Source organism: Peromyscus eremicus, chromosome 8a (assembly GCF_949786415.1).
Source record: "Peromyscus eremicus chromosome 8a, PerEre_H2_v1, whole genome shotgun sequence".
Taxonomy (NCBI): Eukaryota; Metazoa; Chordata; class Mammalia; order Rodentia; family Cricetidae; genus Peromyscus; species Peromyscus eremicus.
Window position 1 is genome coordinate 22965130 of NC_081423.1, and position 144179 is coordinate 23109308.

At 35.4% G+C, this 144179-nt stretch overlaps 1 long non-coding RNA gene across 2 annotated transcripts; it reads left to right on the forward strand.

The window, feature by feature from the left end:
• Positions 1–18432: 18432 nt before the first annotated feature.
• On the forward strand, positions 18433–92014 carry LOC131915950 (uncharacterized). Of its 2 annotated transcripts, none has more exons than XR_009380477.1 (4): positions 18433–18532; positions 49521–49684; positions 53813–53905; positions 91940–92014. It is a non-coding gene; the product is annotated as an uncharacterized LOC131915950 (long non-coding RNA). The 2 variants fall into 2 exon arrangements; XR_009380476.1 differs by having other exon boundaries at positions 18464–18562.
• Positions 92015–144179: the final 52165 nt, after the last annotated feature.

Consider the following 144179-nt stretch of genomic DNA (forward strand, 5'->3'; position numbering starts at 1 on the left):
TTCCTTTAATAATTTATATCTATGTAAGAAGAGATAGCATTGTGTTTAGATTGTATCAGATGTTTGGACCATATCTTTTGCTTTATTTATAAAATAAAACTATTAATTTAAATAAAAATTCTAATGAGATGGAACCAACTCTCCGGTATTTTGCATATGAAACTTGGAATTTGTTGGTTATTACAAGCATACAGAGAAAGCTGTAATAAATATGGTGTCTATCCACACCTGTAAGAGAAAAAAAAAAAGAAATAGGAAATGGGGAAAAGCAAGGAAGCAAGAAGGAAGGAAGGTAAGAACAAGGAAGAGAGGAGGGGATGAGAAGGAGAGGAAGTAGGAAGAGGAATGGGAAAGCCTGGAAAGGTCAAAGGAGAACAGCAAAGGAGAACAGAGAAAAAAACAGAACTCCTAACAATGACTAGAATTTCAGTAGAACATGAGAGAATCTCAAGTTAAATTGTATTACACAGAAAGTAAGTTGATTGACTCAATTAGGTTAAAAGTACAGAAAGTAGAAGCAGTTTAAGCCCTGCTGGACTTAGATTTCTAGGTACTGTTAGGAGTAATTTTCTGTCTAAATCCCTTCCTGTATCTAGGGGTTCCTCCTCCCTTTGAGTTGTGGGCACTCAGTACACTTTTTTTCACATTGTGGGCACATTAGTCAACCCACAGGGACTCTGTGAATGCCACAGCTTAAAATGTACATAATATATGTGACATGCTTTGTAGCTTCTCAAAAATACCTACTGGTTACTGGCCTGCTTGGAAAGCATATCCATTCCTCAGCTAATCTTTTTTTTTTTTTTTTTTTGGTTTTTCAAGACAGGGTTTCTCTGTGTAGCTTTGAGCCTTTCCTGGATCTCGCTCTGTAGACCAGGCTGGCCTTGAACTCACAGAGATCCGCCTAATCTTGGTAGGTGTGGATTTGGAGTGGTCACATTAATGTGGTACAAGATGTCTGTTGTCTTCTGTCTTATGACATGAGATCTCAAAAAATGCTGCAACAACTTTGGGAGAAAAGAAAGACATGTTCCATCTTTAAAAGATCTATCACCTATCTACCTTTCTTTCTTTCTTTCTTTCTTTCTTTCTTTCTTTCTTTCTTTCTTTCTTTCTTTCTTTCTTTCTTTCTTTTTCTGTCTTTCATCTATCTAACAACTATCATCTATCTATCAATCATATCTATCTAACTATCTAACTACCTACCATCTATTGATCATCTATTTATCTATCTACCATCTATCTATCTATCTATCTATCTATCTATCTGTCTTCTATATAGAGATCCATGGATTTTTATTTTCACTAATGTGCTCATTCTATGCCAATTACTGTTAAGGAAGATAAATGCTCTCCTTTATTTAAATACTGTGAAATGAGAGGAAAAAGAAAAAATATATATAAATGGAGCAAATGTAAACTACAATTTCAACATGCAATATAAACTGTATCATTTTTAAACATTAACATCATCTAAATTCACAACAGTTATCCTAACTTACATGAACTAACAGTACTCAAGAACCAGAAACTCACATCATTGGGAAAATGAAGTGTCATTCCCTTACCGCACTGCTAGAGCAGAAATAAATGTGCATTGTTTTTCAAATTTCATTTTCCACGTGAGTGGTTTTCTTTTCTGAGCATGTTAATTAGTTGCATATATTTCTCCTAAGAATGTGAAATATAAAACAAGTAAACAACCCACCCACAACTTTTGTTCTGTGCTAAAAAATAGTGTGCTAAAAATGAGGTGGGGTTGACTAAATGTTATTAATGATTCTTCGGTCTAATGTGCCTACTCTTACATTCTAGCTGCTTCTGATTCTTTTGATGTTTTAAACCTTCATTGTTCTGTATGTTTAAATATAGCTAACACTAGTGTAATTCAAATAAACAATATAATTTTTATGTAATTTTTGATTAATTTTTTTTCTTTCCTTATTTTAAATTAAAATGGAAAGAATAGAAAATTAAATTTGATGCCTTTTCAGAGAGCCATGTCACTTGATTTTTATTGATGCCATGTTTGTTAGAGGGAAGAAGTGAGCTATAAGAATTAAATGCCATCATATTAAGATAAATTTATCTTTATCAAAAATGTGAAGGAAAAATTGTAGGAGTCACAGGGGATGGAGACACCAGGAGAACATGGCCTACTGAATCAACTAAATGGGGCTCACATGAGTTCACAGATACTGAAGCAGCAAGCATGGATCTATACCAGGTCCTCTGCCTATACATTATAGCCATTACTTTGGTGTTGTGAGACTCCTCACAGTAGGAGCACGTAGGTGTCCCTCGGGACTCTTTTCCTCCTATTTGCCTTGTTCATCCTTTATATGAGGGCTTTTGCCTTGTCTTACTGTGTCCTGCTTTGTTGTGTTTGGTTGCTGTATTTTGAAATCCTGCTCTTTTATGAAGGGAAATGAGGGAGTGGGGATGACAGAGAGGGGAGGTGTGGGAGCTAGAAGGAGTGGAGGGAGGGGAAAGTGGGAAACTGTAGGATATATTGCATGAAAAAAGAATCTATTTCCATAAAAATAAATAAAGAAAAAAGAAAATGTGGAAGAAATATAAAAATAACCATACCTTACAAAACCTATTGGTATAAAAATACAAACTATAGCTTCCAAAATTAGAATTTATTCTGCTTATACTATTTATTTAATCCAATCCAGGAAAAAATTGTTTAATATACTTTACAATTTATATCCTCTATGGGATATCTCATTCTTCCCACCATTTTCTTTTAATATTCCTTAGGAATTATTTTAAAGATGGAAACATTGTTTTCTGGGTAAAGAAGAGTTATATCAGGAACCTGACAAGGTTCACTATATTTCTAGGGATTCACAAATATTATGTTTCCTACACAGTTGATAACATATTAACATCCTGTTGCAGTTCATCTAAGGCCCCACAATGGCAAATTTCCATTGCAATAATGCAACAAATCAAAAGCACAGTTTGCAAAGGAACTTTTATGATCTTTAGTTAAGTTCTACCTCCAGACTCTACAAAATGCTAAAGAGTCTAAAGAATGTTGGAAATTCATGAGAGGATTTCTTTGAAGACTAATAATGATGTTTAGCCCTAATACCTTTATCGGGGATGTATAAAAGACTAGTGAGAAACAGCTTTAGGAAAAGCACTACTATTAAACCCACTTATTCAACTACAGTTGAGAAGAAGATATTTATAACAGAAGATGGTGATGATGGTCTTCTCTCTGGTTTAAAAAATGGTGGTAACTATCAAACCACATTTGATGTGCATAGACTATTGGTAGCCAATTGTTAATATCACAATATTAAGGGATGTCTGGAAGATTGAGATGTCTTTGACGAAAGAACATGGGATAGAGATGGAACCAGAATACATGGCTCCCCAAATACAGTTTGAATTGAGGAGGCTTCATGAAAAAAGCAAGACAAAAGCTTCCATAGTTTTGAAGCATCAATGAAAATATGATATAAATATGAGCTTGGGAAATGACTGTGGCACATATGAGGCCCTGAGTGCATGTTCCATTTCTTTTAGAACCTAGATATGGGGCTTAATAAAACCAGAAAATAACTTTAGAATTGATTCATACTTACATAACAGAGGTTTAGTTACCCATTTTGCTGTATCACCAAAGACTCCACAAAATATAACAGAAGAAAGATGGAATAAAAATGTTTCCTAATGTACCTAATGATCTCTACATTGATTTGTAAAATATGAATGATATTAGTATTCATTTAAATACTTCCCATTAAGGAGTATTTAAAAGGTTTATAAAGTGAATAATGTCATATGGAACAAATAAAGAATTACGTGCATGGTAGCTTAAGAGTAAGTACTAGTACTGTTCTTAATCATCATACTGCATCAGCAGATGCCAGCCAGAAACTATCTCATGCTTTCTGAGATTGATGCTTTAAATATTGACCTTCTTGCACCTATTATGTGCTTCATAACCTTGAACTACAAACCATGTAAACCTTGTTCTTGTCCATGTATCTATATGCTCTTTTTTCTCAGCTCCTACTTCTTGCAGGCCCGTGCTTTTTCTCAAAAGACTGCTGTTCTTACCTGAAAGTCTCTGCAGTCTTATTAATGAAAAAAAAAAACTTGGTAACTATTTTGAATTTCAAGAAATGCAAAGGCAATAGCAACCCACCTATTCTCTATTGATCAACTGCATTTTAGTAGACTTGTACATGAAAAGGATAATGCTAAAATTTCAAAATGGGTAAAATACAGAAGCTATGAACTAAAAAGTACAATGCAACTCGGTACATATGAGGTAACAAGACAGTTATGAGTAGTTGGAACACCTTGTGGACACATGATTTTTGGTGGAATTGGACCTTATGGGACAGAGGCCTAATTAACAAGATGGTGGGTTCCAAAACTCATTTCCTTCTCACTTTTTGTGTTTGTCTCACTTTTCCAACCTTCCAAATCTCATGATATTTTATAACCTTAAAAATTGTCATGAAAGGGTGTTTCTAACATTTATATGCAGGATATTCATTTTTTAAATGGTAATTTCTTAATATTTAAATATTTCATTACTATTTATTTTACTTGTCAAAATAGAATTACATTATCATCTACCATGTCTTTCCTCCCTCCAGCCCCTCCCAGCAACCTTGCTATGAACCCTTCTGATACATACCACCTTGATAATACTCTCTCTCTCTCTCTCTCTCTCTCTCTCTCTCTCTCTCTCTCTCTCTTTGGTCATTGATGTTCCAAATACATATGTCTATGTATGTAATATAAACTGCAATTTCTATCAGAATTATGGTGTATGGAGTATCTCTAATCAAAACTAGTCTAAAGTACTCTCTAATATTCAAACAAGTTTGACAGTGTGATCTAGGAAGACATTTGAGGGTTTCCCTTTTTATTTTATTTCTTGTGTTGCTGATGTTATTGCTATTTTGCCTCACTCTTCTTGAAATGTAATCTTCCATATAAAAGAAATAACTCTTTGTAAGATACAGAGTGAATGAAGGTTGAATAGAAGGGAAGTTAGTAAGAATATCTGTGTTTCCTACACTATCCAGAGTTACATGGTGAGAGGGATCATATTCCCAAAGAGGAAGGAGGGTTTCAGCATAAAAGAATTCTGGTTTACTATTTGTCTGGAATATACTATGTGCAGTTTCCCTTCCTCCCATTATATGTAGGATAAGATTAGATTAACATATATAGTCTAAGGTCTTTCTGCAGTAGATTTGCCTGTGAGGGTGCACTATTATTGCTTTTTTGTGTCAAAGTCAACAGCATAGGCATTTACATTATTCAAATATATTTTATTTCAATCTCCTATGCCAGAGTGTACTAGTATTGACAGAAGAGCCAGAGACCCAGTGCAAATATACACTGCTTGGCAACAGACGCCAACATTTCACAATTAGACAGGGCAAAGATTCAATGGGTGAGTTACATCACACAAGATGTAAAAGTGGTACTAGAGACTTCTTCTAGGGTACAATATTGTACAAGTCATAGCAACTTCCTTAAACACTTGTCCAAGTCTTTAAATCTGCTCTAAGAAAAAAATAATAGAGTAGAAAAGATGAAAACAGGCTATGACAGAGCTTAACCTAACATGATTGGAAAAAATTGAAAATTGGACTCCATTACATTTTCTGCTATCACATCAAATGATTAATTTGAATTATAGAAAGAAGTAAAGAAAATGACATTTCTCACATACCTGGACTTGTTCCCTGGAAATATCATTCTTACTAAAGTAGTTTATCAACTTTAAAGTAATTGATCTTTGGCTCAAGTTAATTCTTTTTATGGAATGATTGAATATTCATGAGACTGCAGCTATATTTTAATTATGATTCTTGATCAGTATTTGAAATCCAGACTAGACAGACACCCACACATTCCTAAGGGAATGAAAGCTATACAACCATTTGTAAACATCAGCTGGTCTTAATCAGCTGGGTCTTAAGAAATGAATCCAACTCAAGGTGAAAATCACAGAAACAATCTGCCACCAACACTGTCGTGAAAAAAAAAAAAAACAAGAACTCAAGACTTTAAGTGAACTAGAAATACACCCAAATAATATTTTTTCTAAAACAACATACCCTTATTGAAAACACTGTTTCATTTATAGTAGTATCATAGCACTGATATCTTTTAAGTAACAGGAAATCCTACAGCTGAAAGTAAGTATAGAAGACATGCTACTTCTTGCTAAGATTCTTTGTCATAGAGACTCTGTCTTCAAGCCTGACCATGCACAAAGTTATTGTCTATTCAGAAAAGTGCATTTTGATGTTAGGGCATGGAAAGTGTTAAATTCCATATTCTTATCTACATTCAATAATGAAATACTAGTTGGGTAAGGTTAAGGAGGTTCTCATTGATTAAAATATTAGCTTAGAGTGCATGAGTGCAGAGGATGTCAAAGCTTAATTGTACTAAAAGATTCAGTGCCAAATTATACAGTGTATTAAACAACATAAGAAGCATTAAAAATTAACAGCAACTCAGCATTTAGTCCTTATTATATTGTCAATGAAAATGATAATTGGGAGCTTAAAATAAAATTCACAATAAAGAAACATTTTCATTATTTCAAGTACTTCTTATGTCATGGTGTTTTCTCCCTTTTTTCAACATTTTTATTTAAAATTACTTTACATTAATCACTGTTAGCCAGAAAAATATGTCACGGGAATAAAATGCATGTTCAACATAGTTACATGTTGCACTGAAGTGATGTGAAAGATAGATTGCCCCGGCTCTTTTCTTTCTTTTCTCTTCTTTACTCTTAAAACTAAAGACATCATGCCACTTGCAAATTCTGGAGGTCAGAATGTCAGGAGACAGCTATCACATGGCAGTTGAAAAATAAAGAATGCTTAAGATTAAAATGAAAGAAATAATCTAGACTACAAATTCCTTAGTTAAACTGAAAACCTCAGAGGAAAAGTAGGAATAAACAGAAAAAAGGATTGCTCCATATTAACGTTTCTTACTAGGACTTAATCAATTGATGTAAAAAGTACATGCAGTTAATGCTAAATCATTTAAAGCATCGTATGTTGTAGTATGACCACCATCACTCTCAGTCTTTCATTTGTGCTAATTTATTAATAGTAACAATAACAATTAACATTTGTAAGCACTTACAACAGTGCATTACAGTTTGGTATTATATGATATGCAGATGAGAAAAAATAGAATCTTCAGATTAAATTAATACTTGGAGAGGAGAGGATGGAGCCTTTAAAGATATTAACTTGTCCAGAGAAGGTACTATAGTATAATTAAACATCCACCTAATATGAAGACTTAATACTCTAAATGGTTCTCTACTTTTCAGGAATAAACTACCCCTGTGTAAGTTGTATACACAGTAAAATTTTATTTGTAACTGAGATTTTTGTCTTCCATTTCATTCTATTATTGTGTCCTTTTACTCTTGTTACTTTTTTATTTGAAATTGGTAATATTTTGAATTTTCTTTGAGTTTTATTGAAATGTTTCATGACCCTGCAGTTGAAAATGGAATAACATCAAAGAACATACTGAACAAATTGTCATGGCTTTGATGTTTAAGCCAAACAAATTTTGTAGGGAGGATTTCAAAAAGGTATGAAGTTATAACAATTAAAACCAGTTAACCTGTTTCTAGAAAAGCATAACATAGGATATTAACAGGAGACTTAGGTGCACAGTAGAAATAGACAAGTGAAGTATTAAAAATGATACTGGCAAGATATGGTTAGCTCCAGGCCTACATTAGCTATATGTCTTCAAAGCAAATTTGGCTTAACTATTTCATCTTTAAGAAGTTTGCTGACATGTGCAGCCGCCTTTTTAAATTATCCATTTAAACTGTTGGTAAATTGTTATATTCATGCTTATATTACTATTTCCTTTTATCTTTAGATGCAAAATGTTCTTATTCATATCTAATAATTCATATGCGAATTTGGGGATTGTCTGTTTACTTTATATGCTTCATTTTCATGATTAACTTTTCCTATTTCATACAGAAAGCTTTCTCTGTTCATTTATATTTTAAAGTGAAGAGTTGCCAAATAGGTGAATTGCCCGCTGGGCAGAGTAAAGCTTCTCTGAATATTGAGATACACAACAGAAAAACAATTTTGATTATAATCTTTAAAGTGTTGAGATAGAGAAGTTTTTCATATGACACTACTCAAATTCTAAAGAATACTATAATGTTCATCATTGAGGCTTGGGGGATCCAAATTCCTTATGTTCTGTAGAAATTGTGGAGCATTTTTGTTTGTATATGTCTCCCTCATGCCTTTTGGAAGGGGGGTCAAAATACCCAGAAAAAGCTGGTAATCTGATGGGTTGAAGATGAGAGTTCCTATCTCACTCTACATCCTGGTGCTTCACTTTATGGTACTTTCATAAATGCATCCATATAAGGGAAATGAGGTATCTAAAAGTATTTGAAGACTCAATGACAGAGTTGCTGGCACCAATTTTAATAGTACAGCTTCCCAAGTGAACCAAGATCACTGACTAGCTAGGCATTTGTGCTACATAATTACTTGAGATTTGGCCACCAAAATGGTGCCAAAATAATAATTAGAATTGTGAATTTTACTCATACTATACACAAAGATAGATTATATTTCTTGGCTACTGGTGCTTACAATGACCTGTGAGCTTGAATTCCTACTTTGGCTGATCACAATCCCATCTCCATCATAGTGTTACCTCTTGCTCTACAGGCCTCAATATTGGCCAATGGGAAAGTATGGGTTATTTGAGGCACACTTTGACAGTGCAGGCTATATACTTATAGAACATGTTTTATGTGGTCTTCTAAGCTAGCCCTCAGTTATCCTGTCCTACAACCTTTTTTTTTAAAGGGTATCAAGGATTTATTAAGATATAAAATGGGGAGAAAATGCACTCATGGATACAGAACAAAGTAAACAGCCACTGCGGTCCTCTGTTTTGCCCAGGGGTGAATGGAACCAGCAGTTCAACCTCCGACCACTACAAGAGAGTGAGGATGCCTCTCTCCTCAGTTATAAGCAGTCAAGTAATCCATCAAGAGGCCAGGCTCTAAGGCTGTTACTCCAAAGCTATTGGAAAAACAAATACCCACAACACTTCTCCTTTATGTCTAGAGAAGGTTCTAAATCTAACATAAAACTACATACAATGAGAATGATTATCAAGTATTGTCCAGGAGAAAGAGAGGGTAATAACAAACAAAAAAAGGAACTACAACCAGCAAGAACAACATTAAGCAAAAAAAACACATACTGAATTTCCAGACCATAGGTAAATGGTAAATTGTAGAGATCAATCCAATAGCTGTCCTATCCTGAAGAATCTAAATCTAGTACCCAATATGCTCTTAGCTAAGATATGAGAGGAAAGGAACTGTGACCATCTAGCCTTCTACCCCATCAAAAACCTGAGAAGGAAAATAATATCACCTGGGGTAAACATGAGGAGCAAGCAAGCAATTTCCTAAAAATGCAAGAAATGACAGGGACAGCTGGCTGCCTGGACAGTCACCCAATGTTTCTCTGCAACGTTGTGGCACCCACTTTTGGCTAGTGTCCTAGAATATCTGATAAATCATTTTCAAAAGCAGGAAATTTTAGGACACTGTCCTACCCTCTCTTGGCAAGGTTCACCAGTCGTTTTTTCCTTGTGTCCTGCTCATCCAGAAAGGACAGCATGCTTACTGTCAGCAGCTGAGGAAAGGGCAGTTCTATGGCTAATAGGTCATTTATGCCAACAAGGAGATAAATTCTATATGGAGTGTCTTTGTTTCCCTACATCCTCTTGGGAGTGAATGGATCTTTGCCACCAGGAGCGATCATGTCTCAACTCAACAGAAGTCTAAGGTAATAAAACACTTACATGCCATATTCTCTAGGTCTTTGAAGTGTCTAAAGATTACCTATCCATCTGACATATATTTCTGTATATCTGGAAAACCTAACTAACATGACTATAAGTATGACAAGCATGGGTGACTATTTGTCCTACAACTTATAAACTGTTGCTGTACAGTCTAGTGAGCCATTGTAATCAATGTTCTAGGTTTCCTTTGCACATGAATTGCATGCCTACTCTGATCATGACGTCATGGAAAACAAAGCATAGCCATTGATTTAATGAATTGAACAGCTCCTCCCACTCTGCCCTAGAGCCACTTCCCTCTCCTGGCTACCACGAATAACATATTACTGTGTCAGCAGGGTGTAAAGGGTTTAAGTGATTGTCACCTCAGTGTAAGAGAAGACAGTTATAATGCTTTGTTTTACCACTAGGCTACAAATATTGAAATAATAAATCTAATACAAAGGAAATTATCATTTCCATTTTCTCATATATTTTAGACTTGTTGTAGAGTTCAGATATAATGATATATTGTAGTCAGAACAGAGCTTAGGTGTTGTGAATTTTATAGCTTGTCTGATTAGCAAGTGGATAGCATTAGTGAATTTTTAATGTATAATGTACAGAGTGATAGTTGCCTGATTGCAAAGTGGTTATAATAGTATCCTCAGATTCCTCAGCTAGTGTGAAGGAACTTTTCTGAAATCCACAGGAGCATGAAGACTAGCATGAGCACAAGTTGGGAGAAATGGTAAGATGTTGAACTTCCTGAAATCACTTTCATTCAAATAAGATTACAGTCTTATTCTTTGGAAAGATAGTTTGAAAAAAAGTTCAATTAATAAAATCACAAAAACATTTATGAAAACAATGACTAATTTTGGCATACCTGAATATATGTTCACAGAAAAGTCAAATTGTCCCGAACCAACTCTGTATGTCCAGAGTTTTGGTGACATATTAATATAATAGTATTTGTACTGATGTGTGAAATACTGTGGCAAAGAAGTGTTTATAACTTTTGAGGTTGACAAAGATTAGAAAAGTGTGTGAGTGAATTCTTAATTGAGCTGCCCCATTTTAGTATGACTAAAGAGTAACTTATAACTAGGAAGTTACTAATAAGAATTTGATAAGTCAAAAACAACAACACACAAATTTGAAATGTAATAATACTTTAAAGTTGTAATATCAATGAGAAATTGCAGAAGTCACGAATGCATGAAATTTGGAGAAGGACCTTGATCATCAAAGTACAGCAACTGGTGTTATTCAGGTACACACACTGAAGTGAAAGTTTACAAAGCCAACTTGGGCCTGAACTCTCATTCAATTTGGTAGAGAACAATCACATTACAGAACACTCTCAGACCTGCATTTGCTTCTGGTCTTCACAGTTGCCTTTAAGTATATCACACAACTGAAGCCATACATCTTAGTAAGATGGCCAATGGGAGTCTAAAATAAGTAGATGGAGCATCACCTTGCATCAGTTGCTTGCATGGGTGTCCCATGCTGATCTGCCTGGGTATCTACTTTATGTAAATAAGTATTGATCCATCTAAAAAATAAATAAATAAACTATCTATTTTCAAGTTTATTTCAGCTATAAATTTCTCAAACTTTGGTGAATATAAAGGAAGTGTTAAGCCAGGCAGTGGTGGCATACACCTTTAGTCCCAACACTCGGGAGGCAGAGCCAGGTGATCTCTGTGTGTTCGAGGCCAACCTCATTTACAGAGTGAGTTCCAGGATAGGCACCAAAACTACACAGAGAAACCTTGTCTCGCAAAACCAAAAAAAAAAGTGTTATTTTTACTATCTCTATTGATTGAATGTCTACTCAATGTATTCACATGATCATTTCCTTTTTATATTTATTTTTTGAGAATTTCATACATGGGTACAATGTATTTACATTATGTCCTCCTCTCCCTCTCTTCCACAACTTCTCCTCTGTGCCATCATCACTTCTCAATTTCAGACCTCTTCCATAATTTTTGTTGTAGTATATATAATCTACTGAATCCAATTAATGTGGTCCACATGTGCACATGGTTAGAGCTGAGCACATAGAATTGGAGGGTCACCCTGAAGAAAACTGGTTCTCCCTCAGCACACATTGTCGGTTATCAGTGCACAACATGCTTTGTTGTCTCTATCATCAAATTATTGCTTAGTTTAAATTATGTTATCTTAAGTTCATAAATAGAAATGGCTACTATTGATTTTTCAGAGTACAGATTGCTCATTCATGCAATATTTAGATGGTACATTATAAAAGGTCAAGAACTAAAGATATTCAATATATAAATATTCTGACAAAATATGCTAAAGATAATGACAAAATTGAATAGCAATAAACTAAGAAATTTAGCAGTGTATGAAGTAGAATTGTGAACTACCTACAGGCACATGCTTTTTGCTATTTGTAAATAACTATCCTTCAGATTTCAAGTTTAGTGATTCATATTAACATATTTGGTAATGAAAACTAAGTAGACTCCATGACACAATTTACTACAAAATATATTAAGCAAATATTTGCAAAAACATAAAATTATAGCTGAAATTTCATTCCTCAAAGTGTAATTTAACTCTACAAACTGCAGAATTTGATCACTGACATTTCTTCAGGTTTATTTTTCAGATATAGTAAATTAAATTATTGATAAATCTGTAGTAAAAGTAAATCAATTTTTCCTCAATGCTAGAGAGGGAACTTAGGATCTACCATAGTCTACAATGAGTTACAATTTTAACCCATATGTAAAGCATGATATGCAGTAGATCACAATATTTTATTTAAAAATAAACCTAAATATACCTAGTAATGTTCCCCAGCTGTTCACCCAACACAATTCCTAGACTATTAGTAAAAGTATGCAAATCTTCATTTTGTAAAAATATTTCTCTTTGTATCTTTTATTAAAACTATAAATTATAAACATAAATTAAATATAGGAGCCAGAGTGATGGTTCAGTCATTAAGAGTACTAGGTACTCTTCAAGGGCAGGGTTCAATTCCAGTACCCACATGGTGATTCATTACTCCAGGTCCAGGGGATCCAAACCCTTTTCTGGACTCTACAGGAACAACACACATCACTAGTACACAGATAAACATGCAGGTGAAACACCCATTAATATGAAATAATAATTTTAAAAATAAATAAAATTATGTTTATTTAACACTACAAATAAGAAAACTCAAGTTTCAAGACATTCTTAAATATTTAAATGATGCTACTGCTGATTAGCTGGTATCTTTGAACTAAATAACTAAACACACACACACACACACACACACACACACACACACACACAGGAGAGAGAAAGAGAGAAAGAGAAGAATAATAAAATGACAAATGGCTATTACTGAGAAAACTAACAATTCCCTCTTTATCGTCTCTGTGACTTTTATAGAGTCCTATGCACTACATTTTAATAAGGGGAAATCAAATTTTTCTTATTACTAATAATTTAACATTATCTTCATAGACTTAAAATTTGAAATTTGGATTTCATAGGTTATTTACATTTTTCTAAGGAAGGTTCATACATGGCATGGAATAATTGATCAAATTAAATGCAATATTAAAATTCTAAGAATTATCTTGTGTGCTGTATATCTCAAGTATTAACATAATTTATGTATGTATAATGCATATTTCAACAATCATGTTAAGATGGCAAATAATAATAAGTATAAGAAATATACTTTGGCCAAAATCAAAGGAATGAGACATGGTATATAAAGTCTATTGGTACATATAGGAGTACATATGGCACCTAATATTTTATAGAAAGAGAAGGGAGAGGCACATGATTGTGGGATTTCTTACATGTAGAGCAAATATAATATATTCTCATTCTGCAAAATCTTTGCTGGAGAAGAGGTCAAGGCTTATTCAATGTTTAAGTATTTCTATCATTGTACATTAAGCATAACAGGGATATGTTCCAGAGTGGCAAAACAATTGTATCCACTTCTTTCATGCTGTACTGGGACAAATACAATTTAAAAAATTTCTAAAATAAAAAAAATTACTCTAAATTTTTGAACTAGAGATTATAATTAAAGTATGACTATTTGTTTGCATGCTAAGTAATATCTCAAACATGCAAAAGGTATGAAACAAATAGAAATTTAAAAAACCCAAAACTTATAGTTTTTTTATATTTAAACATTAAACTAATTCAGTTTACTAACAATGTTAGTTCAACATCATCTTAATAAGTTTTTTTAACTCATGGAAAATTACTCTTGCATTTATTATCTCTCAAACTGAATATCTGTAAATACAGTTCATTGTGGCAAAAAGTGACAATTTTCCAAAGTATATATCATACATCTCAAAATTAAATACCCTGCAAAACAATGGTTACTACAGTAGTCGAACAACAGAAAATAAACATACATATTCACCCAGGTGAGAAGAAAAGCATCTGTCTATTCATGAAGAAAACATTGCTAGAAATAAAAGATAGTTAATGTCTTTAGTTAGCTCTATTTTGAAAGGATATTTTTAGATGGCCAGATTCTTTATAAGAAACTCACTGGTGAAAGCAGGTAACCAGTGTGCCAGGTGATATGGCTCAACATGAGATGGCACTTGTTGCCAATCCCAACGGCCTGAGTTCAATCCTTTAGCCCTTCGTTGTAGATGAAAAGGACTCTCACACTCAGTCCTCCGACCTCCACACAATGGCTATTGAGCACACTCTTCCTCTGCCTCACTAATAAACAAATAGACATATAACAAAGAAGGAATTGCCACTTGAAATAAAGATAAAGCAGTGCTTACTCATTCTTATGTCCATTTCTATGCCTGACTAGATATCCTTGCACATGTCTGTAGGCACTGGAACTCAAGTTTGAAGTATCATTTTGCTCTCTGATTTCTACATCTGACCAATGCCAACCAGTAATATCTTCTGTGAACGGTATTTCCTTTCTCTTTATAACTGTCAACATTCCTGTTCATGCCAACCTAATGAAATGCTTTCTCACAGCTCTCTTCACTGAAGGTCACTCTTTGAGGATGCATCGTCTGTGCACCACCATATTCAAAGGGTTGACAATTGCTCAATCTAACACTAAAATTAATGTGATAACAGTCCCTAATATCTGTGAATGTATTAATTAATAATCTTATATGTTGAGATTCTTGGCTAATAAATATCTATCATTATAGAATGGTGCAGAGCAATATATGTTTCAAGAATGAGATGAAGGTAAAATAACATTATAAATCTCTTCCTATTCAAGGTTAATTTATGTAGCTAGAATCTTTATGCATTCAACAAATTTCTTTTTGATAATTCATTTTGGCCAACTTTGCACAGATTAATCATAATTATTTGCCCTCATTATATTGGTGGCCATGACAATAATTATAGGATTAATGTGACAACAATTATGATTAGCAACATAATGAGGGCAAATAATTTGTAATTAAAGCAGTGGCATCACTGTCTTTTCTTGTTGGTTGCTCATGCTTGCATGATTAGAACAATTTTCAACATTGTTTTTGTGAAGTTACACTCAGTTAAAACTAGATAACAAAATGTATGACTTCATTAGCTGTGTAGACATGAATTGTGAAATATGGAGTTGAACCTGAAGCTGAAAAGGTTAGGGGTGCACTGTCATTTGTTCCTTTGATGAGTCTCTATATTTGCCTAAGGATGGGCTAATATACACAACACTGGACTGTGTTTTATACAGCCCAAATTCTATGTCTTAGCCATTCCCATGCTAAGCATTAAAAATATCATTATTTTAATACTGAAGATAACAAATAAATTTAAGATAAAGTTCCAAATTCTCTTTAATTTACCACTGAGCATTTTGGCCCACACTTCATATGTATATATCACTGTATAAGTTGTGATTATTTATAGTGAACAGTAATGATCATACTCTTCTACTTCCCCAAATAATTCAGAGGTTCTTTACTGCTTTGCCAATCGTTATCATATTCAAACAGTTCACATCACAACTAAAATCATTGTTTCCAAAATTTTCACATGCATATTATAAGCTTTCTAAAGTTGGAAATACTTAAAATTTTTCAAATATATTTTGTATCAAACCTAAAGATTTCTGTTCAAATAATTGCACATGTTTAAAGTATTACTCCTATATTGATTTCTACCTATCAGAATCCCTTCCATTCTTCAAGGATCGTCTCAATGAATATATTGTTTAATTTTAGCATATATTTAATTTTCAATATATTTAGTTTGTATCTTGTTTTTGGATAAACTTATGAAGCAATGATTCAAGGAAGATATGGATTAACACAGAGTCTAGCTATTCAGTCAACTGTAGTCAAGATAGAGTTGATAGGTGAAATGAGTTGGAATCTTTCTTGGCCCTCATTACAGCTGAGTCAAAAAATGGTCTGGAGGTCACTACCAGGAGCCAATGGTTCAGAATTTCAGAAATGATGTGACTTCAGAAGAGTGGTGTTCAGTGAACTAGACTGAAGTATTCTGCTGATAAAAACTGAGCATTTTTCTGCTTTCTCCCAATACATGTAAGCATTTTTATTTCAAAGAACACACACACACACACACACACACATATATATATATAAATATATATATATATATATATATATATGTATGTATATTCACACACACACACACACACACACACACAAATGTTTCCTGAGTTTTCAACACTTTTCCGCAAAGATATTCCTTAAGACTTTGATATCATAATGCTTGCATGTATTGTAACATACATTACTGATAACCTTAATATTTTATTTCTTAGTATTGGATGTTGTTGTCATTGCTTGTCTATCTCAAAATACATCATGTTTTCCAGGGTGAACAAAGAGAGGATCCCATATTCTTTTTTATTATTATTAAGGATTTTTTTATTCATTTTACATACCAATCACAGATCCCACTCTCCTCCCTCCTACCTACTCCAACCCCTCCTGACTTCCTGCCCAAACCACCCCCCATTCCCTCCTTCAACAACGCAAGGTCTCCAAGACCATCCCACAGCAGGAGTCAGTAAAGCCTGGTACATTCAGTAGGGCAGGTCCAAACCCCTCCCCCTGCATCAAGGCTATGCAAGGTGTCCCACCATAGGTAGTGTGCTGCAAAAGGCCAGCTCATGCACCAGGGATGGATCCTGATCCTACTGCCAGGAGGGCCCTTTAAGCAGATCAAGCTACACAACCAACTCATTTATGCAGAGGGCATAGTCCAGTCCCATTAAGGCTCCACAGCTGTTGGTCTAAAGTTCACAAATTCCCACTAGCTTGGTTTGGTTGTCTCTGCAGGTTTCCCCATCATGATCTTGATGCCCCTTGCTCATAGAATCCCACTTCTCTCTCTTTGATGGCACTCCTAGAGCTTGACCTGATCCTTATCTATGGATCTCTGCATCTGCTCCCATCAGTTACTGGATGAAAGCTCTATGATGACTGTTAGGATACTCTCTGAATCCTGGGGTAAGAGTTCAGTCACCCTCTCCACTATTGCTAGTAGTCTAAGCTGGGGTTATCCTTGTAGATTCCTGGGAACCTCCCCAGCCCTAGGCTTCTCCCCACCCCCATGATGTCTCCCTCCATGATGGTATCTCCCTCACTGCTGCCCATTCTGTCCCTGCTCAAGCTCAACCATCCCATTGCCCATGTTCTCATCCCCCATGCCCCACACTCCACTGTCCCTCCTCATCCCCAGTTTACTCATGGAGATCTCATCTATTTCCCCTTCTCAAGGCAATCCATGTGTGCCTCTTACGGTCCTCCTTGTTAGCTAGGTTCTTTGGAGCTGTGGGTTGTAGTCTGGTTATCCTTTGCTTTACATCTAGTATCCAACTATGAGTGAGTACATACCATGTTTTTCCTTCTGAGTTTGGGTTACCTCGCTCAGGATGATAGTTTCTAGTTCCATCCATTTGCCTGCAAATTTCATGATGTCATTTTTTTTTTTTTTTTTTTTTTTTTTTTTTTTTTTTTTTTTTTTTTTTTTACTGATGAGTAGTGTACTCCATTGTTATACGTACCACATTTATTTGATCCATTCTTCGGTTGAGGGACATCTAGGTTGTTTCCAGGTTCTGGCTATTATGAGTAATGCTGCTATAAACATAGTTGCGCATGTGTCCTAGTTGTACGATTGAGTACTCCTTGAGTATATGCCCAAGAGTGGTATAGCTGGGTCTTGAGGAAGATTGATCTATTTTCTGAGACACCACCATACTGATTTCCAAAGTGGTTGTACATGTTTGCACTCCCATCAACAATGGAGGAGTGTTCCCCTTGCTCCAGATCCTCTCTAACATAAGCTGTTATCAGTGTTTTTGATCTTAGCTATTCTGACAAGTGTAAGATGGTATCTCAGAGTCATTTTGATTTGCATTTCCCTGATGACTAAGGATGATGAGCAATTCTTAAAATGCCTTTTGGCCATTTGAGATTCTGTTGAGAATTCTCTGTTTAGATCTGTTGCTGTGGATACCACTTTGTATGCTGTGAATGTGTTGCTCTGATTGGTTAATAAATAAAATGCTGATTGGCCAGTAGCCAGGCAGGAAGTATAGGTGGGAAAGCAGAGAGGAGAATTCTGTGAAGAGGAATGGGAGAGAGAAGTCGCGAGCCAGACACAGAGGAAGCAAGATGTAAAGGTACCGGTAAATCACAAGCCACATGGCAAGGTATAGATTTATAGAAATGGGTTAATTTAAGATGTAAGATCTAGCTAGCAAGATGCCTGAGCCATTAGGCCATACAGTTTTATTAATATAAGCCTCAGAGCAGCTGCGGTCCCAGGCAGGACTGGAGAAAACTCCAGCTACAATCTGTTGCCCAATTTTTAATTGGATTGTTTGGTATTTTGCTGTCTCGTTTCTTGAGTTTTTATATATTTTGGATATCAGCCCCCCTGTCAGATGTGGGGTTAGTGAAGATCTTTTCTCATTCTGTAGATGTAGTTTTCTCTTGTTTACTGTGTCCTTTGCCTTATAGAAACTTCCCAGTTTCAGGAGGTCACATTTATTAATTCTTGCTCTCAGTGTGGGTGCTACTGGTGTTATATTAAGGAAATGGTCTCCTGTGCCAATACATTCAGTGTAAGTATATTTATGTTGAGGCCTTTGATCCACTTGGACTTGAGTTTTGAGCATGGCAATATATATGGATCTATTTGCAATCTTCTACATGTTAACAGGATCTCACATTCTATACTATTATCTGACAACCTTTTTCTACAACAGGATGGAGAAGGCATTAGGCTTTGTGGTTCATGGGTCATTGTGGTTACCCATAGAACAACTCATATCCAACATGGGTACATTATACTATGACCTGCTGGTTCAGGTAAGAGCTACATTTCTGAAAGACCAGAAAAAAATCATAAAGTAAGTAAGAGCTTGCTTTCCATCCATGGTCTCCTGAAGTAAAAAACAGTGAGGCAGGCTATAGAGCAATTTGTATTTTAGGAGTCAAAATGGTACCCATAGCTTCTTTAGAGAAAAGATGAGTCATAAGTAGGCACAGTCAACAGGTCATAAAGGGTAAAAGATCATTTGAAATAGGCATAGATGGTTAAAGAGGATGGTAATTAACTAAGGAAGTGTTGGTTTGTTCAGAATAACTGTAATTATTAATAAAAAAGAATGGACATTAGGAGCTAGAGTGGCATTGACTGAAGGAGAAATTTAGGTCATTTTTAGCTCTAACAGGAACATGGCACAATCAGAGAAGCATGGCCAGACAGAACAGGTTTTTTTTTTTTTTTTTTTTTTTTTTTTTTAACCAAGCAGATATACTAACAGGTGAGTACTAGTTTCATTGAATGAGCTGATGGACACCAAGAAAGGTAATATTTTCTAGGTGTCGTTTTCAAAAGACAAATTTATTTCAGTAAAATTTGACAGTGTCTTGTTTTGATAGTTAAGTTTTTTAATTTATAGATCCATAGAATTCCATATTCCTCTCAGATGAATTCAATTGTAACATCTGAAAAGAAAAAATGTGTTCTAATTAAATCTACCAAGTTTCTTAGCTCCTTGTTTACAGGGCCAAGATAGAGCAATTTAAAAAGGGGGTAAAATAACTTGCACTGTGATATTGAGCAGAATCAAATTGCTGAGGAACTTCACTATCCCAGCAATCAAGCTGCAATGTGAAACAGAATATGAGGCTAAGATGCTAGAGAGCTGGATTGGCAGTTAAGAGGGTGTACTATTCTACCAGATACCAGAATTGAGATCCTAGCCCCCATGTAAGCTCCTAAGTACCTGAAACTCAAGCTCAGGGAATCTGAGGACCTCCTCAGACATTTGTACTCATAAGCACATACTCCTCATCTCCAGCACACAAAAACACACATATTTTTAAAAATATATCTAAGATAAAAGAATAAAAGGTATAGAATTTTTTAAATTATTGTTCATATGTATGGGCTACTATTCCAAAATAATCACCCCTAATTCCAAATGGTCTCTTTGACACAATATTACTGTAGTTATTCTCAAAGCAGATAGATGACATGAGATATAGTTGAGACCAAATTTAGATATCTGCCTATTTTACTAATACAATTGTGGAAGAAGTATTAAACTGCTAAACTCCAAGAAACTACAGCGTCTCTGTTACTACATTTGAAGTTACATTGCTAAAGACTAACTAACACACATCTTATATTTTCTGTGATTAACGGTAAAGATATATCTCACAGATTAAGAAAGAAAATAAAAATGTAGAAAAACAATTTTTTAATCATTCAAATACGTAAAACAACTTTTGAATGATAAAACAAAACAGGACAGAAATTCTAAGAACACATTAATTCTCTTGAAAATATCAGTTGTTTCTTAACAGTCACTTTGTACATGTGATGGACAGCTTGTGAGAACATTTACATGGCTCTCCTCCCAGCGGACTCCATGCTCTCTTCCTGAGAGAGGCTAAAATGCAAAATAGTATTTTGTTGTCATATTTAGCTTTAGGCAAATTGACCTAAGTCTTAGATAAAGATGGAGGGAAAAAAAAATCAAGCCATTGAACTTGAGGTAATATTTCACCTTTGAGGCCACAACAGCAATTAGCACTTCTATTATTATGCTAAAATAGCCTAAACAGACCACCTCCAAAAAACACAATCTGCAAATAGGACATTTCTGTGTAATCCCCTGTGTTTTACAGAGAAAGTAATTGAGATATAAGGGAGAGTAATATTACAGTGCCATAGTGTCTAATTTATTTTTTAACAGGTGCCTGGATGAACAATTATCTTTGAGAAACAAAAAATAAATAGTTCTTTCACAGAAACTTCCTCATAGTGCCATATGTTTAGACCTAGGGAGACATTTGAGGGAAGTTAATTCTTACTGACATTGAAATATTTTCAGTGATGATCAAAAAATATGTAACTGGAACTGGTATTGTATGAGACACACTAGCATACTGTTCCCAAATTACTCTGCTTTGGCCATGCAATTTCCATTCTACCACCTGCATTAAAATTTCTTCAAAAAGAATTGGTTTAAAAGATGGAAAATGGAACATAAAAATCCCTGAGGTCAGGCACTGCCTTCATTCACAGGACTAGAGCCCAACTCACTCATACACCCCTAACCTTGCCATAAGGAAAAAAAGTGTTCCTGAGTAAAAGAACAACAGGGCACTGCCTTGTAGAAGGCCATTTGTCTGCTCTTGCCATGCCTACTATATTGAAATACAGTCTTCATGATCGAGTTTGGCCATCGGAGTTCAATTCCCTGGGAACCACATGGTGACAGAGAGAACTGACTCCTGCATGTTTTCCTCAGACCTGTAAATATGTGTCATGGTGTAGTCTACACTCCCAAAATAAATGTGTAAAACAATTTTTAAAAAAGAAATACAGTCTTTCCTGTCTTGGGAAACTTCTTTGTACACATTCCCATGATGCACACACATAAAAGGTAGGGAGTAAGGGAAGCCAAAGATGAAGTCTAGCTGTTTTTGAAAATTCTTTCCTACAATTTAGAAAATCCCTGTTTCACTTCCTATGCTGCTTGAATTTATCATCAGAGATCTGTTTCACTTAAAATGTCCACTTTTCACCACTTAAATGAAGCCAGAAGAAAGTGTTTTGAATATTAGCAGTCACACATTTGTTTACATCATGGTATCAGACAATTAAGTTTTGATATTAATGACTATGTTTTAGATTTTGGAGACCATTTATCTACCCTCTTAGACTTAGTTATTAATTATATTTTATTAGTTTTAATGAACTTGGTATTGTAGCTTGGACATAATTCATCCCTCAAGACCTCATGTGCTGGAGGTGTGCTCTTTGATGTGGTGTGGAGGTCATGGTACCTGTAAGAGCTGGAGTCCAGTATAAAGTGTTCCAATCACTATGGATACAACACCTATAATGATTAAGTTACTCTTTCTCAAAACTCAAATTTCTCTTGAAAGTAAATCTCTACAAAATTTGAGCTTGCCCTCCAAATCTCCCATGTGGCTTCTTGTCTAGAGATGTGATCGTTCACTTTTGTCATCTCATATCATCTGCTGAGAAGTCCTCAAAAAGATCTGATTTGATGTTCTTGACCTTTGAAAACTGAGCTAAAAGAAAAAAAACCTATAAGACTTATTATATTTGTAGAATTTTGGTGTTAATAAAAGAAAATGGACTAAGCTGCACTATTTTTTTCAAGGAGAAATTCAAGAAGTTCAGTGCATGAATAATATATTAGACATTCTCATTCTATGACAAAATATCTGAGAGAACAAATTAAAAGAAGAAAGGTTGATTTGCTCAGAGCATCAGACATCATAGTTCATATTCCTGAATTTGACCTACTGATCTAGAGAACAGACTTTGTGGTAATGAGAGTCTGTGGCATAGGAAAGTGACCTCACAGTAAGCAGGAAGTAGAGAACAGAAAGTGACGCTGACAAGGTGTCATCTTCAAATGCTCTTGGACAGTAACCTTATGTTTTCCAGATAGAACCAGCCTCCTAAAGCTTGCATCCGTTTCCAAAATAATACCACCAGCTTGGGACCACACAATGAATATATAAGCCTGTGTTAAGATATTCTATATTCAAACCATAACAGACAATATGGATAGCATATATTTACAACTAAATCTAAATAGTTCACTTAATGCTTTTTTTTTGGGGGGGGGGGTTTCGAGACAATGTTTCTCTGTGTAGTTTTGGTTTTGGTGCCTGTCCTGGATCTCACTCTTTAGACCTGGCTGGCCTCAAACTGATAGAGATCTGCCTGGCTCTGCCTCGCGAGTGCTTGATTAAAGGTGTGCGCCACCACCGCCTGGCTCACTTAATACTTTTAAAAGAACTGTCAACATTTAACAATGTAGAAATATTCTCACTCCATTATCATTTCTGTGTATATTTTTGTAATATACTCCGAGAAACTGATGTTTGTAACACTGATTTTATAAATAATATTGATAATCAACTAATGGTAAGATTTTATGAACATTGAAAATAAAATATTTTTGTAACTTGGATGTCCTAAGAATTTCCTTGTATTTTAGTACTATGTTCTAATTTTATATATAAAAAAGACAGAGAGAGAAAATATTTTTTCAAAAGTAAAAAAATATTAGGCAGAAGGTAGACATGTTTTATAAACCTATATTCCTACAATTGTACATACTGAGGCCTGAGGAGTTTGATTTTGAGGCTACCTAAGTTTTAGTCCAATCTAGGACACACAGTGAAATACTCTGTAAAAAGAAAGAAAGAAAGAAAGAAAGAAAGAAAGAAAGAAAGAAAGAAAGAAAGAAAGAAAGAAAGAGACAGAGACACAGAGAGAGAGAGAGAGAAGGAGGGAGGGAGGGAGGGAAGGAGGGAAGGAGGGAGGGAGGAAGGAAGGCAGGAAGGAAGGAAGGAAGGGGGAGAGAGGGAGGCAGAGAGAGAGAGAAATAAAGTCAAAACAAAAAATACACAAGAAGAAAGTGCTCTAATGTTCATTTTATTGGGTTAGAGTAACAGAAGAAAAAATGCCCTCAAAAACATCCTCAAAATGACAAAAACATTTTACCATTTTGGAAACAGACAATTGTTTAACCATATGGAAGAGATAAGAAGATATATTTGATGCATGTGGGAGAAATTGGAAAGCTATATAAACCACTAAGACTTCTTAAAATGTGTTCTTGGGCTTATTTAAGAAATTCCTAGACAGTCATCTCAAATTAAAAGTAAAGATGTGTCTTGACAAGCACTTTGCTAGGCCGGGCGGTGGTGGTGCATGCCTTTAATCCCAGCACTCGGGAGGCAGAGCCAGGCGGATCTCTGTGAGTTTGAGGCCAGCCTGGACTACCAAGTGAGTCCCAGGAAAGGCGCAAAGCTACACAGAGAAACCCTGTCTCGAAAAACCAAAAAAAAAAAAAAAAAAAAAAAAAAAAAAAAAAAAAAAAAAAAGACAAGCACTTTGCTTTTATTTGTTCTATCCTCTCTGTTATTTTTCAGGTTTTCTTTAAAATCCTAAGTCAGTATATGAGGATTATAAGAATTTTGTACTTTCTATTTCAATAATCATTTAATTTGGCTTGTATGATAAATGCTTATTAGTCATAGTTCATCTTTTGTACAATTAACATTAAACATACATAAAGAAAACAATGATTCCTACAAAGCATGAAACACATTTTTGTTGTTGCTCCCTGTGATTCATTTAAAACACAAAGAAATCTTCCATTTCACTGACAAAAAATTAACATGAAATATATTAAGCAACATGTTTTGAATATGTAGTTTCATTAGTATTTTCTAGTGTTTGTCAAATAGTGATTAAGTAATAGGTCTATCATATTGCCACACTGGTTAAAAATGTCCTTGCTGAACTTCTAGTAAGTATATTCTTATCAGATTTTAATTTTGTGTATATATATATATATATATATATATATATATATATATATATATATATGTATGTATGTATATGGGCACACACAGAATTGCATACCTACATGGTAGATAGAGGGGTAACAGAGACAGGAAGAACTCTGGCTGTGACTGGAGACGTGGACCAGTAACAGATCAGGAAAGTTGGTGGGTGTAAAGAGTTCAACATCACTTTGAAGCTTCCAATTGTCTCACACCAGTTGAAACATCAACGAAGACTGGAAATGGAGAGGGAGCCTCAGTCATAGTCAATAACCCCTCTTGCTTAGGCAGACTTTCTCTCATGGTTGGTGGGTTCTCCCTAATTGACTTTTAAGGGTCACCTATTGTGCGTATCCACACCAACTGATTAGACCCCATGGAAGCTTGTAAAATCCCATAGGCTCAGTGTCTTGGCATTTGGTACCCTTTCATCTTCTCCCACTCTACCACTGGAAAATTTTGTTTAGATCAGGAATTCTCATCTAACTCAAATAGTCAGTGGTGAAAAAGTATGCAACATTTAACAGGACATTGCTGGATGTCATCCTCTATCACACTGTACCTCATCCTCTTGGGACAGTATCTCTCACCGAAACTGAAACTGGTCCTCTTGATGTGAGGTGGTGAACAGAAAGCCCCAGGGCTCCTTCTATCTTTGTCATATCAGCCTCATCCTCACAGTGAGCCACACAACATATTGTTGAGTAGTATTGTTTATGTAGTGACCTCTTGCAGACTGGGAATTATGTTTTCTGCTGCCACCAAGGACCTCAACATAAAACCAGATACACTGAGTCTGATAGAAAAGAAAGTGGCAGATAAGTGAATTCAATGACACAGGAAAAGACTCTCTGAACTAAATGCTGACAGCTCAAGTGTTAAGAACAAAAAATTAACAAATGGGACCCCGTAAACTAAAAAGCTATATTGCAAAGGACATCATCATCTGGGCAAAGTTGCAGACCACAAAAATGGAAAGATATTTGTAACAACTACAAATGTAATAGAGGGACAATATTTTCAAAAATGGACATCATGAAAATATATAAGCCAATTAAAATATGGGGTAATATCTAAGCAGACAATTTTCAGAACAGAAACTCATTTGGCTGAAATATACTTAAAGAAATGCAAACCAAAACTACTTTGAGCTTTCATCTTATACCCGTCAGAATTGCGGAGATCAAGAAAATAAATGATGGTTGCAAGTACGTAAAGTAAGAAGAACACTGATCTATCCTTGGTGGGAAAAAATGTGCAGCCATTATTGAAATCAGTATGGTAGTTCCTCAGGAAGCTAGGAATTAATCTGCTTTCATATCCAGGTATACCACTCTTGGGAATATACTCAAATGGTTCTTCATCCTACTACAGAAACTGTTGCTTGACCATATTAATTGCTGCTCTGTTCATAATAGCTAAAAATTAGAAACAACCAAATTTCCCTCAACAGATGAATGTATAAAGAAAATGTGGTACATTTATACAATGGAATATTAAGTGGCCATTAAAAAATGAAATCATAAAATTTGTCAGTAAATGGATGGAAGTAGAAAAAATAATCCTGAGTGAGTTAACCTACACTCACAGAAATATGATTGTATTCACCTATATGTAGATATTAGCTCCTAAGTTATTGATAAACAAGCTACGATTGATATAAGCACTGATGTTAGGTACAGAATAAAGGACTCATAGGGAGGGGAAATAGAATAGATAGTTATGGATAGAAGAGTGGAGAAGGACTGAAATGGGAGAATCAAATTGTGAGTGGGAGGGAAAAGTCAATTGAGTAAGGAAATAGAGGAAGGGACACCTAAAATCAACAGTTATTTGAGGCATAGCATGGAAACCTAATTTACTAGCAGTTTCTAAATGAAATCACCACACAATGAAGGAGACAGACCTGCAACTGTACATCTCTTGTCACCAAATGAAGCTTCTAGTTCTAGAAATGGTTTGTATCTCATCAAGTTGTTGGCCACAGGGGTTCTATGGGAATGTCCAAAAAGTTGAGGCTGTTGCCAACACTGATGTTGGCTCTCCACAAACTGACAGTAAAGCCCTTCACTGAAGACAACACTTGTACAACACATTGAACATAGAGAAGATCCAACTTGTGCCTACCTACACACTAATGTTCTTGGTATTGCAATATACTCTGCACACTACCAAGGTGAACGTTAATAGCAATCCAACAATCCAACTCCAAAACCTCTAATCTACAATGGTGACCCTCCTGCAATACATTCTGGTACAATCCTGGCACAGGGCTTCTGAGAGTAACTAATCAAGATCTAATTTGATTTAGAGCACACTCCATGAGATGGAACCCATACCCAGATCTGACTGAGGCTAGATAGACCAGAGACCTAGGGGAAAACTAAATACTGCTGTTCTGCTAATGGAACTAAGCAACAGAAGGACTTCTAATGACAGCCTGCTATAATCATACATCAATGCCTTGCTCAACCATCATGAGAGAAGCTTCCTCCTGTAGCAGATGGGAAGAGATACAGAAACCCATAGCTAGGCAATGTGAAGAGAGTCACAGACATTGGAATACTCAGCCCTAAAGTGGATGTTTCCATCATATCCTTCATTTCAGGCCTCAAGGAATATTGAAGAGGAGGAAGTAAAGTGTGAGAGCCAGAGGGGATGGAGAACACCAAGAAACAAGGCCTCCTAAATACTGCACAACAGACATATATGAACTCAGGGACCGTGGCGGTATGCAAATGGCCCACATAAGTCTATACCAGATGTGTTCCTAAAGCTGACAGAAGTAGACACATACCCCCATCCCTAACCCACAAGCTAACTCCAATTGATAATCCCTTGCAACTAATAATAAAAAAACTTTCTTCCAAGAGAGTGTTACTGGGGAAACAAATTACTCTTAAGTATAGACTCCATGCCCAGCAGTACGTTGCCAGAATAAACAGAACTGTATGCCAACTTTGGAGGGACTTTGTATCACAATGTTGTACCCGAAAATTTTATTTTACCATTACTGGTCCTTTGCATATATATACATATACATATGGCCTCCAGTTTTGTGTTTATTATTTATTTTTGGTGAAGGTGGGGATAGTCCTAAATGTGGGAACATATGGGTCCCTGAATCCATGTTTCTCCTGCTTTTTCTTAGTCTCTTTTTCTTCTTCTTTATTTTACTTATGTTTTGTTAGTCCATATTCTTTTATGTTATCTGACTTTATTATTATTTCCTAGCTGCCTTTTTCCCCTCTATAACAGAGATGGACAGTGTGTGGATCCAGATGGCAGGGTAGGTGGAAAGGGACTGAGAGAGGTTGCAGAAAAGAAAGAAAACAGTTATCAGAACACACTGTATAAAAAATGTATTTTCAATAAAATAACAGTTTGAAAAAGTGTCAACATATCATAAGGAGTTAGGTGAAGACTTACTATTCACAAGGTTATTTCATATTGGTCTTATTTTAAAAATAAAACAGTTGTATAATACCACAGAGGAAATAAATATGAGTATACAAAGTAATGGCAAGTCTGAGAGTGAAATTAGATGTACTTGGGAAGTTATTAGTGCACTAGAGAAACCTTCTTGCTGAGTAATTCCTGAATCATGAGGAAGATTATTTACCAGTTTGTCTCAGCGAGTCTATCATTAGCATATTTTAATTTCACTTACTTTAATTAAATGGGTCATTTTACTCTGTAAAACTTCACACACCCACAATATGGAATGAAGTTCAGAAAGCTTATCCCTAATCCTTAATAATCTAAAATTATACTGGTGTTGTAGCCAAATGAACCTTAATATTTTACATTGTAATTTGGTTATAAAAATGATTGGCAAAATAAATTGTTTATGAATTTGGTATAATAATTTATCAAATATAAACTGTTTTTTTTTTAGTTTTCCAAATTTCATTTCAAACCAATACCCTTCAATTAAAAACATCAAGGTATTAGAGGGCTACTTTGTTATTAAAAACTACTAAACATCTTTTGTTGATACAGAAAGTAAATTTTTAACTAAGTGCATTTGAGAACAAATTCCATAATATGTTTTGTAAAGCATTGTATCATCTTTAACATTTTGTTTTTCAATAACATATCTATGTTAGAATCTTAAAAGTAATGCCAAGCTGTGTATACCAAAACACTGTCTTAACAGTGGAAACACTGCAGGTTTCCTTATCACTTTGACACAATGGTATCTTACATAAGCATCCATTTCAAGCTTTTGTATAACTAAAATTATAATTCCAACATCCTGTAATCAACAAAAGTTGAATTTGCTGCACTAAAACAGCTCAAGGAGTGTGATTAGGAGATTAGGAAGATTGATAAATTCATGATAACTGATACCGACCAGCATTGCGATCTGCCTCCACTACTTGGCACTTGTTTTAATACACTCAGAAAGGTATAAAAAATAGTGTGCAGCTGACCCATTGTTCAGAAACAAAGTAAAAACAAAGAAATAACAGAAGACTATTTTTATTTAAAAAGGCAATTCTTAGTAATGCTTCCCTTGAAGGATTTTCAGTATTTACTTCAAACTTACCAGCTAAGTATATGAAGTCATAATTTTGTAGATAGGGGGTACATATGCTCTCACTAAAATACATCTTGGAGAATAAGTGGAATCTATAGTCTATTGTAATTATGATTGTAATAATTTTATTAACACCTAATTTACAAAAACAAACCATTCAAAATATATTAGAACAGAAGTAGAAAATAAGTGTAATTTAGATTGAAATCTTCATCTCCCAGTCACATGTTTTAACTCTCTACCTTAAGAAGAAAACATTTAATAATATTTTAAAGAGTTTTTAAGGTATATAAAAATTCTAATATTTAAATATAGAGGTGCACAAACTTATGTTACTGTTTTCTGACAATTTTCTTGTCATCACACAGAGGTGCCAATAAGGGTTATATTGAACTGTTCAGTTTAAAAGTGATGTGTTCAGAATTGATAACGCAACCTATAGATGTTACAAATACTTTGCCACTTAGCCTTCTTCTATTGTACTATTCTTGGATGCTTAGTTTGTTTGAGAGATCTATCTATCATCTATCTATCTATCTATCTATCTATCTATCTATCTATCTATCTATCTATATTTATATCTATATACCTATCTATATCTGTATATCTGTATCTATATATTCAAAATGGAAATCAATTTACTTGATTGACTTGATATTCAATTTGCTATGTATAAAACAAATATAAAAAGGTAATATTTTTTTTCAATTCAAATACAAATATTAAAACAATATAAGCATAATCTTCAGTGTCGGTTTATTCAACGCAGTAACAACACTAACAAAGACCCAGCTCCAACTCAATATCAACCAGAATGAATGATTCACTGAGTAAGGATTCTGTACTTTCTAGGAATGGCATTCATTATCTAAACGTGCTTATCCTCATTCAACATCTTTCAATCCTCCATACCAAGCAAATTGTAGCATTTGCCTCTATCGGCCTTTTACTCTCCAATTCTGAGATAAAGGAATCCAATCTCCAACTGGTCTTCTCTCATTATGACCATCCTCTTTTACATTTCACCTATTCATATTTGGATTCTTCCATTTAATTCTTCCATTTCCTACTCATATTCCTCACTATTGTCTTCACAATGATTAAAAAGAGATTACTCAAACTCTCCTTTGCATGTAAGCCCTTTTACCAATGGCATATATGTTTAAGGTTGTCCTCATAAAATATCTGATTTTAAGAAGTCATATTATATAACTCACACTAGCCAAATATGATTTCTATAAGTCTATAGATACAGGAAATTAAGTAAAACATTGACTTATTCAAAATGTTAGCATCTTATGATTGAGAGAGATAACAAGGGTACCTGTAAGAAAATCCTACACCTTATTATCTTTGAGAAGATTGTCTCAAAACAAATGAGATATTTCCCCAATACTTTACATTTTGAATGGTTCCTTTATCACAAGAAGCATGACACTGTATTTTGTATAGGTAGCTCTCAGATTATAGAAATAGAAAAATGGAAGTTTTCTTACCTTCCAGGAAATGATTACAGACTTTATGACAAGACTTCAGTATCTGCAACATAAAAAGAAAAACTGCCAATATTTACATCATGTCAAAACAAGTATTCTTCAAGGAAACAAAAACTGAAATATGACACTTTTCTCAGCAATCAGAGATCAATTTTTAGTAGAGAAATAGAAAGATGGTATCATAATTATTTTTTCAAAAAGGCATCTCATGTAAAGCAGGTTGGCCTCCAACTTGCTATATAGCTGAGAATATAGAAAACGTCAGACTTCTGATCCTCCTGCCTCTACCTCCTGAGTGACAGGATTATAAACATGTGCTATGAGGTCTTGTTTTATATAGTTCTAGGAACTGAACCCAGGTTCATGTGCATCCTAGGCAAACATTCTACCAACTGAGCTACATCTCCATTCCTTGGTTTACTGAATAAGAATAAATAAAATAATATGACATGATTACAACTCATAGTGCTATAATCAGAAAATAAGCAACACAAGAAAATCTCTAAAAAGAATTTGGATTACAATATACACTACTGTTAAAGCTTGTTTTCTACTGCCATTAAAAATACTATGGCCAAAACAACTTATTTTAGCTTTCAGGTTATAGCTCATAACTAAAGGATGTCATGGCATCCCTAGATTTTATGGTTATCCCTCTTATAGTTGGCATGCTGTGGAACTTTGTGGCCTTCACTGTCATGCCAGTTCATAGCCAATTTCTCTGTACATCCTTACATATCATGTCACTTCAGTTTCCACTGAGAAACTGCCTGTAATATCCTATACATTGCCTGGTAGACTCATACTCAGCTTACATGAAATTCCTGTTCAAGAACATATTAATAAGGCCATAACAATAGACATGTCTGGTGTCTAACACTTAGGAGACAGAGGTGGGCAGGTCTCTGTGAGTTCTAGGCTACCCTAGGAAAAAAAAGGTGATAATAGTTATGAAGTTGAAAATAATGAATGTGACCGAGTAAAAAGAGAAAATTTCTTCCCTGGATCAGTCGGATCAGTCCTACATAGGACTTTCAAATGCTTCCTAAGAAAACATTGCCTGCTCCCAATTCATATTTGAATTGTAGGTTGTTTTTGTACTGTTGAAACAGAAAATGTACTTTCTTTAGAGTATGAGATAAATATTTAAGTTTCAGATCCACTTGTATTGCTTGTGCAGCCCCAACCAATCATCTGTTTGATGTTCACAATACAAAATTTTGGATTATGAATGGAAAACTGATACGACAATCTAACTTTCAGAATTAGATTTAGTAATATATATATTAATTTAGTCCTCAATAAATATTTTACAAATGTTGATTCCTATTTCCCACTAATAAAAACCCAGTATATAATTATCACTTTCCAAAATCAATTGGTGTCTTTTCATAACTGTTTGAGGAAGACAATAGATGACCTGACATCCAGGAGCTGACATGAAACTGTTATCTTGGTTGGGTGTTGTGTTGAATATAAGGCAAATATGTTATCATAATAAATCAAGGACAATAATTATAACAAATACAAGCCCCTAACCCTGTCTGAACTAAGACAATAGTAGAATACTACTCAAACAATAAAACTGACCTAGCATTTTCCTGTAATCGTAAACGTCAGTGAATGCCAATCCTGTATTAATTCCAAGAGGAGCTTCACACACCTTCCTTCTACATAGGATGTGGTGCTGAAACCACAGAAACTTCAGAATATCTTAAACCCTTCCCCAAGTCACCCAATACATGTCTATGTCGTATGAGGAGACCAGATCCTCTCCCTTGGCTAGTCTTTCCTTTTGTAAGTAATCATCAGACCCACCTTTGCTTCAGATGTGTGTGGTGATATTTTTGTATTCTAACAAATAAAGCTTGCCTGGGGATCACAGTGCAGAGCTAACTATTAGTTAATCATAGAAGTCAGGGGATGGTGGCACACACCTTTAATCCCAGCACTTGGGATCTCATGCCTCTGATCCTAGTACTTGGGAGGCACATGCCTTTAATCCAAGACATGGGGAGGTGGAGACAGGAAGTGATACTGATGTGCGGAGACAGGAATATAAGGTAGGAAGAGACAGGAGCTCAACCCTTTCAGACTGAGGAGTTTGTGAGGCAAGAGGTGGCTGTGGCTTGCTCCTTTGCCTCTCTAATCTTTCAGCATTTACCCCAATTCTGGGTCTGGGTTTTATTATTAAGACCAATTAGGATTCGTGTTACAGATGTGGTCTTGCTGGGCTTCAGTATATCATACTCAGTCCCCTCCTGGAGTCTACTTTTCTACTCCTTGCAGAAGAGGTCTGTTACCACCATGCATTGACCATTTTGGCACCCTTATTGGAGTTCAGAGCCCCAAATTTTCTACTTTGAAACCATAGCTAAGACAGTTTAATACATATTAGCTGGAACTACTCCTCCTTCAAAAAAGTATTGTTTACCAGGCATCTAATTTTACACATCCATTTTGATGTTTAGTGAGTGAAAGAATGTCAGTAGCTGTTAATCTCCAGAGACAAGCTACATTCTTTGTAGTGCTGAACCTGTTTGAGCTGTGATCTATCTGGGTGTTTGGAGATAAGGTGATAAATGCATACCTCTAAGTGGAAAAGCAATTTTCTCTTATGCTTCAAAATTCTCTAATTCCTAGGTTTTGTTTTAAATGAAGAAAGGTTGGTCTGTGAGTAAAAATTCTGTTTTGATAGCTCAAATCTTTGTATAACCCCCATAGGAATTAACAGAAAACAGCTTCAGTCAGAACAATGTTTAGAAAATATAAGTTTGTACCTTGTCATTATATTTCACATTTCTGTTTAAAATTGCAATGAGGATATTTGCTTCCTAGCTCCCTTTTCGTTTAATTCAATAGATACTTTTCATTTGTGCTTTTTAAAAAGTATTTTTAAAATTGTATTCTACATAATGTGACACATAAATTGCACACTGTGGAAAGGATTGTCTGCCTCCTTGAATGAAACCATTTTAATCTCAAGAGTTTTATTATCTGTTAAAACCTATTTAAATATAGGCATTCAATTTTACGTTACTTGACATTTATGGGGAAGCTATTTTATAGCGGGAGGCTTCTGAATAGGCAAGATCACAACAAATATTCATGATTAAATGACACATGAGATTGAAAAATATGGGGAAAGGATGATCTAAATACTCTTGGCAGTTCACACATAGGGCAGAATTTGATACAAGCTTGGACTAGGGATTAGTTAATGAAGATTTGTGTCTCATAACTGCCACCTTGCAACTATGACCTATAACCCTGAATAAGAACTGCTTACTGCTCATTTTTCCATATTAGAGTATTAATTGAAGATTTCTTGATTTTTTATATCTAACTGAATTATTTATTATGAAAACAAGTACATAGGCAACTATTTACTGTGTGTAATTTTTCAGTCAGCAATTACATTTTCTATATTTTTCTCGAGTAGAAAATGATATTGATGTTGTTAGGTGAACTATCTATAAGCAGCATTAATCCTGCTTTCGAAATCAGTCAACATCATCCATATTTTTTTTGTTCTTGTTTTTTTTAATTTTATTTTATTTTACAATATAATTTAATTCTACATATCAACCACGGATACCCTTGTTCTCCCCCCTCCCGCCACCCTCCCCTTCCCCACAGCCCACCCCCTATTCTCATCTCCTCCAGGGCAAAGATTCCCCTGAGGATTGAGATCAACCTGGTAGACTCAGTCCAGGCAGATCCAGTACCCCCCCTCCCAGGCTAAGCCAAGCGTGGCTGCATAAGCCCCAGGTTTCAAACAGCCAGCTCATACACTGAGCACAGGACCCGGTCCCACTGCCTGGATGCCTCCCAAACAGATCAAGTCAATCAACAGTCTCACCCATTCAGAGGGCCTGATCCAGTTGGAGGCCCCTCAGCCATTGGTTCATAGTTTATGTGTTTCCATTCGTTTGGCTATTTGTCCCTGTGCTTTATCCAACCTTGGTCTCAACAATTCTTGCTCATATAAACCCTCCTCTTTCTCGCCAATTGGAGTCCCGGAGCTCCACCCGGGGTCCTGGCTATGGATCTCTGCATCCAGTTCCCTCAGTCATTGGATGGGGTTTCTAGCACAACAATTAGAGTGTTTGGCCATCTTATCACCAGAGTAGGTCAATTCAGGCTGTCTCTAGACCATTGCCAGCAGTCTATTGTGGGGGCATCTTTGTGGATTTCTGTAGGCATTCACTGAAACAGATAAACAATTCTTAGCCATAGTTTGAAAAATGAAACAAGATATTTTTTTTTCCCTTCAGTAACTGGGATAGATCAACTTTACTGTTATGAGGGGTTTTTGTTTTGTTTTGTTTTTTAAACTGACCTAGTGAATCTGATATGTAACAATTTAAACTGAGATTTTTATGAACAAGGAAAAAAATTCTGTGAAAAATTTTATATTGCATAGAAAAAATGTGCATGAAACTTCGATCCATCAAATGGCCATTGAAAAATGAGGTAATTACCTAAAATAATTTGCATGTAAAGAGCTAATGCAATATTACAAAGTGAAGTCCAGTTGTGAAGGCAAGGCATAATTTCCTGATTAATGTCTCATGCACGATATTCCTCCATGCCCTGTCAGAGCCTAAATAACAATATTGCCAATCAATCAAATGAAAAAAAATTCTCAGACAGGGAAAGTATTGAGCTCTACCAGACCATGATTTATAAACAGTGAGATTTGGGGTTATTTGGAGCTAAGCATGGTATATTGTGTTTTTAAGGCAATATATTGAGATTTTAATTGGTATAATTGTAGATTTCTGTGATTCAAGATCAATGTGTGAATGCCAAAAAAATAACATTTTTTTTTAGTTTCTAAAATGTCATCTACCAAGTTATTGAAGAAAGATCCATTTTGAAATATCAGTTTGAACCTAAACTCTGCCAAAAGTTAAGTTCTGAGCGATATTTACCCGGGGAAACTAAGAATGTCAGTGGAATAATATGGCCAGATTCCTTACAGAAAGACTAGGGAATGTTTCTCTCCTTGGTGTGAAGTGGAAGTGGACTTTTTAGAAGCAGAATTAATTTTCCCCTCATCTGGATGCAGGCTTGGAGAAACAGGAAAAGCAAACTATATTAATAATACAGACTGGAGGAAGGAGCACCTGACCAATCACTTTTAACAAACTCAAAATGGGACTCATATTCTATTCTGCTCTTGTGACAATAGAGAAAGTCTCTAAGACACTAAGACTCTCTGTGGGTCTTAAGACTCAGGGATTTTGATGTTAGTAGAAAGCCTGGCTGAGGAAAGGAGGTGGTTGACCTCAATCAAAATGCTTCTTGCTATTACCAGAAGAGGAAACATTATGAAAAGAAGACCCTGCACATATCCCTCTGAATTACTAAAACCCAAGGAATATCAACTGTCCTTTCATTACTTATCCAGAGGACAGTAATATCTGCTAAATAGGAAAGCCTGTTTTGAGTTCTGACAGCATGTTCTTTAGCCATTATTTCGGGTAATTTTTTTTCCTTAAGCAAGTTATTTTAACCTTGTTTTTCCATGACATCTTTTTTTAGATCAGAAAGCTGGAAATTATATAGTAAGATAATATGGTGAGTGGCTGTAGCTACTGAACAGCACCAATCCAGTTGTTTAGTCTTAGTAACATGAGACCAGTGATTAATACTTAGCTCTGTGACCACTACTTTGGAGTGCCAAACCATTAACACTAGGTTTATTTGTTTTGTGGTTAGATCAGCCATGTATTATTTTATCTTCATCTCTATAAGTGTAATGATAACAGCAGGCATTTGAAATTATTTGTTATGAGAAGCAATTGGATTAGTATGTTTATGAGTCCTTAAAATATAAGTTTCAGAAATTTGGATAAATTAATATTTTAAAAATACACAAAGTCACTCAATTTAAATTTAAAATGCAGCTCAGACACATTTCTATAGTTTAACATCTGTATGTGGCTCATGTTTCCTGTGCCAGGCATTACAATTTGAATATTCTTGTCAGAAGATTCTAATGCACAGCGTTGGGATCTAAAGGAAGATTCTAGGGAAAACATTCTTATTAGCTGCAAAATGGAATAGAAATGATGGGATGAAGAACTAGCAGTTATCAAAGGCTGGTTAACTGTATATCTGCATGTTGTCTCAGCTTTACTTAGGCACACTTTATGTTAATATATATTTTTCAAGAATTTAAAAGTATTTCATCTTTACATTATGAATTTTGGTCTTCAGGAATTTTCCAGTGAATGTCTAAAAGTTTTTGAAATTTCTTTTAGTTCTGTGAAGAATGTCATTTGGATCTTTATAGGTATTACATTGAATATATAAATTGATTAATTTGCATAATATGGGCATTTTTCTAATACTGATTCTACTAATCCATGAACATGGGACACCTTGTACAAATTTTCTTTCCTCAATTTTTCATCAATATTTTATAGTTTTGATTCTAGAGATTTTTTTCTATTCTTTGTTTAAATTTATTGCATTTTATTGTTTTATTATTAAATATTATTATTTTATTTATTAAATTTATTGTTTTGGTTTTTGTAAATACAGCAATTAGAATTCATTTCCTGGTTACTGTTTTGCATATTTATATATTCTTAGGTAGCAATGTTAGTTTTTTTTCTTTCTTTCTTTTCTTTCTTTTCTTTTCTTTCTTTCTTTTTCCTTCTTTCTTTCTTTCTTTCTTTCTTTCTTTCTTTCTTTCTTTCTTTCTTTCTTTCTTTCTGAGGTGTGATGGCTTGTATGCTTACATTTTGTTGGATTAATTCATTACTTATAATTGTTTTGTTGTTTTATATTGTAATGGATATTTTGGGCATTACTCTTTATGAGTTCTAGTCAACTGTGAATATTGGTGATTTGACTTATTTTCCAAATCAGACGCCATTTATTCCTTCTTCTTGTCTAACTGTTCTGATGAAACTCATAGCTCCATGTGAAGTAAATGTGATGCATGTGGACATTATTGCCTTGCTATAAATCTTGAAAATAAAACTTTCAAATCTACCAAACTCAATATAATTGTTGATGTAGAAGGTGGCTGTCTGAACCATGCCTTGAAGCACCTCCTCAGTAACGATTACATCTGCCTATCACCTTGAGATACATGCCCCTGGGGTAGGGACTGGGAGGGTGGGGAGATGGAACCCTTAAGACCTGGGATGCACTATGATGCTCTTTCTCTTGGCTACCTAGTGGTTTGGATGCTGAGATCTTTGACAAAGCTGTTCCGTGTGGGACATAGCTCAGCTTTCCTGGACCCTACAATAAATCTCCCATAATTGTGAGTTAACCCCCAAATAAATTCCTTTGATCATTAAGCTGATTCTGTAGGTTGGTAGCAATTTAATTGCATTATGTAAATGCTGATTAAATAAAAGTGGTCATTATCATGTTGAAGTATGGACTTTGTCCAGCAATTTCTTCATTATTTCTTTCATGAAGCATTGCTGAGTATCATTGGATTTATTCTGTGCCTCAACTGTGATGACCATATGTTCTGCGTACATTCTGTCTATATGGTACATCACATTTACTAATTTTTATATATTAAGCCATTCTTGCTTCTCTGGGATGTGTCTCACTTAGTCATGGTGAACAGACTTTTGAATTTGCTGTTAGGTTTGGCTTCCTAGTTTTTTGTTGAGGAGTCTCTGCTTATCTAAGTTCATCAAGATATCAAAGGCATTGACTAGTGTTGTATGTGTATGTGTGTGTGGGGGTGTCCTTTTATTGCTATGTCAGGGTCATGCTCACCTTTTTCCTTCCAATTATTGTTGTTATTAATATAACTACTACTGAATATTCTAAAAAGCTTATCAGTATCAGTATTTTTAATTTTTTGTATTTTGTTTGTTTGTTTTTGAATTCAACAGTAAAGTCACTGAGTCCCAGAATTTTCTGAAAAGGAGAAATCAATCTCATTATTGTTTCAATACATCCAGATTTAATATTTCATGATTCAGTTGTGGTAATTTATGTACATAATATTGTTTTCTAGTTTTTTCTAGAGTATCAGATTTGTGTTGTGCTCATAATTAGTATTAAGCTGAGTGGCACCTGAGTATTTCACCTCATGAACCTGCACAGACTCAAGGGAAGAATAGATGACCTTTAAGCCTACTATGAGGCTAGAATCTACTTGTCCAAAACCTCAGATATGTTCTGTGGGTGAGAAATCTTTATTTGACATTGGAATTGATCTTGGCTATCTTGGTCTCTGCTCAGTAAACCTATTCTTTACTTGCTACTGGACAACTAGTTTCCATGAAATCTAAGACAAAGCCTAGAAAGTTTTCATGCTCTCTCATGAGTGGTAGAATCTCACTGTAGGGAACATGGGCTTTTTCTGACACTTGGTTTCACCATGGCAAGAGTTGTACTAGATTTTAAGTTTAAAGCTAAACTTGTTTTTCATCTTCATCAAATTGGGGCATGCCTTTGTGTGCTGAGCTGCTTGGAATTGCAATACAAGGTGGATTCAAGAAGACACTTCCTTCATTCCTTCTTCAGTGTGTCTTTCCAGTTTGCTCTACTGAAAGCAAAGCCTGTGACCTCCAACCTGATTTTGTTAGGCCTTATGCAGGTAGTATTCAACTTGAGGTATTCATTGGAAGGGATCCTCTAGAATCTTAGCTGCCATCTTACTCTACATTGCAGACATAATTATTCCATACTCTCAATTTGGAAGAATTTTTAAATCCTCAATCTTGTGACAATGATCGAACAATGATATGTTTGAAACATAATTTTTTTCTTCATGTGAAACAAGATCTCATGAAATGTAGCCTTAAATTCATCTTATAGCTGATGATGGCTGGAAGCATTTATTCTTATGGCTTCTACCCAAAATGTGCTGTGATTATAGACACACATCATAACTCCCAGCTTGAAATGTTCTAAAAGTGATCACTATGCAATTGTTAACCATGAGACGCTAACACACATGCTTTATAATCATTAGTCTCCTTTCTTTATGTTCTCATCAGTTGTCTTGGTTTTGTTTGGGATCTTTGATAATAATAACTATTTTTAAATGTATAGACTAATTTCATTTTATTTTATATATATGAATGTTTGCTTACATGTGTATATATAGACCATGTGCATGCCTAGCATCCATGGAAGCAAAAAAGGACATAAAACATGATTCCCTGGAACTGTAATTACAGATGCTTAGAAATACCATTTGAGAAGGAATCAGACTTTAGTTTTTTGTAAGAGTAACAAGTACTCATAACTGTTAAACCTTATTTCCAGTCTCTAGTCTTTAATTTTGAAACAAAGTCCTTCCTTTGTTTGTTTTATACTACATTTTAGCTCCTTCTGTCTCTCTGTCTCTGTGTCTGTCTGTCTCTGTCTCTATCTCTCTGTCTCTGTCTTTCTGTCTCTCTGTCTCTCTCTCTGTCTCTCTGTCTGTCTGTCTGTCTGTCTCTCTCTCTCTCTCTCTCTCACACACACACACACAGACACACACAGACACAAGTTTTCTCTGTTCCATTCTCCTTACCAAGAACAGATAACCATTTATAATTATCTAATTATAATATTATTACTGTCACTGATTCAGAATTCTTGTCCTTTCTACATACTTTCTACAAAGGTGCATTCTAAACACTCTGTCCAGAAGCACACTTTCTTTGTTTGTATTTCATCTCTAAGAACACTTGTCTAAATTGTGTACTAAGTCACCGGTTCTCTTATCTGTTACTGGTTTTACCACCAAAGTCTTACTAATACTTTTTACCTAAACACACACTTGCTTTGTAATCAATAAAATCCTTTGATTAGCTTCATTTGCAAGAGATTTCAAAAAAATTTTAGACTATGTACATGCTCCTTCTTCATAATTCCTGCTTACCTTCACTGGCACGTTCTGCATTTCCCCCCTGCTGTGTAAAGTCCACCTAAGTTACATCTCCTTGCTTATGGAAGAAGGGATACTCCTTAAGATATAGGAAGTAAATGAAACTCACAAGGCTCAGGAAATAAATAAATCTGACAAAACTCAATGGACTACATTCAGTCTTCTAAATCTAAGGGCTCAGTCGATCCCACTGATCTCCACTGCTAAAACCCAGTTCAAATCATGATTTTACTTCAACTTAATTTCTGTGTTAACACAAATCATCTCTTTGTTCCTGCTTCCTTTCCCTGTATGCTTTTCAAACTAGTCCGAAGAGAATGATTCAATTAAAAATGTAGTCTAGATTGTCATTTATAGACCTTGGTGCTTCTTCAAATCACTGATAAAAACCCTGGTAAGATGATTCTTAAAGTTGATGATGCTAAGTCATATATTGTCACACAGTCCAGAAGAGTAAGATGTGCTAAGCATGATGTTTAGTGATAAATAGCAAGATGCAAGACAGGTGTAGTGTAGTATGCATGCAATCCCAGCACTCAGGAGGCAGAGGCATAAAGCTCTTGAGGTTTTTGTTGTTGTTTTTAGGTCAGCCTGGTCTATCTAATGAGACTTTGTCTTATAAAACAAACAAACAAACAAAAGACAGGGATGAAGATGTCATTACATCTCAGGAATACCCAAATCTTATATCTTTTGGTAAAAATATAGAGCGCAAGCATAAAATACACATCATGTAAGTGACAAAATTCATTAATTTTTCAAGAATGCAATCAGGCTAGTACTTATTTATTGTTTAACCGTGGGAGGTCAGAAGAGATACCAGAAAAGATGATTGGATCAAAACTGTTGAATGACTGCCTGATGTCAAAACGGAATCTACTAAGGCATTAGTGTTTGGTTTATTCCAAAAACAGGCAGGAGGATACAGGTTTATAGCTCAACACCAGGAGTCATTGTCAAAGTCGTGATTAATGCAAAACTCTTGATATAGAATAATTCAGTTCATTATCAACTCTAGCTGATTTATTTGTCTTAATATCAGGTACAATTAAGACCATGCCAGGCATGTATATTCACATTTAAATGCATATTAAAAGACAAGCAAAATTATACTGGTTATATGAATGCAAATTAGGTCATGTCTATGTCAGAGAGGTCACATTTATGCTTATACTGTTACTCTTTGTCCTAAAACTTTACATTTTAGTAAGGATTAAGTAACATTCTCTACAATTTAGAAAAATGGAAAATAGTTAAATTTTCTTTTTATGCCTGTATAGCTTTGCTAATTATTCACAATTTATCTTTGTATATGCTAGATTTTGAACTATGCTTCAAATTCTAAAGCTGTTTAAAAAGAGAATCCACACTATGCCTTTTCATTGCACAGCATAGTCTGGTTACCAGAAAAATGTTTAGCATTATTACGTTTTTTCATCCCTCTATTAGAAAAATATTTGTAAAATCAGAATATTTTAGGAAAATTATTTTTATGTGAATATTTCTTTTTTTTTTTTAATTTTTATTTTGCAATACAATTCAGTTCTACATATCAGCCACAGATTCCCTTGTTCTCCCCCCTCCCGCCCCCCTCACCTTCCCCCCAGCCCGCCCCCCATTCCAATCTCCTCCAGGGCAAAGCCTTCCCCACAGACTGAGATCAACCTGGTGGACTCAGTCCAGGTAGGTCCAGTCCCCTCCTCCCATGCTGAGCCAAGGGACCCTGCATAGGCCCCAGGTTTCAAACAGCCAACTCATGCAATGAGCACAGGACCCGGTCCCACTGCCTGGATGCCTCCCAAACAGATCAGGCCAATCAACTGTCACAAGGCACTTTTTTTCAACATTCAAAGTCCCTATATTTCTGTGATGCAAGTGAATTTATGTGATATATTTGATGAAGTGCATGTAAAAAGATACATAGTACCCTAAGTTAGTGAATCAAAAATACTTTAGAATATTGTGTAGTTACTCAAATTATCCAATCTAATAACAGAAAAAATACAAAAGCAAACACACTGATATGGTGTTTGCTAAATGCATTTTCTGCTGAGGATACTGCACATATAATTGTGTTTTTTAAAGATTTATTTTTATGATTTTTAAAGTGTGTGTGTGTGTGTGTGTGTGTGTGTGTGTGTGTGTGTGTGTTTGTGTGTGTCTTTGTATGTCTATGTACATAGGAGGGCAGGTTCCCACTGTAGCCAAAACAAAGCATCAGACCCAATACACCTGAAGTTACAGGTCAGTGTGAGCCATATGATGTGGGCACTGGGAACTGCGTTGGGTCCTCTAGAAGAACAGAATGACCTCTGCACCACTGAGCCATTTCATTAGTCCCCATACTATTGCATTTTCAACTGACCTATTTATCTACAAAAGATATAGTTATAGACATAGTTATCTACAAAAGTGGTATCATTATATTTGTTTGACAGAGAAAAAGATTATAGCAGTTTACAGGATTTGCTGTTCAAGGTCACCCACTTAAAATTTAAAGGAGCATACTTTGTTGCTGTGGCATGACTTGAACCTGTTTTAGAATCTATTATCTTGCACCACCTCTGGATAGTTGCTTTTATCTTTGCTTAACAAACAAGAAGACAGAAAAGCAAAGCAATAAATTTGCAAATCATGTTTTGAACAAAAGTTCCTTGAGTACAGTCCTACAACAGTGTAATAAAGAACGGTACACAGTAACCTTTTGTTCTCCTGGTACTCCATTTAGTAATTCATTTTCAAGCCTTTAAACACTGAAAAAGTGAATCCCATAGTATATTTAGTCAGTATAGCATTTATATAAAATATTTCACCCTGAGTGAAAGCAATTGCTGGTTTTTTCAACTTAGTTTATTTGAGAAGGAATTGCAGGCAATGGCAGCAACCAGCAGTTGCCAGTATTACCCAACAATACTAAATTAGCACTGTCGATTATGAATTATTTTCATCTTTAAAACAGCATCACAACTATGACATAACTGTTATTAATAATACTCATGCCTTTACTAGTAGATTCCAGATGATAAAAGCAAACAAACTTTAATTAATTTACCATTAAAACAGACATTATAATTTGGCCTGTTCGATATTAAGCAAAGTCCTATACCCCAAATTCAAATACTTCACCATGAAAGCACAGTAGAATTTCAGTCACTTTGCCATATGCTGGGGTATTTGCTGGGGTAGTGAGAACTATGGGAAGTTGGGCAAATTTGATGTACACAAAAACATGAAACATGGTTTGTACTGCTCTTACCCCAGTGTTCGTTTTACTTCATTGAAGCATTTATATGTTCTAATGCATTTATTGTAGAATGAAACAATACCTGTTAAGGTCAAGATATAGTAAATAAAGCACATCCATGACTGTAACTAGGAAACCAATAAATAATAGAATATTTTAAAATAGGAGTATAGTGACATGTGGGGGTTAATAACTGTTACTGTGCAGAATGACAGAATTAGCATACACATACTACACTGTCAGCATGTCAGTCTGGATATTTCATCTCCTTCCACATCATTGATTTCAACTTAGAACAAAGAAATATATAATTTAAATTCTTAATATGCATTTTTAAACTTGCTAATGATGTATACAAGTGTATGTATAATAGGGTGTTAGGTGTGCCAGTAGTAATTCTGTTCAAATAAATAACATCATTCAACCATAGATGTAAATTTAAGTCTTCATAGAATATTTAAGTTGTGCATAGATTCACTTTTTTATTGATTTTTATATGACTTTTGGCTAGGCAGTGATAGTGCATGCCTTTAATCCCAGCACCAGGGAGGCAGAGACAGGAGGATCTCTGAGTTTGAGGTCAGCCTGGTATAAAGAGAGAGTTCTAGGACAGCCAGGGCTACAGAGAAAAAAAGTCTCTCAAAAAAATGCATAAAACATACTTTTGGAAAGGAAGATTTATAAATGAGCTAGACTCCTAATAATAGGAAAACACAAATTCAGTTATGTTATTTTAACTTCTCTTTACTTCCTCTCTTTTAACAGCCTAAGAAGAGTCTGTGTCTATACTAGTAGGTAGTTTTGGTGACATCTTATTTCAAACAGTCATTTAAATCAGAGATTATCTATTGTCTAATCATTCTGCCTTGCTGTTGATATACTAGATGTATGATCCCTCTCTAATAGAAGGTGATTATTGTTTTATTTTCTTCAATTTAGATAAATATATGAAGATAAATGCCACAATAGGCATGAGAAACCATCTTTTGAGTTTTGATCATGGTGTTCATAGAGACTCTGCAAACATTTCAGGCTGTTGTTATTGCCCTTGGGTGTCTCCCAGAGATGAAAGCTAGGTTCCTATTTGTGAAGATACCATGGACTTCAGACAGAGGACCCAGAGAAACCAAGTTGATTCTAACTTGGAAGCCTAGTCACCTTAGTATCAGTCCTCATGGTACCATAAAGCACCCTAAGAGCTTTCAAAGGATGAAAGCAACCAATAATCCGACTCTGCTGTGGTAATTATGAATAACAATAATACCAGCATGGCTAAATAACCCTAACATTGTAGTAATGGCAAGCATATCTTAGTGGTAACCAACTGGTATCTAATTGTATGTAAGAAGCCTGCTTAACAAGAAGGAAATCATGCCTGGTGCTGGAGACTTATCCAACTACTCTGGGCTAGTGAGGCCATGGATCCAAGGGGAGAACCTATAACTTTTACTTTGTTAAACCAGTAAACCCCTTAACCATATTCTGAGTAATTGTTCCTATACTCACAGATAAGTGTAGCTATCACCTCTCATCAAGTACACTTTCCTTTACAACAGATAGAAACAATTTCAGAAAACCACAACCAATCAAAATGCAGCATTGTAGAACCAAGTCCCAGTTGATACATCTACAACACAACTCTGAATGTAGGTCTCAGGAAGCATGGAAGAATAGGAGGCAGAAAGATTATAAGAGCCAGAGGGACAGAGGGATTTCTATGAGACTGTCTTCTAGAAATGTCAGAAGCCACAGACTTGAGTCTCACCAACATAGCTACTTAGACATAACCTGAATAAATACACCAGTAGACATCACATAATATAGAAGGGAGAAACTCAGAGGCCTCAACCCTAGACAAAGCATGGCAGAAAGCTAAAAATTCTAAGAGTGAGAGAAAAAGTCTTCCTTGGCGGGGGGAATCAATTGGTTATACGATACCAAATGTCAAATGGTTAGTTTTGAAAACATACAAACACACACACACACACACACACACACACACACTCACACTCACACACATGCATATGTGCACACATGCAAGTGTGTGTGCACGTAAGTGTGTGTGTGTGTGTGTGTGTGTGTGTGTGTGTGTAACAGTGGTTGAAGAAAGAGAGGCCACAAATTTCAAAAGGTAGAGAAGAACACAGGGGAGAGTTTGGAGTGAAGAAAAGGAAAGGAAGAATGATGTAATTATAATCTCAAAAATATATTTAACAATACAATAAAAGATTTATTTTATTTCCTAGTATGTGTGTGTTTGTGTGTTGGGGGGAATAGGGCGGTGTTGCACAGGGTATGTACATGTAAGTGCAGATATCCACAGAAACCAGAAGAGGGTGTAAGATCTGAAGCCAGAAAAACAGATTGTTATGAGCCAACAGATGTGGATACTGGTAACTGAACTCAGATCTTCTGAAAGATCAGTATGTGGTCTCAGGCACTGAGCCTTCTCCTCAGCACCATCTATGAATGTCTCTTTGATATGAAAGCACCTTTACCTAACTTCCTTTTGCCAAATAATCTTATTTAATCTTACACATGTTGTCATTATTATTGCTTGTGCTCATGTTTCAATTGTACAATATTCATACAATGTACATGGTATTGTAATATGAATAGAGAAAATTAAATTTATGTTCAGTCCAACTTTCATGTGGTCTTTATAATAAGGCAAATGTTCTACTTTGCATTGCTATCTTTCTGTCTAGGAAAATGCTCTCAAGTTGATCAAGAACTAACAGCCTTTGCTCTACAAAAGCTTCTCAGTTTCAAGAGGTCCCATTGATTGATTGTTTCTCTCAGTGTCTGTGCTACTGGTGTTATATTTAGGAAGTGATCTCCGGTGCCAACGCATTCAAGACTACTTCCTACTTTCTCTTCTATTAGGTTCAGAATAACTGGATTTATGTTGAGGTCTTTGATCCACTTGGACTTAAGTTTTGTGCACGGTGCAAGATATGAATCTATTTGCAGCCTTCTAGATGTTGATATCCAGTTATACCAGCACTCTTTGTTGAAGATGCTTTCTTTTTTCCATTGTGCACTTTTGGCTTCTTTGTCAAAAATTATATGTTCATAGGTGTGCGGATTAATGTCAGGGTCTTCAATTAGATTCTATTGGTCCATATGTCGGTTTTTGTGCCAGTACCAAGCTGTTTTTATTACTGTAGCTCTATAGTAGAGCTTGAAGTCAGGGATTGTGATGCCTCCAGAGGTTGTGTTATTGTACAAGATTCTTTTGGCTATCCTGGGTTTTTTGTTTTTCCATATGAAGTTGAGTATTATTCTTTCCAGGTCTGTGAAGAATTGTGTTGGTATTTTGATGGGGATTGCATTGAATCTGTAGACTGATTTTGGTAAGATTGCCATTTTTACTATGTTAGTCCTGCCTATCCATGAGCATGGGAGATCTTTCCATTTCCTGACATCTTCTTCAATTTCTTTTTGGCCAAACACCCTAATTGTTGTGCTAGAAACCCCATCCAACGACTGAGGGATCTGGATGCAGAGATCCATGGCTAGGCCCTGGGTGGAGCTCTGGGAGTCCAATTAGTGAGAAAGAGGAGGGTTTATATGAGTGAGAATTGTTGAGTGAGACCAAGGTTGGATAAAGCACAGGGACAAACAGCCAAACGAATGGAAACACATGAACTATGAACCAATGGGTGAGGGGTCCCCAACTGGATCAGGCCCTCTGAATGGGTGAGACAGTTGATTGGCTTGATTTGTTTGGGAGGCATCCAGGCAGTGGGACCGGGTACTGTGCTCAGTGCATGAGTTGGCTATTTGAAACCTGGGGCCTATGCAGGGTCGCTTGGCTTGACCTAGGAGGAGGGGACTGGACCTGCCTGGATTGAGTCTACCAGGTTGATCTCAGTCAGTGTGGGAGGCTTTGCCCTGGAGGAGGTGGGAATGGGGGGTGGGCTGGGAGGAAGGTGAGGGGGGCAAGAGGGGGGAGAACAAAGGAATCCGTGGCTGATATGTAGAACTGAATTGTATTGCAAAATTAAAAAAAGAAAAAAGAAAAAAAAAAAGAACTAACAGCCAAAATTTCCTCTCATCTCTTCTACAACCTATTCCAAACATTCTTTTGTCTCCACAGACAAGGTTCAAAACACTTATCTCTTTATGGGCATAGAGAAAATATTTATTTTTTTCTGACTACATCACAGTCCTAGAGCATACAAATATCTATGTATTACTTGCTATAGAGAGGGGAATATCCCTACTTCTGTTAAGCTTAACTTGCTATGATACTCACTGAGTGAAGGCTTAGTAACCTGACTGTGAGATCATATTTCTTATGTGTAACTTTCAACAAATTTATTTATTTGTTGCTTTGTACTTCCCAGGAGCTATCCATTTCCCTTCTCATTCATCAAAGATTGGCATGCCCTAAGAATGAAAGACACAAGAATGGAACAACCCAAGATATATAGTCCCATACCCATAAAAATTTATATTCTTAGAGGAAAGAGTAAACTTTCAAGAAAGTGAATAAATACAATACCTAAAGGAGGCTAATAAGTAAAAGAAATAATATGGATTATAATAAGTACTAAAAGAAGGAAATTACAACAATGATGCAAAGTATTTACAATAGAGATCTTTAGAAAAAGTGACTCTGGAAAACACTAAAGTAGGACCCCAGTGAAGACAGCCATTGAAAAGAGGGGTAGAAAGAATTCAGCACCAGGGCAAGATCATGAAGTTCCTAGATCATAGAAGCAAATTGAACTTTTTCTCCAGGTACAATTTCCTTTTCTCCACTAGCATGTCTTAGCATTGCTGTTTCATAAATTCAAAATGGAAAATAAAGTCTATCCTTGTGGAATTCACATGGAGTCATCAATGGAGGTGAAGCACACAGAAAGCAGATAATAATCCAATAACCCCATACTCTCAACATATTCTTAAACTTATCTGCTAAGGTGAGGGAATGGGTTAGGGCTCTGTTTCTGTGGGGTGCACTGGGAGCCTTCTCAGACAAGACAATCCTGAAAGACTATGATAGAGTTAATAAATGGAAATCTAGACAGAGAAAGAGCTAGAAAAGCCTGATGTCAGAATGACTCTCAACATAAGAAACAACAGGGCTAATGTGGTTGACCTTTAGACAAATGCACAAGGGCAGTGGAAGAGTTCAAGGGGAATAAATTTCACCTTTGTATTATAATGCCCTGAATTGACTAGCTGGGAAAGCACAGTAAGTATAAAAGTAAGAAATTCTAATCAAATTTCTATCCCATTGGTTTTTTCCCCATAAACTTCGAGAATATACTTCTTAAAGTGCTTCCCTAAATACACCCAAAACCTATTCTCACCTACTCACATTTTACTTTTTTAAATTTTTTTTGAGAGTTAGAATTTACATGATTTTTTTTTGTGAAAATGAGACATCCCTGGCTCTAATCTATGAGATGTAGAGGCCTAGATATATTTGAATACATTTTTTTAAACAATGTGGGCAATCTGGCAAGCTGTAGCAATAGGAACCACTGTTTTCTCCACTCTTCACCTAATTAACCATTGTTCACAGAAAATAAGAATTATCTGGAGGAAATACACTGTCATCAAGTTGATTTCTTTCTCATTTCAGTTGCGTTTTTATCATGGAGATTACCAACGGCAAAGGATGTTGATATGATTTTCAATCACATTTTACCGCCTGGATATTATTGAAGATTTTTACACTCTCTTTTGAAACTTGAATCACATCACTAATGAAAAGATTAGTTTGTGACTGATGAATACATTTCAATGGTAAAATATCTGAAAGTTATTTTCTTGGTGCTACAGGGGTTACAAATTACCTAGTCATAATTTAACAGATATTATATCAGGGTTGAAATATCATTAAGGTTGTTCTACTGATAATTCTGTCACAAATAAAATACTCTGTGAAAGAATAGTAATAAACCTGTTTAATTTCTATGCTATATGCTTGAGTTGCTAAATATTGCCGGAAATTAAAATGCACAAAGACTTCCCGTAATGTTTAATATGAATGAGAATGTACAATGGATAGAAAAAGAACACTCAGTAATCTTTCAGCTGAGCCTGGGAATTCCAGTGCCAATGTGCTTTAAAGAATAAATCCTAAAAGAATGATACATAGGCTGCTTGATTGTGCATCTGAGTCGTGTGGTTATCGATAGAGAGTATTACAGTAAATGTGGCGTTTCTATACACATGAAAGACAGACTCTCTCCCCAGAAGATGGATCAATCAGAGCTCCTGAAATATCAAAATCAATGGAAATATGTTGTACAATATTGTTTTAAGACGTGTTACATATGTTTATGCTGTGGAACATTTGTTTAATGATGCAAAGATATGTTGCATTTGTTTAACTCTGTGAAGCTGCGTTACTTTGCCTTTCTAAAACACCTAATTGGTCTGATAAAGAGCTGAACAGCCAATAGCATGGTGGGGGAAAGGATGGGGTGGGGATTGGCAGGCAGAACAAATAAATAGAAGGAGAACTCTGGGGAAAGAGAGATCAAGTAGGAGAAAATGAGAGAGGACTTTGGGGGCCAGCCACCCAGCTACATAGCAAGCCATGGAGTAAGGAGTAAAGAAAGGTATACAGAAATAGAAAAGGTAAAAATTCAAAGGCAAAAGGTAGATGGAATAATTTGAGTTAAGAAAAGCTGGCTAGAAACAAACCAAGCTAAGGCCAGTCATTTATAAGTAATAATAAGTCTCAGTGTGTATTTATTGGGTAGCTGGGTGCCAAGCCCCCAAAGAGCTAAGAGCCCAAGAGTTAAAAATATATATATATATATTCACACATGCACACACACACACACACACACACACATATATATGTACATATATATATACATATTCATATATATATATACATAATTTTCTCAACACGGGCTTTTAAATTTTTTCTCAGAGATTTAACCATACTATAATATATAGAAAATAATCAGTTCATGAATGTGCCGAGAGTGCCATGTTAAAATCAGACACAGTGGAGTTTGTGGTTCTCCAAAACAAAAGGAGGTATTGTTGAAACTGTCAAGTGGGACAGACAGTGAGAAACAATTTAATTCATTTGATGTTTTAAATGTTTATGCTATTCATGTTGTACTGACTGGTTCTATGTCAATGAAAACTAGAGTCATCAGAGAGGAGGGAGTCTGAACTGAGAAGATGCCACCAAAAGATCCAGCTGTAGGCAAACCTGCAGGTGTCATTTTCTTAATTAGTGATTTATGCTGGAGAACCCAGCCCATTATGGGTGGGATCATCCCTGAGCTGGTGGTCCTGGGTTTTATAAGAAAGTAGGGTGAGCAAGCCATGAGGAACAAGGCAGTAAGCAGCATTCCTTCATGGCCTCTCCATTAGCCCTGGCACCAGAAACTTGACCTGCTTCAGTTCCTGTCCTGACTTCCATTGATGAGGAACAGAGATATAAAAACATGAGCAGAATAGACCCTTCTCTCTGCAAGTTACTTTGGTCATAGTGTTTCACTGCAGCAATAGAAACCCATACTTAGGCAGCTGTTATTAAAATAATTTAAAATGATAATACTACTGAGAGAAGACCTGTCTGTTTAATATATCAAAATATATCAAATATATTCAAAATATATCAAAGCAAACATGTGATTTTTTGTAGAATATTTAATCAAAATTAGAAATTATGACATGTCAAAGTGTTACCATGTTACCTATGGCCATGACTCAAGTACAGTCATGTGTGATCTTTTTCATCATAGTTATTTTCAAAATACTGGTTATTAGATACTTTGCTTTTATCAAATATCAACTGTATCACAGCCATATGTAACTCTATCCCTCCAGCCTTTAATCCCAGCACTCGGGAGGCAGAGGCAGGCAGATCTCTTTGAGTTCAAGGACAGCCTGGTCTCGAAAAACCAAAAAAAGAAAAAAAAGTGAATCTCAATAGCCATCAGAAAAATGGAAAAAAAAAAACCCTACCCTAAAATACATCTTACCTTACCCACTCTAAATATCAGACGTTAAGAAAACAAATAGTAAGAAATGCTGACCAGGACACAAACAAAGGGTAAGTTTTATTTTCTGCTGGAAGGAATTTGAAGTAGTCCAGGCACTATGGAAATGAGTATCTAGTTTTCTCTAACAACTAAAAATTGATCAACATATGAGCCAGATCTACCTTGTCTGAATTTTTACTGACAGGATTTGAGCCATCATAGAGCTATTTACATATTGATGCTTAAGGTAACATTATTTGTTTATTACTGCTTTATTCACTATACTGAGGAAATAAAGTTATCTAGTTGCCAGCCAAAAGAATAAAGAAAATCCAGCACATGTATAAAATGGAATATTATTCAGTTCTAAAGAAAAATGGAATAACTAAATTATCTGGAGAATGGATAATCTCTAAATATATATTATTAGACAATTTTATGAAATTTCATAAAGAAAATAAAAGTACTTTTCCTCATAAATAAATTCTAGTCACACACACACACACATATATATGTGTGTGTGTGTGTGTGTGTGTGTGTGTGTGTGTAAAATGCACGAGAGTTTCAAGAATAATATATAGTAAGAGAAAAGTGAATGGTAAATATTAGGTAATAAGAAAGAACTGAGCAAAGGTGATAAAGGTAATAGGCATTTGACTCATGAAAGCTTATATAGACAATTGTTCTTCTTTTTTTTTTTTTTTTTTTTGGTTTTTCAAGACAGGGTTTCTCCGTGTAGCTTTGCGCCTTTCCTGGAACTCACTTGGTAGCCCAAGCTGGCCTCAAACTCACAGAGATCCGCCTGGCTCTGCCTCCCGAGTGCTGGGATTAAAGGCGTGCGCCACCACCGCCCGGCGACAATTGTTCTTCTAATTTGTCTCTGTCATGGATTTTTCCAGGGTTTTGATTTTTGTTTTGTGTTTTTTGTCTTTTAGTGGATCAGTGTAGCAGGCTTTCTTTTGGGCCACCAAACCAGCTCCCAAATCATGACATGGAGACTTATTATTAGTTATGAATTCTTGGCCTTATCTTCTTCTCATTTTTTGCTAGCTCTTATAACTTAATTTAACCTGTTTCTCTTTCATTCTGTGTGTTGAATTTTCATTCATACTCTTTTATCTGTCTGACTGTTGGTTGCCTGGTTGGCTGGCCCCAGGCATCTCCCTCTCTGTCTCCCTCTATCTATCTCCTTTTCTTGAGCCTAGATTCCTCCTCATACTTATTCTCTCTGCCTGTCAGCACTTCCTAGCCCTCTACTGCCTAGCTGTTGGCTGTTCAGCTTTTTATTAGACCAATCAGGTACCTTAGGCAGGTGAAGTAAAACAGCTGCACATCTTTACATAATTAAACAAATGTAGTATAAAAAATGTAACACATTTTTTACGTGGTTAAACAAATATAACACACCCTTACATAGTTAAAGTAGTATTCCACAACAGATCAGTGCATAAAAATATATTTAATAGTAGAAGTGTAAAATCCAGAGTGAAGGTCCAGAGCTTCAAAATGACTATTCTAACTTTATAGAAGTTCACTGACTTGCACATGTCATATGCTGCGCTATGGTTGTTTATTTGTTTTGTTTTTTGTTTTCTACAATTTTTTTTTATAAAAAAGTTTTAATTATAAAATAATTTGAAAACATTCCTCATGATAGAACAGCTATTGACCAATGTAGGTCAATAGAGAGGAATGGATTAAAAAAAAAATTTTTTTCAGTCACAAAGAAAGAGAAAATCATTCCATTTGCCTCAAAATGGATGTAACTGGAGATAATAGCGTTAAGTGAATCAAACGAGCCTTAGAAAAACCAAATATAGGGCTGGAGAGATGGCTCAGCCGTTAAAGGCTAGGCTCACAACCAAAAACAAGAAAAACCAAATATAACATATTCTCTCTCATTGTTCGTTTTCTATAGATTCATGAATCCTGTATATATGGCATGAAAGTGGAACACTGTCTATGGATACAAAGAAGACAGGTTAGTTGAGAAAGCAGCAAACAGAAGAAGGTATGTTGAAGAATATGTTTAAGATTCATTTGACTGATATTTTTGGGCTTGAGAATCAAGATGTCATTTTCGACATGTTTTGAACCCTAAGATCACAGTGTTCATGATGCTGAGGCATTTGTGGAGTAAATTACTCTGAAGTGAAAAGACACTGACAACACGCACCTGCCTGGGAGAAAGGCTACATGCCCTGTAGATTGTTTTTGTTTTCTTATCCCATGCTGAAATAACCATACTATCCTTGATTTAAGAAGAATCCTGTCATCTTAGGTACAAATGCACTTGAGAATAGGCCATGTGGAGTTACCTGTCTGTGCCAACCAAGAGTCCTCAAGCATACAGTAGTTGTTGCAGGTGGATATTGAAATTCTATCAGTGGTTTCTTCAAGTACATAATGCAAAAGAGGGGAAATATGATTTGCACCTGATTGCATTGGAAATCGGTAAGGCATGATAGACATGATTAGCTAGAGCGTTCATGTTTTTTATTCTACCTTAACATGTTTATCAGCTTACCAAGCCTTGTAAGTACTGCAAATGATGGGGCAACCAAATACCAAGGGAGAAATTCCTGACACAACATTGCTATGAGAAATCTTAGAAAACACAAATATCTAATACATAGGACTAATTTTAACCATGAAACACCACCAGGTCTGAGGGGTTTTATGTATCTTTTAAATAAATTACCATTAACTATAATGCTTGAGAATAGAAAATGAGTTCTTAGGAGACTCATTGCTTAGTCTTTGATTTTTATTTGCATAAATAAAGGACACATTGCTTTACAGTTTTTAAACTATGTAAGTTTCAAAAAGCATAACAAGGGAGATAAAATGTCCATAATCCTCATTTAAAATGTATTTAAAATTATGTTACATACAGTGTAACAAATGGCAAAATCAATGACTACAGGAGACAGAGCCTTCGAAATTGGTACTGACTGGGTTTATCATATCAGATAACAGACTAGTAGATTCTAGCTAACAGATTAGTCGATTCTAGTATAATTCTAGCATTTGAAAAGGGATCTTGGAAGAATAGAAAGACTTTATATTCCTAATTATTTAAAAAAGTTTAAATTAATGCCTCTTCACTCAAGAACAATATAATAAGACATGAGTAACATCATCACAAAAATAAATGTAGTAAAATAAATGGGAACCATTAAATTCATTATGTATTTAAATTGTGTATAGAAAATATAAATATTTGGTTTTCAAATTCAGTTGGAATTTTGCAAGAGAATGACACTCATTGTTGGAATTAGTATTCTTTGTAAATTAAATATCCATGACAACTTCTTCAAGTTTAAGAACCATCCTAGTTTATTTCTGTAGTTTCCAACTATGGCCTAAGGATCATACCTGGCTTACCACCTGTTTTATAATTAAATATTGTTGGAATACAGCCACACACAATTATATGTTTGTCATCCTTGAATATTTCTCCTTTCCTTTGAGGGAAAGGTCAAATAGTTGCTACATTGACTGTATGGCTTGGAAGCCTTACAGTGTGGCTATTATGGACATTCCCCAACCCTCAATCTATTTCAATTTGATAATCACATCATGACAGTATTTAATGAACAATGAATAGATTCTAGGTTTTATAGTAATCTTATGTTTCATAATTATAATATTATATGAAACCAAGAAAGCATACTTGAAAAACTTAAAAATGAAAGTGGTTTTAAGTAAAATACCACATTGTTGGCTGAACCACCACAGATTTCAATAAAGGATAAAGCACTGTGCACCAGACCAATGTCGGTAATGACACTTGTACTCTAGTTTATTATTGTGCTTAAAGTGTGGCAAGAATTTTGGATCAGTTCTATGCTTCAAAATAAGACAAGAGCAATGATTTTGCAGAACTATAGAAATGTGTTAATAGTATTGTGCCTTCCCCAAAAGGAGAAATATTTGTTCAAGAATGTTACATAGATATTTCCTCAAGACTGATTAAAGAGAGGAATAGAGGTTAACAAGACTCATAAGCTGTAGTTGGTTGTTTCCTTATTCTTTTGGCTCTTTGCTCTTTTGGGGACCCCTTACCTAGCTCCCAAATAAATCACACACAGAGGCTTTTTATTACTTATAAATGCTGTGCCTTAGCTTGGCTAATTTCTAGCTAGCTTTTCTTTTTTTAATAATTTTTTTTATTCATTTTACATTCCATCCAAAGATCCCCCTCTCATCCCTCCTCCTGCTTCCTTAGCCTCTCCCCACACACTGCCAAACCCACCCCCTGTCCCTAATCCAAAAGGTTAAGGCCTCTCCTGGGGAGTCAGAAAAGCCTGGTACATTCAGTTGAGGAGGACCAAGCCCTTCACCCCTGCATCAAGGGTGAACAAGGAGATCATAGGTAATGAGCTCCAGAAAGCCAGGTTATGCACCAGAAATAGATACTGATCCCACTGCCAGGGGCTCTTCAAACAGATCAAGCTACACAGCTGTCTCCTGTATGCAGAAGGCCTTGTCCCCCATCACGATCTTGACCCCCCCTCTCCTTGCTCACATAATCCCTTTCCCCTCTCTCTGACTGGACTCCTGGTGCTCTAGCCAGATTTTCTTAAGTTAGATTATTCCATCTATCTTTGCCTCTGGCTTTTTCCTTTTCTTACTTCTGTGAATCTTACTTTCACTCTTACTCTTTGGCTGGCTGTGTGGCTATGTCACTGTGTGGCTGGCCCCTAGCATCTTCCTCTCATTGTTCTTGCTTCTTGATCTTCCCTTCCCGGATTTCCCTCCTATTTCTCTCTCTGCCTAGCTATCAGCCATTCCCCACTAGATACAGAGGCCAGAAAATGGTGGCACACACACACCTTTAATCCTAGCATTCCAGAGGCAGAGATCCATCTGGATCTCTGTGAGGTCAAAGCCACATTGGAAACAGCTAGGCGTGGTAACAAGAGCCTTTAAGCCCAGAAAATGATGGCAGAAAGCAGAAAGGTATATAAGGCATGAAAACCAGGAACTGAGTTGGTTAAGCTTTTAGGATTTTGAGCAACAGTTCAGCTGAGATTCATTCTGAATGAGGACTCAGAAGCTTCCAGTCTGAGGAAAAAGGATCAGCTGAGGAATTGGCAAGGTGAGGTGGCTGTGGCTTTTTCTGCTTCTCTGATCTTCCAGCATTCACCCCAATACCCAGCTCCAGGTTTGTTTTTATTAATAAGACCTTTTAAGATTTCTGCTATACTGCAACACATCTTTGCATCATTAAAACAAATCTTCCACAGCATAAACTAACATAACATACCTTAAAATAATATTCCACAACAAGAAACTTTATGAAATTAAAAAGACTTAAGGATGTCATGAGACTTATGAGGTATAAGAAGCCCAAACCATTGTTATATAAGTAGTATCCCAGAGTATTGAGACCTGGTGAAACTGTCCAGCAGTTGGGCAAGGAGGACGAAGAGTGTAGCTTAAAGGAAATGTTATCTGAATTGGGATGGGAATTTTCAGGGATGCAGCTGTCGTTAGATTACTCGTGATCTATAAGGAAACCTTATTCATATATCTGTAAGTAAGCCCCATAAATATATTTGAACAATTAGACCTTTTATTTGCTCTGCTGTGGGTGTCATATTTGTTATGAATGTACATGTTAACCTGCTTTATGAAAAGTCATGAAACATTAGCATTATATCCAACAGATTATTACCAGTCTTAATCATATTGACACAAGTACATTATGATATAGATTAAATCATGAGAAGACATTTGATTTCCCAAAAGTAAATTGATAATCAACAAATACACATATGTAGCATGAATCTTTTTTCTTTTTTCTGAGACAGAGTTTCTCTGTGTAGCTTTGCGCCTTTCCTGGATCTCGCTCTGTAGACCAGGCTGGCCTTGAACTCACAAAGATATGCCTGCCTCTGCCTCCCGAGTGCTGGGATTAAAGGCGTGTGTCACCACCGCCCAGTGTAGCATGAATCTTAAAGAGTCTTATTAATAAAAACAAACCTGGAGTCAGGTATTAGGGTGAACGCTGGAAGATCAGAGAAGCAGAACAAGCCACAGCCACCTCACCTTGCCAATTTCTCAGCTGATCCTATTTCCTCAGACTGGAAGCTCCTGAGTCCTCATCCAAATGGATCTCAGCTGAACTGCTGCTAGAAGCCTAAAAGCTTAACCAGGCTATAGTTCCTCATTCTTATGCCTTAAATACCTTTCTGCCTCCTGCCATTACTTCCTGGGATTAAAAGCGTGAGTCACCATGCTTGGCTGTTTCCAGTGTGGCCTTGAACTCACAAAGATCCAGGCAGATCTCTGCCTCTGGAATGCTAGGGTTAAAGACGTGTGCTACCACTGCCTAACCTCTATGTTTAATATTGTGGCTGTTCAGTTCTCTGACCCCAGATAAGTTTATTAGAGAGCACAATATTTTGGGGAACACAATACCACCACACACATATATGAAGCCTGTCCTTGGATTCTTCAGAATTTAATGAAAAGGAAAATGTTACTTCTTTAGAAAATACGTGAAAAATGACTCTATTTATGTGGAATTCTTGATTTATTGAAGTCTATTGGGTTTTCAGTTATAAAAGAGTGAAAAGAGAAATATCCAAAACCATAAGTGATATGCTTTAGCAATTAGACATCACCTATAATTATTATTCTGAAGTACATTTATATTTATTTTCTGGCATTGAGTTTCATTTTTAATAGTTTTACTAAGTTAGTTAAATCAACAACAAAATCTGATTGTGATACAGCCCTGCATAGGCACCTGTATGGGTGTGTATGTACATGGAAAGCAGGGTAAGATTCCTAGACAAATTTGAAGAAAGGATCATTGTCTTGTTCTAATGAAAACAAACCTACTTGTTTTCATTCTTCAGGAGCAGTTCTTCTCCCTCACCTCTATGCTGCTTGTTGTACATTCTCTTTTCTTCTCCCCTTTCAGGTTTTACTTGTGTACACTTGCAAATAGGACTTTACAAGTATCCCTCTGAGAGTTACTAAGGAAAGAAAAATCAAAAAGTGATTATCAAATCACTGAGTGGTCTCTATATGCATAGGCAAATATCTGCCTTAACTTACTTGAAACCTGTGAGCTTGGAGTGTGCAATTTAAACAGTCACCTATGCCTCTCCTCAGTAGATGTTGAAGTCATATGTCTTATTGATTTTGGTGTATGTAGATTTATTATCCCCTAAATAAGAAATAAATGGATGGTGAAGCAAGGTTATACACTTGTTTAAAATAAAGTTAGTCAAAAAATGTGAAAGAAAAGTAATAAACTATGGTAGTAGCTACTGGCATTTAAAAATTTACAACTGATAGTTCTTTTGGATTTTCAATGGACCCATAGTCAATTATGCAGAAGAAAAGTCCATAAAATAGTAACATCATTTGAAGTTAAATGTAACTGCAATTGCTACCAATATAAATTATAATGTTGTTCGTTAAAGCCATTATTGTATATTGTCATTTGCTTATACAATTAAATATGTATTTAATCCAACCATTTGTTGGATGCTATAGAGCATATTTTATGCACAAAAATTTAAGAATTTCAAGCATTCAAAGATAAATAAAATGTGTTCAATTAAACAATCTTGTCCAGTCATTGACTCTGTGGCTAGCCTTTATTGTGAGTTGACTGAAATAATGATAAAAATCAAATTTGCTATTTCATATGACTTGTAAAGACAGAAGAACTTAATAAAAGTGAACAGAAAGCACATTTCTTGATTGTGAGGAAATCACACACAAGACTGCATTACACAATGTATTTCATCTAAAAATTTAATAGAAGGAAAAATCCACAATTCATCTCAGAAGTTGGTAATATTTGCACATAGGTTTATATATGTGTGCAAAGTAGTATGTAAAACTTGCAACTTGTATATGTTTGTGTGATTTGCTCAAAAAGCTAAATCCATATTCACATCTGGAGTTTGGTCAATTCTCTTCCACCACATCCACTTTTGTAGTGACTTACTCATCCTTAATATCAGTATTTCTTTTAATAATTTTATACCTATTTTTATGCTTGAATACAGGTTATTAACTTACTAAAGTCACATTTGAACCTGCAGAAACATTCACAGATTTACAAAGAATGGATGGTTAATTGTTCAGAAATGAAGAAGGCGGACTAACAAGACATAACAAATAGAATGGTTATAGCGAAGGTCATGAACTGATACATACAGCCAATGAGCTAGATCTCATGCAAACACGTTTATTTGAATGCTACAGTATTATAAATACCTATAATTTATAGTAATGGAAAACACTTTAAAATATCAAAAAAATTATATATATATATATATGTCTTTCACTAAAGTTTGGAAAACATGTGTACCACACCCTGAACAGCATGGTTCTGAAAATCCGACTGGAGCAATAAGAGAATGAAGAAAGGAAAGACACACAGACACATACTTTGAAAAGCTGTAATCAGATGGGCTGTGCTCACTCTGATGTAACAGCGTGTTACTATTTAAGTGTAGGGTAGAGGAGTTAGCTTGCCTTGGCAGGAGGGCCCTCAGGTGCCAGTTGTCCCAAGGAAACTGCAGTGGAGAGTTGTTTTGTTTGGAGACACTGATAATCTTTTGTAAATGCTCTTTATTTTGATCAGAGGAAGGCTTAGCTATGCTTCTGATCCTCACTCAGAGGAAGACTTTGCCAATCCCCACAGATCTGAGGCAATAGTCTTTGTAAATAAGAGACTCAGGACTTTACACATTATGTCATTGGTTCCTTCATTACCTGTGCATGTGAAACTCATATGTACTTTGCTTCGTGAAAAACATAATTTAATTACTTGTATTTCCTTTGGTGACGAGAAATTCTTTAGCTGCTAATACTTAACATAGTCTGTTTCAGATGCTCAGTTTTATCATCTACAAACAGTTATGCTTTTTAGTTGGCCTTTATTCAGCAAAACAATAACATCTGTCTTTTGGGAGAGTGAGCAGTGCTAAAGGACACATAGCTACAAATACATACAAAGATATACCACGTTTACTCCCTTCTAAGTAGAGGAGGGTTTCATAAATGTGAGAATTTGAAAAAGCCATTATAGTTCTTATGAAGATTTATTCTCTGCGTGGTGATTTAAAACTAAACTAGTAGCTGGATAAGGTGGCACATACCTTTAATCCCAGCACTCAGGATGCAGAGGCAGTTGGATCTCTGAGACTGAAGATAGCCTGGTCTACAGATCAAGTTCCAGGACAGCCAGAGCTACACAGAGAAGCCCTGCTCAATAAAAAAAAAAAAAAAATGAACAAACAAAAAAACAAAACTAAATTAGTAGAAAAATATGGGATAATTCACTGATAATTTAATCTGCTTGAGCTAAAATGCTTGCATGGCCAGGCCTAGAGCACAACACACATTCAACTAAGCCCACAAATGTAATGCTCTGTGCTGAGATCTCTTAACTATTAAAATGAGCCATGTTTCCTTATTGTTGGGGACACTTTCCATATATTGACTGAGACATTGTCAGCTGGAAGAGAGCATGGTAGTGGCAAAGAAAGTCAAGAGAATAAAGAAAACAGATTGGCAAGTGTCACTCAAACTCAGCAAAGCACAGTATGACACTCTACTTTGCAGCTTTTAAAAACATGTGCTCTAGAATGCAATGATTAATGGACGATGCCTGAAACTATACCAGGAGGCACAATGCTGACAGATGGAAGAGAATGGAGTAAAAAGATAAACTAACTGTATCTGGTGGTAGATGGAGATTACGAGGAGGATGACAGCTATATACAAAGTTTTGGGTAACCTCACTTAAGCTGATGAAGGAGACAAAACCAGAAAATATAGAATATTCATCGCTCGGGATGATTTTTTTTATAAGTCCAAATTAAACTTTCATAGAGATAAACATTTATGACAATTAAGGCTACAGCCTGAAGCATTTTGGCTCACAAACTAAGTGCCTTGGTTAATGAGCAAAGATTTCCATTCCTTTGCATGCATAAATACTATGAACAGAATTTATCATTCACTAAATTGTTTCTTCTTTTTCCCTTGCACTTCACCAGTGTTTGCATCAATTGTCATTTAACTGTGCTAAATAATGCATTGTCTTCCCTGTTGTATTAAGCTATTTCTATCAAGGCTAATGATTTTCTGATTTCTACATGCCAGTGGTTTTTGGCAGTAACAAATGGTGCCTCTCTTTTGCATGTTGCAAGTAGCTTAAGTTATATTTTACATACCCATTTAAGGGATCATTAGTTAAGTTAATATCCTTGCTTTCAAGAGTGACAAGAATTTTGTAAAGTATAGTCTAACTAAATACTACAATACTCTATAGTATTCCAGCAGCTAACAGTTTCTATAATTCAATGTAACTTTTAATAGACCATTTATTATATATCAATACTCTCATTCTTGAGAACTTTACAAAAAGCAACTGCATTTTGTAAACTTTAGAGACCAAGTTTCTTGAATTACAAAGGAAAATAAACTTTCTAGTTCAAAATCTGTTTCTCTTCAAGTATTTATACACTCCTTTTTTGTTTTTAATTATATTTCTTCTCTATACATAACATGGTTTAATTATGCCACAGGGTAGAGGGAAATTTGAAGATTTTTCTAACAGTATCATATTGTTTATTGGTTGACATATTAAAACCCTTCCTTGGCTAGATTTAGGAAAGTTACCAATAACTACAGTGTTGCTAAAATGAAAATGGCTTTAACATAACTGAAAGATGGTAAGGAGGTGATTCTGTACTCTGAGCAGCAGCCAAAGGGAAACTAAATAAGTTTTGTTCAGTTAAGTTTAACTATACATGGATATGTGTTGCCCATAATCATAGATAAAACATTAAACCAAAGAGACATGGTAGCTTTTTGTTAAGAGACATATCTAAATGACAATATGTCACTGGAGAATGGATGTATACTGATTAGTTTATATTGAGGAATCGCTAGCATCCCATGATCCATAAAACTTTTCTTTAATTATGTAGAAGTACACTATGCTGTTGGTATGATAGAATAGTCAGCCCTGGCACTTTAGCATGCCAAAGGGCTCCAATGAAAAAATTTAATGTCAAGGCTGCATGTAAAGTATCCCACTGATGGAGAATTTTCAACTAAATGTTATTTACTGATTTGTCTACTATTTGTCCCCAAAACATGGGTTCTTCTAGATATGAAAGAATGTGTCAGTGTATGAAATAAAGGAATAACCAGCCAGAGTCCATTGACATCATATGCATTTCACAGAACAAGAAGCCAGTTCCGTTTCCCTCTTGACTTAAGACTATTTGTGCCATGAGAAATGAAAATATCAAAATCTGTATAGATCAAACAGTATGACTGTAACAATTAATATTTAAATTTTTCCAGCTTATCTTTCATGTTTGTGTGAAGAACAAGCTGAAACTGAATGTCAGTCTGATTATAAATATTTTGGATGGTGCAGGAACATATCTAAGATGTATTCTCAGTACTTGAGCAGGAAGCTATCGTATTTAGTAGTTCAGGAGTAGTACACATAATCTCCTTATTTTATAGTTGTAATTTTGCCAAAATTTCTTCCTGCCACACTGATATGTAGGGCACTAGTAGATTCACAAGACAAGCAAGTCTAAGGGGGCCGACCTGATGTGTTAAAGTAATATAAGAGTAATTTGACACCAGGGTGGAAACGATTCACATATAATTTTAATGTAAAAGAGGAAAAGATATTTCCAGCAGGTTGTGCTTCATATTTAAATACCTCATAGTTTAAACAACAGAGGCTTGCTCTGAACAATGTCTAAGCAATGTGCTTGGTTTTATCACACATTTTAATTTGCTTTATGACTATTCCTTAGTTAGGGCATGTACCACAGTGTTCCAGGCATTTGATTTCCAGGAATATTTGGCTAACACTAATTGGTGCTGTTGTCTCTAATATACCTCATATACCTTACTAGAGTTTGTTCTGGAATTGGATTCAGCATTTTGGTTTTACTCTTTCCATAGTGAGTGTTTTGTGTATCATCGACCTGCCTAAAGTGATTTTTGTGGAAGGCTTATTTGTCAACAGAATTATTGATACTGCTAATAAGATGGAGAATGGAAACAAAGAGCAGAAGGAGGCAGATGCACCAGGCACAAGAAACAGGAGACAGTAACTACTTTTCATTCATGATTACACCACACGAGCTAAAATAAAGACAAAAAGCTTGTCTCCTTTAGTGTTAACTTCACAAATTTAAAATGTAGACTTTTTAAGGAATTATCAAAAAGAGAAAAATGTTGTCCTGGGTTGTATAAAAGAGTCTATGGGCTTTCAATCCCAATACTCAGGAAGTAGAGGCACGCAGATCTCTGTGAGTTCTAAACCAGTATGGTTGACATAAAGCGTTCCAGGACAGCCAAGGCTACACAGCGAAATCTTCTCTATAAAAATACATTAACAACAAAATAAATAAGCAGATAAACAGAATATTGGATTTGTGGCAAATTCTTACAAACATTTTATAGATGATAAAATGGCTTAAGACTCAGCCATGTGCTCAATAATTAGCAAACCCAACAGTTAGCATCAAAGCCAAATTTGATAGCTATCTCTGCCTGCCTAGGGCTCCTACTTAACCATATCACTATAATAGTACCATTTCCCTTCAAAATGAAATGACGTTTCACACTGTAAATGTCAGAAATATAAATACCATAGATAGCATTTTATCCATTAAGTTCAAATTTTCTTCCATTTTCGTTCACAGTACTTAGACAAACTTCTCTTTTGTATACCCTGGCATAAACGTTAACATGAGAAAATGTCTATACCAGATATATTAGCACATACTGAGAGTGCCAGAATCATGGAAGCCTAGTGGAGAGGCTCATGAGATCACATCAGGACAACCTGGGCTACATAGAGAGATCTATCCTCAAAAAATTAGACTGATTCAGTAATTCAGTGAGAAAGATACCATGGGCAAGTATTTTTTACAAACAGACATTTTAAAGAGTGAAATACACTTTTAACTCTGCTGTTAGTGACCACTAACTTTATCTTCATACTTCCTTGATATCTTTGAAAATGACATTATTCACTATGGTCTTGCTATTTCAAAACTGAGATAATCAATGGATTGCAGTTCAGTACAAATACCATTTTAAACATTCAAATGTATTCTTGATGTGGAGTGTGTATTTACTTAAATATTTACTTATGTGTTTATGTTTTCTAAAGCTTTAATTTTTTGTGGTAAGCACTAGTTACTTACAAAGGAACACATAAAATTCAAGTTTGTAGTGCAGGTATGTTTGTAGAAACATGAAATATGTTCAAAGAAAATTGTATCTGTTGTAGAATAGAAATGCCATAATACAGAAATATCTTTAATTTGGTAACATATTACCTCTGTTTATATTCTCAGTGTCATTTTGAAATTTAATCTTTTTCTCATCAACACAAAAAACCCTCTAATATTGTGACATATAAAAGATTATAATTGCTTAATTATTTGTGCAATATGGCAAATACATATTTTACACATATCAACAGAGATGTTATGTGGGATAAAATGTTTTCATTATGTGTTTGTTCTGAACAAATGTGCTTATATCTAAACTGAATCTGCTGTGCTGATAGAGAAAGGAATTATATCTATGGGTACTTAACTGAATTTATGTTTTTGATATTTCTATGTGTAGCCAAACATATCTATACTAAAGAAACAATCAGGTTACAGTTTATGTCCACTGCTAATTAGTAGCAACAATGCTAGTCTTCTTTTCTGACCACCTTAAATCCCTAATGCAAGAATAAAATCTGTAAATTTAAAAAAAGATACTTGTCCAACTCCAGTATGCATTACTAGTCATATCAGAATTGTTAAATCATACTCCTGTAGAAAGCCTGGCCCATGAGAGTGGTTAGAGTCCTTGTATGCGGTTTCTTTTTTCTTTTGTCTTATAGACTCCACTGCTCTCAAACTCACTTAGGCTTGCTCTTTCCTCCACCACCTTCAGGAAAGTTATGTAAATTTGTTGTGTGTCTTTTTGCTTTCCATTCATGACATAATTAATACATAGAATTTTAATCTATTAAGATTTACTTAAAGCCCTATGTCTTCTGACTTAAAAGTAATTGGTCCATCTCTACTGTTACCAAATGGCAACACTCAAGATTATCCATAGAATTCTCCTGTTGTGCTTTGGTTAGCCTCAAAATCAGTAATGGTAAATGTTTCCTTTCTGATATTATTCATGGGTGTATGTGTGTTATATCTTTTGGTATACTCTGATTAGAAATTTATCAACTTAATTCATATTTTTATAGAATCAGTTTCTGGCTTTGTTGATATTCCACATTGTTGATTTATGATGGAATTTTGGTGCTATTTTTTCAGATAAGTTTTTTAGGTTTAAATTATAATTGCTTCCATAACTGTGGTCAGGATGTACTGAAGACAAAAAAAAGGGGGTAAGTGGGACTTTGAAATAGTCTTAAAAATTACATAATGTCTTTCTATATTTTTTCTCTCAGCACTGTTTATGTTGAACACCAAACATTTTTTAGATTATACTTTTAACATTTTATACTTTTTTGTAATTAAAAATGCTTAACATAGCTTGAGGTTCCTTTGCTTTTTTAGATGTGTGTGGTTAGCAAATCAAGTCTTTGAGGTGTATTTCCAGTTATTTTTCAGATTCTGGTTTAGTTCTATTTTGTGTTTGAACACAAACATTTTATAATAAATAATAACCTTCATTAACTTTTTATGTTTATCAGTGCATAGTTTATGGTACAGAATGTAGTCCATCGAGATATTCCTTCTTATGAAACAAAAATGAATTTATTGGAAGATAGTTTGAGTGTATTGAGTTTTATGTATTATTGTTGTTTTAACCTTTAAGAATTTCATGTTTGGGATTGGGGATTTAGCTCAGTGGTAGAGCGCTTACCTAGCAAGTGCAAGGCCCTGGGTTCGGTCTTCAGCTCCCAAGGGGGAAAAAAAAGACAAAGTAACAAAAAAGAATTTCATGTTTACACAATTATAATTATAACCACCCTCCATTTTACACCCTCCTGGATTCACTCCACTAGTGCACCTTCCAATTTCACATGGGTTTTTTGTTTGTTTGTTTGTTTTTTATAACTCACTAAGTCCATTTAATGCTGCCCACATATTCATGGGTATGAAGTCATCCCACTGGAGCACGGTCAGCCTACCACTATATTTTAGTCGGGAATGAAGAATTGATTCCAGTTCCTCTTGTATGCTAGGCAGTAATTGGTGAAATTTCTTACATGCTTGAGCTGAATGTAAATTCTGTTGTTGTTGATATTTGTTTATTCTACAAATATCATTCAGATCAAGCTGAGTGACACACACACACACACACATACACACACATATATATTCTAAGTTGTTTTGTCTTAAAGCTAACACAATCATAACATTACTTTTAGATATTCTAAAGTATTTGTGACTTACAGATGAAAATAATTACATGCATAATTGTATAATAAAATACCATTCAGGATATATTACAGTAACAATGGCAATAGCCTTGAAGTTGCAATACATATTGAAACAGTACTTCGTAAGTTCCAATTCGAATACTTGCCTCTAGGAATCTGAGCTTAGTGAGGAAATTAAACACTTCCTAATTAAAAATATTAATTATTTTCTGAGATGAACAATGAAGGGAAATGTATTACGATGGAGTTAAGAAATGATACCAGAATAAATGACTTTATTTTTCTGTTAGAACCATCTTCATTGGGCCCTACTAAGTCTCAGCACTTGAGCCTGGCCTGATTTCTCCTTTTGTGTGTTGTGTACATAGCTACTCTGCTGGGGAACCTCCTCAAAATGACCACTGTTTCCTTTGAGTCTTGTTTTCAGAATCCCATAAACTTCCCGCTTGGAAACCTCAGTGTTCTGAACATCTATTCTCCTCTATCACTGCCTCTAAGGTCTTGGAGGAACTTCTATGACAAAAAAGACCATTTTCTACACAAACTGCATGGCATAGATGTTTTTCCTTCCACTGGCTTGGTGGAGGAAAAATATATATATATATCTCTTTGGTTTTGTTTGATCATTCCATAGCCATCTCGAAGTCTCTAAACTATGAGACTGTCATGAGTAGCGTGTGGTACTCAGCACTCATCATGGCCTCCTCAGTGGGTGCCTTTGTCCACTCCATAGTACAAATCTCCCTTTTGCTCCCACATCCCTTCTGTGAACTCAATGTACTTGATACTTTCTATTGTGATTACCCAGGTCCTTAAACTTGCCTGTAAGGAAATCTTTGCCTTGAACTCCTGATGATCTCCAACAATAGCTTGGTCACTACCCTGTTGTTTACCTTCCTGCCAGTATCTCACATGGTCTTCATGATGATGCTGTGGTCTCCAGCAGGAGAGGGCAGGAAGAAAGTCATATTTCTTATGAATTACTATTAGATTTTGTTCATCAAAATGCTGACTGATATTATGTTGTTAGAATCTTTTATATTTAGAGTCATGACCTGCTTATCTACTTGTATTGTACTTTGTTCTAAACACTGACAACTTGCCATGTTCTGAATCAATTTTTTAAAAACTTATACATATATTCATGTTTACTACTGTTTTCTTGACATTAATGTAAAATTATATTTCTCTTCATATCTTACAGGTAGTAATTAATTTAAACAACAGTGATTTCCCTATAATTCATATTATACATTTTAAATTTTTGCAATGTAATTTTAAATGATACTATATCTATATATAATCAAACTATAATCTATATATAATCAAATTACTTTATAAGAGTTTATATGAATTCTCCTTTCCCTAACCTGAAAATAACACTGTCTTCTAATTATCAATATTATAATCACCTGTATGTTCTTATTAATATCATAAATAGTTTCATTTTGCATATAGGTATTAAAATACAGAGAAAATGATTTTTTTGTCATTCTGTTATTCTACCTAGCAAACATTTTTCTTAACTCAAGATTGAGATTCTGGACTAACTTATTCATGAAAAGGCACTTATTAGTTATGAAATGTATCAGGATTTACTTTTCAGAAAAACCCTAAGTATTCTTTTATATTAAAAGAGTAATTTATCTAAATAAAATATTTAATTCTATAGTCTACACTCTTCTAGCTTCCCTGTTACACATGAAAAGGAAGAATAAACCCTCATTGTGATTTTTCCACATGTAAGGTAAATTTTCTCCAGGTGGTTTTTCTTAAGATTTTCTTTTTATCATTGGCTCGCAGTAGCTTGAGTACAATGTAGTGATGATGATCAGGTTTTATGCATTTTCCTAGTTGGGTGTTTTGAAAAAAAAATCCTGGGGTTTGCCATTAGTATTGAAAATCCACAGTGTTTCCTCTTTTAAATCCTCTGCCAGGCCTTCCTTGTTTCATTCCCTTTGTGCTATTACAGCTATGTTTCTTTTCCACATGGTGGGGCTTTGAAATATCCCACGGATCTCTTGTTCCTTCTGCCTCTTTTTTTCCCTTTTCTTTCATATCATTTGTCCTTGAACATTGGTTTAGATGTTTCTCTTGATGTTCCTTTAGCTCACTAATTATTTCCTCCTTCATAAAACTAATGCTTAATTCATTTAAACTGTTTAATTTTTCTTCCTGTTATACTAGGTCTTGTGTCTACAACTTTTTTTTGAGACAGGTTTTCTCTTTGTAACAATCCTGGCTGTCCTGGAACTGGATTTGTGGACCAGGCTGACCTCAATTTTACAGAGATCTGCCTGCCTCTGCCTCCTAAGTGCTAGAGTTAAAAGTATATGCCGCCAACCACCTGGCTAGCATTTTGTTTTAACAATATCTTAGAGATTTCACCTTTCTACTTACATCAAACATCTATTTTTGCATGCTGTTTATTTTTTCCATTAGAATGCTTAACATTTTTTATCATAACTAATTTATATTTTCTGTCTGTGAATCCATAAAGCTGTGTCATTTACTTGTTCCTGCTGCTTATCTTGTCTCTTCAGATTCTGCGTACCTTTTCATTACAGCACATCTTTTGGGTTTTATTGAATCTGCTTTTGACAGCCAGACAAGATGTACGAACTGGAAGGTGAATAAGCCATTAATGTGGATTTTTTGATCATCTCTCTAGGGATTTGGCTGTTTCTTATTTAACTTTTCAGTGTCAGAGGTTTCAAAATAAGGGAAAAAGTGCTTTAACAGATGTACTGTTAATGGACAATGTTTCTTCCTGAAGCCATGGGTTATTAAATAAAAGCCCAGTGACAGGTGTAAGATATTTCTCTCTAAGTTATTGATCAAGGAGACTCAAAATATCCCAGAATAATACAGTCTCATGATATTGATCTTGGCTAAATCATAATTTGATGGTAACACTGTATTGCTCAAGATCCCACACATTTTAGTCACAGGTCATAGAGAAATCTAACTGCAAAAGAGCTGAAAAACTTCCTTGTAGTGTCTAGATCTTACTGTGCTAGAAGTTGCCATCTTATTCATGTGTAAGTTCTAGGAGTTACAGTAATGATCTGTCAGGCAAGATATGTCCTGTTCTGAGATAGTGGTGTGATTGTTCTAGGTAACCAACTATTTTTTAACTTGATTTAAGGTCCATTTTACAGGAAGGAACACATGTCTGGTTCTATATACTTAGTGATAAAGTTGTCAACCTGTTTTCTAAATATTCATGTTTATCCTCATGGACTAATGCTGTGCCTAGACTTCATTTCTCTTTGCAGTGGAAACCCATAATTGGTCAAAGTTCTGAGAAATAGTAACAATGGAGTGCCAAGCCCTAAATGGGACAGCTCCATCTTCTCTTCCGAGGTTCAGGGAATATCACAGAAAAGGTGGGGGGTGATGCACAAAAAATGTAGTAGCCAAAGGATGGTGAGATGTACAATAAAAAGATACTTTCTTGATATGACTCAGCCATTGCACTGATCAACTCACCATAGCTGTGACTGGTCTGAACACGACCTGTACATGGTAAGGCCCAATATTTCATAATGCGTGAGAGAGGGTCCTTGAAACCCTACCTCTCTCTGAGGGAGAGTCAACAGTTAATAGCTGTTGGAGAAATGGACATCATGTTCCACAGTGATGTAACCATTGACAAGTTCCCCTTGCCCCATTAATAACCTCCCTCCAGTGCCAGGGTATGAAACTGTAATTAATTGGTTGTTTTGTTTGCTAAGGAAGCCAGGATAGTAGACACAGTCCATAATGGGAAGATGGCTCTCCGTGTAAATGGAAGGGGATAGGAGAAGAGATCAGGAAAACGCTGAGAATTCATTATATAAATATATGAAATGAAATGGTCTAAGAGGTTTCTTTTCCTAACTAAGAAAATTCTCCCATTTCTTTTTGTCTTTACCTGCTTTTTTTGAATTCCATAAGAACAGGTTCACCTTTATTACTTTTATTTATTAAATTTACTAAATAATTTAACCATCATAATTCTTTTAGAAGCATATTCTATTATTATCACCATTTTGTATAAGAGGCCTTTAAGAAACAGAGTGTTTCTGTCACTTACCAATTTAAAAAATACAATTAGTGCTGTAAATTATGTGATATCAACAACATGAAGAATCAACATTTAAAACAAATACTGCAGCCCCAGAGACCAAACCTCAAGTCATTAAGATGAACAATAACATACCATCCCTCTTTATATCAGCTCCACCCATACTCCTCATCTAAGTGTAAAGAGTCTTATTGCTCATGGCACACTATTCAAGAGAGTTAAAGAGGATAGTATACTTAATGATACATGGTCATTTTTTATTTGTTTTGCTTTATTTTAAACTGTGTGCTTGTATGTATGTATATGATGTATGTATTTGATGTGGTGTGTGTGTGTGTGTGTGTGTGTGTGTGTGTGTGTGTGTGTGTGTGAAGGCACACACATGCTATTTTGCACCTGTGGAAGTCAGCGGAACAACATTCATTGTTCTTTGCCTTCTACCTTGTTTAAAGCAGGGTCTCCTTTTTCTTGTCTTTCTACAGTTTGTCCAACCTGCTTGTCTGGGAGTTTTATGGATTCTACTGGCTTTGCCTCCAATCTCCCTTGTAGGTGTTTGGGATTACAGAACTAATGCTATGAGTTCAGTTTAACTTGGGTTCTAGGGTTCCAAATGCACGTCCTCACTTTTGCACAGAAATCACAAATAAGTAGCTTTTACCTACTCTGCCACTTCCTAGCATGAGAAACGATATTTTTCAAGAAACTAATGGTCGATGGATTGGTAATCACAAAAACAGGAATAAAATGGATTTAATTTAAAGTATGTTTATTATTTGTAATGGAATTTATACAAATCTACATTTGAGAAAGATATTCTGTCTCAAAAATCATTCATTATAAGTCAAAAATCTCTGTTTCCTTAAAATGTAATGAAAGCATCAGCAGACTACTTTTGGTATACTAGCTTTTCTATTGCTGTTTCTATTCAGCAATTGAATTTATAACTATGCTCAATAATACAACCAACAAATCTAGACATAATAGAGCTATAGAAATATTTAAAATAAAGCATTGCTTCACAAATTTGCTCACATCTACCAAATTTTTTTTTGTTTGTTTTTGTTTTTGTTTTTTGAGACAGGGTTTCTCTGTGTAGCTTTGCGCCTTTCCTGGAACTCGCTTTGGAGACCAGGCTGGCCTCGAACTCACAGAGATCCGCCTGGCTCTGCCTCCTGAGTGCTGGGATTAAAGGCGTGCGCCACCACCAAAAGCATAAAAATGTAACTAATTTTAAATTGTTCACATTATGATTGATTTTGAGATATTTATTTTCTATTACATGGAAAATTAGCATGTATAAAATAATAATATTAAGAAAGAGTTGAAATGTAAAAAACAATTTTGGGAGTAGTTTAAGAATGATCAATTAGCCGGGCGGTGGTGGCGCATGCCTTTAATCCCAGCACTTGGGAGGCAGAGGCAGGCAGATCTCTGTGAGTTTGAGGCCATCCTGGTCTCCAAAGCGAGTTCCAAGAAAGGCACAAAGCTACACAGAGAAACCCTGTCTTGAAAAAAACAAACAAACAAAAAGAATGATCAATTATTACTAAAAGGCAAATTTTAATGTATGTCTTTGTCATTTTATTATTGTTTTCTCTAATGTTCAAACTATATTGCTGAATAAAAATGCTCTAAGAAAGTCTTAGTTGTCTTTCAACAATTATCTCATAATCAAATAAAATTAAATACCTACTTTGTAAAAGCTTAACTCTAGAAGGATATGTGTCATCATATTTCCTACACAATACAGTGGGAGAATTAAACATTATAGAATTAAACTATAGAATTAAATGAAACATTTACTTTCCATCTTTAACCACATGTACTGTCACTCAGTCTTCTCATGCAGTCCATTTCTCTATGGAAGACCATATATTGCATATATTTGCATACGTATTTTAGGAGGCATGCATACTTCTGGGGTTGGGCCATTATTATAAGGGGTGGGTATATTTATTCCTACATAAGTGTGTAGACTTTCACTGGATTTATTTGTTTGGAGACGTCCTATTGTGGTTTCACATTTATGAAAATGTTCTGGTAGAAGGGGAATAATTGATGAGGAGAGGAGAGGCAAGCAATTGGACCATGTCCTTGCACAGTCCAGTGGAGATGGGATTCTGTCCATAAGGGAAGGGTTTAGCCTAAGCTGGGAGCACAGACAGCTCATCCATAATGACAGAAGTGATGGCAGAGGTTTTGGGCACAGATGCTACTGTGTTAGTCCATGTGGCTGGGGAAACTTTTGGAAGGTCTAATCTGATTGCTTCTGTTTCTAAAATGAAGTAAGAAGCAGATTAATTAGCTAAGAACATGTTATGAAGGAGAGATTGCTTTGGATTGGAAACTGAGAAGGTAGTATGAAATATGTGTTTTATGAGCATAGGTGTGGGAAACAAACACATATCCCCAAAATGCATTGGCTTTCTTGTACTTGCTAATTTTTGTGTTTCACTTCTATGAATATCAGTGTCCAAGTCCAGAGGAATTGGACAATGTGAATTTTTGCCAACTGAAAATATAAAATGAATATTGGCTATTACTACGATATGAGAGCCACTGAGGATTTGATGTAGGGGATGAGAAAGTTGCTGAGACAGGCCATCTGCCATAGGCTTGACCAACCCTATATGCTCTTTGTGAATTTTCCAAAGAACCAGAACCCATAGGTTTCTTGGCTTATGGTGCTTTCCAAAGAGTAATTGTATCAAATAATTCTTGAAAAAGAATTGATATCTCCAGGAAAGAAGGAAGCATTCTGTTGAGGAGATGGAGTCCTTTAACTCTTCCTTAACTGCAACTCAATTTCTTTTCCCTTAATTGCTAATCAAACCCATGCTCTGGGCTGTTCAAACAAACATACTGTGTATTTCCTACACAGAATGTGAGCAGGAGAACCAGTACATCATCAAAGTGTCTGTTCATTGTTATTGGAACATAAAGTCATTTTTTCTAAATCTACAGTTTTCTGTGTTCTGAAGCATCCACAAAACAAAAGTGACTGCTTGGATTTTCAGCAGGCTAAAGGATCAGATTATGACTGAAATGGGAACACCTTAAAACATAGTATAGTAACAATTGGACTTTCTTGACTAGCTTATAGCATAGGAATGACCTTTAATTTTAATAAGGACTAAGTAGGTCTGAACACTGTAGCAATGTTCTGATGTCATTTTAGCTAATATGTGGACCTGAACTGACTTTAAAAGAGAGGTAGGGTAAGGTGGAATAATTTTATTTTTTACTGTTTTGAATATCACAATATAGCCTAAATTAAAAGTACAAAATGAAGAATAATTACTTCCTGGTATGCATCACAACTATGCATGTCTTCAATTTACTAACCCCAAGAAAGTTATTTGATTCTCTGTCCATAATACATGTACATGATTCTTGTTAAGTGATTAAGAAATATTTACTAGGGAATTACACTTCATTAAGAATAATGGGGGGATTAAATGGAGTCATAAATCTAAAGTACATAGTACATGATAGGTGATGTTTCCATTCTTGCTCAGCTGTGTCATCCTCTACTGTTTGTATGTCAATTATGTGAAATATCTAAATATATGGAATTTTTATACCTTGATGAAGAAAATAATAATTGAATAAGATCTACTAAAATCATGTATTACTTAAAATTGGCCCTCTGTTTATTCATTATTATTCTAGAAAGAATATTTTATCATAAATATGTTCAATGTTCATATTTTCATTGATACCATATGTGTATAGCTTTGATTTTCCCAAATCAAGAAACTACCATTGCTTCACCTGACTTTAAACTGTCTCATTTTTCAAATTATGGAGAAATTGCTATCATGACATGAATCAGGAAAGTGAAACTCAACTTTGAAGCTGCATATGGATTCAAAATAGTGAAGTAATAATATAATACTTCTTTAGAATATTTTGCTAGCTGTATCACTTCTGTGTATACACCCAAAGGACTCTCAGGCAATATACAGCAGATATTCCTGTACATTAATATTTAGTACAATTTTATTTTCAATAGCCAAGGTACACACACACTCACACACCTGTGTCACTTTCTGGAAAACGATTTCACTGGAGATCATCATATGATGTATATAAGCCAGTCACAGAAAACTCCTTATAGTATAGAAGGGAGGCTAGAAGAATGGAAGAAGGAAATTAAAAGGAGGGATATATGAAGAAGGGTCAGCTAAAGGGAGAAAATGTGAAAGATGAAGCACAGTCAAATGAAACTTTTGAAGTATATTATATTTATGAAACCTAGCACTACATATAATGATGTATATGTGAGTGCAATTCAGCCATGTCAAAATACTTTCATAGCTCTGGTGTGTTACATGGAAAAATAAAACTACATGTATAAGAACTGGGCAAATACTCTATTATTTGAAACTTGTTTTGCACAATTGGGTAAATCTGATCGAGTCTCTCATTTACTCAAGGCTTTTTTAACATACATTTTAATTCCACACTGTCGTTTAAATATTGCCATTCTAAGAAATAATCTAGAGGATACATTTACAAGGAAGTAGAACTTTCCTTTAATGAAAATGCTGCACTTTACATACAGATTATAAATAATAACAAAGATCACAGCTATTGTGATTTAATAGATCAAAATCAAAGCTTCTAAAATATGAAAACATTTCCCATACTTCAAAGATCAAGTTAGAGTCTATACTGCCCAATTGAAATCCATTTCTTAAGATTACGTGCTGACTTTATTGAAAATTTTGTCTCATCCTATCACTGCCTATCCTCAAATAAATTAAGAAATATGTTGAAAACACATAGCTCTAATAAATACATTTAAAATAACATTAATATAAACCACGCATTCCATAATTACACACACATGGGCCATTAAGATTAACTGTATACACTTAGCAATTTCATTATTTCTAAACCTCATTCCGTAGGTTCATAAAAAACACTGTAAACACCTATTAATATGATATTTGTTAATTGGACAGACAGCAGATAATACTGGTTGACGCTAGAATTTTTATAAAAGCCACACAGTCTATTGGAGTATCCCCTCACATACAAGTTGCACACAATATAACATAAATAAACATGTTATTACAGACTATTTTCCAAAGTATGGAAACGGGGTGGAGAAATACACCACTCTCACCCCATGTCATGATTTTGATATACATAAGCAGCTATCTCTTAGCTAGAGAAGATATCTTTCAAAATCTCCACTGGACATTTGAAATTGAAGTTAGTATTGAAACTTCTACATTCACTGTTTTTATACACACATTCATATCTGTAATAAAAATGTACTTCTTAATTTGGGCACAGTATGAAGTTAACAAAAAACAATAACAAAATTAATTAATTAACACCTTAATACCATAACTATGTTGATATTTATGACCCAGACATATGAAAACATACATACACACATAATCTTGTTACCAACCGCACAGATATGAAAGTCTATTTTCAGATCTCTGCTTATTATCTTCAAAACGAACACCAATTTCTTAAGAAATTGTCTAAATTGAACGTTGGAATCTAAAGCTATCAAGATAAAGAGAACACAGGGTTTGGACTGATTACAAAATTAATTTTCTGCCTCAAAAAGAATAACAGGTTGACATTTTAAAAATTCATTCTGAGGGAAAAGAACAGATTGAGGAGATCTCCACATAATCTCTGGAAGGATATAGTTTTCAATGAACATGAATTAAATTTCATTTTATGCAAGGTTTTGCTACCGCATACTTTCTGATTTGTGTTATAACCCCCTCTCTATAGAGGCAGCTTTGATTTGATTTTCATTGCCTTGGGCAAGCATGATTGAGGACCCATAAGACTGTAGAAGATGTTGATTGATTCTTTTGATCCTGGGAGATAATAGAATGTGTTTAAATTGGTTGTGTTAAAAATCTGAGGATGAATTGGGACTTTAGGCAACTTGCATAGAAGATTTTTAATCTTTGATTTGTTCAAATTTGTAACATAGGGAACAGAAAAGATTTGTATCTCTTCTTGTCAAAAACCTTTCTATTTCACATCAGTCATCTTTTTTTTTTCTTCCTTACCTTTTCTGTTTCTGCGTAACTCTTTCAGTCCTAGAAAAAGAGATTTGGGGGTCTTACTAAAAGTTAAAAAAAAAAAGATATCAAAGTCATATATAAATCCAAATTTAAACCATGGATAAACTGGAATCAGCCCAAAAATCTTGAAAATGGAATGGTGAAAAGACGAAACATGAATGTTGTGTTTCTCTTCAGATTTCGGCATCACTCACCTCCTTTGACGACCACGGGCTGTGTTGCAAAGCAGTTCACAGAGCTCTTCTTGTTAACAAGTACTGACCTTCAAAAATCAATATTAATTCTTTTCCGACTTATGAATTACAGAAGTAGCAATGTGATAGTGTTAGGGACCTTATTTCCATATCAGTGGTAGTCATAGGCAAGGGGCTCAGTGAAGACTAGCAAGACTTCATGGGATTCTGTAATCTGTGGGGTTCTCTGACTGCAGTTCAGTGCCTGTCACTCAAACCATGAAAGAGTTTGTTGTGATTAGAAAGCAGTGCCAAATATTGAGCGCCATATGCTTCTCTGAAAAATAAAAAGCTTCATTATTATCTTATTTTAACTTTACATATGTGTGTTGGTGTGAGGGTTTGACCTTGTGAGTGTCAGTATTCGCAAAGGTCAGAAGAAATCAGAACTCCTGGAGCAGAAGTTACATGTGGTTGTGAGCTGATATATATGGGTCTTGAAAACCAAATTTTGTTCCTTTAAAAGAGAATTAAGTGCCATTCACCACTGAATTATCACTCCAGCCCAGAATATGGCTTTTAACTTCTTGCACCAATTACTATTAAAATCAGGCCAAATAGCCAGTTGATTTCTCATAGGAGTACTGGCATGATAGAAAAGACATACTGGTGTTGAGGAAGGATCAGTGATGTGTTTGTGTTTTTGTAGAAATTTCTATGAAAGGGAAAAGTGGCCAGCTCACTGTGTCAGAGAAAGAAAGTGCACAAAAGAAATGGTGTTGACTACTGTCAAATTGTTGGGCTTATTGAAGATCTGGGAATAGCTCTCAGGGTATCTCATTCATGATCCCACTATAAATATATCTCTTCTCTTGTATATTCTGTGATGTGAAGATGTTAACAATGACACCTTAATGAAGATGAATATGTGAGGAACATTCAAAACAACTTGAACCTCAGTCTGGATTGCACTGGAGCAAACAACTAGCTCTGTGAGCTGTAGGTTCATTGGCAAACCAGATAGAACACAGAGTATTTATAATCTTAGTATTTCTTAAATGTTTTTTACTTTCAACTGGAATAATTCATTCCCTAATCATTCTCTGTGTGTGGGTGCAATGCCATATACTAACACTGTATTTTGTACTATCTAGCACATGCCTAAGCATGCTCATAAATACTAACTCATTTAAACTTTAGATAATTACATAAGAAAAATAGTGTTTCCCTTTTTTGTAAAGTTTGATCAACAGACAAGCCAAGTGACTCATATCAGATCACACCCGAAGAGGAGAGGAAAAATTAGACCAATGCAGTCATATTATTGAATACTCAGCAATATAATCTTATTATACACAAAGTAATAGTCCCAAAGCCATAGCTCTCAGAAGCTTCATTCAAAGAAAAGTTTTGGAGTCTGTAACTTTGAACTCTTAGAACTGTCTAGCATAACCTTGAAATGCCTTCCTTTATCTGCTGTGCATTGATTGTGTGACATGTCTCCAGGAGACACACTTAGAGAGATTTTGTTTTGCAACTGAAAATGAGATATTTAACAGTTAACTCAATAATCACAGTGAAGCTGCAGTAGCACTGGATTCAGGAATCACAACACTTCGTTCTGTCCTACACCTTTGCACAGAGAATGCCTTCTCATTAAAATCTTTATCACTCTCATTTCTGATACTATTAGTCAAAGACCTTACTGCACTGCAAACATAAGCTTGGATCACATAAAATAAACTTGTCTTTGCTCACATATTCAAAATTCTCACACACAAGAAAGCATAATAAAATGTCTTTTAAAACATTTCAATACTTCTTGGGTTCTAATTTCTGTTCAACATTAAATTAATAGCTCTCCCATTGAAAACAGCTAGCTTAATGGGGCCCAAGAAATGTGGCCAAAGAGAAAAAAATATGTAAAAAGATCTATTTTCATCCGTTTTCACAGTGACTTATTATAGAAATCTGCACAAACAGAACATAAGCTATAATACTGAAAACTAGAGGATTAAACATTTCATTTCCAGTACAAATTCAGCCATTATTAGGGCTCATTATTTATTTTGTGCATATTGAAGAATTTTATATTTCTTCATCTTTAGAACAATTTCACATAGAAAACTTGCCTGTTTCATTGTTACTTTTAGTAACAAAATTGAATCCGTGTTTCTGGACAATTCTCTTTTGCTGTGTACTAATTATGCTGAAGACTGTCATCTTGTTTGTGTTTGGCAGTGCCTTAATTTTGTGTCTATAAGAGCTTAGCATTTGAAAGGGTAACTAGGTAAGGAGCTCTGTTCATCTTAAAGTGGGTGGACCTCACATAGTCTGATGGCTGCCCAACCACTACAAAATGCTGAGCAAGAAACACCCAGCCTCCATATCTGAAAGTCTTCTTGGTGGGAACAGGTCGTCAGACCTGCAATGAAAAAAAAAAAAAAAAACCTGTTCATATCTTCTCAAACTGTGGTTCTTACTACTTCTTGGACTCCATTCTCAGACAGGTAAGTTACATGGCAAAATTTGAATCTTAAATGCCTCCCCCTGCCCCAAATTTCATGTGTGTAAGACTTGCTTTTTAGCTAATGTCATGTTAGGCAGCAGAGTCTCATTGGAAGAAGTTGTATCATCACAGCAGCCCCTTGAAGGGTGGTTTAGAACTCCAGTCCTTATTACTCTTTGTGAGATGCCATCTAATGAGAAGCTTTGTCCTACCACACACTCCCATATATGAAGCTCTGGCTCTCCACAGACACACCAAAGCCAAATGACCATGGCAGAGATGCCTAAAAACTCATCCAAAATATAGTGGAAAGATGTTTTTAAAAGTGGATTTCACAAGCATTTTGTCACAGTAATGAAAAGCTGTATAAATACTTGTAATAAATTGTTTGGCTTGGGCTAGGATATGTTCTACAAATGTTAAATCTAACATCATTTCCTCTGAAACTTCTATTTTTAAACAATTTATTTTGTTTTTCATATGGGTTTGTATTATGATATTGCATTACTATCATTTACAATACTTTATTCCATAACATTACTTTATATGTTAGTACAATTTTACCTGAATAAAGTATATTAGCCTAAGCTTAATAATTTAGGTCATAGAAAATTAGTTACTATTAAATTGTGTTGTGAATCTAAAACTGGGAGATGATCAAGAAATGTACAATAAAAGGCGTTTCCCTCTTTGCTTTTTGCTTTCATGCTAAACTTCTATTTACAAATCAAGAATGGGAATAATCTTTCTCCTGAGCCAGAGGGGAACAAACACAGAGACCCACTGCCAGACAATATGCAGAGAGTGAGAGACCTTGGAAGATGCAACCCTAAAGGGGATGTCTGCATCAAATCCCTCTCACTAGGGCTCAGGCAACCCTGCAGAAGAGGAGGCAGAAAGAGTGTAATAGTGAGAGCAGGTAGAGGACACCAAGGAAACAATGCCATCTAAATTAATAGGACAAATGCACATATGGACTCACAGAGCTGAGGCAGCATACACAAGGCCTGCATGAGTTTGCAAAAGATGGAGTTCTAGACGAAATGAGAAGTAGATACACGTTCTCAAAGCTAACACAGAAACTACCTCCAATTAATAACCATTTGCTCATAAAAAATTAGTTTTCTCTAAGGGAGTTTCACTGGGGAAACAAACTACTCTTAAGGGTCAACTGCATTCCCAGCAATAGATGGCCAATAGAAAATGAACTTAACAACATCCCTGGAGGTTCCTTATCATATAATTGCTGGGATCCAGCCTCTGCTGGGGTTCAGGTCCTGAGGTGGGGAAGGGATGTCGCCACAAGAAAAACTTCTGACCACCAAGTGGATTGCACTCAAGTGGCCCCAAATAGCTCCGGTAATCTTTATATATACTTAAAAAGAGTTTTTTCTTTTTTCTTTCAAAAAAAAAAAAAAACCAGGGTTACATGAACAGCTTTATTATTGGCTTCTCTTTTTGACTTTAAGAAATACATCACAATTTAAGGAATACATTGTGATCATTATGAAAGTCCCCCTTGTTCCCCTGTATGTTTCACAAATATATCTTCCCATCCCCTGCATAACCTTATTCTAGACATAGAGTTCAGCATTTTTGCAAGTTTTACTAAATATTGAGCCGGACTTATGTCAGCTGGCAGCTACTTGCAGTTACAAAGTTAAAAAGTAATAAACATAGGCACAATGTTTTAAGGACAATGATATTCAAATCCAGACAATTATTTCATGTCTGCAAGATATATTTTTATACAGTTCCCTTTTCTACAAGAGGGTCCCATGTCTCATTCTCTCTGTAAAAGGCAGACCTTGATAAAGCACTCTTTCCCATCTCACTGTTCCATACTTCTACTAATATAAGCTCCAATGTATTGCAAAGATGGATCTATCCATCACACATTTTGCAGTGTATTTTATCCTCTTGGGCATACCAGATCCTACCAATGATTCTATTCTGGGTATCCAGAGAAGTTACTCTCAATGGTTCACACTATGTGTATTCCTGAGGCTTTCTCCCTAGTCTATGTATGCATGCCCTGCTCTCCTTTCCAGAACTATGAGACATGGTTAATGTTCCAAGTGTTGTTTTCTCATATGTACCTAACAATCTCCATTGAGTCAGAAAGGTTCCCAGGATTGAGAGTTGTAGTTAGTAATTCCAGATAAGAGATTTAAGAAGCATTAACCCCCTGCTGAATCTTAGGGGGAAATATTGGAAAAGAAACAGAATTTCTTGGAAAAATTAAGGCTATTGTATGTGTAAGTGACAAAGTAAAACTAAAAACCACCTAGGGGACTGAAGAGATGGCTCAGTGGTTAAGAGCATCGACTGCTCTTCCAAAGGTCCTGGGTCCTGAGTTCAATTCCCAGCAACCACATGGTGACTCACAACCACTTGTAATGAGATCTGGTGCCCTCTTCTGGCCTGCAGGGACACATGCAGGCAGAATACTGTATACATAATAAATAAATAAATCTTAAAAAAAAAACACCTAAAGAATCATAAGATAATGAGAGATAAAAGAGCCTGCAAGCTGCACAAATATTGTAAATTCGTATGCTGTCCCATGGACTACTGGTCCTTGCCAAGTGAGAGTCCATTTCCACAGGTGCCTTGCCCCAAGGAAACCCACTGGGCAAGTAGTCATATACTGATCTGATATTAGGCTGCATGGTTCACAACATATAATGACATGTCCAGGCTTTATAAAAAATATCATATGCTTATGTATTTTATTAGATAGATAGATGGATAGATAGAAGATAGGTATCTTTTTCTTTCTCCCTTTTTGCCCTACAGATCCTATGCATACATACTATGGCTTTCAGTTTGTATTTTTATGGGATTTCTGAGCATGCAAATGAGAGAGTCTATATCTGTGTGTATTTCTTGTTCCTTTTATTGGGCTCTTTTCCCTCTGTTTGTTCGGTCCTATTCATTGAGTTAAATTCTGTTCTATCTTATTAAATTATGTTTTATTTTCTTTTATTTTTATCCCTTAGGAGCCTATTTGTTTCTAATGAGAGACAGTAATGGGGTAGATCTGGATGGGAAGAGAGGTGTAAAGGAATTGTAAGGAGTAGGAGGAGGGGAAACCATTATCAGGATACATTATATGAGAAAAAAGCTATTTCAATAAAAGCAAAACAAGAACATGAATTACGGAATGAGAAGGAATTTGAATTTCTGCTTCACATTAAAGTATGGCTATCATTCCTCCATGGTAGAAGGCAATAGGAATTCACCATAAAAAGCATGGTGCAAGCCGGGCAGTGGTGGCCTTTAATCCCAGCACTTGGGAGGCAGAGGCAGGTGGATCTCTGTGAGTTCGAGGCCTTCCTGGGCTACAGAGTGAGTTCTAGGAAAAGCGCAAAGCTACACAGAGAAACCCTGTCTCGAAGGAAAAAAAAAAGCACTGTGCAAAAGCTAAATCTAACAAGTCATTAGATGGAAAGCCTTGGTCTGCACATACACAGCAACAATCGTAGCTGTACAATACAACATGGGATTGATTTTGTTAATTTAAGAAACGTGGATATCAATACTTCATTGCTGACGAGCTAATCGTTTTATCTGTGTTTCATCACACTTTTCCCCTACAGTATATTTATTATGAAACTGGGGAACAAGACAGTGGAGGACACAGAATTCTAGGTCAGCTCTGAAGATCATCATCTATTATCTATTAAATTTCAGATATGTTACTTAACTTTCATTCATCTCATTTAAATGAGAATCTTGATACCTATTTCAGAGAACAATGAAAACTACTGTGACAAGTTAAAATTCTAAATTATTATGATCTCTGTAACAGTTACAATTGATTGTCAGATTGACAGGACCTAGGGTCACCTAGAAGACAACCTGGCATGTTTGTGAGGGAAATTCTAGGGTGGGTTAACAAAAATGGGAAGACTTTCCTAAATGTAGGCTGTACCATTCCATGCAGCAGAGTCTTGGTCTTCTTGGAAAGGAGAAAGTGAGTTTAGCTTTGCTGTGGACTCTCTGCTTCCTGATGGCAAAAACAATGTGGAATTTGGTCATCTGGTTCAAGGTCCTGTCACCATGACATCTCACCTGGTGGGACTCAGTTACTCTTTCCTTGCATTCTTATGTTCTCTTTTCTTGTATATTTTACGGTCTCAGATGAGGGAAGTAACTAATATTATCATAATCATTATAAACTGATCATGATTTTATAGTAATCAATCAATATGTATTGATTGCTCAATATTTATTATGCCCTTGTGTCCACATAGTGGATTCTCACAATGGACACACATGCATTATATATATATATATATATATATATATATATATATATATATATATATATATATATATGCATAATTTTACATTAATCATGAGTTTAAGTATTTAGAGAGTTAGAAATATTAAATATTATTATTTGAGCATTTTACCACACCATGGATATAAACATATTGAAATAGATTAGTAAACAAACCTACTACATGGAATGCTATATACAATAGTATTTTAGTGGATAATTGACATATTGTTCTATTCTATTATGTCTCACAAAGAAATGACAAATAGCAGTGTATCAAGTGTCAGCAGTCAGCATCTTCCTTGAGTGGAAGTTATAAGGAGGGATATTATTTATGTGGAATTTAAAAGGATAATAACATTAAGTATAACTTGTCTCCTAACTTACAAGTCTTAGGAGCAGTAAATGTTTCCCTACTGGTATTCATTTGGTTTTCCACAACTACCTAAGTGGGTTTTTTTTCTCCTTTTTTAAAATTGAAAATAGATTCTTGTCTTATACAATACATCCCAATGACAGTTTCCTCTCCTTCCACTCATCTCAGCTACCCCACCACCTTCACTCTTCTCCAGATCTACTTCCCCTCCATTTCCTCTTCAGAAAAGAGCAGGCCTCCAAGAGACAACAGTTAAACAGGCCAAAACAAGATGCCACAAGACAAGGAAAAAGCCCTGCTATCTAAACTCAACAAGGCAACCCAATGGAAGAAAAATATTCCCAAGAACAGGCAAAATATGAGTAGAAAATTCCTGATGTAGTTTTCATTATTTATTATGACTTTACATCCTTCTCGATATTTGTTCACATAAACCCTAATGGTTTTCATTCAGTATTTTTGTTAGACTGCATGCAGTACTCCGAATAATTTAAGAGAAAAGTGAAATACCATTTAATATCTTAGACTATTTTTATCATGCATACTGAATTCCTTCATCCTTCTTTTCAATACTTTGCTCTATTGAGTTTCAATTTTATTTAAAAACTGTATTTATTTTTAAGTGTTCAAACAATGTGACATGGAAAAATTCAAATTTCTAATGTTGGCAATTCTCATTCCTGGAATTATTCCAAGCACATAAAATTTTATTCAATTCTTTCTCAGCAGAAAAGAAATTCAGTGTCTAACTTGTTACTTTTCCCCCAAGTGTTCAGTGTTTGTGCACTACGTGAATATGTGCACTATGTCAGACTCAAAATAACTCCCATTCAAAACATGTTTCCCCAAAAGAGGATTCTGATGAAGAATGTACCTCATTAGAATATACACATTCATGTTAAGGAATAAGATTACATATTTTCCTCATAAATGTTGGAAAGAATAAAAGCAACCACCAGTTATTTTAAAATAACATAAACATATAAATGCTTCTTTTTCAGTTTTATAACTCTATAAAGAAATGCCTATTGAAAAGGTTTAAATAGATGTGCAAGAAATCCTCATATTTAGTGCAGATTTTATGATTTAGGCCTAAAATATACATAATCAGGACAATATAAAGTCATTCTGGAATTACATTTATCTGACATATATTCAGGCATTTTTTCTTGACATTCAAGAAGGAAATTGAGGATTTAAATATCTATAAATATTATATTATAATGCAAAGATAATCTACTTGAATTGTCATGTCACTGCAAGTCAAAACCATGACATATTAAAATAGTTCCATCTTAAATATCACGATGTTATTGTCTGTAATTCCTACAGGAGTTACTTCATTTCCCCCTCTGGTTTGGCATGTATTTTTCCAAGTTGAAGAAATGAAAAGGCAAATATGATAGATATTATCACACACCTTATGTCACACTGTTTTGCCTTTACACAACTAATTCTCAGAGTTCATTCTCTATACTGCATCATTTCTCCTGTGATTACAATGTGTATTTCTCTAAATATCTCATTTTTGATTATACTTTTTCTTAAGGTTGGCATTATTTTTTTTAAAAAAAATGCATCCTCAGGAGAGTTTGGTGTCGTATATTTACAACTAATATGAAACCTATCTTATTATAAAGAGCAATACTAGTAAAGAGCTCATCTTAAAGTTAGGTAAGAGCTTCTTTTTCTCTTTCTTGCAGAAAAGAGATACCTACTTAAAGCAATTTTAAATACCTCTATTTATAACATCTCTTTTTGACTCATTTCAAACACTGTTTTCAGCTAAAGATAGGTGCAGGGGAAAAATTTGAATCATATTGAAAGTAGATTCAATTATACAAGTGAAGTCATGGAATGTGGTTAGGGGACAGTACCAGAAATACAAGTGATCACAAAAGAGGAAGCTGTAGATGAAATGTTATTTGAAATGGATCTTAATGTATTAGAGAAAAGTACTTGACATATGAATTCAGAAAGTAAGATGTAATCAAAAGCAAGAGGACTAAGACAAATACAAAAGTCTTTCCTTTCATTGAATGGTCACAGTAAGACGTGGTGAAGAATATGGGGTGGCTTTCTGGTCTCACACAATAGGGCTATGTTTGAATGACATACATCAAGGGTAAGAGACAGAATCAAGCTAATGTCAATAACAAAAATGGAAGGAACATTGTAAAATATAGCTCTCATTACACAGTTCAGTGTGCTAAATAAGGAATTCATTATTTCTGAACTTTTGATTGTTTAATGTCACAGGGAAAATGGACAATTATTACTCGCCAAGTACATGCATTTTGATAGAAATAACAATTAACAAAGGTAAAAGAACAGCCCAAAGAGTACATAAAATGATGTAGTTTATAGTAACTTGTAACCACCTGAAGTAGTCACAGTGGGTCAGTAGTGTTGGTAATGGTGGTGGTGTTTGGAGATGTGAAATTCACAGCACAGATGTGATGTGTTTGCAGGCTTAGAGTCTTTGCTGCTGTTTTCCTTGATACCTGACACTACTGTTTTCCCAGGTATATATATTAAAAAAAAACAAGGAGGAAAGAAAAGGATTAAGAATTCACACTATTTGTTTAGGATGTAAGTGAATCAGGGGCTGTATACTTCAGTTGTTTCAAACTATGTGTGATTGCTTTATTTTCTCAGTAAGTAATATTTTTACATAGCTCAAAATGCAAAGGGAATATAAACAAAGGTCAAAGGAAGAGTTCCCTGTTACCCTTGTGCCCATATACTTCACTATTGTTGCTAACTAAACATGAGGGATTCACTTAACACAGGGTTTATTATGCTGAAGTATCCTAACCAAGCTCAGGAATAGGGGCAGTGGTGAACCTCTGTAGGTTTTATATGGTTTCCAAGATTAATAGGAACCTTGCTTTGGATATGCATTTGTGAATTTCTGTAGATGGATTCATACTAGAGAGATTGAAAGCCAAGATTCTGGGGCCAGGAAATAGAATCAAGCTAATGGCTAATGCAACTATAAACATATATACATATATATTCTTCAAATATATATACATATGTGTGTTTGTGTTTATGTGTGAAGAAAGTACTCAAATGCTACTTAAAGATTATGAAGTAACATAAATGTAGTGCAGTAGTTATTGCAAAGAGAAAAGAGGACAAGTCATTGGAATATATTTGATAGGAAAACAGAAGGAAACACTCTCTGGAGGAAGGAGGGAACTTGTCAGAGGGAAACAGAAGACACAGAGAAGGGTGTTGGCCAAAGGAAATGAATAAGAACTAACGATAATGTTTATGTATTAAATAACATAATAAAACCCACCACCTTGCATGCTAACATACGAAAGCAGTGATTTAAAGATAAAAAGCACAGAAGCAACCCGTGGACAATAGAAAAGAAGATAAGGTAAATGGAAAGCTACTAAGAATGTAGGAATAAACTCTAATATGCTCTGAAAAGTGTAAGTTTTAGAGACTTATTCAGAATTTCATACTGAGCAACATGAAGACTAAGGTGACCCGTTGTCAGGATAATTTTGTGTTTTGAATCTGGAAAGAGAGGAATGGTTATATTTGCTGATAATAGTTGATTAGTTACTCTCCTCATTTTTCTGACAATCAATCTTGAAAGAAGCTACTCAAGGGAGGAAGGACATATTTTGCTTCACTCTTTCAGAGTATTCAGTCCATCAAAGTGGGAAAGGGGTGACAGCATTCAGTGACAGGAGAGTATGGCATTGACTCTTCACATCATGGTAGACCCTGAAGTATAGATGCCAGGCAGGAACTAGGGAAGGGTATAAACTTCCAACTCATCCTTAGCAACCCATCTCTTGTAGCCATGCCCAAACTTCTAAAAGCTCTACAAATTTCCAAAATCATGCTACAAAGCTTATTCCCGAGCATTGAAAACTCATGAGCCTTTGATGAACATTTCAGATGCAAACTATATTAGAGCTATATTGCGGAGGCCAGCAATGAAAAAACATGACAAAATAAGGAATAACCTAAAATGTGCACAGTACTTCTTCACTTGAGAACAAAGAGAAAGAGGAAGAATAAGATGTCAAATAACGTAGAGGGAGAAGAGAATGATATTTATTATTGCATTCTGGAATGCTTACACGGCATAATAATAGAGCACTTGCTATTTATCAGAAGTTCTTTGTAATATTATACTCACAGGATCTTTTCATGCAGTGTGATAACATATAGAGAGCCTTATTAAAAATGAAAAATCTCAGGACAGGAGTAGTATTAGAACTAGCTGGTCCTTTCTACCATGTGATGGCAACATTGTAAGGTGATCACTAAGAAAATGTACCATCACAGGCAATGTCTCTATTGGCATATTGATTTATAGTTTTCAACCTTCAGAACTGAGAGAAATAACTTTTCATTTTTTATACGGTACATAGTTTATGGTATTTTGTTACAAGAATGTGAGGAAAGTAAAATACCCCATTTCTGCTTAATGCCTTACATTGGCTGTAGGCTTCTTAGCCAGGCCAATATGGAACCTTTCAATGATTTTTCGAAATCTGTTGTTGGTTCCAGTCTTCGCTTATCAATCTATGCTATGATGCGTAGGATGTCAGTCTTCCCGTCACCCCATGCATAGCTTACTCAGCTGCATAACTTGGTTGATCATCAATAGGCTGTGATTCTCAAGTCTTATCTTTAGGGCAGGTTGTTCTTTAGACCTTAAACTTATTCACAACTGTCTAGTCTACTTTGTTGTCTGGATGCTAAAAGGAAAAACCAGAAGTTAATCCTCTCATTTGGCTATTTGTCCCTGTGCTTTTTCCAACCTTGGTCTCAACAATTCTTGCTCATACAAACCCCCCTCTTTCTCGCCAATTGGACTCCTGGAGCTCCACCTGGGGCCTGGCCATGGATCTTTGGATCCAGTTCCCTCAGTCATTGGATGAGGTTTCTAGCACAACAATTAGGGTGTTTGACCATCTTATCACCAGAGTAGGTCAGTTCGGGCTGTCTCTCGACCATTGCTAGTAGTCTATTGTGGAGGTGTGAACTATGAACCAATAGCTGAGGAGCCCCCAAATGGATCAGGCCCTCTGGATAAGTGAGACAGTTGATTAGCTTGATCAGTTTTGGAGGCATCCAGGCAGTGGGACCAGGACCTGTCCTCAGTGCATGCGCTGGCTGTTTGGAACCTGGGGCTTATGCAGGGACGCTTGGCTCAGCCTGGGAGAAGGGGACTGGATCTGCCTGGACTGAATCTACCAAGTTGAACTCAGTACTCAGGGGAGTCTTTGCCATGGAGGAGATGGGAATGGGGGTTGGGCTGTGGAGAAGGCGGGGGGGGGGTGGAAGGAGGGGGGAGAACAAGGGAATCTGTGGCTGATATGTAAAATTAAATTAAATTATAAAATAAAATTAAAAATAAAAAAAAATACCCCAAATTAAAAAAAAAGAAGTTAATCCTTTCAACTCACTCTTTTTCTTTAGCTCAGACTACTCTACCTATGCTCCACACATCTCAGTGATGATACCACCAAACCTTCAGTTTCTGACAGCCAAAAGTTTTTCACTGTTTTATGTTTAAAATTAATGTCTACACATTTTCTTCTGAAATCTACACACAGCATTCATACAAAACCTAAATTTTCGGTGTGGAATTGTCATAATTTCTTGCCTGGGTGGCAACAGTAGCTGGGAAAATGAAACAACCTACTTTTTTTTTTTTCTTCCCAAGCTACATTTATCTGCTTTCTCAAACGTTTATTCATGAAATAACAATTAATGAAAAAAGAATACACATATTTGAAAGAGAGAAAGTAGGGTATATGAGAGGGCTTGGAGGGAGGAAAGGAAAAGGAAAAATGATATACTATAATCTCAAAAATAATGAAAGAATAACAAGAATCACTCTGTTGAAGTCTAATACAGGAAAAATTGCTCTTCAAAGCCATGAAATGGCTCTCCATTCACCTCAAAATAAGTGAAGTTTTACAATGTCTGGCAAAGTTCTGTAAGAAATGAATTCTCCATTCGTTTGGCTATTTGTGCCTGTGCTTTATCCAACCTTGGTCTCAACAATTCTCGCTCATATAAACCCTCCTCATTCTCGCTAATTGGACTCCCAGAGATCCACCGGGGCCTAGTCATGGATCTCTGCATCCAGATCTCTCAGTAGTTGGATGAGGTTTCTAGCACGACTGTTAGGGTGTTTGGCCATCCCATCACCAGAGTAGGTCAATTCGGACTGTCTCTCGACCATTGCCAGCAGTCTGTTGTGGGGGGTATCTTTGTGGATTTCTGTGGGCCTCTCTAGCACTTTGCTTCTTTTTATTCTCATGTGGTCTTCATTTAGCATGGTCTCCTATTCCTTGTTCTCCCTCTCTGTTGTTGATCCAGCTGGGATCTCCCGCTCCCCCAAGCTCTCTTTCTCTCGACCCTCGCCCTTCACTACCCCCACTCATGTCCAGGCTGTTTATGTAGGTCTCATTCCATATCTCTGTCATTGGGCGATCCCCGTGTCTTTCTTGGGGTCCTGTTTTCCAGGTAGCCTCCCTGGTGATGTGAGTAGCAGTCCAGTCATTTTTGTTCTACATCTAGTATCCTGCTATGAGTGAGTACATACCATGTTTGTCTTTCTGAGTCTGGGTTATCTCACTCAGGATGATTTTTTCTAGATCCATCCATTTGTCTGCATCAGGCTGGATCAGGCCCTCTGAATGGGTGAGACTGTTGATTGGCTTGATCTGTTTGGGAGGCATCCAGGCAGTGGGACCGGGTCCTGTGCCCATTGCATGAGTTGGCTGTTTAAAACCTGGGGCCTATGCAGGATCTCTTGGCTCAGCCTGGTAGGAGAGGACTGGACCTACCTGGACTGAGTCTACCAGGTTGATCTCAGTCCGCAGGGAAGGCTTTGCCCTGGAGGAGATGGGAATGGGGGGCGGGCTGGGAGGAAGGTGAGGGGGGCGGGAGGGGGGAGAACAAGGGAATCCGTGGCTGATATGTAGAACTGAATTGTATTGCAAAATAAAAATAAAATAAAATAAAATAAATAAATTAAAAAAGAAATGAATTCTCACTCTCTTCTTTTCTATTTTCTTCCTCTTCTATTTGTTCACATCCCATGCCTTTCCCTAATCCTGTCTTCTTTTCCTTCTAGGCACCACATTGGGGTATCTGCTTGATTACTGACTCCCTGATTTCAGAATTTTTTCCACTATCATCATCTCAGTGGGTTTGCTTGTTGCTGTAATAAAATGCTCTGTTGAAAACAACTTGTGTTATATAATATTTTGTTTGTGTTCTGACAAATAAAGCTTGCCTGGATATCAGAGGATAGATCTAGCCACTAGTTAACCATAGAAACCAGGCCTTGGTGACACACACCTTTAATCCCAGCACTTGAGAGGAGGAAGCAGGAAGATCAGGAGATTAAGGCCACTCTGAGTTATACCAGATTGAACCAGTCTAAAAGAAAAACAGAGCTGAATGGTAGTGACTCACCTTTTTGATCCCACCACTTGGGATCTCATGGCTTTGATTCAGGCACAGGGGAAGCTCATGCCTTTGATCCCAGCACTAGGAACATGGAGACAGGAATATAAGGCTGTGGAGACAGGATCTGGTGCCCATTCTATCTGATTCATAGAGACAGGGCCCCATTCAGTCTGAGGATTCATAGAGGTGAGAAGTCTCGAGTGTTTGGCTGCTCTGCTTTTCTCTGATCTTTCAGCTTTCACCCTTGATATCTAACTCTGGGTTGTCATTGATTAAGACTAATTAGATTCAAGCTACAAACTTAAAAAAGAAGTTTGGGCCCACAGACTAGTGGTACAGTGTCTCATATAAAGGATGTAAAGGTAGCATGAACTTGAAACAGCTGGTCTTACTATACCACAAGAAGGAACAGAGAACAATCATTCCTAGCACTCAGCTCACTACATTTTATGTAGTCCGGGTTCTGTGTTCAAGACATAGTCTTGCCTACAATTAAAGGAGGTTTTCCTGTATGTATCAGTGAACCTAGTCAAGATAATCTTTCACAGTCACACCAGAAATTAATCTTTTAGGTGATTGCTGATCCTATCCAATTGACAATACAGTGCATTACTGTTACCACTTTCACTTGGTGTATCTTTCTTAACATCTTCATTTAAAATTGTGACAACCCCTTCCTTCTCATACTCTCAGATTTCCCCACTCTGATCTATGAACTTCCATTTCTATCGATAGCTCTCATCACTTTTCAAAACACTATATAATTTATTCTTCAAAGGCAGTTTTGTCCCTTAGTCTCCCTGCATATGAAGTATGAACATAAAACATCTTGCACAAAGCAGGTGCTTAATGCAAAGTAATCCAATACATAGATACATGATAGTAGCTTCATGTTTATGTACAGTTCCATATTATATTAAAAGAATTATAAATTAAAAGTAAATAAATACAGACACTGTTCAACAAACATATTAGGATGTACCAAGAATAAGAAAATGAAAACCTGAGGCTTTATTATGGGATATTTATTCTTATGGCAGCTGTAGAAATCAGTTCTTGGATGATATCAAGTAAATTTAATTTAGTTTTATGCTCAATGGTTTCTCACGCTATCCTTTTGTTTTCAATAGCTTAAATATCAATAAATGTATTTCCTTATGGATATTATTTCTAACATTTAAATGTCTGACCTCTAAAACAGCAGGAATTGATTAACATTTACCAGCATGGAAATGTGAAGAAATGAGGAAATTAATTATTGCACCTCATAACTCAGAGCTTATGGCTCAGTTTTAATGCATCACATAAAGGCTTCAGACTTCAGATAATCTGTTTGAATTTTTTGTTCTTACACACTGGCATGGGAAATCAGGAGAAAGAACACAAAAACTCAATTCAACAATTCAGAGACCAGTGATCAATGGAGATATGTGGAAATAAACAATAAAAAATATACGTAGTCTCTAATAAGACTCACTAGGGCAACAGCAACATAAGTCATTAGTGATTAAATGACATTTATTCTTTATCTGTTGTCACCCACATTACAGTATAATGTGAAAGGTAGAATGTAGGGTTTAAAATTATAAAATACCATGAACAATATAAACAGAGATAACAGAAAAATGATTATTTATAAGATGCAAGTAATACTACATGGACTAAACAGGTTATATTTAAGATATGCACCCAGTGACAATTAGTGAGAAAAGAGGTTATGAGCCGTGGATCTGAAGGAGAGTAGGAGAGAGGTAAAAGGGGAGGTTTTGGAGAGAGGAAAGGGAAGGAAGAAATATTTTAATTATATTAATCTCAAAAAATATATGACTAAGTCACTACTGTGTTAAAATTCCTCTAGTGGTTTGTACAACAAAGCAAAGTACCTGTGAGACTCCGTGGCCTCACACACTCAGGACTCATTGCCTCTGCTTTAATTTCTACCCCACTCCTTACTCTTGGGAGCTAGGGTATAGATCTCTGTACTGTTTCTTTGATATCCAACCTATCAAGGTTTCTATTTTGGAGTAACTTGTCCTTAGCATCTACATAATAATTCTATTCCCACTTTTGTACAAACACCTTTCCTAATAATCACTTTTGCATGGATTCCTTTAGTACAAATTTAATCTTAGCCAGGTTTCTGCATCATCCTCGCTGCTATTGCAAATGTATGTGAAAGTGAAAGTCAACTCCAGTGTCTCTGTACAGCGCTCATACATACATCTTTTTTTTTTTTTTTTTTTTTTTCAAGACAGGGTTTTTCTGTGTAGCTTTGTGTCTTTCCTGGAACTCACTTGGTAGCCCAGACTGGCCTTGAACTCACAGAGATCTGCCTGGCTCTGCCTCCCGAGTGCTAGGATTAAAGGCATGTGCCACCACCGCCCGGCACATACATAGTCTTTGTAAATGCTTAAATAATTGCTATTTGAAGATATGATTTACTGAAAAATGTAATAGTATTATTTCAAGCATATCTGTAAATAAAATCTTTAAAATTAAGTAATTCAATATCAAAATTTTTCTAAGCTTAGGCTAACATTATTTTGATGTATTTAATGGACACTAATAATTATATGTTAGAACAGAGAAAAACTTACGTAGAAATTGAAATTTACTTAGAAAGTGAAAGCTTACATATCTATTTTAACATAGCCCTTGGCTTTCCTGGAATTCACTATACAGAACAGGCTGTCCCTGAACTATCTCAAGTACTGGGATTAATGGTATATGCCACCCAAACCAGCTTAAAGCTTTCATATTTTAAGAGACTTGACTGATTATATTGTAAGACTCTTGAAAATAAAAGCCATATCATATAAAGATATAAATGTATTAATAAAACAATATATTATGAAATTTGATAATATATCTGTCAAATATTCATATCACAAAATAACTCTACAATAAACCAAAGAGTAAACATTAATTAATAGAGACAAATCCCAAATATCAGGAATATTGTTAACACTCTTCCCTAGCCATATACTGACATAGATTACAGAACTGTAAAATTGCCCATTTTATATACCATTTATTTTTAATAATGTAAATTATTCTACTCAATCAATATACTGTTGTCTTTATTACCTATGTTTATTTCGTGTTAATTAATTATGGTTTCAAGTTATTTTTCATATTATCTGAAAAACCTTACATTTTTCTGTTCAATTTTTATACTCAATTTCTTTCTGTAATTAAAGAACACTAGTTCATATTTTTGAAATTGTTCATTAATTATAGTAAAGACAGAAAAACTCATGCCTTGGTAGCAATGTTTGTGGATACCATTTGTATTTCTTTGTTAATTACCAGAGGTTTGCTCAGTGTTTTATAAATGTTAATTATACATTTATAAATCCTAAACATTTTGGTGGGTTTTTTATGAGGAAGAAAAAATGATAAATAATATTGACAATTACAAGGAAAACATTTTTTAACCTTACTTGCTTTAATCCTGGGGCTTCACACTGCTCTTCAGAGCTTGTAATGTTGGTAAGCACACTGGGTGATCATCACATTGAATTTCAATGGCATTTTATTTAAATTGCAATTTTGTTAAGTGCTTTGTGATAGTATCCGGAAGTGGCTCTCATTTCTACTTGTGCATTGTGTTTTATTTCATTTGTATTTATATCATTACCACCTTCCTTTTCTCTACTTCAACTCCTCCTGTGCCTCTCCAATTCTTCAGAAATCTGAATCATCTCTAACCATATTCTAACTTTTTACCTTTATGCTCACAGATAAATGAATTTCTCACCCCTCAGCAGAGAAGATTCTCTTTGCAGCAGATGAAGATTATCATGGAAATCCACAACTGGTCAACATGTGAAGAAAATTAGACTATGCAAGGCATAGTACCAGTTGATAGATCCACAATGAAACTTCTAAACAGAAGGCTCAAGAAACATTTCAAGAGGGGAGATGGAAAGATTTTATGATCCAGGTATAGAACAAGGGGAACACCTCTCCATTGCTGACAGGAGTTTAAACTTATCCAGCTACTATAGAAACCAATATGATGGTTACTCAGATAATTGTAAGTCATTCTATCTCAAGACCCAGCTATACCACTCTTGGGCATATACCTAAAGGACCCTCCATCCTATCAGAAGGACACTTATTCAACTATGTTTATTGCAGTTGTATTCAGAATAGCCAGAAAAAGGAACCAAGGTAGATGTACATCGACCAAAGAATGAATAAAGAAAATATGGTACACTTACACAATGGAATATTATTTAGTGATTAAAAAAAGATATCATGAAATTTTCAGACAAATGAATGCAACTAGAAAAAAATTATCCTGGGTAAGGAAACCCAGATACAGAAAGACAAATATGGTATGTATTCACTTATAAGCAGATATTAGTTATTAAGTAAATGAAAAACAAGTTAAAATCCACAGACCCAGAGAGGTTATGTAAAGAAGAGGGCTATTGGGTGAAGCATGTTTCTCCCTGGGAAGAGAAATTAGAGTAGATTCTGTAGGAGGGGTAGTGGCGAATGGGATGAGAGTAGGAGGGGTTAGATTGGAGGAAGGACTAAACAGCTCAATTTGGGAGGGGGGAAGTGTGGAAATTCAGTGCGGTGGATACTTCCTGGAATCTACGCAGGTAACCCTAGTGAGGACTCCTAATAACGGAGGATACCGAGTCTGAACTGGTCATCTTTTACAGTCAGGCAAGACTTCCAGTGTTGGAACTGGGCTACATTATATTGAGTTGTTGGCCAAGGAGGTCCTTTGGAGATCTCTACATTACCCAGGCTAATGCTAGGACAGAAGGTTGCTCTCTGAATACTGGCAGTGGGCACCATTTTCCAGGACAATGTCCACACAGCTCATTGAAATTAGAGAAGTAGAGCTGGATTGAGTTTGGTGTAGTCACTCCTACAGTCTAGTCTCCTCTGTGTGAGAGGGGCAACAAAAAGAGAAACATGGACACCAACCCAGCCACAAAACCTCCATCTATACTCTGTCCTGCCTGCAAAATGAGCTGGGCCAATGGTGGCACAGTACTTGTGGGAGTGGCCAATTAATATTTGGTTTAACTTTAGGCCCAAGCTAGGAGTGGGAGCCCATGCCTTACAATGCTTGGATGGCCAGGAACCAGTGACTATATAGCCCGAAGACCAAGGTAAAACCAAACAGGACTGGCAAAAGAAAAAAAAATTAACAAAATGATTCTTAATGATGTTCTGTAATACTCATAGATTGGTTCCTTGTCCCACTGTCATCAGAGAGAATTCCTCTGGCAGCAGATGGGAGCAGGTGTAGAGACACAGAGTCAAACATTATGCAGAAAGATAGTCTAAATCAGAGGTCCCCATTGGGTCCCTCCACTCAGAGATGGAGAACCCCAAGGAAAAGGGGGAGGAGCTGCACTCCATCGTAGCTACAAGTGGCTACAGGAAGCTGGAGCTACTTGCTGCCAGATTGCCAACTCATGTGGCTGGAGCCCATGGCTAGACTTTAGTGTTTAGCCAGAACATGTGGCTGGATTTTAGCTTTTAGCTTTTTTCCTCTTCTCCTGGTAGATAGTAGGCTCTCTCTCTCTCTCTCTCATAGCTGTTTTGAAATTCCCTCGGACTTCTGCTGTTCTACACAGACTTGTTAAGACAATTAAAATATCAGATATCTTAAAGGGAGAAACTTCTTAAAAGAGAAACACTTTTCCCACATTAAAAAAAATGAGAAACATCTTTACAATGGCAGGAAAGGTCTGAACTGGATTTGCTGTGGGGGCCTGACTGAGGCCACTCTGGGAGATTCCTGAGGACAGAGGCAAAGGATTACCTTGTCTATCCCTTGTTGATCTACACTCATTAGTCCAATATTTACCCTTAACACATTTTCTGCATACTCCAGAAGGAAGTGGCATTCTGTAACCTTGGGTTCTTAATCCCAGGGTTGTGGGTTCATGCCCCACGTTGGGTGCCAAATGTAGATGAATTTCTAAACAGTCTTATAAAATAAGAAACACAGAGCCAAATACAGAGTTAATAGTCAAAGAGATCAGAGCAAGAGCCATGACTAGCTTTAGCTTACCACCAGCAGTAGCTTCACAGAGACAGCTTCTTTCTGTCTGACTTGTGTTTTTATTGCCTTTCTGTTCTGCCTTCTCATTGGATCTAAGCCCAGCCACATGACTTCTTTGTCAGTGCCTGTCTATACAGACTTCCAGGTCTCTATGGTTGGTACTGGGATTAAGGGCTAATCACCACACTTGGCTGTGTCCTTGCACACAGAGACTCTGCCTGCCATGTGATCGGATTAAGTGCTTGGGCTACCGCCACCTGACTTCTATTCCTGGCTCGCTATGACCTCTGATCTCCAGGCAAACTTTATTTATTAACATACAAATAAAATCACATTTCAGCACAATTAAAATATCACCACAGGGAGGAAACAATGTAGGAGTCGGAGGAGATGGTGGACACCAGAAGAACATAGCCTACAGAATCAACTAAGCCGGGCTCAAGTGGGCTCACAGAGACTGAAGGGACAAACACGGGGCCTGCATAGGTCTTCATCAGGTCCTTTCTGCATCTACATTGTGGCTGTTAGCTAGGCATTTTTGTGAGACTCTTGGCAGTGGGCGTGGGTATGTCTCTGACTCTTGCCTACTCTTGAAACTGTTTTTCTCCTACTGGATTGTTTTGTTCAGCTTGAATTTGCAGGCTTTTGATTTTTCTTATTTTTATCTTGTTTCTCCTTATTTGGCTGATGTCTCTTAGAGGCCTGCTTTTTTCTGAAGAAGAAACAGAGATGGTATGGATCTGGGGGAGCATGGGTAGGCTGAGCTAGGAGGAGCCGAGGGAAGGGAAACTGTGGTTGAAATACACTGTATGAGAGAAGAACCTATTTTCCATAAAAATAAATAAATAAATAAAAATTGTAAGATCCAGGACATCTGGAGCAAGCTAGTGTATCTTCTATATAACAGCAAAGCTACATCTATAAAATTCAAAAATATTGTTGTCTAAACAAGAGATGTATAAGAATGGCAGTAGTTGAAATGCCAACCTGAATGTGAAAAAAACTCACAAGGTCACAAAACTCGATGAAGATTAAAATGCAATTATTAGTTTCTACTTCCAAAAAATGTGATATAATTAACAGTCACATCAACAGAACATCAGAAATTTTTACTGAAAAGTTGCTGTTGAAAATTTCATTTTTGAAAACTTTGGTTTTGCAAGGTAATATGCATAATCAAATATTTTTAACATTTAAGTAAAATTAAAGAGTTTTCATTTCTGAGAATTAAAATTTTTCCAAAATTTCATGTACAGACTTAGAAGTTTTACTGTCACAATAATCTTAGTTTCTCCTCATAAAAATTTTTCAAAAGTATCAATGCTTTTATGTATTTGTTTTCCTTTTGGGATATTAAAATTTATTACTTTAAAAGATCTAGTTAATTTTACTTTTTGCTGATACAGTTAATTCTTCATTTTTACTAAATTATGACTTACTTTATTATTTCACTAGGACTCCCAGAGCATTTAAGTTTGTGTCAAAACAAAACTCTGCTACTTGGAAAGTACCAGGGTTAAACAGCTTGTGTTGATTGTGAAAGCTTGCACTCTCGATGTCTAATTGGATGCATCTCTGACCTTGTGGCATGACTGTGATTTTTGTTTCTCAAACCCAGTCAGTGTAGCACTTTTTAGAGTTTCATCACCAGTGGTGACATGAGGTAGATAGTCTAACATATTTCAACCAAGGATAAAATGACTCTCCAACACAGTATTTCCTTAAACAATGTTTAACTGTCAACTCATCGATTAAGCACATTCCTTTGAGAGAATTAAAAAGATGCCTTCAAACGAAATCCACTGTGAATATTATATAGTCTTTGCACCTAGAAGGAGAGTGGTAGTCAGTTTCCTAGGAATGTTAGCCCTGCTTTCCACTGTGAAAATAGTTGTAATAGTGTCTTTACCTACTATTTTTGGTAGAATTTTTTAAATAATCTCTGAATATTTGCTAATTTAATTTTACTTTCCGAATCTAACACTAGCTCAAAAACAAGATTTTGGAGAAAGTTGTAGCAACATGAAAGGAAGGAAGGGGAGAGAGGAAAAAAGGAAGAGAGATGGGGAGAGAGAAAAATAAAAGAAGATAGATATTTAGCTGATGTATCTAAGGATAATGTAGAGAATAAATGTATATAACTTTACTATAAATAAGTTTCCTGACAATGCATTTGAAAACAGAGAAAAAATATATTCATAGACAAAAATCTGAAAACTTCTACAAAACAATATTTTAAAATGAGATAATTAATAACATGTTACGAGAGTCTCGAGAAATGACTCAGTGGCTGCTCTCCCAGAGGACCTGGGTTAAATTCTCAGCACCCACATGGCAACATGAAATTGTCTGCAACTCCATTTCTAGGGAATCTGACACCCTCTTCCGGCATCCTTGGACACCAGGCACCAGAGAGGTGGGCACACAGACATACACACAGGCAAAATACTCATACACAAAAAATAATAAAATAAAGAATTTAAATGTCATAAAAAATAACATATTGTGAATAGTAAGTACATTGTATCAACACTAACTATCTTTGTGCAAATACCTTGTCCAGAGAATTTTAAAAATAAAGTCTCTAAGATATTTTTATCACTACATACAATATTAAGGAGAGAACAATATTGAAACATTCTAAATTTATGATCCTGCAGACCCTTTAAAGCAAATCCTGGTAAAGATAAAATAAGAAAAATATACCACAGGATAAATGAACTTATGAAAATAAATGCATATCTTGGTATCAAATTTACAGATGTAATTGCTATCCTAGAAAAGGAGTCAAAATATAGCATTGTATGCAGACTTATAAAACCTTAGATCAGTTGTTTAAGTGGAATCCTCACAAAATATGTTCAAGTATTCTGACAAAACTTTCATAAAATCAACTGGAGACTATTTCTTCAAAAGACAGCATGGTTTCCCAAAATGACCCTGAGGAACAGAAGATATTGAGGCACACTGTTCCCCTAAATGAATGAGATAATTAAGGCAAAAATAACTACCAAAAATAGCAAGTCATGTTAGTGCTATATAATGAAAATATAATTTAAATTAAAGAATGAAACAATAAGAATTATTGATGAAAAAGAAGTACTAATTTGGTAAAATAGTTTCGTTCTAAAATGTTTTAAAGTATGTATTACATTTTTTCTAAAACAAAGTAAACTTCCATAGTAAACAGATGAGAATTGCTAATAAATGTAGCTACAAATATCAGCAAAGTTTTAGAAAGCCAAAAGTAACATACACTAGAAAAACCATATATGATTATGTGGTATTGATCTCTAGAATCCAAGGGTTGTTGAACATGTAAAAATAAATAATCAAAATATAACACACACACACATACACACACATATATAATATGAAGGCAGAATATTTGAGGGAAAAAACCAATGTAATTTAAGACAAAACCTTTCAAAAAACTAAATATAGATGGACTACAGCTCAACAAAATAAATTTGATTTGTGTAAAGCTCTTAATCTCTATAATTAAAGATAAAAACAGATAACTTATCATCAGAGACAAGGACTAAGACTATGTTATCTACTTTAGGGTTTTTATTCAATCACTATTCAAAGTTCTAGATTAAACAGTCAGGCAAGATATATTAAAGAAAGACACTGAAACTGGAAAAAGATGATTAGAATTTCTTTTCATACAATACAAATTATTTATAAAAGTATCTGAAGACAAAGTTGAAATAGAACTAAAAAGCTAGTAAACAAATTCATAAAAGTTGCATAACATAAAACTGACAAGCTAAAATTGTAGTATAAAACAGCCTAATAAACAAAAATATCAAAAGAAATATAATAATTTCAGATATCATTAAAGATAAAGATATGAATAAGTTTAAAGATATGAGAAATGTTTATTATGAAACTATGAGGATGAAGATGCAAATAATGTGAATATATCCCATGATCATGTATGGGGGAAGAAAGCCCTATTATTCTTCAAATATCTAAATCAATTTATAGTACCAGTGCATTCTCAGAAAATTACAGTGATATTTTTGATAGAGACAGAGAAAATAGTCCTTAAGTTGAATGGAGACACAATGAGTCTAAAATATTTGAACGGAGATAAGAGAGAGAGGGGGGGGAAGGAGGGGGAGGGGAGGGGGAAGGGGAGGGGAGGGGGAGGGGAGGAGGAGGGGGAGGGAGAGGGGAGAGGGAGGAGAGGGGACAGGAGAGAGGGGAGATGGGAGAGGAGGGGAGGGGAGAGAGAGGGGAGAGAGGAGAGAGAGGGGGAGAGGGGAGAGAGGGGGAGAGGGGGGAGAGAGGGGAGGGGGGAGAGAGGGGAGAGGGGAGGGAGAGAGGAAGAGAGGGAGAGAGGGAGAGAGGGAGGGAGAGGGAGAGAGGGAGAGAGGAAGAGAGGGAGAGATGGAGGGAGAGGGAGAGAGGGAGAGAGAGGGAGAGAGGGAGAGGGAGAGAGGGAGAGGGAGAGAGGGAGAGGGAGAGATAGAGGAGAGGGAGAGGGAGAAGAGGGAGAGAGGGAGAGGGAGAGAGGGAGAGAGGGACAGGGAGAGAGGGACAGGGAGAGAGGGACAGGGAGAGAGGGACAGGGAGAGATGGAGGAGAGGGAGAGGGAGAGGGAGGAGAGGGGAGGGATGGAGAGTATGGAGGCATCACACTTTTTTACTCTCAGACAGTACTCCAGATCATTAGCTGACACACTGTGGTACCACATAAAAGAGAAAAACAGAATAAGGGAAGCAAATAGAGTCCTGAAAGTAATCCAGGCTGAAAGTTAACCAGTCCTTTAGAAGGATGTCAAGAACGTGTCATGAGAAACACAGTCTCCTGAATGAATTGAGTGGGAAGAGAAGACATTCCTATAAAGAAAAGGAAATCAGAGCCCCATCTTTTGCCATATTCGAAAATTAGTTTGAGATCAATTAAGACTTAAATGTAGAATCTGTGTACTGCTTTGGGTAGAGTGGCTGTTTTCACTATGTTATTCCTACTAATCATGAGCATGAGAGATCTTTCTGTCTTCTGATATCTTCTTCAGTTTCTGTCTTCAGTGTCTTTGAATTTTCCTTATGCATGTCTTTCATATGCTTGAGACAGAGTTATCTCAAGATATTTTTGAAGCTATTATAAAAAGTATCAATTCCCTGATTGTTCTCAGTCTACAATTTTCATATAGAAAAACCACTGATATTTGTATGTTAATTTTGTATCCTGCTATTTTTCTGAAAGTGTTTACCAACTGTAGAAACTTCTTCGTGGGGTTTTAATTGTCTTTTATGAATAAAATCATATCATCTTCAAATGTGGATATTTTAACTATTTCGCTCCAATCTGTATTTCATTAATCTCCTTAGGTGTTTTACTGATGTAGCTAAGATTTCAAGGACCATACTGGAGAGGTATGCAGAGTATGGACAAACTTTTCTTGTTCCTGTTTTAGTGGAAATGCTCTGAGTTTCATACCATTTAGGTTGCTGTTGTCTGTGGGCTTGCTGTATATTACTTTTATTATGTTGAGTTATCTCCGTTTTATCCCTTGTCTCTCCAGGACTTTTATCATGAAGGGATTTTGGATTTTGTTAAAAGACTACACTAGAAAATTTCTGAACAGAACAATGATAGCAAAGATTCTAAAGTCAAAAAGAAATAAATGGGACTCCATTAAAACAAAATAGTTTCTGTATTGTAAAAGACAGTATCACTTTGACAAAGTGGTAGGCTAAAGAATTATAAAGATCTCCACACATTACTATCTGATAAAGGGTAAATTTCTAAAATTTATAAGGAATTAAAATAATAAATTGAACATCAAGAAAACAAATAAATTACATTAGCTAATTAGAATAATTAATTAAATGAGGTACAAAACCAAACAGAATTTACAGTAGCTGAAACACTTAAAAGAATTGTTCAGCATCCTTAATAGTCAGGAAAATGCAACTCAATACTGCTTAGTATTTCATCTTATGCCAGGTAGAATAGTTAAGTTTGATGAAACAAATGATAGCTTATGACAGCAGGGATATAGACTGAAGGGAACATTCATTCACTGTTGGTAGAAGTGTAAACTTAAACATCCCCTACGGAAATCAGTGCAGTGGTTTCTTAGGAAGCTGGGGATAGATCTACCTCAGGATACATCTATGCTACTATTGGACATAAACAAAAAGGCCTATACATTCCACTATAGGGACAATTGTTTACCCATGTTCTATTCGTAATAGAAATTGGAAAGAGCCTACATGCTCACCAACAGATGAATTGATAATGAGATAATTAATGAAAATGTGATAAATTTAAACAATTTAATAGTATTCAACTCTTAACAAGAAATAAAACCTGAGATTCATAAGTAAACTGGTTGAGCTAGAAAACAAAAATTATCCTGACTGAAGTCCTTTCAACTCAAGAACTACATTCACTTTGTCACAAATGGAAATGTTTGTTTCTCTCACTGGTTTGAAATGGTTGTTTCTGTAACTCAGATACACTCAGAATTTATCATTGGATTTGTAGGGCATTTTTAAAAAATATAGAATCAAAACAACCTATCCATTGTGCTATTTGAAAACATTGTTGACAATGGCTGCTTTGGGAAGATGGGAAGATTCAACTTCTTTCAGTTTGTGAATTCCTATTTCTCTTAATTCCTCTCAAGAATGACCTTCTTGTTAGTATTTTTATTGTGATGGTGTGCACTTAACAGAGAGTGGTCAAGAAATGAAAGGAAAGTTAAATTTTGTTTCCTAAAATAGAAATACTTATTTCTAAATAGTTTTTGTTTGATTTAGTTTTTTTCCTCTCTTTTTTTCTTTTTTTGTGGTTTCTTTTGTTTTTAAGAATGGTATAAAATACCTAAAAGAGTAATTTGAATCAAAGGTTGAAAATGAATTTCTTCTGAGATCTGGGGTTCAGATGATGAAGGCAATGGCTTCTTGGTTATTTTCAGAGGTCTGCAAAGAAGTACACCAGAAGGAAAAAGTATGTGAAAATAGAAATCCTTTGAAAATCCATCACTCAGAACCTTCAATGTGTACATCACAATACAGATTCCCACGTGGGAGACTGTGAGGTGTGCCTCCACTGTTTGCAATAAGCCAGTTGTATTTGCAGCAAGCCATATGGTTTGGGAAATGGGGAGTTCCAGAAGCTTCCAGAGTGAAATTTAACAGCACTGTCTGAAAACAGTTTATACAATGTTTACCAGGCATTCTAAGGCGTATCAGGGAATTTTCTTCATTTTCTCTCCATTTAAAAATATGGGTGTTTATTTCCACACTGATTTTTTAAACTGTATCCATAAAGTTTTACCATATTCAGAAAAATACCTATATTATTATATTGATCTGCACTGATCAAACATTTTTTTTTAAATTCAGACTTCACAAACACTATAGTCTTTTGTTCTTTACAGTTGTAGACTGTTCAATTAACACAATGATTTTAAAACATGGGTTGAATTGAATAATTTTGAAAATTACTTAATCAGGTCAACACAATAAATAGTGGTTGGTATTTATTCAGAGAAGTAGACGAAAAAATTTAGAAAAGAAGGGTCATTCAATCAATACACAGATTATAGTGGTTATTGCCATTTTAGATATCTACAGACCAAAAATTTTTTGAGAGCCCAAAAATTTAATTTAATTTTGCCTTTTCTTGGTGTGTTGGCTTATGACATGAAACACATCAAAGACAATGTAGCTTAAGACTTGAGATTTGTTTTAATATAGTTCCTGGATTTTAAGTTGTATTTACAATACTAAATTATAGTTCACATAAAAATGCAGAACACTGATATACTGAAATATAGTTTAAAATGCATACGTAGAAAACTATTAATTCCAAATTAATCTAAAAGGAAAATGCCTTCTAAAGTCTTACAACAACATATATCTTTTATGCATATTCCTTCTGGAAATATGAGGAAACTCAAGAGCATTATAATCTACTGTATAGTTCTTGATGCTGACAGGAAAGCTAAAAGGAAAGTCAAATTTGCACCAAATTGATTAGTTTGGAAACAATCACTCCTGTAATTAGGATAGGTCAGGAAAAGATTCTTTATAAATAATTTATCAGAAACTACTCTATAAAAACCTAGGGAAATGTCAAGCCAGGTGTAATCTTTTTAAACTATTTCTGTATAAATCAATTAGGGTGCTTTATTTTGACACCTAGTGTCAGTATTTACCAAACCTAGACAGACAAGTCCATCCCTGCAGCACGCATTTGCAAATAACTTTACTCATTAATGTTTAATTAAGACAGAGGAAAACTGTCCTTGATATTTTGCTGCAATTAGTGCTCTCTATACCCCACTGACTTCTCATGATGAATTACTTTTCAAATGGAAACTGAAGTGATTAAAACTGGAGACACTCCATCTCCTATGCATTGCCCATTCCACATGCAGAAAAGAAAACCCAATAATGTTAGGCATAGAGAAAATGTGAGAAATGTGTAACATTGCCAGTACCAACTGTGAAGCTTCTGGTTGGTTATGTTTAAAAAAGAGACATAATTTGTAAGCCCCAATCTATTCCTATATATTATACAACAGACATTTTAAAACTCTGAAGTCTGATAGCTCAGTTGAATATGCAGTATTATATAAGTAACAATCGAGAGAGATGAAGAGAAACTGCACTTGTTCTGACTCCAAAAATTATTCCTTGCACTCTCTTTTAAACCATTTCCATCATTTTAGATAGGATGGACAGATACAGTGAATGAATTATTTACAGTTAGATACTAGATAAAATTGTTACCCAGTCCACTGGATAGACTATGAATGAATAACTGCCATCAATTAGGCCAGAAAAAAAAATGTTTAATGCTATGATTCAATTGTCATCAGAGACCATGCAATACTACTACAATAACTAATGGGAAGGGTGGGTGTAAGCTCCTGTAGACACCAGAGACATATCCAAAACTGGTTGTGTAGTAGGTCAATCTGACTGATGTGTAGGTCAGAAAATGTTGAGAATAAAAGGTAGTTCAAGTAGAGGCTGGAGAAACCTCACATGAGGAATTTGATCTTAACTGTTTAATCATCTAATGTATAAACTCCTGTTACAGTTTCTTAATATAAATTGGAGTATAATAAACCTCATTTTTTTCTCACAATGCATCTTATTCTAATCAGAAAATAGTTTCTACATTCTCTTCACACATATCTTGTTCTTTTTCATCAAATGAGAACAAAAGCCCTCACATTCTGACAAGTACTATGGTTAGGTTTAAACTCCAACATAACCTCAAATGACCAGCAGAATAAACCTATGCAAAATTAATAAAATGTACACTGGAGAAATACAAGCAGATCCTTAATACTGGCCACACTCTTGGGTGCCACTTGTGATAACAATTCAAAGACCTTGACCTATCAAGCAGGTTTACTGATGGAGAACTCTTATCCGCGGCCCCACTGTTATTTCTGACAGATTTACCACACATGGTTGCACATGGCTACACTTGTATCCACTCATGTGTGTAAGAAGTGTCTAGTGCTGAGCCACTGAGAATTCGCCTAAGTAATGTTTTAATTGCAATGTACCTCTCAGTGAAGAAGTTAAGCTTGATAGAAAAAGTTGCTATGGTGCTATTTTCGCTTTTTTTCTAATGCAAAGATGCATGCAGATTGAATGTACATATATCTGATGCTGCCTTAGTGCTTATAAAAATTTTAACTAGGCTCTTTGCATTTTGAAGGTCCATTTCTATGTAGGATGTATATATATATATGTGTGTGTGTGTGTGTGTGTGTGTGTGTGTATGTGTGTGTGTGTGTGTGTGTGTGTGTGTGTGTGTGCGTGTTCTTAAAAGTTACATGACATCTAAAACAGGAAATATTCATATGCATTTTATATACTTGGTAAACCAAGACAAAGTATAAAAGTGAATAATAAGACTTCAAACCAAACGATATTCCAACATATAATGATCAGTAATTTAAAAAGTGCTCTTATGTCAAAGCAATAAACAGAACTTTACAAGATTCATATAATCCTTATTTTTAAAATAGATTATTTATAAAATGAAGTAATAGCCTTTCATACCTTTAGCACATTTCACTTTCAAATAATTTTTAAGAAGTAGCTCTATGTGACTTTGTTATTTCACAGGCTCGCCAACTGTATTAATGATATTTTCCTACTGGAAACTTTCTGAAGAATAATTAAAATAATATACGAAACTTTTAGTTTAATTTCTGGCTCCCAAGTACATATATGCAGAGAACAAGTTAGATATAAATATGTAGATATATAAAGTATAAGAAATATAATGCCAATTCAATATTTAAAATATACACAGATTTATGTTCATAGAATTCTTAAGCCACATTAGTTTTTTTACTAGAAGTCAAATGAAAGATTAAAATTGTATACAATAAGTCTAGCAATATTCTTGTGTTTGTGTGTATGTGTGTAAAACTCTGAAAATACATACTTGATTATCTATATTCTAAATAATTCTGAACAAATTTTAGGTTTATGGCCCAAGAGAAGACATTCAGTTAACTGAAATTCTATGTGTGAAGCCAATAATTAATCTAACTCTGAAAAAGGCAGAGAAGAACTATTAAGATGGGGAAATATCATAGTAGACATCATTTTGGAAGCTATGTGGAGAGTCAGTTATTGCTCAGGAGTATGCATGGATTACCTGCACAAAGAGAACTTTTAAATAGAAATTAATAGAGATATTTCATTTCATTTTACAGAGCACACTATTTGTAATTGCAACAATACTAAGTGGAAAATAGTATGCCTCAGATTCATAGGAATGAAGTCCTGTGGAACTTTGGGGGCAACCTCAAATGGAGTCAAAACTCATTCATACATGACTGGATGGTTTCATTGTTTTATCTCTTATTGCATGTAGAAATGTTAAAAAATGTTCTCACATCTGTTGTGATCCATTGTTAAAAAAAGAATATATGTGTGTTTATTATATGTATTAACATGCATGTATGTATATGTTATATGTATGTATGTATGTATGTATGTATACATATATATTATGAAAAACCCTTTGGCTTTTATTTCTGTATATTCCCATGCATTCCATGGTAACTATTATGACCTCCTTCATCCTTCCTTCATCAAGTTCAAGGCCAATTCCCTTGTATGAAGAGATGTGTTCAGAATGCTGCCCAATGATTTCTAACCACACAAACAAAAAGTTAACCTCACTTCAAGTTGTAGCCATGAGAGATATGGCTTCCTTACTAGTTGATCATGACTTGGAGATCACATGCACAGAATCCCTTCAGTACTTCTAACCACAGGATGTTACACGTGCGTGTGCATGCATGTGTGTATGTGTATGTGTTTCTCAAACTTCACAGCAGTGTCTCATAAGTTTTGGCTTTAAAATATAATATTCAGGGGCTGAAGAGATGGCTCAGCAGTTAAGAGCACTAACTGTTCTTCCAGAGGTTCTGAGTTCAATTCCCAGCAAGCACATGGTGGCTCACAACAATCCATAGTGAGATCTGGTGCCCTCTTCTGGCCTGCATGCATACATGCAGACAGAACACTGTATACATAATAAATAAATGAATCTTTAAAAAAAGGTAATATTCAAAAGTCAATTTTTCTAATGCCTACTGCCTCCTTTTATTAAGTGTAAAATGTGAAAATGCATCTGTGTATATGGTACAGTTACAGAAATTAACTTAAAAATAAGTACAAAGATTAACATAAATTTTTTTGGAAAGATGTTTAGAGAATCTTTGATTTCTAGGTCTGAAAAGAAATGTGATGACCACATAAACATGTGGAGATGTACCTCCTCAGACTTCAATTATACCCTGTTTCCCTCCCCTCAGCCCCACTGTGTTGTTCCATCTGAAAGCAATTTTGGTGTGATTTACGTTTCTGTTTTTAATTTTAAATGTAATCTCACTATGTAGCTCAAGATAGCCCAGAATTTGTCCTTAAGGTCATGATGGCCCCAAAACATAGAGATCCAATTACATTTTCCTTCAGAATGCTGGAATTAAATGTGTGAGCTACCAAGACTTCCCGTTTTAAAAAAATATTTTATTGTTGTTATGTAATGTATATTTTGTGGTTCAATGTTTATTTTTGTTAGGTAATTGTCATTTTTTCTTTACTGCAATATTGAAGCTATTTAAAACTATAGTTACTTATTTTATGGTAAGAGATGAAAAGCTTTGGCTAAATTATAAACCACCATTAGTATATTACAGAACATTATAATTTATATTTCACTAGAGTTTATTCTTGGCTTTTTATCAATGTCACTTTTCTTTTTAAACTTACCTTTAATTTATTATATAGCTCCTGAATTATATATCTCAGTAATTAATCATAAATCCTTTCAAAATAGGACAGACTATAAACAAATAAACAAACCTGAGGATGTGATGACCAATAACTTTTTTAATACCGTTTTCAAGTTCTTTGCATTGTCTTCCTTCTCACTGTTTCTTCCAAAATTCTGCACTTCTTTCACACCCATTCTCTTGAGCTTCCCAAGGCATGCAGTTGGACTGTGCTGAGACTTATCTTAAAATATTGTCTATGAAAGTGATCTTTTGATAGATTTTTATAATGAATTAAGGGAAATGTGTAGTTGGAACAGCCTTTATGAAAATGAGGGACACAGCAATTAATTTATATTTTCTTTACTAAACTTAGACTCATAATTTGCAAGGGAGTCAATTCATTCTCTGTGTACAAGTCTCCATGTTCCCTTTTAAAGAAGTATGCCATTCTAGAACCTGGTAGAATATTAGATGACCAAAATCTAAGCAATGGCTATGGTGCTCTCTGTACTAAGGTGCAAATTTTTCTTACTATTATCTAATTGTAATAAATACCGATATTCTAATGGAGTTTAATAATTCCAATGGATTAAATTCAAAAGCCAGGTTACAGATTTCACCCACTTTGAAGCATTGTTTGTCCAAATAGTAACTGGTGTTAGGCATTCTGAATATCATTTACTAGAGAGACATTTATGGTATGCATAGATTGACTAAATTGACTCAGTAAAATAGGATTTGTGTAACCAATTTACATCAGAGGCACCTTTATTAGGTGACTACAGGGAAAGCCACATGGGGCAGGTCTACCTTTACATCCCTCAAGTTCTAGCGCACAGGACAGATTTAGTTAATATCTGCAGGCTTTGCTTGTGACTGCCTCTAATCCGAGTCGGCTTTGTTCTGCTCTGCTTTCAAGTAGAAGGAACCGGGACCCTTGTCCTCTATTGAGGGGCAGGCATTTTCCATTTGAGTTCGCACTTGCTTGTGTGGTTTGTTTGCTTTATTTATTTATTTATGGTCAGGATCACAAGTGGAAGGTATTGGCCCTTTGAAGAGTGAATGCTGCTGTCATCCTCCATTTCCTAGGAGATGTCACAGCTGTGACAAGGAAGGGTTTATAATGGCACAGTTCGGTGCCTTCATAATTTATTCTCTCTGATTTTATGCTCTTTTAGTCTCCTGCTCAACCATCCACTAACAAGCAGTGATATTAGCCAATAAATCAAAGACGTCTGCTTGTCACCACCAGATGCTTGGCCACATCTCTGCCGATTATGAGACGCAAAAAAGCACAATTTCATGTAGGGAGCTCTGCAGAGGGGATCCAGTGCAATTCCGTTTGATAGGAACCCAGCGTGAGGTGATCGTAGTAAAATTCAGTAACTTTTATGCCTCTTAGCAGGGAAGATCTAGGTTGAAATAAAACTAGGAAGTAAATTAGGACCTCACCTTTGTGACTGTTCTATATGTGATACTAAATCTCTTCCTTTAATTCTTTGATACAGATTACAGAAAGGAGACATATTCTAATGCACTCAGTTTACTTTGTTGGGTCTAGAAATTTATCTTCCTCTTCTACAAACAGAGTGAGATCCGGACAGGCACCAAAACTACAAGAGAAACCCTGTCTTGAAAAAACAAAACAAACAAAAAACAAAAAACAACAATAACAACAACAAAAAAACCAATTGAGACAGTTGCATCAATCTATTAAATGAATCTACTGGATTATATATCATTGGTAAGGATATATTAGTAGAGAATATTTCTTTTTATGGCAGTCAGCATAGAAGACTGTGATTGTGTTTCCTTCACTATAAAAACTGCTATCCACCAATAAAATCATGAAATGAATACGAAATAGTTATCTTTTACCTTATCTCATTTTTGAAATTACTGATATGCTATAGTGTAGGCACATCTATTTTTGTGGTACACATGAGAATAAAATAGCATCAGACTGACTTATAAGATTTCAAATTACTGTGTATACGTAGCATCTGCTTCCAAATATGATGCTGAATTTAAGAGTTTATACTTTTCTATAAATGAAGAAATAAAGAAAAAAAGAGAGATTATACTGATTTCACCAAAAGCTAGTCAAGTTTTCTCACTCCAGAAGTTAGAAATATTAAATATAAAATATTGTCAGTTCAGTATTCTTCTATTTTGATAATTTCTTATAGAACAATAAAATGTATCATAATGTGTATTTCAAAATATTATTGTAGATTACAAAAGGCATCTTAGTCCTGTTTTCTTAATTAACTAAGTTTGCCTAACTGAGTATCAAATGAATTTAAGTGAATTTGACTGGGTTACCCCAAAAATCAGTAAAAGTTTATTTTTTCTAGTACTGATAATTTTGTGCAGTCCAAGATTTAGAAGGAATTCAACATAAACCCTTCTGTTATTTCGTACCTTGACTTACAATATTCATATGTAGCAACATGAAGTGATCACATGTTATCTTTTCTGGAGTGTCAACAGTGAAGGAATTTATAAAACTCTAATAATTTATGATGAATGAAAGTTCTGATTTTATTCTGTAACATTGTGTTTTACATATTAAATCTGCACAGAGTGTTTTGTTTTGTTTTGTTTTGTTTTGTTTTTCGAGACAGGATTTTTCTGTGTAGCTTTGTGCCTTTCCTGGAACTCGCTTTGGAGACCAGGCTGTCCTCCAACTCACAGAGATCCGCCTGGCTCTGCCTCCCGAGTGCTGGGATTAAAGGCGTGTGCCACCACCGCCCGGCCTGCACAGAGTTTTTAAACTGGCACTAGAGTAGCACCATATGTCAAGTTAGAGAAAGCCTTCTTTTCCCCGATCCGTATGAGTGACCACTGAAGTGCACGTCCAAGTCCATCTTGTCATTGCAAGATGTGGTAATATGTTTGCTGGCTTCCAGCACAATCCAACAATAATTGCTTTATAAAGTTAATATAGAAAAATTACCATTGTCTCTAAGCAATCAAACGCTTTTCTTCTTTACACCATCTTCCTCTACATTTTTTAAAATCTTAGCTATCCTGGGACCATTTCCTGACATCTCTCTTTTGATCATAGATTTCCACTTAATTTTATGCTCACGATTTCACCTAAATTACCATTTGCTGACATGTTATTTTACTCAGAGCTCAGAAGAACAAAATATCCTTTATCTGAATTCTGGCCTTTACATGCTCTGATAGATGTAAAAAAAAAAGTCATTTCCTTTGTCTTTCCCACTCTGGTGAACTACCTCTAGGGCATGCCAGTAGCCCTTACCATTTCTCATTTCTTATGCATATTGTTCTGCACTCTCAATAGAAATGAGATCTGGAACTATTTTTAAATTGTTTGCACACTTCCTTTATGTGTAAAAAGTGAGCAAATACATAGCACATATGTCAAATTTTGGTTTCATAGTAAATGAGATGAATTTTGAAACTAAACAGATAGGAATGCACTTCAAGATAAATATAGGTAGGTATTATTATCATGACATATGTTTTTGTTTTTTCCTAAAATCACATTTTTTTTTTAATTTTTATTTTGCAATACAATTCAGTTCTACATATCAGCCACGGATTCCCTTGTTCTCCCCCCTCCCGCCCCCCTCACCTTCCCCCCAGCCCGCCCTCCATTCCCATCTCCTCCAGGGCAAAGCCTTCCCCGCAGACTGAGATCAACCTGGTAGACTCAGTCCAGGTAGGTCCAGTCTCCTCCTCCCAGGCCCAACCAAGCGGCCCTGCATAGGCCCCAGGTTTTAAACAGCCGACTCATACAATGAGCACAGGACCCGGTCCCACTGCCTGGATGCCTCTCAAACAGATCAGGCCAATCAACTGTCTCACCCACTCAGAGGGCCTGATCCAGTTGGTGACCCCTCAGCCATTGGTTCATATTTCATGTTGCTGTGGGATGTATGGCAAATGTGTTGCTGATTAATCAATAAAACACTGATTGGCCGTTGGCTAGGCAGGAAGTATAGGCCGGGAAGGAGGAGAACAAAGCTGGGAAGTGGAAGGCTGAGTCAGAGAGACACTGCCAGCCGCCATGATGAGAAACAGCATGTGAAGATGCTGGTAAGCCACGAGCCATGTGGCAAGGTATAGATTAATGGAAATGGATTAATTTAAGCTGTAAGAACAGTTAGGAAGAAGCCTGCCATGGCCATACAGTTTGCAACCAATATAAGTCTCTGTGTTTACTTGGTCGGGTCTGAGTGGCTGCGGGACTGGCGGGTGACAGAGATTTGTCCTGACTGTGGGCCAGGCAGGAAAACTCTAGCTACATCATGTGTTTCCGTTCATTTGGCTATTTGTCCCTGTGCTTTATCCAACCTTGGTCTCAACAATTCTCGCTCATATAAACCCTCCTCATTCTCGCTAATTGGACTCCCAGAGATCCACCCTGGGCCTAGTCATGGATCTCTGCATCCAGATCCCTCAGTAGTTGGATGAGGTTTCTAGCACGACAATTAGGGTGTTTGGCCATCCCATTACCAGAGTAGGTCAGTTCGGGCTGTCTCTCGACCATTGCCAGCAGTCTGTTGTGGGGGTATCTTTGTGGATTTCTGTGGGCCTCTCTAGCACTTTGCTTCTTCCTATTCTCATGTGGTCTTCCTTTACCATGGTCTCCTATTCCTTGTTCTCCCTCTCTGTTGTTGATCCAGCTGGGATCTCCCACTCCCCCAAGCTCTCTTTCCCTCGACCCTCACCCTTCACTACCCCCACTCATGTCCAGGCTGTTCATGTAGATCTCATTCCATATCTCTGTCATTGGGCGATCCCCATGTCTTTCTTGGGGTCCTGTTTTCCAGGTAGCCTCCCTGGTGATGTGAGTAGCAGTCCAGTCATCCTTGTTCCACATCTAGTATCCTGCTATAAGTGAGTACATACCATGTTTGTCTTTCTGAGTCTGGGTTACCTCACTCAGGATTAAAATCACATTATTTTTTATCAGAATGTATTGAAAAGAAAAATCAAATAATCTATTGTCTTTAGACAATTAGAGAATTAGAGAATTAGAGAATGTACTTAAGAGTGTATTTAAATATACACTGAATTATATTTAACTCTTGATTTGTGTCAGCAAATGAGTCTCTGATTTTTATGTATCTGGTAAATCAATACTATAAAACCACATGGTAAACAAATTTATGCATTGGTGCAAGCTCCATTGAGCAGCATATTTACAGAACATATCATTTAGAATAATAATATGATTCAATTGCAAATGCACCCATAATCATGTTGAAAGATTCTAGGTTATACAATTCATCATGTGATAAAATCATGGAAATATGATAAATGTAACTGATATATCATTTGATTAACATAAAATATTTAAATTATGAACTTTGTACTCATTTGACAAAAGAAATGTGAAGCTGTTGTGTGGGAAAAATAATAAAGCAAATTTCTTTATTGTGTAATAGATAATTTCTGAGAATTTTCCTACTTTGGAAACCTGAGATGAGTTGTCTCTAGATCCAAAATTACTGCATTCTTTTAAGGATAAGCATTTGCAGATATTTTAAATCTGTCTATTCATTGAGGTAAATATATTTGAGGATCACTGTACAGTTATTCGGTTTACTCATCCATTCACGTAGCATGCAATAATAATCTCATTCATGTTCTACTAGTGAATTTATGGCATGTCATGAGGGCTAAATAATAATTTTGTACATTAAATTATGGTGAATAAACTTGTTCTTCTCCTGATTAGAGTGATGAGACTAGGGCAAATTGTCCTGTGGCTCTGCTGTTCAAAAGTTAGACTAGTGCAGTAATTAATAATATATCACTGATTATGAACATGTAAGGAAAAAAGAGGTTAGTTTCTTCGTTTCCACTCTTTGTCTAGAATTATACTTTCAATACAAGTACAAGGAGTATAATATGAGCTTGCCTACTATACTCAGAGAGACAAAGACAGAACCAAGGTTAATACATGGATTAATGTACTTTTGAGCTCTCATGCAAAAATACTGTTGCCATTACATTACTCAATTATGAGGCCAGAAAGACTGTTCCATCTGTAAATGCTCTTGCCACCAAGACCGACGGCTTGTTTCATCACTGGACCCACATGTTAGAAAAAAATAAAAAAACAATTTCTTCAAGTTGTCCTCTGATTGTGGCATATGTGTGTGCAAGTGAATCACACACAGATACACACAAATAAATAAATGTAAAAAAATTGCAAATGTTCGGTTATCTTAGGTAGGGATTGGTGGAAGTGAAGAGAAAATAAAAGAATAAACTGACCTCAATAGAAGCGTGTCATTTCATCAGAAAATGAGGGGCAATTGTCTCCTCATGGAATAGAGACTGGGTATGCCTACTAAGGGGAATTGGGGATTTCTATAGAGCAGACAAAAAGGACTTTTATGATGAAAGATTTCATCATTGTTCCGGCTCCTTTGGAGTCTCAAAGTTATAATGACCAATGGAGATTGCTATGTTGCCCTTATCATGAGGAATACATGTTCTTCTCGGGGGAAAGTAGAGTCTTCAATTTAGGAGGTCACCTTACCTTGGGGAGTTTGAATAATAATGACCCCCCTAGGCTAATATATTTCAGTGCTTAGTCACTAGGAAGTGGCACTATTTAAAAGAATTGGCAAGTTTAGAAGGTGTGGCCTTGTTGGGGGAAGCATGTCACTGGGGGTGGGCTTTGAAGTTTCAAAAGCCCATACCAGGCAGGCCTAGGCTCTCTCTCTGCCTGTGCATTAGGATGTAGTTCTCAGTCACTGCTCCAACACCTGCCTGCATGCTGCCATACTCCTTGCCATGACGATAGACTAAACCTCTGACATGTAAATAAGGTCCCATTTAAATGTTTTCCTTCATAAGAGTTGCCTTGATCATGGTATCGCCTCAGCAATAAAATAGAACTAAGAAACTTCTTTGTACTCCCACATCAGGAGTTTCCTGGATGCTACCAGTCTCCAGATGTTAGTTGGATGTCAACCTTCTTGTCTTGGGGTTCCTTAGGACACCTGAGGCTTTTAGGTTATTAACATTTCAACATGTATGTAGTTTATCCCTAAATGCAAAGTTCTTTATAGATAGTTCATGTAAGTGAGCTCATTCTTCTTAAAAACCAGTCTCTAACATGAGAAAGCAATGTGAAATGTGGGTGAGCTTTAAGAAAGCATTGTTCAAGACTTCTATACTGTTGATGGTGATCAACATTCTAAGCATCCATTCATGATATTAAAGACTCACTTTGCATTTATGTTACACATCTCTATGACACTTTGTAAATAAGCATCGATGTGATTAGAATGTACATAGAAGACATATATAAGGATGATATGCATGATGATTAGCTTGAGAAAAAAATTCATTTAAGCAAAAAGTTAAAACTGGAAATGTAGGTAGATGGAACTAGTTTTATTGAATTAAGCATTATATACAATGATCTCTTTATGTTAATTTTCAATTACTTCTAAATTTAATAATGCTTAACATTTCAATATATCCACTAAATAAAATTTACATTTTCCAACAAATCACATGTCTCTTCTTTGTCAGTATATAGTGTTTTATTTATTATTTGTTTCCACTGCTAAGTATCCCATATCCCATGTCCTGAACAAAATTTGCAAGGCAGAATTGAAAATGTCCTTGAACCAATATTTGATAATCATGATGTTAAAATTTTCCATTTATTGCTGTTCCACCTTAACACAAAGCAAAGGTGAACAAATGTGAATTCATATATTGGACTCTGTGTAAGAAAAGTTTCTAACTGAAATCTAGATAGATGAATAAATTTGGGATCCCAAGATCTATTCACTATGACCTATGTGAGCCTTACATTGGCAGGAAAAATTACAGTATAATTTTGGAAAGTTAAATTGCATGAGAATATGCAATGACATTTAACTATAGCATTGTCATCACAGACTCATCACTGATTTAGTACAAATAACTCTTCAGGTTGTTACAAGAAAGAAACAAGAGATTATATATATATATATATATATATATATATAAATTTCTTATTCTCACAGACAAATGTAGTCTTTACCCCTTAAAAGGAAACTTCTCTTTGCAACAAAAGCCACTACAAAAATACATACCCAATCAAAATACAGAGTTGTGTAGTGCAGTCCCAATGGATTCATGTACAAAACAACTCTTGCTACAAAGGATCAGTAAACATTTCAGAAAAGAGATGGGAGTTTGTAATAGCCAGATTATCAGGGAGTTTTCTGTCAAACTGTGTCTCCTAGTAACGTCAGAAGCTATACACATAAAGTCTCACCAACATGACTGCCTAAATAGGAGCTTGACAAAGACAACAGAAATAGACATGCCAAAGAGGACAAGAGGGAGCCCACATGGTCTCAAGCCTACAAAAAAATCTACCGGCAACTAAAGAATACCGAGAGAAGGAGAAATTGTCTTCTACAGGGAAGAGCACAACAATTGGTTATCCAATACCAAATGGTCGTCCCTGAAAACATACATACCTGTAACATTATACAAGCTGAGCAGGTTATATTGAAGAATATACATATATATGCATATATATATATATATATATATATATATATATATATATATATATATATATATTCAATCACCATTAATATAAAAGGAGGCCATGAATTATAGTGAGATCAAGGAAGGATATGTTACAGGTCTGTATGGAGGAAAGGGAAGGAAGAAATGTAATTACATTATAATCTCAAAAACGAAAAAGATAAGAAGAAGTTGACTTGGTAGGTAAGTAAGGGCAGATCCTGGAAGAAGAGTGAATATGATCAAAACATATCATATGAAATTCTCATAGAATTAATATAATACTATTTAAAATAAGGAAAAATGTAACAAAAGGACCAAAGACAATTAATAGAAAGCTGTTAGAAAAAATGGGGCTCTTTTTCTCAACATGTCACTGATCATTTCAAATGGGATAAGATCAAAATGCAGATTAAAAACAAATACAACAAGCTACCAAGACACAGAAAGATGAGAGTGAAGCAGATACTTGTTAAGTGAAAGAAGATGATTTGAAAACCACACAAAGCAAATTATGACAACTATACAAAGAGAAACTGTCAAACTACAGAGATGCTCAAAGTTCAGCTGTTGATTAAGATAAAGAAACAAGAGAGTCGCACAGATCCATGGGGATTACTTTTAAGGCAGTGAAATGATTTGGTAGCGTTTTATAATGATTGATATGTGGCTTTATACATTTGACAAAGACCGTTGAACTTCATGGCGCAAACACTGAACCTTAAAATATGTAACAAAAAAATCATTTAGGATGTCAAGGGTTCCCAAAAAGTAATAAAGAATGTAATAGAAAGTATAACTGTTTTAAAAACATAAAATCTAAGAGAATACAGCTGTGCTTAAAAACAACAAAGAAATAAAGTGAGTAGATAAATATGGAGATGGGGAAAGGCAGCAATAATCATGTAGATAACTTGGAAATAGGTGGAATCTGTAAAATAAAATGCAACAAACCACATCATACTATCATACTATACTTGATGAATATTGTAGTGGGCTGTTTATTTTCAATAATACTATAATCTACAAGAACTGAAAAAGAACAATTAAGGAAAGTGATTTTATATGATAATAGTCAAGGTCTTCCTTGTTGGAGTAGGAATACACAAATAAATAAGGAGAACAGATAGAAAGATCTGTGTGCTTGTAGATTAGAATTGGAAACAGCGTTATAAATTCACATTTTTTTCTTATGGATAATTGTGGTATTATTATAAAAACTTATATGAGGAACAAAAGTATGCCAATTAATGTTCTCTTTTAACTGAGAATATAAAAATATGATAGTGTTCAAATAGAAGTAGACATATCTTTTGTCCAAGTTGGATTCTAACATTACTGTCCTGAAAACAGGAGCCATAGAGTCTTTAAGAGATAGCATCAGCAAATAAATGAATCGTTTTAAGTGTCCTCTACTATAAAAGAATAGAAAGAATGAAGGAAGGAATAATAAAAAGAGAGAGAAGAAGAAGAGAGAAAGTAGGAATGAAGGAAGGAAAGAAGGAGGGAGGGAAGGAGGGAAGAAGGGAAGAAAGGATGTAGAAAGAGAGGTAGGAAAAGAAGGGGAGCAAGGAAGGAAGAATGGATCCATATTAACAGTAGTTTTATTGTAAAGCACAGATGTAAAATAACAAGATGCTATTAATGTCCAAATCAGAACACAAAAGTAAGTTCTACATCAAAGCATGAATGTCAGTAAATTCAAAGTTTCATAATCTGCTTCTAAATTAAATTTTGAAACAACAAAATGCTTCCCAATAATTGGTGTGAATGTTCCTTATTCCACAACTATAGTATATTCCAATTATTTCAATGTCAAATGTCCACACTGACTTATTTCCAAACAGACAACAGAAAAATAATTGGACACAAGGAGTCACTTTATGGTATGAACACTGGGAAACGTTTTCAAGGTGAACAAGGTCATGTCCAAAACTCATCATAAGTTATGCACTTTGGGGGCTGAGTGATGAAAACATTTCAAATTTATTATGTTCCTGCTAAAAGCTCATACTTTTATCTCATGAAAACACCCCAGGGAAATCTCAATGAATGGATGTTCTAGAAAATATCAGTACATTTTAAAATCACGTATATATTTAAAAAAACCCAAAAAACTAGAAACAAATGAGAAATTGTCTTAGCTAAGAAAATTAAAATGAAAAGTTAAGTAGATAAAAACTAAGGAAATTTAAATAAATTATGGATCTCAGATATTAATGTAATATGAATCCATTAATTGTAACAAATGTACCATTAAAATGAAATGTTACTATTAGGACTTACTTGGTAAAATGTATAGCAGAACTTTCACTATTTGTCATAAATTTTCTGTAAGTTAAAAAGTGTTCTTTTGCAAAAGTAATTTAAAAAAGAGGTCAAAATCCTAATTTAAAACTCAGGAAACACAGTAGACTTTTTGAGGATGTAAAGTGAATAGGGACTTTGTACAATTCGTAAATGATTATTTTAAGTAATCAGAAAAGGTCAGTTTGAATCCTAGCTCTATTACCTGCAAAATGTGTTAACGTCAATGGCTATGAATGTTAGATACATGTAATGTTAATTTAATCATAACACTGTTATTAAGTGTTTCAGAAAAGAGTTATTCATTGAAACTTTAAGAGAAAGAATGACTTTCTAGAAAATGATTGAAATTATGAACACATCAAAATAGAAGTCAAAAGTTTTAATACAAGATAATGTATATGTTCACATGTGTCTTATTGAAAAACAAAGGAAGCCTAGAAATGTTAAGTCCAGTGAGGCTGGCATTGGCAGTGTTTCCACTGCCTTCTGGAAAGAGGATGGGAAGTTGTGTGCTTTCAGCATTAACAGAAGGGTTTTGGATTCATGATGTCAAACAATAAAGTCATCCAGTGATTTCTCTTGTGCTGTGTCAACTTTACCAAGCCAACTTCTGCTTATAAGGATTCCCAAGAAGAGCTATGGCAAGATAATGCTCTGGTTACAAAAAGGAACGTGCTTCCCATCATTCTGAAGATTTCTCTGCAGGAATTCATGATTAGGTGTCTGATTTTTACATAGCCACTTTGAAGTGGGTTAACCCAAACTAGCCCTAGAAACAGGCATGGTCATGCTCTCTAAGATTTTCCAAAAGATATTCCATATCTCTAAGCATATTTTTCTTCAGATATCAACATCAGCCTTGAATAAGTTAAGTCAAAAAGTATTCCCTAACATATTAACATGTGCATTTAATCTATTTGTGAGAATTGATATCGATAATGTGTTTAATAATATCAGTAACAATATCAATATAGTATCTTCAAAGCAAACTCATAATGTCAACATTGCTCCATTAATGAAAGCAATGTCACATGATACATACCTCAATTTCCTCAAAAACCTTATGAGTAGCAAATCTAGATAGACAGGAATTTCAATAGAGAATGCTGGTGTGCTACTTTGCATTTTTTTCTGACTAGTTCACTTAATCTTAAGTTGTGATCCATTACTTTGAGTTTAAGTATGGAGAGATATCCGCAACACTCTCATTGTCATTTTGTTGTATGATGATTTTTTTTGAGCAGAATGTCTATTTTTAAAAGCAAAATTATATCTGCCTACCAAGAGTGTGTACTACTATCATATTCACATATGTTAGTACGCATGTAAGATCATGTTTAAGCCAATACATTGACCTTAGCTAAATTCAGTCTTCTTTGTACAGGGGTGCTAAATTATGAGGAAAGTCGGAGAAAATTGCTCGGAGAATGACTTTCCTAAGAAATCTACTACAGTCATGACAGGTTTGGGACCAGATGTATGTAAGTTATAACCAAAGGTAACTTTTGCCAGATGTTCACCTGAAGTGAGGTTTTTAGACCTCCATTTAGTCATTATGCAAAGGGAATATAATTGATTGTGCAAAAATTGGTTATGCAAAGGAAATATAACTGATTGATCACACTATAAATTAGATACATATAGAGTTATTTGTATTCATGAAAATCAAAATTGCATTAATGAGTTTGTTCTGGGACAAACACAAAATTTACCTTAGCAATTAGATGAGGAGAGTGGACACTCAAATGAAATGCAGTTATAGTTGTATATCTAGGAAGAGTTAAGTTCTAAGACCCCAAGTAAGTATTCAAAAGCATAGCTAGTGCCAAATCCTATTCATATTGTTTTATTTCTACATACACATACACACACTTATATATATTCATATTCATGTATATATAATTTATAAATTTGGCATAGTAAGTGGTTAATAAATATAATAATAAATATTAAAATACAATAATAAGAACATATGCTATTAAAATATATGGGAATGTGTTTTCTCTCAGAATACCTTCTTTTGCTGTACTCCTCAATCTTATGATGACATTAGAGGATGCTATAACTATTTGATGAGATAGATATTATTTACTGAAGTAAATAATAGAGGCACTGGAATGAATATTAAGCCACCCTACAGCTTAACTGAATACAAATTATTGGCTATGCAACAGAGACTATCTCATACTCAAGACAGTTACTAAGGCCCTAAAGAGTACTGGTGAATCCAATGTGCCTTCAGTATAAAAGGGATGTTGTGCTTGCTAAGCAGGGTTGAGAATATATTTTGAAATTTCATCAGAACATCACACTATTTCATGCAAGAATTCATTAAAAACATGAATTTAATTTTGAAAGTTTTCAGTGAATATTTTTGAAACAACATTGGACACAACTGAGAGTAAAAGAATAGATAAGGGAAGTCTACTACTTCAAATGGTCATGTTACCTGGTTCTAAGATCAAACAATTAGGCTGTGACTAAACACAGAAGAAAAAGTGACTCTTCTTTTAATATTGCTTCAATTTGGATAAAAATACAACAGAATGTAACAGAAATCATTGTAAATATATTAAAAATATAAACATATTTATCAAAAAGGGTCAGATATATGTGATTTTGAAATCTAAAACAAGTATAAACAAAAATTCAGTAAAACTTACAGTGAAGAATTATGTTTTTACTGTGTTATACCAGCATTTAACTTTCAGTATTACGTATAGAAAGTGGCTCTGAGAATATGATCACTCATGTTCCCACAGTCTGTCTTGCAGATCATTTGGTGACATGTTGCTAGTTAGACTAAGCTCATATTGAAATCAGAGAACAAAAAACAAACGACAAAGAAAATAAAAAACAGTAAGAGAAGAGTAATGAGAATTTAGGATTATTGAATAAAATCGTTGAGTACATTCTAGTATGATACTTCATGTTCTTCTCTGGACACAAAAATTACTACAATTTTTGAAACAAACATTTCTTTTTCAGGGTCTTCCCTTATAACATCAAACCAGCAGCTCATTTTGATAGTGTTTATAATAAAATGAGATCTTCCTTGAAGGAGGATGTGGTCAGCGCATCAACATGTCTACCACCTTCCACTTACAAGAAGGGCAAATCTATGCTCAGTGCCAAATAATGACAGTGATATGAACCCACTGACATTTCAGGATTTATCTACTGCTTTGACTAGACTAGTATAAGATGCTTATAATAGAAATATATATATGGATTATTTTTTGTGTTTGTTTGCTTGCTTGAAGCAGTCTTTTGCATCCCAGATTGGCCTGGAAGTCCCTATGTAGTAGAAACTGGCTTAATCTTCCTGACTCTATTTTCCAAGTCATGGATTACAGGTATGTGCTACACGACATGATTATTTTCTACATGAATTCTAGTAAACACAGAAGCTCTTTTTTTTTTTTTTTCAAATTCAGCTGGTTTATTTGGTTTAATTCTTAGAAAGCCATACTTAGGAAACATCCTTAATGAAGAAAAATGTTAGAATCAGAATTATATCACCCTTAAAGTTTGAGCTCAGAATTATCACAGAGATATATTTTCCTCCTGGAAGATCTTTTGTTTGGCTTGACAATAGATATTAATATTTCTTAATAAAAATCACATCATTACCCTATAGTGACTAATGATCATTCACTTTGTCTGCATAGGTAGTAATTCAGTTTCAACTTTAAATAATAGAGAGTTGAAAAATGAAGAATTTTGTGCAGGTTAAGTATAACTAAAATAAACAGTGGATGGTAAATCTGTTCTAGATGAGTATTGATTGCATACATATGACTTGTGCTTGTCATCAGCTGGCAATAGAAAGCCATGAACTTAGTGAGAGTACTTGAGATGATTCTGATCTTCAAATGGCCACATAGCCAGATGTGCACAGTAGATTGCATTTGCCCATAATAAGGATAGAAATTTGGGGTGTAGTGACTTTTAAACAATGGCTAAATAAGGTTATGATAAAATAAATCAGGGAAGTGAGATGGTTTAATGGCTTTTTAATGAGCCTAATGTTTTGTTTTAATGAGCCCTCTTACATCAGCTTTAATCATTTTATGAGAATGAGAAATGATTGAGAAATGGCTTGCATTAATACAATTTTCTGTTCAGTCTTCCCACAAGCCATTATGGCAGAGTGGCTAATGGGAGTCAACTTGGATAAGTGGGAACTCATACAAAAGGACAAGTCTCAGCTAAATTTAGTCAGACACTTGATATGTTAACTGGTGATGAGGTGATATTTCCTCATTTTGCAAAAAGAGCTCACCAAATGCCCACACAGTATTTTAACATGATAGCACACACAAGAATTAATTTGGATAATTAAAAGATCTATAATTTGTCCTAGTAAATTTTACAAATGTGTGTTAAAAAGTCACCTGGCTTTTTATTAGAGATGTACTAGTGTAAAAAAAATTATAAAGCAAATGAACATCAAAGTGCATTCAGTTGATGTGATGTGTGTTTAAAACCAATCAAATGTACATAAAAATGATGTAGAGGTCCTAATACATAGAAATCATCTCACATGAAATCTGAAGTTGTTTATATTACAGGGTTAACTGTTTACTTCCTGTCACATTATTGTATGGAAAAATTTGCCATGAACACAGAACATGAATCAACCCCAATAAACATTGCCATATGTAACATCAAAGGCAATGATAATGAAGGGAAAACCAAATCTTAAAAATTTATCTTGAAAAAATAAATTTTCAATTATATGAACAAAGAGTGAACAAATGGCTGAGCAGTTAAGACCATCATAGAAGATCTCCTCTAGAAGATCCGGGTTCAGTACCAAGCACTTACAAACGTGTCACACAGCTATCTGTAACTACAGCTCCAGTGCATCTGATATCATGAGCTTCTTCATGCATGTGCACCCATGTTCACATACCCATGTGTATGCACACACACCCCTAAGCATAGTCCAATATAATGATAAATATATCTTTAAAATACATACATACAAATGACCAAACACAAGGCACATTTAATTTTTGGGAAAAGTTAACAATTATTAATAATTTCATCAAACTCTATAATATACTGAGTATATATATATATATATATATATATATATATATATATATATATATCTAGGTACATGTATATTGATATATGTGCATGTTTGTGAAACATATGTATACATAGTGGTAGTCTGAATAAAAATGGCCCCCATAGGTTCATGATAGTTGAATACTTAGTCACCAGGGAGAAGAATACTTTGACAGGATGAAATGGTCTCAGAAACGTACCCTTGTTGAAGGAAGTGTTTTACTGTGGGTAGGCTTTGAGGCTGTGAAAACCTATGCCATGCTCAGGCTCTCCCTTTATCTCTGGCTGGCTGGCTGGTTGACTCTCTGTGTCTGTGTCTGTGTCTGTGTCTGTGTCTGTGTCTGTCTCTCTCTCTCTCTCTCTCTCTCTCTCTCTCTTTCTCTCTCTCTCTCTCTCTTTCTGCTTTTGGATAAGTATGTATCTCTCAGTTTTTTCTTGAGCACCACACCTGCCTGTCATTATGCTCTCTAACATGATGATAATGGACTAAGCCTCTTAAGCTGTGAGAAAGCCCACAATTAAATGCTTTCCCATATTGGCCAGTCCTAAGTCATGGTACTTCTTCACAGAAATAGAACAGTTTCTAACACAGAAAGTGGTACTAGGGAGTTGAGTATTGCTATGACAGTATTGTCCATACGGTTTGTTGGAAGGACATGTATGACTTTAGGACTTTGAACTAGAAAAGTGGTTATGTTTTAAATTGGGCTTATTGGGCTACCCTAGTAGGATCATTGGATGATAGTTCTGAGGGGAATTTACACAATGGGGACCCAGCTCAAAAAGTTTCAGAGGGGAAAAATATTATTAAGTTGCACAGAGACCATTCTTGTTATATTTTGGCAAAGAATGTGGCTGATTTTGGCCTTTGTCCTAAAGATCTGTCTGATACTAAATTGAAGAATTCTGGATTAAGAGCATTGGCTGAGGAAACTTCAAGAGAGCCTAGTAGTGGCTGTGTCATGTTATTAGAAGTCATTCTTATGCAGATATACAATGAAAAGGAGCAAACTGGACAAAAAGATATCTAAAAGTAAAGTTTGAGGAGAAAAGGAAGTGTAACAGAACTAAGCACAGTGCTCAGAGAGATGAAAAGTTTAAAGAAAACCCTCATGCTAAATGGAATAAAGGAAGTGGTGACCTTCAGGGTAAGACTGCACCCAGCTAAGCTTCCAACTTGTGAAATAGAATTAAAGAAAAGCTTAAACCGTGAAAGAACCCTTCAACAACAGAAAACTGATGCAAAAATAATTAAAAGAGTAGGCCAAGTTCCATCTTCATCAAGCAGCAGAACTGGGTGCGTTTGGTCACATAGTTCTGGCTTTATAGTCAAGGATACAAAAGGGGTTATGAAATCTCCCTCCGCCATGGTTAAGTAGAACTGTGAACACGAGTCATTTCAGGGCTGGAAGACTTCAGAGGCCATTGTGTGAAGATGTGAGAGAAAAACCTAGATTTCCTCAGGAAATCTCAAGATGTTGGGGATGCCAAAGTCATGGAATAGTGGTGGAAGAAAATCTGCACAGCAGGTGTGGAAACAGCCAAAGAGAAAAAAAGTGTGTTGCAACCAACACAATGAAAGGAGATGGAGATCTGAAGAGTGTGTTGACATCAGAAATGGAAATATAGACTTTGGAGTTTACTCAGCTGGATTTCAGTTTTGCTTTGGTCTGCTTCTTCCTTGCTATGTTCCATTTCATCCCTTTTGGAATGGTAATGTATATTATGTACCAGTATACGTTGATAGTATATGATCTTCCTTCTGATTTTGATTTTACACAGGCTTAGAGTTAAGAGAATACTGAGTCTCAGAAAAGAATTTGAACTTTAGACTTTTAAAGTTTTAAGACTGATAGGGACATTTGAAGTGGGACTCAATGCATTTTTTAATTATGATATGGCAACATTCCTGTGGGGGTCAAGGAGGAGAATGTGGTGCCTTGATAGAGAAATGTCCCTATAGGGTCATATAGTCGAATGCTTAGTCACCAGGGAGCAGAACTCTTTAATAAAATTAGAAGGATTTGAAGATATGGCCTTATTGGAGTAGGTGTGTCATACACTAGATAAAGTGTATCACTTGGGGTGGGCTTTGAGGTTTCAAAAGTCCATGCCAGGCCTAGTCTCTCTCTGCTTATGAATCAGCATGTACCTCTCAAGTACTTCTCCTGCATCACACGTGCCTACTGCCATGCTCTCTGCCATGATGATAATAATGTAAGTCTCTGAAACTGGAAACAATCCCCCAGTTAAATGCTCTATCTTATGAGGTACCTTGGTCATTGTGTCTTTTCACAGAAAGAGAACAGTGACTAAGACACACACACACACACACACACACACACACACACACACACACACGTGCACAATATGTGTATATACTAAGAAAGAAGATACACTTTTTAAAGTTAATTTTTTTTTACTATTTTAGTATGTGTATCAGTTAGCATGTGTGCACATGTGAATGTAGATAAATGTCAATGTGCATCCTAGATTTAAAATATGGCATTAGATCTCTCAGAATTGGAGTTACAAGTGTTTGGGAGATACTAGGCAGGTTAAGTGGGTGCTAGGACCTGAATTACAGTCCTCACAATTATTTAGCAACCATCTTAAAATCTGATCAATCTTGCCAGTCAAAGAAATATTTTCTAAAGGAAATATATGTCTACTTGAGCTAACATTGTACCATGTATACGTAATATTGAAACCATAGAGAGCTTCATAATATATATATATATATATATATATATATATATATATATATTAATAATGTATCATTAAAAGAATTAAGAACCAACTTGCATTGCCTAGGCAGTAATAAAGAGAATCAACACAACAAACATCTTCAGCACAACCTTCAGTGACATTTGTAGCTTTAGAAGTGTGGACTCAAGTAGTTCTGTCAGCAATGTTAAGTTGCTGCTATTCAAACCAGCAACATGGCTACCTAAACAACTTGATATTGATGCTGTTATCATTATCCCTAGCCAAAGCAATTCTCCACATTATAATCTCTTAACAAAAATCTTTACAAGAATGAACTAAGTTCTTTAGACATCCTCCTCCTAGACTAAAGAGAACATCAAAAATAGGCTTCTGTATTTGCAACCAAGTTGATAGTAGAAGGGTTTTTCTCCTTGGATCATAGTAAGGTAGGAAATACCCAGAGAAAGCAAGGGTTTTTTTCAAAAGCTTATAAATAACTGTATTTATAGATATATGACAGATACATGTCAGACACTTCAATAGATATATAAAGTTGTATGACATTATTCTTGGGAGCATGTGAAAAAATGTTCACTCACCGCAGAGAGGGAACTGATGACAGACAAGAGTATGGATACTACCAAAGTCTGTCTTGCTAAACAAATCAGTTTTATTGGAGTTATTTAAAGAAATGTGGATAAGAGGTTATTTACAGGAACAGAAATGAGTCAAAAACAGCTGGATCACCAAAACATACTCTACTGTGGGTGACAGACCAAGACAGCTGGATGTCTGGGTGCACCACACAACCTGCAAGCACCCTAAAATGGTAGTCCCTCTTTTCTCCAGGCAGCTTTGTTTATCTAAGGGTATCGCTCAGCCCTTACATCTAATACATGCTTGGGAAAAGAGGGGGTCTAGTGTGGTGATATATTGTGTCCCCCAATATATTGTGCATCCAAATAAACTTGTCTGGGGTCAGTGGACAAAACAACCACTAAGTAAACATAGAGGCCAGAAAATAGTGGCACACACACACACCTTTAATCTTATCACTTGGGAGGCAGAGAGCCATCCGGATATCTGTGAGTTCAAAGCCACAGTGGAAACATCCAGGCATGGTGACTCATGCCTTTAATCCCAGGAAGTAATGGCAGAAAGCAGAAAGATATATAAAGCATGAAAACCAGGAACTAGAGCCTGGTTAAGCTTTTAGGCTTTTAGCAGCAGTTCAGCTGAGATCCATTCAGATGAGGATACAGAGGTTTCCAGTCTGAGGAAACAGAATCAGCAAAGGAATTGGCAAGGTGAGATAGCTGTGGCTTGTTTTGTCTCTCTGATCTTTCAGTGTTCACCCCAAAACCTGGCTCTGGGTTTGTTTTTATTAATAAGAACTTTTAAGATTCTTAGTGAATCTAAACAGATTTAGGGATTCCCTTCAGTTATTTTGAGTTGTTATTTCCTGAGTTTACTGAGCTTCCAAGCAACATGGAATGCTTCACCCCCTTTTAGAACAGTGGTTCTCAACCTTCCTAACGCTCTGCCACTTTAATACAGTTCACGTTGGGGTGAAACTGAACTCTAAAATTATTTTCATTGCTACTTCATAACTATAATTTTGCTACTGTTATGAATCATAATGTAAATATCTGATGTCTAGGATATCTGAAATGCTCCCCTGTGGGAGTCTCAACCCACAGGTTGAGAACCACTGTTTTAGATCATTTTTCCCATTTCTTTGCAAATATCCTGCCTTAATGAGGTTTACTCTAGGATGGGAAGTTTTATCTCTGAGGAAATTGTTACACAACACAGATACATAAACAGATGCACAGATAGGCAGTAAACTGGAGTACTACATAAAAGGAAGGGTTAAAGTATACAGAAGAGGCACATTAGCAGAATCCAAAAATCTAGTTCATTTTAAGTAAATTAATACTTACAAATTCCATTTAATTTAAAGCTTTGGGAAGGTGAAAAAAGGAAATTAGTAAAAATACATTATATAATAGGTTCTAATTTATCTTGGCAACAGAAGCATAGAGTCTTGAGGCCTATAGAGGTAAATGATGGTGCTCAACTTGCTTCATCCTTTCTAATGAGTCTGTAAAATCAGCCTATGGAACTCGATCATCCACCTTAATTCAATCTACAGCACTGTTGTACTACTAGAGACTTGTCTTCGAAAGAAATCACAGATTATGTCAGGGATCAGTCAGTAATAACTATCACGCCCTAGTCTATGGGAATATTTGGGTGAAGAAAATGTTCACGTCAAGGTGAATCTTATTTTCATGATATTTTGATGTATATGTTTGTTTCCTGATAGCTTTCAGCAATAATTTCACATGTCCTGAAAAGAATGTCCTCAATGATTATGTGCACATGGCTCATCCACATACACATTTCTTATTTTAATGATGAGTACCTACTGAAATACACACACACACACACACACACATACACACACACACACACACACACACACCATATATGGTGTGTGTGTGTGTGTGTGTGTGTGAGTGTGTGATATGTTAGTAGTCACAAAACAGAGGAAAAATTACCCTTCAGGGTGACTATAATAGAAAAACTTCCCTAAAATATAGAACTTTTCAACAAAAAAGGAAATCATAGAAAATTAAAAAAACAAATAATATATCCAGCCTGGTGGTGGTGGCACATGCCTTTAATCCCAGCATTTGTCAGGCACAGCCAGACAAATCTCTGTAAGTTTGAGGCCAGCCTGGTCTACCGAGTAAGATCCAGGATGGGAACCAAAACTACAGAGAGAAACCCTGTCTTGAAAAACCAATTAATAATAATAATAATAATGATGATAATAATAATAATAAATCTAACAAATTTCAATTCATCAACAACATTTGTCTTTCCTCTACTCATTTTTGAAGTATATCTAAGACATGTTATCATTTTGTTTATAAATAATTTAAGGCTCTTTCTAAGAAACAGTGAATATATTTTACAACACAAACAGGAATATTGGCCTTTTTATATGTGGGCACCACACCCAAGAATTGCTTAAGCATAGATTAAAAAGTATTCAAATGAACCAGGCAGTGGTGGTGCATGCCTTTAATCCCAGCACTCGGGAGGCAGAGGCAGGCGGATCTCTTGAGTTCGAGGCCAGCCTGGTCTACAAAAGCGAGTTGCTAGAAAGGCGCAAATCTACAACACAGAGAAACCCTCTCTCAAAAAACCAAAAAAAAAAAGTATTCAAATGTATTGTGCTTGTACTGACAAATGCAGACTATTTTCTTGTCATTATTTTCTAAGTAATGTACTTTAATTAATATTTTCATAGCTTCTTCATTGTCTTTGGTCTTTAAAAAAGTCTACAGATTATTTCCAATATATGTAAATAGGCTATATGATAACACCACTATCATTGTATATGAGACTTGAACATCTACTGATTTTTGAATTCATTCTATTTTTTTTTTTTTTTTACTTACTGGCAATCTGTTCAATCCCCCTAAAATTCAGAAAATACCAGACTATTGTTCCACCCATAAAATTTAACAAACTGATTACTTACTCTTGTTGAAATGTAAAGCCAAGATTCAGACTTCACCAATTATATGGTAAGTACATTCATTTAACTCTGTAATTTCTTTAGACTTGACTAAAACAATTCATACACTGTAAATTGTCACTAATTTTCCTCAATCTTCTGTAATCTATAATTCATTCCTCATTTTCTTTTTTTTTTAAATATTATTTAGTTTATTTTTTGTTTTAAAAAACTAGATTATTTGTTTGGAGTTTACCATGTATGTATTTACTGATTACTGCATATAATTTCTACATATTTTCTATGTAAACTTTTTTCTAGTAATGAATTTCAAAGATTAATAAAGTATTCATTTTCATGATTGGTTTTCTAAGGAGATTGCAATCTTGTTATTTTGCTGCTTATAGATCATATGTATTACATACATCTACCCATTAAACAATTTAAATACACCCGTTCATATGAACTGTAGTAAGAACAGTATAAACAGTTACTAGTTCTGCCTGTTGTTTCAGATAACAATGAAAATTCACACATATAGGATAAGATGTCTGAATGTTGCTAAAGGGGAAATACTATATTCAATTGACAAAGACTCTTACTATGTGATATATATGTACATGTATATATCACAATTGGCAAATTTAATAAGCAAGAAAAGTCGGATGCTAAGGAGAAATTGTTCTAACCCCCGATCATTTCTTTTACTGATATTACATCACCATTCTGTACACATTTGATATTTTCACACTGTGCCTATCTCAAGAGTAGCCCCAATCCTTTAACACAAATATTTCGAGAAGGCTTGACAAAAGGAAAAGAGCATGTCTGGCAAAAACAATGTTTGAGGAGAGAGTCTGTGTCATCTTTTCCCACAATAAACTGAAGGGGATTGGGATGAAAGGCACTTAGAAAGATTGGGAAAGCTAAGAAGAACAGAAGGCCATTATTTGGTTTCCAAGTTTGCTGTCTGCTTAAACATTTGTCTTTCTGTGCTAATTCTGAGGCTATGAGAACAGAATAAGAGATTCAGGAGAAGGTGTCAGGGCAAAGAAAGACAGGATTGTGAAAGCATCATATTTTCCCACACTTTAGGGAATTTAAGGTACATGTTTCCGGGGACCAATAGTACCCCACAAAAGGAAGAAGGTGGAAGCTACCCTGTTCTTGTCTTACATGTGATGGTTGCTTACTTTGTCCAAGAAACCAGGTGACAAGATAGCTAAGAAGGTCACTTCTGATAACTGTACCAAGACCCTGAAAAAATTGGGGGAAGTTCAAAGAACCACTGTGCCCTTAGATGAATTTATACATATATCTCACAACCAGAAATCTGCTCTTTTAGCCCTTGGAAAAGAAAATAACTGAGAAAGAATTAGACTGCACTCTCAGACTACTTATAGACACTTTCTGTTATCTTCTCTCTTATTTATTTAACACATCACTACAGAAAACCTTATCTATCAAGGAGAAAATCTCCAAAGTGGACACCTCCTTTTCTCCCCTACTATCCTATGCTCCCACTGGAAATGGCTCCCAGCTCAGTTCCATATGAGGAGATGATATTTAAGTACAATGACATAAAGGTTTTACATTGAAGTGGAATTTCAATAGCCAGAGTGATTGAAACGTTAGGAAATCTGCCAGAGACGTCAATAAGCACATTTTGACAGATTGCAGTCAAAAGCAGTGATTGTAGAACACAAACTGCTTCATGTTTATACCCCCACTGAGTTCCCACGACTCAATAAACCAGTTTTATGTGATTTTCATACCACATGGTCCCTAAACACAAGCTAATCCCTCTGGGGCTCAAGCAGAGAAAGAGCAATCTGTTGTAGCTCTCAGAGAAAAACTGTTAACATCAGAATGAGTGAGAGACACCATGTCTGTCTTCAACTTGGAACCTTCCTAAAGCATTTTGCAGAGCAAGAAATTTATGTATATGTGTGTGTATATATGTGTGTATATGTATATAGATACAGATATACGTAGCTCTCTCTCTCCATATATATATGTATATATATAATAATTTTATTATTTTCCCTGTATTAGTATTTGGCCTGCATGTATGTGAGTGTACTGTGCGCATGTCAGGTACTAGCAGAGAACAGAACTGGGTGTCAAATCCAGCAGAAATAGACTTACAGGTGGTTTGAAGCCACCATGTGGGTACAGAAAATCAAGTCCCAATTCTGTGACAAGCATCCAGTGCTCCTTCTCCCTTTTTGTCAATGCATGAGTACGAAAGGGAAAGAAACATCTCCATTGTAAAGAAAAGCTCACGCCCAGATCAGCTGGAGGAAGCTGGAGTAGACCTAACACAGCCTTAGCTAAGGTGATATTAAAAACTCTTCTGTGGTTGACATTGAACAAAGCTGTGGCTAGAATATAGAAAGAATAGTGATAGTTTACTTGGATGGCTGTCTTTTGTTTCTTTGGGCTACTTGATTGCTTTTTCCTCTTTCATTTAAGTGTTTGGCAATGTCTTCAGAACCACAGTTTTGCCCAATTCTTTGTTAGTAATCCAATGTTAATAATGCCATATGAGGCTTCTTTTTCACGCTATTTTCTTTGTGTTCCTATTGACATATCTATCTGGATGGAACTGTTCTGAAAGAAAGCATGTGCTTACACTCTTGGTATCAGGATTAAACAGCTCACCCAATGCTTAAAAATCTCTGTACCCTTCCACTATTCTACCGACATAGGATACACTTATAAGATGGAATGCACTACAGATTGCACAAATTATTTAACATAATTTCTTTGTAATTTTAATAGAGTTTCTGAAAATTTAGTTTTATTTAATAAAGTAATAGCAAACAATAAGTCTTTTAAGACTATTTCTATGTTATTCATTAAGTCCAGCAGAACACAATATTTCTGATGCTTTATTTTTCTTAATAAATCCAACAATCAGCCTATCAACTTACACATACTGAACCACAAAAAATAGAATGTTCATTGTTGGGTAGTAATTACCAACATTCTTTTTCATGTAAAGAGATACAATTGGCTTAATAGCTGGATATAACTTGTTTGGTGTGAGATACAGAGATGGATAAAAAAGTTCAGAGGGCCTTATTATGAAGATATAGCCTCCAAATACATTCTGTGATAGCGTATAGTATCTGAGCAAGGCTGCCCAGAGACCATCCTTCTTTTGGCAAAGAAACCTCCTTTTAATGTTAGTGATAGTATGATGAAAAATTCTACGTGTTAACAAAATAGACTGTTTTTACATTGGGAAAGATCAGAATATGGGAGCCCACAGTGACTCCAGTTTGTGCCTTGATTCCGTCTTGACTTAAGGCCAGAGAATTCAAGTTTGTCTTTACTCTTCAAGGCTGGATAATAGAATGTTTGGCCAAAGGTGTGGTTACCAGGTGTCTTGAGAATTAAGGAGGTGTTTACACTTGTTTGTTCCTTGAACCATGGTATTCTGGATAGGCGGAGTCTTTTGCCCACTTACTTTGGGTGTAAAAAGGCTGTGAGAAATAAACTCAGGGCTGTTGTGGTTTGGATGCAGAGCCCTTCTGAAGCTACCCTCTGTCTCTGTCTTTTTCTTTTATGTCTACATCTCTGTTTTTCCTATCTATTATTTCTCAGTCCTCACCCTGCTATTCAGGACTGTTCCACAGGTCTGGCGGGACCTGGGACAGAAAGAAATTAGATACAATTGTAAACAAAAAAGGACAGAAAGTCTGTACACACAAAAACGTTCTGATTATCTTTTATAATGCCAAAAGTCAGAAGCTTGGGAAGAAAACGCAATTCTGATTATAACCAGCTTTTAACCATATGAACCACACTATCAAGCACCAGGCAGGCAGGACATGTCCACATTTCAGTAGTGGCACAGCTATTATGGTGGCAACCAAACAGCTCTCTGTTTGGATTTGAGAACCTGAGGCCTGATCTACATGAGGAGATTCACATCTGGTACTATGAATGGAGGAAAAAAAAATAAATATGGTTGGGAGGGTCATAGGCCAACAATTGCTGTTTAACTAAGTTGACATGTTGTCAAACTGCCTTCTAAACATCTGTGTTTATACTCAAAGACAGCCCTAATTGGAGAAGAATGAATGGTAGTATACACCAATAATCAGGGATGGTGGAGTACTTACCCTAAGCCACTCATTTTAAAGTTCAGAGATTGTTGCATAAGACGACTGAAGGAATATTCAAGAGCCATAAGTTAGGAAGAAGGGTTAAGAAATGCTGTCTTCAAGCATAGCATAGCTATTGCAATTATGAACTTATAGCTGATATGACGGCCTACACTGAATCTGCACTAGACCTAACACCATCCAGTCATGGATGGTAGATCCTCATGAGTCCCTATTCATCTCTGCTGAAGTACTGCCTATGACTGGATTCTGGAGAGAGGGTGTCATTGTATTCAAAGGTCTAACTAGGTATTTAGCCCACCAAACTTCATTAGATATTTCATTGGATAATCATGGCAAAGCCAGTGGTCCCAATTAAACTCAGGGGGTCACAAAACAAAGCAAAAAACACTAACGTGGGGAAGGACATTTTAGGAAGGAGAATGAATTGACAGGGGTAAGGTGAAGATAAGAGAGAGTAGGGGTAATCATAATATATTATATACATGCATGAAATCACCAAAAACAAATTTAATCGTGAGATCGCCAACCTCCGCAGTATAGAATGTTTTCCCAGGTACTCTAGAAATGATTGTGCTTGCCTACTTGACTTAAATTGCCACTGACAAATATAAACTGTTAACCCAAAGACAAAAATTAGAATCTATGTCCAGCACATTGAAGTAAAATGAACTATCTTGGGACATACAGTGATAGAAGCACCTTATTAAGTTCTTGTTAGCAGTCCAGTGTCTATAACAGGTGTAATAACTCTATAATGAAATGGTAAGAATGATGGTCTTAGTTTATCTACCATCGCAATGCTAAAGTATCTGACAAAAGACACTTGAGGGAGAAAGGACCGATTCCAGTTCTTGGTGCAGCTGAAATGGTGGAGCAGCCAAAGCAGGGAGAGCTTTTTAGAAGCTGGTCAAATCCTGTGCACATCAGAAAGCATGAAGTGATGAAGCAATGTGTGCGTGCTTAACCAGCTTTCTCCTTTCTATTCTGTGCAGGATAGCAAGCCTGGGGAATGCTGCTATCTCTGACAGGCAGGACTTTCGACACTAATTAACCAAGTGAAGGCAATCCTTTACAGATATCCTCACATGCCCTTCCCTCCGGTGTCTCTACATTGTGACAATTAAAAGTAACCATCAAATGACTAAACATAATATTCATATATTTATATTCTCCTAATTGTTTGGCATTGATGAAAAAATAACCTTTTGATTGCTACTAGATCGTAGATACGAAGAATACAGAACATGTAGAAAACTTCTTCGTATTAAAAATTCAGAATAAGCAATTAATTAATTCTCTTCAATAAGTGTTAACTCTTTATAGGCTGATGTACATGCGAATAAAGTTTTCTCATGAAGTAATACTCAGGTAGTATGAAAATGCAAGCCTCTTTTCATACAGCAGATGTATGTGTAAAATGACAAGTGCTCAGAGTGATTCAGTTAATGGTCCATGGTCTTAAAATTTGTGAAGTATAATCACCTCATTCATCATTTGAAAAAATAAAAATTTTATCTTCTGTAACAGGAAATTAGATGGCTAAAGGCTGAGAGTACAAATCCATCTTCAACTAATAAGGTATTAAGCAGCATACAGTACACTAGCTTCTCCCAGACTAGGGACATTGAGAAGTGATAAGCCATATGAAATATTCACCATCAGGCCTCTCTAGGTAGGCAGATCCACAACAACAGCACATAGGCTTTGTCAGGAATTGCTGAGAGATTGAGAGCATACTTAAAGGATTTATTAAAGCAATAGAAGCAACCTTAACTCCAGTTACTGTGATTGCAGGGATTTTTACTGCCGTGTCTTTAATCTTCCTGTGCTGTAACAGATAAGTTATGCTTTCAGCTGATTTGTGTACAAAGAATTTTCTCAGTCTTTTCCAGTACTATAGAGTACCGAGGTATCACTTTTTGACTTGCTAAGCGAAGCATTAATAGGAATGTCAGCAGCAAGACAGAACAGGCAATAAATATTAAGGTTTAATGTTACAGTGATTCATGCTGCAGGGAATATTGTCCTAGATTGTAAGGTATGATTATTATCTTTCATAATAAGAAATGATGTGAGAATAGGTTGGTGGCAATGGTAACTTGCTGAAGCTCTTGTATTAGGGAATTTTTTTTACAAAGTATGTTAAAGGAAAGATCATGATTTTCCAAAGAGTAAAGGTGATTTAAATAGGTGCTTAATAAAATATGGCTCTTCTTACAGAGAAGTATTCTTTCTATACCTGATCATTTCATTTATTTAGTAGGAAAAACAATTTAAAAACTGTCTAATGAATGAAATGAAGATAGTGTAAAATCCTTATGGAAATTGAGACCAGCATACAAGACCACTTACTCTTTTCTTGCAGACACTAAGGTGTTGGTACTCTGTTTAATACAACTTTGAGAGTTTCTATTCCCTCTGTGTTTGCAGATGTTACTAACTTTTGCATACGACACGGTCATCAGTGAAACAATTTATAGTGCTCCCAAATGTAAGAGCATAATGTAACATACTGATGTATTGATGTGTGTGTGAGGGTGTTCTATAAGATAGATATACACATAGATAGACAGATGATAGACAGACAGACAGAAAGATAGATGATAGACACTAGATAAATACATACATACTTAGGCAGACTGGCAGATAGACACATTGAGAAATCTAGACATCTCTATGGAGTTGTATATATTAGGAAGACAGCCATTATGAAAGGTACCACAGTGTTTATATAATTTAACCTTAGAAGTGACACTCAGTGACTTTTATAGAATCCTACTTACCAGAAAAAAGTAGTGCAGTCTATTCCATACCCACAATGAAGGGATAATATCTCAGTGTGAGTGACAGGAGGTAAGCAGCATTCAGGACACACCACAACCTATCTGCCCCTCTCAGGCCCCTTACTCTGCTCAGAATTTGCTCTCAGCATAGCTTTCAGGTTATTGAGTTTTAGTAATGAACTGTAAAGTCATAGAGTATCTATCTCACCTAAACATTCATTCAAAATTCTTACACACTTAAACACACACACACACACACACACACACACACACACACACGTGCTCCTCCATTATAGAGTTTCATTTAAGTTTGTGCATAGTGACCTTCAAGAAAATATATATTGTTTCTGGATGTTAAAATTCAGTATAACATTTGCTATTTTGCCCTTTATTCATAAACATACTTTTAATAATTTTATTGAAATTAGGATTTTAAAGTATGTTTAGTAGAGTTATACCTTAGGGAATGACATTCAAAGATATAAGTGCATTGGAAAGACATAAGAGTTCTCAAGTAAAAGGAAAGAAAAGTAACTTGAAGAGGGAATATACTAGAGTATGAATTATACAAGGATTAAAATGATTGATTACAATATATTCAATAAAATAGTAGCGTTCTTCACTTTTTACAGGTCCGTATAAACAAGGAGTTGTAACTACTGATATGATATTGGCCAAAATTGAAGGAAAAACATGAACTTGTAAAATATTCTCTGATTCTTTTCTCTCACTGTTTTACATGCTCATTCCAACTCAGAACACACAATATTCAACTATATGGTAATTCTTATTTATGAAGGTGTTTATTGTTTTCACATGGCATTGCTGAGACACATTTCAGCAAATTAACCAAAATCTGCACTATCTATTTGTACTTTGATAGTTACATGATTTGTAGAGTAGTAAGGTAGAATTAGTATTTTTCAACTTTGTTGTTGCCATCAGTATTAGCTAGAGATAAAACGATGGATTGGGATTAAAAAAAGAAAGCAACAATTACTATGGAGAGCCTTCTATTCACCTTGATTTGTTATAAATGCCATTAATTCTCATTTAATGTAAATCTCTTTGATTTTTTTTTAATTTTAAGCATTAGTTTTTTTTTGTGTGTGTGTGTTTATATGTGTCTCGTAAATGCAGATTCAAGGCTTGTTAGCTGACAAGTGTCAGCGATTTGCCTAACTCTATATTCTATCATGTATAGAAGTGTTGGAATCACATATGCATATCAGGCTTTGAGTTCAGTTACAGCCTTGATCATTTTTATCACAATAATTATAATACAAATATTTAATGATCCATACTATTAAAAACATACATAAAAATAAATATGAATATAAGTAAAAAACTCAAATATTGGTTTCTGTGTGTGTGTGTGTGTGTGTGTTACTATGGACCTGGCCTATCATTGGAACATAGAAAATACATTTAATATTAGTGGGAAAGAAATAATTTGTGAATTTTTTTTAATATCTGGACATTTCCAGCTTGTAGATCTTGTTGATAAGTTTTGCATCAAAACAGCTGTTCTGTATCTATCAAAGAAACAGCTACATAAATGCAAGTTTTCATGTTAAGTGGATAAAAAATAAGGTATGTTTTCTTGATTTTATAAGATACATAATTTTAAATGATAAATGATTAACATACCAAAGCATTTTATTTTAACTAATGCAGAACAAAACTAAGACACAAAGTCAGCTTGGTGCTTAAAGCAGGTCTTCATGGTAGAGGAAGGTGTCAGCTTTATTGCTGACAATTATGTCTTCAGATAGGTAATTTCAGTTTATCATTTCAAAATCTTAGGAGAGGTCAAAAAATTCCACTCTTTTATGGCATATAATAGTAGAAGACAGGATGAGAATCATAATTACAGCATGCTGATAAAACCCCAAATTTAGTGTGGCCTCCTGCCGGGCAGTAGTGGTGCAGGCCTTTAATCCCAGCACTCAGAAGGAAGAGGCAGACAGATCTCTGTGAACTCAAGGCCAGCCTGGTCTACAGAAAAAGATCTAAGACAGACAAGATTAGATAGTTATAGTTGAAGATTAGATAGATAATAGTTATAGTTTTCCTTGTTAAGAACTTCAGAAAAGAAACTCACTAAATAGGTTTAAGTGTATAAATTTGAAAGACATTATAAGATCGTTCTGTTAGTAATATAAGTAAGGATAGAAAATGATTCAGGTATATTTTGGACTTACCAAAATATGATAGATAAAGGAATTAGTTTCTCTGAATTTGTCAAATGCAAATGGACTAGACCGTTTAGGTATTTATTGCTTGTATATATTGTATATAGTTATTGTACTTTTGTATATAGTTTTTCTAATATTAGTTATAGCTTTTTTCCTTTTTTCTTTTTATTAAAATAGAAAAGGGGAAATATGGTGATATTTTATTTGTGCTAAAAATGTGATTTTATTTGTATGTTAATAAATAAAAGTGCCTGGGGGTCAGAGCTCATAGAAAGCCATTTAGCAGAAGTCTGGCAGTGGTAGCACATGCCCTTAAGCCCAATCTATTGCATGACAGGTAGATCTCTGTGTGTTCAAGGACACCACCAGCATGGAGACATACGTCTTTAATCTCAATACCAACCATAGAGATCTGAAGATCTGTATAGACAAACAGTGACAAGGAGGTCATGTGGTTGGGTTTACAACCAATGAGAAGGCAGACCAGAAATTCAATAAAAAGACAGACATACAGGAAGTAGGTTTCTTTCTCGGGGGAAGGACAGCATCAGCAGCAGGTGGTAAGAAGGTGGTCTTGGTCTCAGCTCTTAGCTACTGCTCTCTGAACTCTGGGGCTTTTAACTCTGCATTTGGCTCTGTGTTTCTTATTTAATAAAACCGTTCGGAATTACATCTACAGCCAAGGCTATACAAAGAAACATTGTCTTGAGAAAAAACAAAAACAAAAACAAAAAGCAAAACAAACAAACAAACAAACAAACAGACAACAACAAAACTGTTATATCTTTTTCCAGAAACCTGTCTTAAAAAACCATAAATAAATAAATAAATAAATATATGAATAAATAAAAAATAAATAAATAAAAATTAAAAATAACCTGGGCTCCTTTGCTAAAGCAGGGTTTACAACTGGCATTCTTGTTTACAGTTTCCTATATGTGACTTCTTCACACTATGTCTACCCTAAACATGAAAACAAATAACAATTTTTCTTTTCAGTTATCTACTTGGTGGTACTGAAGCAGGGCCAAATAGATGCATGCACTCACTGGAACAATGTATCTGTTGATATTTTAGTGGGTCACAATTAACACAAAGTTTGTACTCTCTTGAAGTGTATTTGAAGATCTGCTTGCTATAAATTAAGTGGCTCTTGGAAGTGGTCATATGTAGGTGCAACCTCCCATAATCTTCCAAAAAATAAAATGTGCCATTGTTGTTTCATAGTTATTTTATTTTCCCTTGATTATTATTATAGGTGACTTTTACTTTTGCCAAATACCTGTAATTCTCTACAGTTTAAATATCAGTTAAAGTAAATAATAAGTAATTTGAGTTTCTACTGAAGTAACACACTTGATCATGGTCTGAAATTTAGAAGCAGATTATGAGCAGACATTGTTCTAGCACAGCAAGCGACCAATGAGACTGACCAGGGGGTATTGTAAAGTGTGTGCCTGATGTGTAAAATGACTTGTCTTTTGAGTGTAGAAAAACTTGCAGCGTTACCTTCCTTAGAACATTTTTAACATCATCTACTCACATCACCAGGGAGGCTACCTAGAAAACAGGACCCCAAGAAAAACACAGGGATCGCCCAAGGACGGAGAAATGGAAGAGATCTACATGAACAGCCTGGACAGGAGTGGGGGTAATGAAGGGCGAGGGTTGAGGGAAAGAGAGCTTGGGGGAGCAGGAGATCCCAGCTGGATCAACAACAGAGAGGGAGAACAAGGAATAGGAGACCATGGTAAAGGAAGACCACATGAGAATAGGAAGAAACAAAGTGCTAGAGAGGCCCACAGAAATCCACAAAGATACCCCCACAACAGACTGCTGGCAATGGTTGAGAGACAGCCCGAACTGACCTACTCTGGTGATGGGATGGCCAAACACCCTAATTGTCATGCTAGAAACCTCATCCAACTACTGAGGGATCTGGATGCAGAGATCCATGGCTAGGCCCCGGGTGGAGCTCTGGGAGTCCAATTAGTGAGAATGAGGAGGGTTTATATGAGCAAGAATTGTTGAGACCAAGGTTGGGATAAAGCACAGGGACAAATAGTCAAATGAATGGAAACACATGAACTATGAACCAATGGCTGAGGGGTCCCCAATTGGATCAGGCCCTCTGAATGGGTGAGACAGTTGATTGGCTTGATCTGTTTGGGAGGCACCCAGGTAGTGGGACCGGGTCCTGTGCTCATTGCATGAGTTGGCTGTTTGAAATCTGGGGCCTATGCAGGGTCACTTGGCTCGGCCTGGGAGGAGGGGACTGGACCTGCCTGGAC